Source organism: Bos mutus, chromosome 26 (assembly GCF_027580195.1).
Source record: "Bos mutus isolate GX-2022 chromosome 26, NWIPB_WYAK_1.1, whole genome shotgun sequence".
Taxonomy (NCBI): Eukaryota; Metazoa; Chordata; class Mammalia; order Artiodactyla; family Bovidae; genus Bos; species Bos mutus.
The window spans coordinates 19,070,501-19,214,679 of NC_091642.1; the positions used below are offsets into that span (position 1 = coordinate 19,070,501).

A 144,179-nucleotide genomic window follows, 5' to 3' on the forward strand; every position below is an offset into this window, starting at 1 on the left:
CAGGCTTTGGTATTTTTTTATTCACAGCTGTTGGATAGAAGGCCTGATCCTCAAGGTCATTTCCTTCAGTAGCTATCAAACATGGTGACGTTCTAGAATCACCTAGGGACCTTTAAAAAAATCCCATTGCCCACACTGTACCCCTGGCCAGGTTAACCAGAATCCATGAAGTGTCACACAGGCATTGGTATCTTTTTAAACTCCCAGGTAATTCTAGTGCATAGCCAAGTTTGAGAGCCACTAGCTTCCGTGATTGTCAAGGAACCCTTGTCTAAGGCTGACTCTCTTCATGATCCACGAGGAAACACACCACAAATTCAGTTCTCTGCAATAGTTTATTCTTAACACCTTGTATTTTCAGACGATATCAGTACGTGTTGAAGGCGGGTAAGGTACAGCAGGAAGTGGAGTCGGGATGAAAGATCAGTCGATTCCTTCCCAGGAGATATGGCTGCCGTGCAGGCTTCATGCCTTCATTCCCAGTTCGGGAGGTTGCTACTCAGTGCTTCCTTCATTTACTGGAAAGCTGCACTTGACGTGGGTTTCAGCTCCTTTACCCACAGCTTCCAGCTCAGCAGCAAACTGTTGGGAATAGATTCGGTCACCAGGTATACTGTGGAAAACACCCTCAGAACATTCTTTTTGGGCACAGTGTCACAGGCCCAGTTTTACATTCTCCCAAACTAGAGACTTTAGGAAATGCTCAGTGGGATCAAATTCTTCCCTTTTGGACACAGACTTTAGTGAACACAGAAGGACATAGAAGAAATCTGTCTCATAAACATGATTAATATTGTTATAGCTTAAAACTCTACTTAATTTTAGGGGTTTTATGAAATAGTTAGAAACTATGTTCTTAAGTTCCTCAGAACTTAAAGGTCTCTTAATTTGAACATTGGAAACTCTAAATATTGAGACCACCAATGAGTTAAGTTAACTATAAAACAAGGAAAAAGTCTCAATGGGTCACTTTGGCCCCTGAACGTTATCACTTATAAAGGCTGGATTTCACAAGGCAGGAACAAAGATTCTGTACGGATGGACCTTGAAGGAAGGTGTCTTGATAAAAGCAGTCCTAACACCTAAGATGTCATCTAAGCAACGTTTAAGATGGGAAAGACGAGTTATTTAGTTCAAGGCTAAGTTTGAACTAAATAATCTCTAACTGAATATTTTTTAAAAGCCCCAAAATTATGGTTTTATAATTTAGTAGGTAAAACAACAGGAGGAAAGACAAAAAGAAAATGAACGTAAGATTAGTTTTAAATCCACATTCCTACAAGGCAGGATACTTATGGGCCCCTTGCAGCTGTAAGTACCTTAACCTACTCCTGGGTGTTCTCATACAGACTCTTGATTTGAGTTCCAAAGTGCTTGGCAAGGTCTCCCCGCTTTGCTTTCAAGGTTGGTGTCAAGAGTCCATTTTCAATGGAAAATGGCTCTGGATGTAGATGGATGCATTTGACCTGGAAGAGGTACACACGTACACACATTTATTAGTGATCCGGGCTGTTCTGCGGAACCCTTCTAAATGCTATGTGGGACTTCCTGGTGGTCCAGTGGTTAAGAATCTGCCTGCCAATGCAGGGGACACGGGTTCCATCCCTGGTCTGGGAAGATTCCATATGCGGTGGAGCAACTAAGCCTGTTTCCGTGACCGCTGAATCCACATGCCACAGCTACTGGAGCCTGTGTGCCCGAAAGCCAGTGCCGCACAACGAGAGGGGCCACCTCCACAGTGGAAAGTCTATCCACCACAACTTGGGAGTAGCCCCACTCGCCGCAACTAGAGGAAGCCCACACAGCAACAGAGACCCAGCTCGGTCAAAACTAAATGAAAAATAAATGCTACGCGAGGAAACTCGAAGAATCTTTTCTCTTACAGAAGTGGCATGATGACGTGGGAGGGTTAGGAGAATAGTAACATATGCCCATTCTCACACTAATAATTTGGGAAAGACATGAGTGGAGAAGGAGAATGAATAATGAACAGCGTAGAGGGACTACAAAAATGAATGCAAAAGTCACTGCCATTTGTCGTCAATGGGTTAACAGTACCACTGAAGTCAGTTCCTTGGAAACTGAACTTCTTGACCCCATTATAAATGCAAACTTGAACACTTTCTAGTGTGACTTGAGAGGGCAGGATAACATGAGTAATACATACCTGTTCAAAGGATTTAAGGCCACCGTCTATCCCAATTTTATGCATGTCTTCTAATATGGCTTTCTTTATAGTCTAGGAATATAAAACATAGCTTAGAGACTGGCTGTTGAAAAAGAGCCTAAAGAAAAGGCTGAGCAGGAACCAATTCAAAACACCAACTAAACTCATCAGGATAAAAGCAGGATGTAGGGGTATGCACAAGAACGTGTGATATCTAAATGTTGCTCAAAGAAAATAATGAGAAGAAAAAGCAAACCTAAATGGTAACAGGGGTTTTCTCTGGATGGCATTATTTAATTCCTCATTTTCCAATTAATTTTTTCACAATGCACATCTTACTATAAAAAGAATAGTGATTTTGGTAGTTATTTTTAAACTCTACATCCCATCTTCCAGTCTAATAAAACCAGCCAGTACAGACACAGCAAGAGTCTGTTCTTCCAGCGAGGAGGTTCCGGGAAACCGTGGGTGCCCAAGTTGAAGGGTGGGAGAACAGGGAATCCCCCTCCCATGATGGGCCCATGGGTGTGCATAGGCTTTCCTGACTGAGACTTACTTGGTTTTGACACAGTTCTTCCATAGAGCCCTTTACCCCAATCTTGGCTGCAAATGGGGGAAGTGCATCTGGGTCAGGAACCACCACTCCCACTAGGAATGACTGGAAAGGAAATAAAGGCATGTGAACTAGCGCAGCACTGCCCCCTAGTGGGGCAAAGAAGGCAGCGTTACATCTCCCTAATACATGATGGTTCCCAAGCCTGACATTCAGGGCTGGAGTCCCTTGGACAGCAAGATCAAAACAGTCCATCCTAAAGAAAATCAGTCCTGAATATTCATTGGAAGGACTGATGCTGAAGCTGAAGCTCCCTGATGCGAATATCTGACTCCTTGAAAAAGACCCTGATGCTGGGAAAGATTGAAGGCAGGAGGAGAAGGGGACGACAGAGAATGAGATGGTTGGATGGCATCACCGACTCGATGGACATGAGTTTGAGCAAGCTCTGGGAGTTGGTGAAGGACAGGGAAGCCTGGTGTGCTGCAGTCCATGGGGTCACAAAGAGTAGGACATGACTGAGCAACTGAACTGAACGGAATCCTACTATTTTCTCAAAATATATTTCAAACCCTCATGGAACTCTAATCTCATTTTCCCACTTAACATCTCTACAAAAATGTTCCATTCAAATGTGATTGTTCAAAAAGAAATGGTGCTCAATATTAAGCTTAAAGCAACTCTGACCTCTGCATATCAATCCTCCCGCACTCCCAAGAAGCCAAGTTTAAGCACAGTGTTTATAAAACTGGTGATTGTTAAGAAATGTATGTTACCTGTAAGCTTTCCCCATGTACAAAAATCTGCGACACCAGACTACTCCTGATGTAGACAGTTTCTATCTTCTCTGGAGCAATGTATTCTCCTTGGGCCAGCTTGAAAATGTTCTTTTTTCGGTCGATGACCTTCAGAGTTCCGTTCTGCAGCAGACAGAAAGACAACAGCATCAGTGTTTCTGAGCCTATTGAGGGATGTCAGTGAAGAGCAAGGTGAAATCAGAGGTAATCTTCCTTTTTTTGTTTTTAATCTTCCCTTTAAAACTTGACCTCTCCATTGACTTTTGGACAATCTTTCATTTCTCTTTTTGGCTTTGGGGAAAGGGGAGGGATGCAGCCTTCCACAAAACCTGTCTATACTGTGTCTGTGAAGAGTCAGTGGGCAGCCTCAGAAAAAGTCCCCTGGACCCACTGGGATTATGCACATGGTTGCCTCATCCAAAAAAGAAATTTTGCAGCTCTTAATTTCCAGTAACTTAATTTCCAATTACTTCATTCCAGCACTCTTGGGAACAGGGAAGGTGTTATCTTTTATTTAGACTTTAGAATGATCTTCCCCTCCTTGTCTCCCTTTTCTCTATCGCTTTTAAATCCAGGAGCAGTCTGTACAGCTCCACTGTGCCACTGCTAATCAAACAAGTCAGTAATTGCGCTTGTTAGGACAGGAACAGCCAGGGAGAGCTCTCTGACCAGCCACCAGAGGTCACTTGCAGGTTCTATCTCTGGGCTAATTGATTTGAGGAGCATAGGTTTTTAGGGATTTGAATTGTAGAACTGGAACAAGTGGCAAATACGGTCCACATGATCACACCCGAAATAGGGCAATAGACTGAACCAATCCTGGAACCATCAGCAAGGCCAACTCCAGAAATTAACCACCAGCTCAGCCTAACAGACATTATCTGAAAGTGATGAATAAAGCTCAGCCCTTTATAATTCTAGTGTGAAAACACATCTATTGCCTATACTTTGGGCTTATTAGACCTGAGAACTCTTACTATACAGACACAGACATGTTACCATAATACCCAAATCTATAAAATACATTATTAGGACCAGTGTTCTTGGAGATTTTGTTGTCAAACATTCCTTGAATATCACTTAAATCTTGAGAATATTGAGCAAGAAGGGGGTTTTAAATCTGGTTACGTTCCCACTCCCCCAGCACATAAGAGACAAAAACTTTCCAGAGAGGAAAGCTCATGAAAATTCCCTTCAGGGCTTCTAAGGCACCATCATTACTATGCAAGAATTTCCTCTCTTCCTAGGAAAACAGATGGGGTTTACAGAGACTACTTACTGCTGATTTTCTGTCAGCAAGCTATGATTTAAAGACAGTCTCAGTCTGCTTTCACCAAGAGAGGCTGTGAAGGTCACTGAGAGGCAAAAACTAGTCTCTGCATACACCTGGCTTAGAAATCCTGCCCCCTCATTTTGATGTGTCTGCATATTAAGTGGGGGAAAAAATATGTATCCCTATAAAAGGCAAACACTACAGGCCCATGGAGTTATCTTGAGTTTTTTCTGCCACAAGAAGAGTAAAACTCACAACAACAACAAAATACATTACTACACTTCTTTGGAAAAGTCACCAAATTTTTCCCTGTCTTTGAGCAAGTCATTCATGGTATCCAGGCTTCCCTGGGATCTCAGTTGGTAAAGAATCTGCCTGCAATGCAGGAGATGCCGGTTGGATTCCTGGGTCAGGAAGATCCCCTGGAGAAGGGAAAGAAAGGTACCCACTCCAGTATTCTTGGGCTTTCCTGGTAGCACAGATGGTGGTAAAGAATCTGCCTGCAATGCAGGAGACTTGGGTTCAATCCCTGGGTTGGGATGATCCCCTGGAGAAAGGAATGGCAACCCACTCCAGTATTCTTGCCTGGAGAATTCCATGGACAGAGGAGCCTGGCAGGCTACAGTCCATGGGGTCGCAAAGAGTCGGACATGACTGAGCAACTTTCATTTTGAGCAAGTCTATTCCCTCGTTAAGGGACACCCAGAAGTTTTGAAGAAACACTCACTGGGAGCCAGCGACCAATGTCTCCTGTGTGAAGCCAGCCATCCTTGTCCAAGGTTTCCTGTGTCTTCTCGGGCTCCTTCAGGTATCCTTTGAACACGTTGTGGCCCCTGATGCAGATCTGTACAGAAGTTGGGAGGCGATGGTGACAACAGCAAAGGCTGCTACAAACACCTACTCCCGCCTTTCATCTTTTTTTTTCCTGCCACCTTGATTCATTTGACGCTTCCACTATACGTATGAGGAACACTGGCTTCCCTAGTGGGTCAGATGGTAAAGGATCTGCCTGCAATGTGGGGAACACGAGTTCAATCCCTGGGTTGGGATTGAAGATCTCCTGGAGCAGGGAATGGCTATCCACTCTAGTATTCTTGCCTGGAGAATGCCATGGACATAGGAGACTGGTGAGCTACAGTCCATGGGGTTGCAAAGAGTCGGACACAACTGATTGACTAATACCAATGACACTAATGAAGAGCGCCGGATTTTAATTTCTATTGTGGGGGACAAAGTTAGACTCCAAGACATTGAAGTCCTAAAATTCTCGAAAGAACCAAACACAAACTTGCTCACAAGTGTGTGCTTTTTCTGATACACACATCCCCACCACGATTATGTAAAAAGGACTGCTGGGCACAGCCTACTTGCCTCTCCTTCATTGTTCACGGCAAAGTAGTTCATATCAGGTACATCTTCCAGCTTCACATGATTGCAAGCCATGGGGACTCCAACGTGGCCTAGAACACACCACAATGAATCAGCCAGGATACTGGGAAATGGTGATAACTCCAGCCATGTTTGAGAGATATTTATGGATTAACTCTAGAAGAATAAAACTGAAAAGTCATTTGGCAGTGCCAGACAGTCGAGATAGAAAAGCCTGGACCAACCCTTAGATTTAGGATCTGCCACATTCATCCAGAGTATTGAGGCTATCTAAACACCCAAATCCTAGTTTATCTAGAACTGTTCACCCAGCCATTGCACCCACTGTCCAGTAAACAAAGAACCTACCTGATTTCCAATCCCTAGGTAATGTAACTGTACAGCCAGCAGTGCATTCTGTTTGACCATAAGCTTCAAACACCTGTGTGAACCAAAGAAGGGCTTTGAGAGTTACTCAAGATACAGCAGGAGCTGGCCATGCCCTATGGCCAGACATGAAGAAAGCAAGGTGTCTGAGAGCTGGAGGACACTTAGTGTCCTAAAACCTTGGATTCGTGAGAGCCTGAGCTGCTGGGTCTTTGCAACTGTGGATTCACTAAAAAACCAAAAGGGTCCAGAAATTGACCAAAGTATGGAAACATACTATACTTCGGGAAATGTGGCACTACAAGCTGATGGGGAAAAGAGAGTTATTCATTAAGTGACATGCAATCCAATGGCAACTGGACTTGAACCTAGGCAAGGGCATGCTACTGAAGGAGCTAAAGAAAGTGAGAAGTATCTTTTAAGGGAAATAGCTATGGTGTAGAACAGGGGTTGGCAAACTTCTGTATATAAAACCAGAGAGTGAATATATTTGACTGTATGAGCCATTTGGTCTCTATGTCAATGACTCATCTCTGCCAATATAGCACCAAAGTGGCAGTAGACAATACATAAATAAATAAGTATGGCTGTGTTCCACCAAGACTTTATTTACAAATAGAGGGAACAGGCCAGATTTGGTCTGTAGCACAGACCAACTGCTGGTATAAAGGATAACCTTGACTGGAGAGGGGCTGTGGGGGAAACACATGCACAGTCTGAAGTGGAGATGGGGTCTGTCCCAGGCAGAGCTGCTGGAAGAGAGGAAGGCATTTCTGGGAGGGATATGACATAGGGCCTTCTGATCTATGGGTGTTAGGAGCTGAGGGAAAGGAAGGAAAGGAAGAAAGAGGAACTCTGGCCTTGGCATCAATTCAGAATCTGTTGTGAAGACAGTTATACACATAGGTGGTACTTGATGAGGACAAGGCTGTTTGCTTCATTCATACTGTGCGTGTTGGCTGAAAGAATGAACTAGTTAGCCATCGAGGGGGAAAATATGAGACTATCTGTACTCAAGCCCTTTTACTAAATTCCAGATGGAGCAGAGACTTAATTGAAAAAGGTAAAACCACAAGGTTACCAGAAAATCTGGGTGAAAACAGTTTTATGCAATATTGAGGGTTGGGTCAGGAAGCCTAAGGTCTAAGCTCTTATAAAACCACATAAAAAAGGTGACTCAGTGCAAAAACATTTAAAACTTTTATCTAGCAATACACAGCGCAAAAGATGAGACTAGGACATACACTTGTAACACAACAAAGATTGATTTTATTACTATTCGAATTCTTAGAAAGCAAGGTGAAAGAGAACCAAACTCTCCTTTGCTCTTTTTTCTATGAGGAGGTAATGTAGTAATTCATGAAAGCAATACAAGTGCCAGTAAACAATAGAAAGGATGTTTAGGGACTTCCCTGGTGGTCTAGTGGTTAAGACTCTGCACTTCCAATGCAGAGGTCTTGGGTTCAGTCCCTGATTGGGGAACTAAGATCTGCGTGCCTCATAGTGCAGCCAAACACACAAAACCTCACAAATACTATTAAATACATCTGTGAATGTTCAATGCGATGAAGGCAAGGGAAAAAAGAGCCCCCCAAAAGATATTTGGTGTTAATAAAAGAAACAAAGCTGTAATAAGATTTTTCAAGTATCTGTTTGGCTAAGATTTAAATGACTGAAAACATCTATCACTAGCAAGAAGGTGGGGCTATCAGGACTTGTGCTTTATTTGCAGGAATGTATAAGAAAGACAAGACCCTTCTGAGGAAGTGTGAGCATTAACATTAACATGTAAAAAAAACTCATATACTTTGGCCCAATAATTCCCACTTGCAAAGATTTATCCTAAATTGATAGTTGCATAAATATGCACAAATATCCTTATCATCTCATTGATTATAACAGCAAAAAAAAAAAATGATGTCTATCAATAGGAAACTGGGTTTCCTAGGTAGCACAAGTGTAAAGAATCCACCTGCCAATGCAGGAAATGTAAGAAACACAGGTTCAATCCCTGGGTTGGGAAGATCCCCTGGAGGAGGGCATGGCAATCCAGTCCAGTATTCTTGCCTAAAGAACCCCATGGACAGAGGAGGCTGGTTGGCTACAGTTCATAGGGTCTTTAAGAGTCAAGAGTTGGACACGACTGAAATGACTTAACACGCATCAACAGGAGACTAGTTATTTGGGTACATTCAATAAATGATTACAAAACCATTAAAATGATGTTTATTTGACTAGGATCAATATGGACGGGGCGAGCACTGCTTAACAAGTATATTAGAACACGGATGTCATTTTTTAAAGATGATACTCCATTTATCGTTATTATAAAATATCAGATGTATTTCCCATATAATAATATCCTCTAACTCACTTTGCACCTAACTGTTTGTACCTCTTACCCTCCTACCCCTAAATTGCCCTTACCCACCACTTGGACTTTGTTCTCTGTATCTGTGAGCCTGATTCTTTTTTATTACATTCATTAGTCTGTTGCATTTTTAGATTCCACATATAAGTGACGTCACATAGAATTTGTCTTTGTCTGATTCATTTCACTTGGCATAATGCCCTCCAAGCCCATTCACACTGCTGCAAATGGCAAAGTTTTGTTAACATTGATGCTGTTTGTGTCAAGGTTTCTGTATACAGATGCATTAAGCAGTGACTGGAAGGATATTTTCTCTTGACTTTGAGTTTCTGGCTGACTTTCTCCTTGGCACTTTTCATTTGTGTTTTCATTTTTATTTAAATAGTGAGTTTTACTTGTGCAAAAGTGAAATTAGCTATCATCCCAAAAAGGTGCCTATTGCCTGAATGGGAAGGAAAGAAGAGGTGATGTATGGATATATATAACGAATTCACTTTGCTGTACAGCATAAACTAACACAACATTGTAAAGCACCTACACCCTAATAAAAATTTTTTTTAAAAAAAGTACTTGGCCTACCAGACATCCCAGTGCTGCCCGGAGGAACGTCAAGACGGGAGGTGAGATGGGGGCAGCTCCGGTGATCAGGAACCGAACCTTCCCACCCAGGCTTTCCTGTTTAATAGAAACAAAAGACCCGCTGAAAACTATTCCCTCGGCTTTAGTCTCCTGCATTGCAAAATGGGCAGAACAGCCTACTTATCCAGTGTTGTCATAAGGATTAAACTAATTAATTCACACAGCACTTAGAAAGGGTCCATCATTGTAGAAAAGAACTTAAAGGGTTGGCTCTTATGGTAACCACCATCCACAGCGGGAACCAGACCTGCATTTTTTTTTTTTTACATTTCCTCAGGTAATTTGTATTGTTGGATCTTTCAAATTACTTAGGACTCTCAACAGACCACCCAAGAGAATGAAAGAGAGAACCTAAGAAAAATCCACTTTCTGTATTTCAGCCAAATCCCTTTAGTGACAACGTTGTCTGAGAGAGATCTCAAAAGGCTGAGTGAACGCAGAAAGTGCCAAAGGGTCTCCAGTTAAAGAGACGCTTGACCATCAAAGGAAAAGCAAAGTATGCTGAAGCTGAGGGCAGCCCAGACACATACCTGGCTCCATCAGGATCTACCCAGCATACCTGGATCTTTCCAAAGATGAGCTTGTCCCACAGACTGTCACGTCTGATGATACCCCTTTTCACTTCACGGAATTTACTGGCAACAGCTAAGTTCAACAAGAACTTCTTCAAGGGTGTCTTGGCTTCATTTTGTACCTGCAGGAGTGAGAGGAGTGACAGCTCCTCTTAGTTGGAAACCTACTGGATACTCACCAAAGCCATTCATCAACAAACAAGAGATAGCGCTTCCTAGCATCAAAAGCGGAGAAGGCAATGGCAGCCCACTCCAGTACTCTTGCCTGGAGAATCCCATGGACGGAGGAGCCTGGTAGGCTGCAGTCCACGGGGTTGCTGAGGGTCGGACACGACTGAGCGACTTCACTTTCACTTTTCACTTTCATGCATTGGAGAAGGAAATGGCAACCCACTCCAGTGTTCTTGCCTGGAGAATCCCAGGGACGGGGGAGCCTGGTGGGCTGCTGTGTATGGGGTCGCACAGAGCCGGACATGACTGAAGTGACTTAGCAGCAGCAGCAGCAGCATCAAAAGAAAGTGACTCTTATTCATGCACTGGTATGCTGAATAATGATGAAAGTTCATGCTAACAAAGAAGTGAAGTTCATACACACACACAAAGCTCCAGCTCCTCCAAATTCCTTGTCCTTAGCAAAAAACCTTGACAATTAATACAGCATGTCCCCAAAAGGTAGCATCTGTCTACAAAGTTACCCGGGAGTACTGATGAAACAGCTGATTCTGTACCTGTTAGGGCTTTTGATTTAGGATCATATGTATGTATGTTATATAGTATCATAATATTACAAAGAAAATTTTTCACTGACCAGTTTTGAAGGTCACTGGGGCACCAGTGCATTATTTTCAAGACTGATAAATAAAGGGGGCAAAAATCAAATATTTGTGCCTTCCTGGAAGACTCTCAGCTAATGAAGGCAAGAGAAATGCTTGGATTAGAAAAATCACCATTTTCCTAACCTTAATGAAAAACAGAGCAGAGATCAATAACAGCTAAATCTGTCATGAGGCCATGAAATTTTGGCTCATCTCCTTATTAGACCTGACTCTGGACAAGCTATTTAACCTCCAAGGTTCAGTCTCATCATCTGTAAATTAGGGATAATAAATGTTGGTGTGATTTCCTGGGTTTTTGTAGGAATGAAATGATGGAATGTAAATGAAATATTTACCATGGGCTTAGCACCTCAGCAAGAAGCACCCTAACCAGCAGGTGTTATGGAACCAGAGTAACAATTTCCAAGTCAGCTGAATTTTGAGAGGTTCCTCAAGTCTCTGAATTAATCTGTTTCTCCATATCACATCCAAGTAATCTCATCCAGAGGAAAGGGGGTTTCATTTGTACGATTTTTCATGGCTGCATTTGTAAGTGTGGCTGTAAGTGGATGCTGGTGGGGTGGGGGTGAGGGTGGAGCTGGAGCACAGTTCCTAGCAACACAGAGTCTCTAGGAGCTGTAGTCAGGCCTAAAGCCCTGCACAGCTCAGGGCCAGCCCAGCAGAAGCAAGGTAAGTACCTTATCATAGACCTTGTTAAGGAGTCGAGGCACTGTGGGGAACAATGTGGGCTTCAGGGTCCTCATGTCGTCAGGCAGCAGCCGAATGTCTCCTTGGAAGAATCCGACTTTGGCTCCACAAGAGTACACGATGACCTAAAAGCAAAACCAGAGCGTGGGACTCAGAGCCAAAGAACCTCTTTGAGTCGGGTCTGTTTGGGACAAAATTAAGGACATCCAATGGGCACTTTGATGTGAAGAGTTGACTCATTGGAAAACACCCTGATGCTGGAAGACTGAAGGCAAAAGGAGAAGGGGGTGGCATAGGATGAGATGGCTAGATAGCATCACCGACTCAATGGACTTGATTTTGAGCAAACTCTGGGAGACAGTGAAGGACAGGGAAGGCTGGCAGGTGGCAGTCCATGGGGTCTCAAAGAGTCAGATACTACTTAGTGACTGAACAGCAACAAAAATGCACACTTTTCTCTGGACCCCCTCACCCCTGACACTTCATGTACCCAGAACTCTGAGACCCTACTCCCTAGACAGGATGACACTCACCTCTGCTGAGGTGGCAGGACAGGTAAGTCAGATTGTGAGGCTGCAGGCCCACCCCTATTCCACCCATGGCTCTGGGTGAGTGTCTAAGGCATCGTTTCTAAGAGCCCGTTCATTACATAGCACTAAGAAAAAAGCACTCAAACTAGAACACACCTACAGTGGTTAAGACCATCTCAATTTCAGAAGTGATAAAATGTGAAAACTCCTGAAGTTTTCACGTATATTCACGGAATATACATCAAGGCTGTATATTGTCACCCTGCTTATATAACTTATATGCAGAGTGCATCATATGAAATGCCAGCTGGATGGAACACAAGCTGGAATCAAGATTGCCAGGAGAAATATCAATAACCTCAGATACACAGATGACACCACCCTTACAGCTGAAAGCGAAGAACTAAAGAGCCTCTTGATGAAAGCAAAAGAAGAGAGTGAAAAAGTTGGCTTAAAACTCATCATTCAGAAAACTAAGATCATGGCATCCGGTCCCATCACTTCATGACAAATAGATGGGGAAACAATGGAAACAGTGAGAGAGAGAGACTTTATTTTTTTGGGCTCCAAAATCACTGCAGATGGTGATTGCAACCATGAAATTAAAAGATGCTTGCTCCTTGGAAGAAAAGCTATGACCAACCTAGACAGCAAATTTAAAAGCAGAGACATTACTTTGCCAACAAAGGTCTGTCTAGTCAAAGCTATGGTTTTTCCAGTAGTCATGTTTGGATGTGACAGGTGGACTATAAAGAAAACTGAGCACCAAAGAATTGATGCTTTTGAACCGTGGTGTTGGAGAAGCCTCTTGAGAGTCCCTTGGACTGCAAGGAGATCCAACAAGTCAATCCTAAGGGAAATCAGTCCTGAATATTCATTGGAAGGACTGATGCTGAAACTGAAGCTCCAATACTTTGGCCACCGGATGCGAAGAACTGACTCATTGGAAAAGACCCTGATGCTGGGAAAGATTGAAGACAGGAGGAGAAGGGGACGACAGAGGATGAGATGGTTGGATGGTATCATGAGTTTGATGGACATGGATGGACTCGATGGACATGAGTTTGAGCAAGCTCCAGGAGTTGGTGATGGACAGGGAAGCCTGGAGTGCTGCAGTCCATGGGGTCACAAAGAGTCGGACACAACTGAGCAACTGAACTGACTGAAAATGTGAAAAGCACGCTGATTAGAACTAATATTATATTAATCAGATATCAGCACTTTAACCCAAGGAACCGAATCTTCCGTTTTAGCACTCCGTGTACCAACAGATAAGCTGGTCGAAGAGGTATTTAAGCGGGGATCAGAGAGGGGACTTTCCATCCCTAATGACACCTGTGTTTTTGCTTTTGGTTCTCAAGCCAGCCTCAGAATAGCCTGAAAAGCTAGATGACCACTCACAGAAGGCCAGCTCTTCTCCAGTGCACGTGCCATGTCAGCAGCTCCCCCTGACACACTCTGGACACCTTATCTGGATCAAAGTTTCCTTCTTCGCCCCTCTGTGGGGAACTTCCTTTTCTTTAAGCCTAGATCTTTTCAAAACCTCTAGCCCAAAGAAAAGAAAAAACAATGCCTCATCTCCCCGCGCAGGATAGATGTAAGCTCCAGGCTATGAGCTCCAAGGATTTGCCGGCACCCTGTGTGAAAGCAGGAGCAAGCATTCACCCCATGGGATACAGACAGACTCCACACAGGAAGACTCTGCAACAGGTTAGGGGTGACGCCAAGATTAGGACTCAGCTGTGACAACTCCCTGCTGCCCGTGCCCTCACATTAAATAGTAGACTGCAAATGTTGCAGAGCTGCCCTTGGAATAAATGTGGGACTAGCAAGTCAGGACCCTCTTTTCACACACCTGCTAGGAATATAGGATCTTACCTGTACAATCCTTTCAAACATATGAGCCAAGGGGAGGTAGGATATAGACACGTCCTCAGGATTGGGCTCAAAAACACCCTAGAGATCAGGAAATGGAAAAGAGACAACAATGGGTTAATGTCAATTTCCTCTTCCAAAGAGGATTTAAACACTTCTTTCTAGGACTGCTGCATACAGCTGTGCAGATGTGCCCTGTGTAAATCTAAGGGCTGCTCTAACTGCATTGAGTGTGGAGATCTGCAGTGACCCTAACAGAGCAAAACTCTATGGGACTTCCCCAGAGGTCCAGTGGTTAAGACTTCACCTTCCAATGCAGAGGGTGTGAGTTCTACCCCTGGTCAGGGAGCTGAGATCCCATGTACCTTGTAGCCCCCCAAAAATCAAAACATAAAACAGAACCAATACTATAACACATTCGATAAAAACTTTAAAAATGGTCCAGATTAAAAAAAAATATATATATATATTAATAAATAAATAAAAGGGCAAAACTCCAGACAAAGATGTACCGGTATTCATCCACACTCAGGCCTTCAATCAGTTTTTTCCCTCTCTGCCTCCTCTCACTTTAAGATTAAAATCTTACGACAGATTTACATTTTAATGAGGGCCTTGTTTTCAATTGACCACTGACCTCCATACATTTGAGAAAACCAGAAGCATTGGAAACAATATTTGCATGGGTTAACATGGCTCCTTTGGGATCACCTGTAGGAAACAAGAGGTGGGAAGATGCAGTAAGTGACTAACAGGTTGTCTCTGGCATTGAAATGAGAAGCTACATTCATTTGGTTCCGTTCCATGGAGCCGAGAACTTCTTCTGTCCCCGGGTCTTTTTATGAATGGTGTAAATGACTCTGCTTATGAATGACTGATACCCCCAGAAACGCTACTCTGACTGCATTATTATGCTACTCTGACTGCTACCACACAGGGCACAGCCGCAGTCTCAGATAGCAACAAAAAAGAATCCAAGTGGCCCCCACCCTGCCTTGTGCTGTTTTCATGTTGAAGACTTCAGATCTAACAATATTACCTAGCCATCACTTTATAAACGGGGCACAGTGGAATGGCTATGACTTCTAGATTATTATGGTTCAAATTAAAAGTTACTAAGAGTTCTAATAGCTAGGTAGCTACATAGAGGGGGAGAAAGAGAACACGGAATGATCTGTTTAGATCTACCACTGGGCTATCTTGATTGAGTGAAGCCATTCAAGTGATGTTGAGAGAATGGTAGGCTGGGGGAGGAAGTTGACTTTATAAAGCCATCTTAAAGGCCCTTCCATTCCATAGCATGTAAACTGCTCCTGGTTGTTCATTGAAATGTGTTTGCTTATGCTTGGGTTTTTCTAAGTGGGCAACCATATTCAGAAGTCTTAGATTATAAGTCCCTCAGGATAGGGCTGCTTGTAAAGTATATTTACCAGCCCACCAGTGGTCAGTGACTCAAGCCACGTTTTTGGCCAACTAGGGGCATGTGGGAAAACTTCCTGGGCACTGACCTGTGGTCCCACTGGTAAAGCAAATGATGCTGAGATCTTCTGGTGCAGGAGGCTGGAGAGGGAAGCATAAGGGCTTAGTCTACTGTGAGCTTTGAGAGCTGAAGATGGCAAGACTCAAGATCAGGCAGAAGAAAACTTACCACGGGTTTTCTGAAGTTCTCTTTGCCTAAATTCTGCATGAACAGAAAAGCAAGAAAGACATTAGTTGAGATAGACAGTCTTAGGACAAATACAGTCCTCTTTTCCTTTTGCATGTGAACACCTCTGCAGGAATACAACCCAAATTCCAACCCAGGTCAGGCCCAAAAGCCAACATTCAGGCACAATGGAAGCCTCAGGGTAGAGTATAAGTTCTCTATAATACCAACTTATGAGGGCAGATCCCAAATGTCCAAACTTCCCATCAGACTCTCAAGGTTCAGTCTTCCAGGACCATTGCTAAATCATTTTAAATAAAATGAATAATTGACATTTCAAGGCTTACTGCACATTATATTACTGCCCTGAGCACTTTATGTTCTCTCATTAACTCTTTAAATCTCCTTTGTGAAGTAGGGATGGTTTCATCTTCATGTTACAGAGGGGGAAAAGAAGATGTGGTGCAACTGGCCCCAGGTCACATAACTAATGGATGTGGAGCTAGAAGGTGAACCCAGGAAGCCTGGTTCCAGGATCACCCCCCTCTAACTACTTCTGTATTTATAAATTCTCTACTTGGAAGTCTGTCTGCTGGCCACAGACCTTCCTCCCCCACTGGCAGGCTTTCTGAGTTGTCTTGGGGAAATGATTCCCATAGCTTAATACCATGAGTGTAATTGACTCCTCCCCTGCCACCTCTGGAGGACATCAACTTGCTTTCCTGTATGGAAGTCCTGCAAGTTGCCCACAGTGTGAGACCACCCTTCTGGCTGGCAGTTGAGCTTCAGTCCCCTACCTCAGCATCAAACAGGGATAAGATTTCAACTCCACATTTCTCCCCTCTCTTCTTCAGGTCATCCTCAAAGGGATCCATGAGGATGACCAATTTCAGGCCTGGGGCGAGGCCCTTTTCCACATTACTGATCAGGACTAATGCCTTTTGGGGTGTATCACAGATTACCATGGCGATATCAGCTGAAAGCAGAAAGAGAGCCGGAGGTCAGCCTCTTGTGTTGGTGTGCATCTGATTTTCTCACAAAGAGGAAAAGATTTTTGAAAATGTCAAAACTACTGGATCCCTAAAGGAGATTATGTTTGTAAATCAGATTTATAATGTATAAAATCGGAAACATTCCATTGATAATAAAATAAACTTAATTGAAACAGAAGCACTTAGTTTCCTTGCACACTGCCAACCATTTATAGTTTCTAGAGGAGCCACAAAATTCCTTCAGGTTAAGAATACAGACAACACACTTGGTCACATATGTGGTCCTGTCCATTTGCTTTGTTTAGGGGCATGGGGAGGAGGGATTACAAGGGGAAGGAGAGGGCAAGTAGGATTTTAGCAGACAAGCATTTTATAGTTTTTAATGGTAGCAATTGCTTTGATACTTGTTTGCACAAATGGAAACTTTCTGATTAAGTCTATAGTTCCAATGGATCTACTCACTTAATCTACCAGTTCTGTGATGGAAGGTAACATCTAGTATATCTCTTATTTGCCCATTGAACTTGAATTTGTTTCTCTAACAATAGTCATTTTGTCTACAGACTCACCATGGACATGGACATTGGTACATGCTGGTGAAAACTATACTCATTTCGATTTACAAGAGTAGGAAATTAAACCAGTAGTTCCATAGTGATACAGTCAATTAAGTGATTTATTCACTCACTCTATGGCCTTTCATCCAGGGTGGCCAGTGAAAATAGCTCACTGCCAAAACTATATTGTCATATTACGCCACCTTGAAGCATTTCATTGAAACTTCTGAGTATATCCCCGATTCATGGGCTTTTTCTAACTTCCCTCTAAATTATATCCTAGGTGCTATGGGACAAGAGAGACTTGAGCATTTTTCTGATCACAGCATTATAAGTCTGTTAACAAAAACCAATAATGAGGAAATACTCAGCATCAAGAAAGAATCAAGTTAAAATGTAATAGCAAAATTTTACCCTTGTTGATGATGTATATGACAGCTTCTGCTCCCAAGGTGTCATACAGGGGCACAGCTACCATGGAGTATGTGTAACAAGCGAACTCAGAGATGACCCACTGTATGGAGAGATGTTCAAATAAGGACTAGCATATGCTTTGACGACGAAGTGTGTTAATTCAGTCATTTAGTCAACAAATGCTTATTTGGTGGCTCTGTGTTAAAAGAAAGAATCTTCAGTTGTGCCATGTGAAATCTAGTTGCTTGACCAGGGATGGAACCCAGACTCCCAGCATTTGAAGCACAGAGTTTTAACCACAGGACCATCAGGGAAGTCCCCTCAAATCTCTTTTTTTGTGTGATGCTTTAGGGACTGCCATTGCTGATGCTATAAAATATAATTAAATAAAGGAGATAATGTGGGTACCGAGACAACTATTAAAACAAAGGTAGAGTGTAATAAGTTCTATCCATAAAAGGTACAGAAAGCATTAGGGGAGTCTTAAGGAAACAGAGTCACTCTCAGGGATGGAGTAAAGCTATCTGGAACTACTTTGGGAAAAGTGACGGAAATTGGGCAGGGCTCTGAAGGACAGGTAGGATTTGGTTATGGAGATGGAGACAGAGAAGGATGAAGGAAGTGAATGAACAAAGCAGGATTGCATGACATCACTACATATACATCAGAAAGCATAAAGAGTGACAGGAAGTGAATTGGGCTGATGGGTCAGAACCTGATAATGGTGGGTCTTAAATGTCATTATGAACTGAATTATGTTCCCCCTTAAATTCATGTCAAAGCCCTAACACCAAGGCAATTGTTTTTGTTGATAGCACCTTTTAAAAAGAATTAAGGTGAAATGAGATCATAAAGCTCAGCTGGTAAAGAATCTGCCTGCAGGGTACAGGAAGCTTGGGGCTGGTGCACTGGGATGACCCAGAGGGATGGTATGCGGAGGGAGGTGGGAGGGGGGTTCAGGATGGGGAACACGTGTACACCCGTGGCGGATTCATGTTGATGTATAGCAAAACCAATACAATGTTGTAAAGTAATTAGCCTCCAATTAAAATAAATAAATTTAAATGAAAAAAAAAAGAATCTGCCTGCAATACAGGAGACCCTGTATTCAATTCCTGGGTTGGTTAAGATTCCCTGGAGAAGGGATAGGCTACCCACTCCAGTATTCTTAGGCTTCTCTGGTGGCTTAGCTGGTAAAGAATCCGCTTGCAATGCAGGAGACCTGGGTTTGATCCCTGGGTTGGGAAGATCCCCTGGAGGAAGACATGGCAACCCACTCCAGTATTCTTGCCTGGAGAATTCCATGAACAGAGGCGCCTGGCGGGCTACAGTCCATGGGGTCACAAAGAGTCAAACATGATTGAGTGACTAAGCACAGCACAGCACAGAGCTCATAAGGATGGGACCCTGATCCAATATAACTACTGTCCTTATAAGAAGAGGAAGACACACTGGGGATGGCAGAGAAAAAGTCAAGTGAGGACACAGCAAGAAGGCAGCTGTCTACAGCCAAGAAGAGAGGCCTCAGGAGAAACACACCTGCTGACACCTTGATCTTGAACTGGAGATCTTGAATAGACTCTAGGACTGAGAAAATTAATTTCTGTTGTTTAAGCCACCAGTGTGTGGTATTTTTTTTATGGCAGCCCTAATAGACTAAGATACCAGGTTTGGTGTTAAGTTCCTGAACTAGAGTCAAGAATATCTCTGAGGCTGGGTTAAGGGAAGATGAAGTATATAGATGCACCCAGAAGTGCAGCCAGGCTTGCCCCCACCTTGGATTTTCAGTTAAACAACTGGCTTGGGTAAGCATATGTCATGCAACTATTCCAAAACACACAAAGGTTTTTCTCTGAGGATATTGGGTCTAATGACTTCACCTGAACTTGGAGATAAGCTTAATTCCAATCATTGTAATGTCTAAAATCTGCTTTCAACTCACTGTGGAAAGATGGCTGCAGCTGGTCTCAGGAGAAGTGGAGGCCTTGGTCAATAGTTCAGGGACAATGTGCAAGTTCCAATTCTAACACCAGTTCATCCCTTTCCACGTCACCCTCAAGCTCTTATTTGCCAGTCCCCTCACAGTTTCCTTATTTTCCTCATATGACAGACTGGCTTAAAATGACACATAACTGGAAACACATAGGAGAAGCCCAGTCACCCAGCAAATAGCACCATTCAACCAATATTAAAGAGGCCCTGCACTATAACTCTTTCAACTGGAACAATATTTAAAGAGTCTGAGGTCTCTAAACAGCTTTCATAAATCTCCATCAAGCATCAGAGTGCTGGATTTGGGGGAGTCTTTAGACTTGGCCCCGACTCATTTCTTTCAGTTAATTTCAACACAGTTACCTCTGGCCTATTCTGAGCAAAGATACCAACAAAGCTTTCTTGTGATGGTTTATATCCTTTATGCAAGAGACAGGAGCCCAGGTACTCTGCTCGATCAGACACCTACAAAAGAGAGAGGTAGAGAGAGAGGGAAAAAAAAAAGCAATCAAGACTCCAGAGAGAACAAATTAGCTCAGGATACCACATAAGCAAAAGAACTTATCCAAAATCATGGGCCTGACTTACCTGTTTGTAGGACAGCCATCTGTAGGGCTGGTTTGGTTTTCTATATCCCAGGCAAGGCCCATTGTCTAAAAACATAATATTAAGAGAAAATCAGTTCCAGTTGCAGATTCTTTGGACCAGAGAAAGTAAAAGGAGGTTAGGAAGAGACAAGACACAAAGGATAAATCCAGTAAGGACGCAAGCTTCTCTTACGTGCCAAGGAAATGCAAAAGTGATAAGTACTCAGTTCTCAAAGACAGAGAGAGCCTTGAAAACTGCATCTGCAACATTTAGGAAATGCTGAAAAACAGGGGTGGTTCCATCTTGGAATATGTGACCTCCACGGTAACAGGCATTTGGGGAAAGCCATGAATATGGACTAGCCCACATGACATGAACAAGCAAAAACCTACAAGTGAACACAAATAGCCGTATTGGGTAATCTTGGACTGAGTTTCCCTACAATAAAAAAGGGGCTTGGCAACCCACTCCAGTATTCTTGCCTGGAGAATTCCTTGGACAGAGAAGACTGGCAGGCTACAGTCCACAGGGTCGCAAAGAGTCAGACATGATTGAAGCAACTTAGCATATGTGCACAGTAAAAAAAATACGCTCATAAAAATTTAGACAAAAATAAAAATACAAGTCATCAATAATCTCATCACATAAACACCATTATCAAGACTGATATTACGTATTTTCTTTGATACTTCCTTTGATAGTTTCAAGGTTATATTCATTCCCCATATATATTTTGGTATCCTGCTTTCTTTCCCCATTTTATACAAATATTCCAATTATTATTTCTTCTCTATAGAGATTTTAATGGCCTTATTATGGCCAAGTAATGAAGGATTCTAGTGTACAGCTGAATTGATCTCATTTTGGGCATGGAGATTGTTTCCAAAATTGACACATCAAATAATGCTATGATACATATTTTCAAATTGATCATTTCAAAGTTAGAACATTTCCTTAGAATATTTTATTTTTATTTATTTATTTTTTAAATTTTATTTTTAAACTTTACATAATTGTATTAGTTTTGCCAAATATCAAAATGAATCTGCCACAGATATACACGTGCTCCCCATCCTGAACCCTCCTCCCTCCTCCCTCCCCACACCATCCCTCTGGGTCGTCCCAGTGCACCAACCCCAGGCATCCAATATCGTGCATCGAACCTGGACTGGCATCTCGTTTCATACATGATATTTTAAATGAAATAACTGGGTTGGGAAGGGTGGCAGGAGCTGGGGGTGAGGACAGTTGGTTAGAAAGCTCAAGGGTTTTTTTTTTAACTTTTTATTTTGTAGTGGGGTACAGCCGATTAACAATGTTGTGATGCTTTAGGTGAACAGCGAAGGGACTCAGCCATATATATAAATATACACCCTATCCAATCCTCCCTCAAACTCGCCTCGCATCCAGCTGCCACATGACATCGAGCAGAGTTCCACATTATACAGCTCAGGTTTTTGATACCCAGCATCACATTGCTTGGTGAATCGGTTGGGACAATTTGCCTTTTCTCCCACCAGCACATATCAAGTCATAGACACTAAATAGTCACTTTTTAATATGTCTTCTGGTTTAACAGATTTTAAAAGTTATTACTTTAGTCTAAACTTCTTTCACAGCTATTAAAATGGGACCTTTCCCCTTATTTGTCAAGCTTCATTCTCATGAATCGGTTGGTAACGTACTTCATATGAGAGTGTCTTCTGAGACACTGAGACTCATAAGAGCTACAAGAACACACATGAGCGTACGCAGGAGCACTTGGGTACACACTCATGTACATTAGCCTTGAATATTTTTACAGCTGTGTCTCACATTTGACAATAGAAGAATTAAACTTCTGAAAATCGAAACTATTCTGACTTATTTAAATTACAGTAAGTCATCCACTTACTAGAGGAAATAGTCATTTCAGCCACAGAAGTCACAGAAGTTATGGTACTTACGAGGCTACGGAAAAGCTCTAACTGGCTGAGAAACACCCATATCTAAGCCAGAATGAAACTGAGTTATAAATAGGAGTGCAGAAAGGAAGGAAGTTTTACATAGAGGATCTAGCCACATTGCTGAGGGGATTTCAGTTCTAGCCAAAAGGAAGCATTCAGAAAGAAGGTTATTAGGAATTCAGAGGCAAATAAGTGAACTTCCAGACTAAGTGACAGAGGAGAAAGGAAAGAAAGCAGGAAAGAGATAGCCACATTGACTAAAAAATATATATATATATATATTTTAATGAACATGGAGACTCTTCACAGGAAACATTAGTGCTTTTTCTTTCTGTTGAAACAGCTGCATGGAATGCTCAAGAAGTCAAGTCTCAGACTGAGACGTTCCTTGAAGCCAGGCAAGCCCTGCTTTAGGGGTTCCCAGCCCCTGCTCCAGCCTACAGTGTGCGCCACTCTGCCGATGCACCGTTTGTACTATCATTAACCCCCAGCGATACATACCTCTTATGGGCCCTGGCTTACTCTGCGCTGTCACATTAACTCACTGGGTCTTCCCAATAACTATCATTATCCCCATGGAACCAAGAATCATGAACTTGAACAACTTCAAGCGCACTCGTTAAGTGGCAGAGGTGATAGAGGTGAGAAAAACTCTATTGCATCTCCTTATCACTTCCCTATGGATAAAAATACTAGCAGAGGCCCATGGTCAAGGAATAAGTCAAATAATTGGCCCAAGGGGGCACCAACTGGGGTTTCATTAAACTCTGTGCCTGAATCAGCTTCACTTTGATTAGCCAAAGTCCTGACTAGGCAATAGCCTAGCCTTTGATTAATCAACTTAGATTTTCTGTTCTAAGACATGGCCATCTATAAAGAATCTACCTATTAGCAACTTCACAGCAAAATTGGGGCCCTAAGCTAGGTAGAGTTGAAATTTCGGCACACAAAGCCTTTGGAAAGCTCTGTTTAAAATTCATATTTGGAGGAGAAGGGGACGACAGAGGAGGAGATGGTTGGATGGCATCACCAACTCAGTGGACATGAATTTGAGCCCGCTCATGGAAATAGTGAAGGACAGAGAAGCAGCCCATGGCACTGCAAAAAGCTGAACAGGACTTAGCGACTGAACAGCAACTATCTGGAATTCCAGTTCAGTAAAACACAGTGCAGCCAGAGGATCTATATTTTAAACACTGCTGCTGCTACTGCTAAGTCGCTTCAGTGGTGTCCGACTCTGTGCAACCCCAAAGACAGCAGCCCACTAGGCTCCCCCATCCCTGGGATTCTCCAGGCAAGAACACTGGAGTGGGTTGCCATTTCCTTCTCCAATGCATGAGAGTGAAAAGTGAAAGTGAAGTCTCTCAGTCGTGCCCGACTCTTAGCGACCCCATGGACTGCAGCCCACCAGGCTCCTCCATCCATGGGATTTTCCAGGCAAGAGTACTGGAGTGGGTTGCCATTGCCTTCTCTGCAAGTCCTCATAAACAGTATCTTTTATTTTTAACACTATTTTTTATTTTAAATAAATATATATATAATATAAATATATTAAATATAATATAAACATATTAAATATAAAATATATTTTATATTTTAAACACTATCTGCAGGTAATTCTCCCCAGAGGAGGGCATGGCGACCCACTGCAGTATTCTTGCCTGGCGAATCCCTGGAGAGAGGAGCCGGCGGGCTGCAGTCCATGGGGTCGCACAGAATCACACCAGAAGGAACTTAGCACGCATGCATGCAGGTGATCCGCACATGGACCATCTACTGGGCAGGGATTAAAGATAGAGGTTGTGTATGTTTGTGTTAAGTCACTTTAGTTGTTTCCAATTCTTTACAACACTGTGTACCATAGCCTGCCAGGCTTCTCTGTCCATGGAAATTTTCCAGGCAAGAATATTGGAGTGGGTTGCCATGCCCTCCTCCAGGGGATCTTCCTAACCCAGGGATCAAACCCATGTCTCTTAAGTCTCTTGCATTGATAGGTGTGTTCTTGACCACTAGAGCCACCTGGGAACCCTATAAAGATAGAGGTTAGGGCTGATGTATTCCATCCCAGTTGTAATCAAATGTGTCATTTTTCTATGGAAATACGCTGGATTTTTCATGCCTACTTACTTGAGAAGCCAATTTATCTGTTTAGTTTTAATTTAACATTGAAAAACAATTCTAAATGAAGGTATCCTATGTGCCACATGCTGTGTGCTGAATGACTTGTATCTAGTTCCAATAACAATCCATGCTCAGTGAAGAAAACTTCAAAAAGTCTGAAGTCCCAAAGGAAAGTTCTATTGTATTAGCTATATACTATCTTAAGTTGCCAAATAAGTAAAGAAACTAGCGGTTGGTTTGTTTTTGTTTGTTATGTGGATAGAAATCTAAATCAGTACTGATGTGGAGCCAGAAATACCAAGTACAGTCCCCTCTGGAACCTTCAGATAGAAGCTTTCTTTACAATAAACTTCCATTGTCTTGAGGAGCAACAACTTTTACAAAGCACTTAAGAGTTGATATAAAATAAAGTAATCTAGACAGAGACTTAGATTTCAGTATCAGCATCAACATTTTCTAGTTCTGTCACTTTCAAAATATTCCTGAACCTCTGAGTCTCTAATTCCTCACTTTAAAAAATGAGGTTGGACTTCCCTGTCGGCCCAGTGGTTAAGAATCCACCTGTCAATGCAGGGAACACAGGTTTGATCCCCGGTCCAGGAAGATACCACATGCCTCGTGACAGCTAAGCCGGGGCACAACTACTGAGGCTGCATATGCTCTAAAGTCCCTGCTGCACAGAGAGGAGCCACTGCAACGAGAAGCCTGCACACCGCGACAAAGAGTAACCCCCTCTCGTGGCAACTAGAGAAAGCCCGTGAGCATCAGCGAAGACCGAGCACAGTCATAAATAAATAAAAAATTTTAATGGGGGTGTATAACAACTAATCGGAGAAGACAATGGCACCCCACTCCAGTACTCTTCCCTGGGGAGAATCCCAGGGACGGGGGAGCCTGGTGGGCTGCCGTCTATGGGGTCACACAGAGTCGGACACGACTGAAGCGACGTAGCAGCAGCAGCAGCAGCATAACAACTAATCCCTGAGGTGTAAGAAAATAAGTAGATGCTATCCATGCAGTACTATAGTTTGTCCTCAACAGGAATTGGCTATTAAATATTGTCGTCAGTTCAGTTCAGTTCGGTCGCTCTGTCGTGTCTGACTCTTTGCAACCCCGTGAATTGCAGCACGCCAGGCCTCCCTGTCCATCACCAACTCCCGGAGTTAAAAGGCAGAAGGGAAGTGGAGGACAAAAAGTCACATAGGTAAACCTCTGCCTGGACAGAGTATCACCCTAAAGAAAAAAAGTTACAGGGAGAGTGGGACTTCCCTGGTGGTCCAGTGGCTAAGATACTGACCTTCCAAAGCAGGGGAGCCTGGGTTTGATCCCTGGTCAGGGAACTAGATCCCATATGGCATAACTAAGACCTGATGCAGCCAAATAAATAAACATTTAAAAAAATATATAGGGAGAGTTATAAGCCTGTTGATTCTGAAAGGAAGCTAGTAAACCGAGCATTGTGTTCAATGATATCAGATACAAGTACTGAACCTTGATGTACTTCTTTCATTCATTGGAAATGAACCTACCAAAGGTCATGGGATAATGCTTCTAGGAAAGTCCAAAAGACAATTACCCTCTGTGATACTAAGAGAAGCAACAAGGGCCAGCAGTACGATACTAGGGGCAAGGTCAAGGTAAAAAGTCAGGAGGCCTGAATGCTAAATCTAGCTCAGATTCTATAATGCAGGGAACTACATTTATGAAACACATCCTCCTAAACAAATGTACTAGTGAATTAACCAAAATATTTTCCTGCTGTTAACTCTTTAACAACTTGGCCAGGAAGTTCTCCTTGTATTAAATAAGAACCAGATTCAGAGAGGCAAAGTGGTCTGTGCAGTCACACAGCTGGCAATAGAAGAATTGGGTTTCAAGCCCAAGTCTGTCCTGCTACACAGCTTCCAGCACCCACCCAGATCCTCTGCTCATGTCCCTGCCATGCAGTATTTTTAATTCTTCTCAGACCACCACACTGAAACAAAGTTTTAGAAGTGAGACAGGGAAGGAGAGGTAGGGAACAAGAGCCCATCTTGGTCTTACAGGCCAGGGGAAATAGCCAGGCTTACCAGACACAGCAAGTCCTCTTTGGAAGATTTCATATGTCGTCTTGGCATCTGAGAAGTAGTAGCGTATTAGGTCATTGTCCTTCTGGCAAATACTTCTCCGTGCTCCTCCCTAAGACACAAGACAAAGTTTAGGTCAAGTCTGAGTCTTTCCCCACCCTTTTCAAACCTGTATGGATTGAACTGAAAAGAACATAAATACTTACTATTGAGGTCACAATTATGACCCTTTTAGTATTTAATTAATCAATTTTTTTAAGTCTCAAAATTGTGGTATCTTCATATCAGAGAAACCCAGAGATTGTCGCAGTTATGTTTTTGGTAATTTCCCCCACCTCCCTAGGTATATGCATGTGCACTCACTCACACACGCATACACACACACACACACACACACACACACACAGGAGAGACAATATTATAGTTATGTGCTATGCTGGGCTTAATTGCTAAGTTGTGTCCGACTCTTTGTGACCCCATGGACTATAGCCCACCAGGCTCCTCTGTCCGTGGAATTCTTCAGGCAAGAATACTGAAATGGGTTGCCATGCTCTCTTCTAGGGAATCTTCCCAACCCAGGGATTAAACTCAGGTCTCCTAAATTGCAGGCAGATTCTTTACTATCCAAGCCACCAGGGAAGCCCTTTTATAAAAAATCATATTAAGTTTAAACATCTATCAAATGCATACTATGTTCAAGGCCCTGTGCAAATATTGTAGATGCAAAGTGAGTTGAGACAAAAGTACTGCCTGTGAAAGTGAAGTGAAAGTGAAAGCGCTCAGTCTTGTCTGACTCTTTGCAACCCTGTGGACTATACAGTTCTTGGAATGCTCCAGCCCAGAATACTGGAGTGGATACACTTTCCCTTCTCCATGGGATCTGCCCATGAGTGCCACATAAATGAGAGTTTTGGGAGCTGGGGTAGGGCAAGAAGGGGAAAACATGCAAATATAACACCGTGATGTACACACTATAATAACAACATATGTTTTGGGAGATGAATGAAGTAACCAATCCTGAATCAAATAGAAAGCCTACAGAGAAGAAATAATATTTCAATAGAGACTCTGATGACAGTAAGCATTTACCAAAAATATGTGGTTTCATAGAATGGAGGGAAAGGAAAACAGTTCAGAGTCAAGCAATAGCCTGAATAAAGATGCAGAGGAAGCAACAAAGATTTACTGTGTAGCACAGGGTATTACACCCAGTATCTTGTAATAACCTATAATGGAATATCGTCTGCAAAAAAAAAAATCACTATGTGGTTCACCTGAAAGTAATGCAGTATTGTCAACCAACTATGCTTCAACTTAAAAAAAAGGAGGCGGGAAAACACACTGCAGATCCTGGCAGGCAGCTCAAGAACAGGGTATCTGAGAATGAGGGCATAGCTGGGATGTGTCTAGAAATGTCATCTGGAACTTTAGGATCCAGTCCTGATCTAGATCTTCTGGAGCTGCCATAGGAGCTAGAGGTATGATTCAACCCTCATGAAAGTTAGAGAAGCCCTGCCATCAATAAAATAGGCATTCAAAACTGCAAGTTACTACCAAGATAGCGGCTCTACAAGTCCAAGAGAACCCATGAGACTCTAACAAAAGATCTGACTTAATCTGGAGCATCAGGGAAGATTTCCATCAGATGTCGCGTTAAGTCAAGACATCAAAAACAAAGTTCTATTTCTAGGAAAGAAAGATGGGGTCTTGCTGTCTACTTACATAGACAGCATTGAGGAAGAATGAAACATGATAACTTTTGGCAACTGGGTAAGAAGAGATGAATTTAACTGAGATGGACCAGGAGGGGAAGCAGGAGAGGGTGCCGGTGTGTATGCAAGAGTGTGTGTGTGTGTGTGTGTGTGCGTGTGTGCACGTCGGTATGTAAGGGAGAAAACATGCAATAAAGAGATGTGTGGAGCCTGAGGTACTCAAGTGTCACTGAGATGGACTTAAACTCAAAAGAGAGGTCAGATTTGGGTGTCATAGCCCTTCAGGTACATATTCATATCATATTAGAGGGTGGTTTTCTCAAAAGCTGTGAGGATTGAAAGCAGGGATTGGCAGACTATAATTGGGGCCAACCATGGCTAGCCAGTTTTTAAATAAAGTTTTATTGGAACACAGCCCTGCCCTCATTTACATATCTCTTGGTGCTTTCACACTGTAACAGCAGAGCTGAATATTTGCAACACAACCCATGTGGTCTGCAGAGCCTAAACTCTTCACTATCTGGCCTTCATGGAACAAGTTTGCCAATCCTTGCTTCAGAGGAATCAAAAGTTGGTGAGATTGAAACTCTAGGATAAAGAGAGGAAAGAATCTAAGTGACAAAGAAAGACTATCTTGGAATTAGGAAGAAATCTCACTGAAGAATATGATGAAATGCAAAGGAAGAAGTTTTAAGAAGGAAGTATCAATTGAGAGGAAGAATCATTGAATTTATTTTTTTAATTTATTCTTTATTGAAGTATACTTGATTTACAATGTAGTGTTAATTTCTGATGCACAGCAAAATGACTCAGTTATACACATATATACATCCTTTTTTATATTCTTTTCCACTATGGTTTATGCCAGAATATTGAATATAGTTCCCTGTCCTGTACAGTAGCACTTAGCTGTGAATCACTGAATTTAGAAGTCAGATTATGAATGACGCAGAGAAGTCTGAGGGGATGGTAGTGATAAAGGTTAGGCCTCAGTGGGTTGAAGTTAACGAGGGGAAATCAACAGTCTGCTCTTAAAGACTCAGGGGAAAGGGACGATTGAAAAGACATGGTGGCCTGAAGTATCAGGATTATAGGGACAGTAAGATGCTGATGAAAGTCTGCCAAATAAAAGGGAGGGTGGTAGAGAATGGAGGCAACTTGGAGTCAAATTCCCAACTAGAAGCACAGAGTTTGTAACAAGATCAGAAAGGGTTAGCTTTAATGCTTTCTTCTCTGAAAAGAGTTGAAGATGAAAAATCATGAGAGAAAATTCGTGGCACTAACCCTTAATAGGAAGTGATATGATTTGCTAAAATGTCAAAGAATTGAGGGGAGAAGCCCAGTTCAGTGTCTGTCAGTATTAAGAGAGACTATTAACTCAAAGCTGGAATTGAATTCAATAACTTTTTTTTTTTTTAACCATTCTTAGACATGGTATTTCTCAATGAAAATGTTCTTCTGTCCGCAGAGTCCTAACTATCATCTAGACTGTGGGTCAGCAACGTGTTCCTGCAACGGGCTAGATAGTAAATACTTTAAGCTTTGTGGAACACATAAGATCTAGCTCTTTCTTTTATTCTTTTTACATATCCTTTGAAAAATATAAAGAATGTTCTTAGCTTGCTCACACAGATAAAGGTGGGTTTTGTCTGCATGCTATAGTCTGCCAATCCCACATCTAGATTTTTGGCATCATAAAACCAGTAAAATCTGTGATTTCATTACAAACAAAAATATACCATTAATAGAACTTTCAACTTGTAGATTTTCTGTTTATTTTTGCTAATCAAAAAGGCTTACTTTCCCACACTACTCCCAGTCTCCTTAACCACCTCTCCTAAGGTCCTGAATTACAGTTTGTGTTCCATGAAGGCTGACAAACTGCAAAGGTAATTGGCATGTTACCTCAATTCCCACCGACTGCTTGTTCAGATCAACATGAGGCAAGGCGGGCTGAGGTCTGTTAACCAACCACAGGAAGATGGCAGCTCCGAAGGTCAGGATGCAGATCAGTGCCGGGGTTGGAAGTGGGGAAAATAAGAAGTTAAAGATAAAAAGCATCTTTATGAAGAACAGCAGGAAATTCAGGCCTGTAAAAGAAAAAAAGGAAAGAAAAAGAGGAAATTGCCGTACTTTTTTTTGCTCAATCAGCTCTCTATGCTTACAGAAGCTACACATACACATACAGCGTCTAACCCTCCAAATAGCCATTGTTAACCACTCCAGCAGCTGAATTCCTCCCACTGTTTACCGTAGCAATGTCGGAAATACTAGAATACGTTCTCCACCCTGGCTACTTGACTGTCCTCCCACAAATGGGAAAGGATCAAAGGAAAGAGGTTAATCATTTCCCAGACAATTTTGAGAAATGACTACAATTTTATTTTTTGGTTCACAAACCCTAGAAGAAGCCCTCTGGATCCAACAGAAGCTGGTAGTCAAAGGAGGGGGCTCCAGAGAGCTTTCCCACCCAGGCAGACAGAGGGTCATGAAGGACTTCTTACGACTGCTTCTCCCTAGTATCAGCCAAACAGAAGATGGAACCTCTGGAGAGGTGATACCACCTATCTTAGAAATCATGTGTTCTCCTGTGAAGGACACTTCCTGCTGGCCCAGATATGCCTTCCTCATTGCTTTCTTTTCTGAGCCATCAGGAGGGTCTCAGAGATCAAAAGCATGACAACTTGCTGGGTCCAAAGTCCTCTTTCTCCAGGGAACCTGAAGGAATCATTTTTATCAGAGACAACTTTAGCCAGGTCTGAGAAAGGTTGCTGGAGAATGGGCCCGACACATGGTAGCCGGGAGGCATTGAAGATTTAAGCCAGGAAGAGATCTCTAGGAACCAAAAGAAACAAAATCTTCCCTCCACAACTCAACTTTACTTGTAGCTTCCAGCCAACTTTAGCTTCAAACTACTCTCTATAAGGAGGCATTAACATTTGGGTAGATCCTAGGACCTTACTTTCACTGACATCTCTTCCAGGTCTTGCCTCACAACTTTCAGACTTGATTAAGGCAATAACAGCAGCAAGCATATGAGCACCAACTGTATGCCAGGCACCAAGCTGGGTTGTTTGCATGGATTATCTAATTTATTTCAACCAATATCACAAAGTCACATTTTACAGATAAGAAAATAGAAACTCCCAGAAGTAAAGTGACTTATCCAAGGTCATTCACCATTTCCCACTGCTGTCTCCCCATTAAAATCGACAAAACCACAACTCTTTCCTCCTTACAGTGTCTAGCCATAGAGTTCAAGGAGGCTGAATTCTTTCGGCAGCTTATGAGTCACAGCAAAGGATGTTCGGATGTTGTATGTGTTTCTCCAGTAGTCATGGATGGATGGGAGAGTTGAACCATAAAGCAGGTTGAACACTGAAGAATTGATGTTCTCAAACTGTGGTACTAGAGAAGACTCTTGAGAGTCCCTTGGACAGCAAGATCAAACCAGTCAATCCTAAAGGAAATCAATCCTGAATATTCACTGGAAGGAATGATGTTGAAGCTCTAATACTTTGGCCACCCGATGTGATGAGCCAACTCACTGGAAAAGACCCTGATGTTGGAAAAAATTGAGGGCAGGAGGAGATGGGGGAGACAGAGGATAAGATGGTTGGATGGCATCGCTAGCTCAGTGGACATGAGTTTGAGCAAACTCTGGGATATAGGGAAGAAGAGGGAAGCCTGGGGTGCTGCAGTCCATGGGGTCGCAAAGAGCTGGACACAACTGAGCGACTGAACAACAAAAATTTCCTGTAATGCTCTACAGAACAATATCTCAAGAGACAAGAGCAAACATTCTTACTCAAAATCAAGAGAGTAAATAAAGTCCAACAAAGAGCTTTATCAGATCAAACTCACAGTCACCATTCGAGCTTTGAAGCAGTTGCCACTAGGAGGCATCTGGAAATTTCTCCATTAAGAAAAACAGTTCAGCCCACTCTTACAAAGGCTTTTATAAAGCCTAGAAATTTTGTGTGGGAGCAGGAACAGTCACAAGAAACCTTGAGTCACGTTTCATCATTTTTTTCTGCCTCTAATTGGTTATTATCTGAATTTGGAGTAGTCCCTTGCCATTGTATGGAGGAAAATGGAACTTCCAGAGCCTGAGATGACTGTCCCAACTCTGGTTTCTTCCACGTTGTGTTTAGGTGGGAAAAAAAAAAAAAAAGAAGCTTAAAAATAAAAGCCAGACCCCACAGGTGGTAGGTTACCTAACAACAGGTCCTGTTGTCACAATCTGCCAGGATTCTGACAGCTGGGGTTTTTGGAATCTGGCTTTACCCAGGCTTGTATGATGCAGTGGCAGTCCAGGAGGCAAAACTCATTCAAGAGCCAGCCATGTGGGACACTGTCTTGTGAAAGGCTGGCCACCCAAGCCAGGCTGAGAAGGGGGGCCGCCCCAGGGAAAGTTGCAAAATCCATAGCAAGGCAGCAGTGTCTCAGTGAGGAGAAACCTGCTTTGTGCTCACCCACCTCTGCCCACTGGCCACCTCTCCCACCTCAGCCTGGATTCTGCCACCAGTCTGGTGATATCTTAGGATCTGGGGTTCTGCCTTCTGCCCTCATCCCACCCTCAAATAAGAGATTTTTATCTGCACTCCCTTCTTGGCCTCAAGAACAAGTTGTTGCCCCTCAGACATTTGCTCTCTTCTTATGCAAGGCAGATGTATATGTTAATGGGAGATTTAATGGGAGACTTTGTAAACAAAATTTTCAGAAGAGGATTAAAGGTGAAATGTGCCAGGGTAGGATGGGGAAGAGGGGGTGAACTTTTGGCCGGTAACATGAAGGGAGGAGAGAAAGAGCCCTTGGCCTCTCTAATGGTGGAACTCGCTGTCCACACCGGCTGATTCTTACCACGTAGTAATGTGAGCCCAGGGTCATCGGAAGGTCAGATTTTTTTTTTTTTTCTCTAGAAAACCTGGAACACTGGATCTTAATGAAAGCTAAATTTTAACTTCTGGTTTAATGAATAAAGGTCTGGCATGGGATAAATGAAAACTTAGTAACTGGGGACTTCCCTGGTGGTCCAGTGGTTAAGAATCTGCCTTCCAGTGTAGGGGACATGGGTTTGATCCCTGGTAGGGGAACTAAGATCCCACACGCCGCAGGGCAACTACCGAGACTGAGTGCTCTGAAGCCCATGCGCCGGAACTAGAGAAGCCAATGACGCAGCTAAGACCCAACATGGCCAAATTAAACAAATGAACAAATATTAAAAAGGGGGCGCAGTGTGGGGAGAATGGACACATGTATATGTTTTGGGGGGGAAAATACATACACACTGGGTTTAATCTGGATCATGATCTACCATTTCTTGAGCCTTCATTTCAGACATACACCTGTCCTATTGGCCATAAATGGGATGAGCTCGACCGCTTCACTACTTTGCCTACACTGGCAAGGGGCTTTGTTTGCAGTCAACACTGAAGGATGAATCTATTTCGTCAGCTGAAAGAGCTTACTCACTTTGTTTGCTGTTGCTGATCAGGTATCCACACAGGCTCTACACAGAATTTCAGTTCTTTTCTCCCTGGCTCCCATATTTTTTTAAATGGAGGTAAAATTCACATACCGTAGAATAAACCGCTTTTAAAATGGACAATTTAGTAACATTCAATACATTCTCAGGGTTGTGTAACCACCATCTCTAGCTATTTCTAAAACGTTTTCATCACTGCAAACAGCGGAAACCAGGCACCCATTAAACTGCTACTCTTGTTCTCTCCCCCCACCCTTGGCAACCACTAATTTACTTTCTGTTTCTGTGTATTGGGTTGGCCAAGAACTTCCTTTGAGTTTTCCAGTAAGGTGTTATGGAAAAACCCAAATAAACTTTTTGGCCAACTCAGCATTTACCGATTTTGAATATTTCATATAAGTGGAATCAGATAATATGTGACCTTTGTGTCTAACTTCTTTCCCTTAATATTTTTAAGGTTTATCCATGTTTACGGCTTAGCATGATTTGGTATTGTATTTCACCCCTTCTTATGGCTGAATAAAACTTCAGAGTATGCATAGACCACGTTTTGCTGCCCCATTCATCAGCTGATGGATATTTGGGTTGTTTCCACCATTGGATATGGTGAATAGTACTATGACGTGTATATAAGTCTTGTTTGAATATCTATTTTCAATTCTTTGGGGGTAAATTGCTGGTTCACATGGTAATTTTATGTTTAACTTTTTGAAGAATCACCAAACTGTTTCCCATAGTAGCTGTATCATTTTTATATTCCAACCAGCAATGTAAAGGATTCCAGCTTTTTACATACTTACCAACTTTTGCTATTCTCTCTCTTTTTAAAAATAGCCATTTTAATGGGCGTGAAATGGCATCTCACTTGGGTTTTGATTTACAGTTCCCTTATGACTAATGATGTTGAGCAATTTTTCATCTGCTTTTTTGTCATTTGCATTTCTTCTATGAAGAAATGTCTATTTCAGCCATTTGCCTATTTTTAAATTGAGGTCTTATTTGTCCTTTAGTTGTTGAGTTGTAAACTTTCTTTATATATTACAGATACTAGATCCTTTTCAGATATATAATTTTCAAATATTTTCTCCCAATGTATAGGTTCTCATTTCACTGTCTTGCTAGTCTCCTCTTTGATGTACAACACAGACACATTTTGAAACTGAGGATGCTGGCACTAGAGAGAATTTGCAACCATATCATGTAACTCTCTTACTGTTTAAATGGGAGAAACTGAAGAGCTTGAAAGAAGGAAAGATCTTCAGGTTACACCAGTACTGGACTGGTTGCCATTCTAAGCTTTAGAATCTATTAACACTTCCAGAGGTGCTCAGATAACAAGGGGGAAAGCCACACTCTCTCTTGTCATGTGTCCTGTGTCACTCGAATTACAATTCTGGACCTGTCGCTCCACAGAAACCCCTGCAAGCAGTTCTTCTTCCCTAACATCACTCCCAGTTGGGAAAGAATGGAATAGGGAGAAGTGCAATAGCAGTAAAAAAAAAAAAAAAAAAAGAGGAAGGAGAGCTGTGTTATGCTGTAGCTAGGAGTTCCTGTTTGAAGTTATCTACAGATGGTCGAACAAGCCACAGGCTTCCCCCAAGTGGAAAGCTTCCTTTGCTTTTTGATGTGGTAACACTGACACACCTCAGCCCCAGCTCCTCTGATGCCCATCTGTCCTCAGCCCCTCCCCTGATTCTCTCCAGGGCCCTCCTTTGCTCTGTGGTTCGGATGGCCAGAGCCAACATTACTCATCTGGCTCCTGACATACTGACTTCTCAAGCTAGCAGAAGGACACCTTCTGCCTTCATACTTGCTTGCAAGCTCCCAGGACCAGCCTTGGTACCTAAGTTGTGACCACCCCATATTCTTCTTTGGGTTTTGCTCCTTTGAAGATTTGGGGCAGCATGTCTTAAGTCTTGTTTTCTTTGGATAAAGTCCCTAAATGACCTCTTCTACTCTAAATTCATGTGTTTTGTCAACGATGTTTATTGCTATGAGTCTTTCAGATTATCCCTATAGTCTGCCAAATAATTTTTCTTCTCATCATTCCTTCCATTTAAAAGATTTCATGTTTCTGCCATATGTATATATGGCATATACTTCAAGCATAAGTCTACTCCAATCCTGGGGTCTCTGCATTTGCTCTTCTTTTTTGCCTGAAACGCTATCCCACAGATTTGAAATTGTCATGTATTGCTTCTAGGTAGGATCTCAACTCCAATGTCATTTTCTCAGAGGCTCTCTAGGATCACCCTACTGGACCTCAAACGCTATCATAGACCCACTTTCTCTTCTTCACGTCACTGTCAGCTATCTTAAACAGTCCTGGTCCATTTGGGTCCATTTCCCCTATTAAACTGGTGCTTTCATTGGAATGGGGATTTTTTTTTTTTTTTTTCACTGCGGTGCTTCCAATGGCTGCATCATGCTTGGCACAGAGGAAACTTTCAATGAGTAACTGGTTACTGAATAAATGATCCATTTTCTAGTTCAGAATTATCTGTTCTACACACTCTCAGTTGACTCATTTTTCCCTTAGTAAAACTCCCCCACCCACAAGCTCTCCAATCTTAGATCATCAAAAATCACTCTGGACAATCTTGAGACATGCATTCCCAATCAATATTTTGACAAGTTATTGGTTTTGGTGAAACCAAAACAGATGGTAAAAGGATATATTTCTAACACATCAAAAGCTGGTCAGGATCAGTCTATTCCTCCAGGTTTAGAGGAAGCTACAGGATGGATCTTATCGGATGAAGTCATCTACAGTGTTCAGTGGGCAAAAAATCCAGCCTAGAAATATGTAATTGTTACTCTGGATTTCTGGAATTCAAAGGACAATAAGACAAATTATCTTTGCTTTTAAGCTTGAAGAACTAATTATTTTTCTATGCAATAATGAATATATATTTCAGTTATAAGCGTTTTACAAAAAAAAGTTGCCTTCTAGAAAGTGGTCCACTCATTTGGGTTTAACTGGTTTTTGTGTTCTCCTGCATGTATGGGCTCATTCTGTGGTGATAGAAAGCTCATTAAAAGAGAGTCCAGAGTCCCCAAGTTCTTATACCTAATTAATCAACATTCTTCCATCCAATTACCTACTGTCTCCTAGAGACTATGTCACAAGTCTTCACAACTCATAATGACTCCAGAGGGGCCTATGTGTTATTTAGGAGGCTGTATATGAAAGTTCTGCTTTCTTGGTTGGGCTTTAAGTTCTAACCCAGCCTTCACTGTTATTTCCCTTAACTTTCTGCCACCTCCAGTTTAGGAGGGCTTCATTTCATTCCTCAAGGGCTTTCCTGCTGGCTCAGCAGTAAAGAATCCCCCTGCCAATGCAGGAGATGTGGGTTTGATCCCTGGGTCGGGAAGATCCCCTAGAGAAGGAAATGGCAAACCACTCCAGTATTCTTGCCTGGGAAAATCTTGTGGACAGAAGAGCCTAGTAGGATACAGTCCCTAAGGTTGCAAAAGAGTCAGACATGATTTAGCGACTAAACAACAATAACATTTCATTCCTTAACTGAATAGTTAATAGGTATAGACAAATTTCAAAATAATGGCAAAAGATCAATAGGACATTACAAACCAATAGCCTCATGAGTACACTTGGGAGGAACTGATAAACTTTCCCTTAATATGCAATGAATGTGAACCACATAAGTATTCTACTGAAAGATCCTTCACCTATTCCTAAAGAACTAAGGAGTTTTCACCTTTCCTTATACCTTTACTCTTCTGTAGCAAATAGAGTTTTCTTCTACTAAAAAATAAAAGATAATATGATTTGAGACAACAAACTTGTTTTGCAAATCTAGCCAGAGGAAAAGCTGATAATGAGGACATAGCACAGGGAACTATACTCAGCATCTTATAATAACTTATAATGAAAGAGATTGTAAAAAAGGAATATATATATTTATATACATAGGAATAAGTGAATCATTTTGCTGTACACCTGAAACTAACACATTGTAAACCAACTATATTTCAATAATAATTTTAAATAATAATAATTTTTTAAAGGCAGATACAGAAAAGCATTGGTTCTTAAAGAGGGTAAACCTCAACTAACCATGCCATTATTACTTTTATTTTATTTTTTTACAACAACCAAAATTTCTTGCTCATCCTTCATCCAGGATCCAGGTACCTATGCTATTTTAAATCATTCAAAAACCAAAAGGACCAATATTCAGTTATATTCCACATAAAATTTGTTGTCATATTTCCCAATTTTAAAAAAAGTAGCTGAGAGGGGAATCCTAAAATTCCTCTAAAGAAATAAGAGGCAATTAGATACCATGAGATATGTCAATAAGGTGTCACCTCATCGCAGTCACTCTTATCCAACTCTTTGGTCCATAGCCTACCAGGTTCCTCTGTCCATGGGATTTTCCAGGAAAGATACTGGAGTGGATTGCTATTTCTTCCTCTAAAGGATCTTCCCAACCCAGGGATCAAACTCATATCTCCTGCATCTCCTGCATTGCAGGCAGATTTGCTGTCTGCTGAGCCATCAGGGAAGCCTTCAGTAAGGTGGCCAGTTACCAAACCACTAGTCAGAAAATCAATAGCTTTCCTATATTTTGAAAATAATGGAAAAGGTGCATTTCCAATAGTGTATATAAGAATAAATGTGTAAAACCTATATTTAAAAAGTGAAACCTTGAAAAAAATGGAAAGATATATTTGAAATAGTCAAGAGGTCCTATCTTCCTAAATATATCTATACATTTAATGCAACCCTAATAAAGACTAATAAAATTTTCTTGGGAAAATAAGAAGTTAAAGCTCACCCAGAAAAATAAAACTTACAAAAAATAGAAAATTTTTGAAAAATAACAGGAATTGGGTGGGTAGCAGTTAAGTAAACATTACCAAATTTGCTTACTATGGAAATTTTCTCTTGGTTATCAATAGACAAGTCTATGTGATGAGATAATCCTGAAATAACCTCAGTGGATGCTATTATCATATACTAAATTGCAGTCCAAATTAAGATAGACTTTTTTTTTCACTTCTAGTCAATGTGTTGAAACAACTGACTAGCCATTCAGACAGAATACCTAAAGCTGATTTCTGTCTTACCCCTAAAACAAAAATGCATTGGAAGGACTTCTCTGGCAGTACAGTGGATAAGAATCCACCTGCAAATGCAGGGACCTGGGTTCGATCCCTGGGCTGGAAGGATTCCACATGCTGCAGAGCAGCTAAGCCCATGTGCTACAACTGCTGAGCCCGAGGGCGGCGACCACTGAGCCCGTCCACTGCAGCCCCCAGCCTGTGGTCTGGAACGAGAGATGCCACCGTAGTGAGAAGCTTGCGTACCTCAACAAAAGAGTAGCCCTCAGTCGCTGCAACCAGGGAAAGCATGTGAGCAGCAGCAAAGACCCAGCACCTCCAAAAATAAGTTACTTATTTTAGAAAATACATTGAAGATGGACCAAAGACGAGATATAAAACATTGCACACTGTGAGAGTACTGGAGGATAAAAAATATGAGAGAATTGTTTTTTATAATCCTGACATGGAGAAGACTCAAGACAGACACGAAACCTAGAAGCTGTGCAAGGAAAATGTTGGCTTATACAAAACTTTAAAAGATACTTGCCCTGCAGAAAAGATATCAAAGACAAAGTCAAAGATAAACTGGGAATAGTATCAAATATTCCAGCTAGGCAAAGAGCTCATTTCCTCAGTAGAAATGCTTAGAAGTCAATGAAAAACAGCACATAACCCAGTAAAACAAAGAGCAGAGGGAATGACCAGAAAGTTCAAAGCAAAACAAACAGGTTACTTAAAACGGGGAAAGACATTCAACTTCACTTACAGTTTTTTAAAATGCAAATCTAAATAAAATCCCATTTCCCCATCCTTCAGGTTAGCAGTGATGAAGCAGTATTAAATGCAGGATCAATCATGGAGATGTAAATTTGGGGCAGTCTCCTTAGGGATGTGTCTACTGTCTGAAACCACAATTTAAATTATGTGCCTTCTGACCTAAAGACACGACTAGTAATTTATCTTGTAGAAAGACCTAAGTTCAATAAAGCACGTCACTTTAAGTGGCTGTCTGAGTCATGGGTTAGGAATGTGGATTCTGAGTCAGGTTGCACCCAATTTTTGTGATCACCTTTGTGACCTAGGGTAAATAACCTCTGTGTACTTCTGTATCTATAAAATAGCAATACTAATATCTCCCTCATAAGGCTATCCCCATGATTAAAGAAGTTAATGTACCTGTGTGGTGCCTAGAACAATGCCTGACCCACAGGCTCAGGTATTAGCTATTATGTTCATCATCATTAAATTTATAGGATTGTTGATAATGTCAGACACCAGAAAAGCCTTCCTCAATAGGAGAATAACCAGATAAATTATACCACTTACATACAACAGAATTATTGGCAGGTATTAAAGAGAATTCTGGAGGAGGAAATGGCAACCCACTCTGGTATTCTTGTTAGAAAAATCCCATGGACAGAAGAAGCTGGTGGGCTACACTCTGTGGGGTCACAAAGAGTTGGACACAACTGAGCAACTGAGCACATTAAGAAAAATAAAGCAGATCTGTATATATTGATAAGGAAAGAACTATGTGAAATATCAGGCTTCCTAGGGGGCACTAGTGGTAAAGAACTCCTGCCAACCAATGCAGGAGACATAAGAGACGTGGGTTCTATCCCTCGGTCGGGAAGATCTCCTGAAGGAGGGCATGGCAATCCACTCCAGTATTCTTGCCTGGAGAATTCCATGGACAGAGGAGCCTGGTGGGTTATAGCCTGGTCACAAAGAGTTGATCACAACTGAAGTGACGTCACACATACACACACACACACACACGAAATATCACCAAGTACTGCGAAGAGCAGACTCATTGGAAAAAACCCTGATGCTGGGAAAGACTGAGGGCAGGAGGAGAAGGGGATGACAGAGGATGAGATGGTTGGATGGCATCACCAACTAAATGGACATGACTTTGAGCAAGCTCCAGGAGATAGTGAAGGACAGGGAAGCCTGGTGTCCTGCAGTCCGTAGGGTCACAAAGAGTCGGATATGACTGAGCAGCTGAACAGCAACAAAGGGGAAAACTGCTTGGGCCATGCAGTGTATGCTTTTGTGTTCCTGAAAGAATAATCCTCACAGGAAAAGACAGACTGAAGAGGAGTTTTTATGAATGGATTTTCTAGAAACTTTTGAGTATTCAAATCATTCAGCTTAAAATATTTAAGGGCTTGTCTATATATCATTGGCTTCCTTGGTGGCTCAGGTATCATCAACATCATTCCAGGTGCTGGGGAGATAGTTTTTATTCCACAGTGTTCTATAATCTAGTTCTTGCTCAGGTTTGCTGTTGAACTCCCCAGTAAAATACAACCCCAGTAGGTCATGGAACTCTGCTCAGTGTTATATGGCAGCCTGGACGGGAGGGGAGTCTGGGGGAAAATGGGTGCATGCATATGTATGGCAGAGTCCCTTTGCTGTTCACCTGAAACTATCACAACACTGTTAATTGGCTATACCCCAATACCACCTGACCTGCCTCTCAAGAAATCTGTATGCAGGACAGAAAGCAACAGTTAGAACTGGACATGGGACAACAGACTGGTTCCAAATAGGAAAAGGAGTACATTAAGGCTGTATTATTGTCACCCTGCTTATTTAACTTCTATGCAGAGTACATCATGAGAAACGCTGGACTGGAAGAAACAAGCCGGAATCAAGATTGCCGGGAGAAATATCAATAACCTCAGATATGCAGATGACACCACCCTTATGGCAGAAAGTGAAGAGGAACTAAAAAGCCTCTTGATGAAAGTGAAAGAGGAGAGTGAAAAGTTGGCTTAAAGCTCAACATTCAGAAAATGAAGATCATGGCATCTGGTCCCATCACTTCACGGGAAATAGATGGGAAACAGTGGAAACAGTGTCAGACTTTATTTTTGGGGCCTCCAAAATCACTGCAGATGGTGACTGCAGCCATGAAATTAAAAGACGCTTACTCCTTGGCAGGAAAGTTATGACCAACCTAGATAGCATATTCAAAAGCAGAGACCTTACTTTGCCAACAAAGGTCCGTCTAGTCAAGGCTATGGTTTTTCCAGTGGTCATGTATGGATGTGAGAGTTGGACTGTGAAGAAGGCTGAGCGCCGAAGAATTGATGCTTTTGAACTGTGGTGTTGGAGAAGACTCTTGAGAGTCCCTTGGACTGCAAGGAGATTCAACCAGTCCATTCTGAAGGAGATCAGCCCTGGGATTTCTTTGGAAGGAATGATGCTAAAGCTGAAACTCCAGTACTTTGGCCACCTCATGCGAAGAGTTGACTCATTGGAAAAGACTCTGATTCTGGGAGGGATTTGGGGCAAGAGGAGAAGGGGACGTCAGAGGATGAGATGGCTGGATGGCATCACTGACTCGATGGACGTGAGTCTCAGTGAACTCTGGGAGTTGGTGTTGGACAAGGAGGCCTGGTATGCTGTGATTCTTGGGGTCACAAAGAGTCGGACATGACTGAGCGACTGATCTGATCTGATCTGATCAATACAAAATAAAAAGTTAAAACAAAACTATAGTAGGGAAAGAGGGATTGAGGGGACAGCAGTGGGGTGAGTTTTAATTGGGGAGGTTAGAGTAGGTCTCATTGGGAACATAGCACTTGAGATATATCATTTAATCTGTAACAGTCACGCTTTAAAAAAAAAAAAACAAAACTTAAAAGTGAACTACTCTGTATTATCCCACCTTGGCTGGAGACCTTTCACATGACTACGCCTGAGAAGACAGCCTCAGCCTCATTTCTAGAACTCAACCTCCCTCATCACTAAAGCCACATTCCATCAACAGCCTCTTCCCCATGCTCCCGTCACCCGCCAGTCTGGACAGCAGCTCCGAGAGTAACCAGATCAATACCCTTAGCAGATAAGAAACCAAAGGTGAAGTTTGAGTCACGGGGCCAAAGGGTACCTGAAATTGCATCTTGCATCATTCTCAGCAGTTGCTGAGAATAGAGGCTGGCGTAACATTCTGACTACAAGACTACAGATAACTTCCCAGCCACTCACCAGCGCCCAGGTGCTCAGGCCACTGCCTGGCTCTAGCCTCTAGCCTTCTCCACACAGGGCTGGTTGGGGAGGGATGTCCCCAGGCAGACAGGAAAGGGCCTCTTTTTCCCTTCCACAGGATTATTCATGTGGGGTCAAGCAGGAAGACACCATTACCAAATGGGGTCCCTGTTAAATCCCCAAAGACAGTGAAGAAGTCTTTTCCAGCCATGGAAAGATTCTGTGAGCACTTAAATAATTAAAACAGGACAGATATACCAGTCTCCCAGACCTTGCTTTTCCTAGCCCAGTTCCCAGGCCATACCCAACAGTTCCAGTTTGTTGGGCAGCTGGCAGAGAGAAGGGGAGGGCTGGCCTTGGGACAGGTCCCCTGGCCCACTAACTGTAAACAAATCCTCACGGTTGCAATGCATACACACTGGAGATGTCTCTGCTGCCAAATGGCACAAGAAAAGCTATTGTATTGGAGTTGAATCTGCTCTGTCCTTGGGTTTGGGTCTTGAGTGTTTCCTGGGGCTCAGGAGACAACTTGGGCTGCAAGCACCCCTAGGCAGAGATTGTCTTAACCCAGAGTGCCAGGGGGAGAAGGCAATGGCACCCCACTCCAGTACTCTTGCCTGGAAAATCCCATGGGCGGAGGAGCTGGTGCGCTGCAGTCCATGGGGTCAATAGGAGTCGGACACGACTGAGCGACTTCATTTTCACTTTTCACGTTCATGCATTGGAGAAGGAAATGGCAACCCACTCCAGTGTTCTTGCCTGGAGAATCCCAGGGATGGGGGAGCCTGGTGGGCTGCCATCTATGGGGTCACATAGAGTCAGACACGACCGACGCGACTTAGCAGCAGCAGCAGCAGAGTGCCAGAGAGTCATCCTCCCCTTTTGCTCACCATTGTCACAAGTTCAGAGAAGGGCAGGGTTGAGGGGGGTGGTCTGGGGGAGGAAACAGTTTGCAAAATTCAACCCAGCATTGAACATGACAGTCGCCTATGCCCAGTGGGGCAGGGAGTGCAGGTAGGGATGGGGGCAGAGTCACCTAGCCCTCTTCAGAAATGCCACATCTGGGACTTCCTGCCATAGCAAGGGCAACACTCAACAGCCTGACCTGAGTGAGGTCAAGTTTCATTCATCCTGCAAGTATTCAAATACTTACTGTGTGCCAAGCAGTGGGTTCAGCAATGGGGAAAGTTCATTCAGAGTTCCTAGTCCATCAGGGGATAAAGCCACTTCCCCAGGTGGGAAACAAGTGTTCTGTGAAATGTATCCCGGCTCTGGGAGCATCTGTGGAACTGGACCAAGTGTGTGTGTGGCAAGAGATACATTTATCCTCTGTACTTTAAATTTACATATCATTTCCTTTGAATAAGGCAAACTAAGATCTTGTTTGTATACACTGGTGTATACCCAGCAATGTGCCATGTGTATTCAGCATTGTGCCATGTGCAGAGGGCCAAAGACTTAGAAGACGCAGCTCCTGCCCTCTGGGGACTAAACACTAAAAGCACTTATAGAAGGATGCAGTGTGGAAGATGAGCTAATGAATTTGAAGGAGAAGCCAGTGTAGACTGGAGACGGTGGAGGTACCTCCAAGGAGCACTAGCTCCTCAAGGATGTGTGGTCCTTGATCTCCTGGCTTTATTGCCAATAGCCTTTTGTCCAAGGTCAATCAAGGACGACCACCCCACAAAGGAAGCCGATGGCTGCTAAGATCCCAACTAAGATCCCAACCAGGGTCACTGTCACCAAACCATCTTTCTCCACTGTTGTCTGTGACTCTCCATCCACTCTTCCATGGCGAGAGTGGTCACCACTTTAGGCAGGATAAACCTCTGGGGAAGAGAGAAAGAGGAATACCCAGATGTTGGGTGAGAGATGGGGCATGGTTGGAGACACAAGAGCAGGACAAGCATGAAGGAAAAGGGTGAATGAAGGGGAATGGTGAAGAGGCACTTCTGAGGAGGGGTAGAGAATCTGACTTTAGTTGAGAGGGAAAGAGAAAAGGCTTCCAAATGACTGAATAAGACAGTGGGGCCTGATATAGACACTGCAGCACAGGAGTCATTCAGTTCCCGAACGCCAGAGAGCCTTGGGGTGCCAACCTTGGCCAGCTGGGTTGGGTAGAATTTACCAGGAAAGCCCTCATTAAGTCAATGCCAAAATCATCTTACCTCAGTCCATGAGAATAGTATAGAAGAGTTGCTGAGCCACTCATAACCTGGTGACAGGCGGTGACAAATCCCACTGGATCTCAGATCAACTCAGTCAGCTTTGATCTACTACTGCGCTTCCAAACAAGTCACAGTCCAGCAGCCCGACCCCAAGGAAAGCCTTGCTTCAGTAAACATTTCCAAAGGCCTCCCAAGCTTATTGCTGATCAAGTGAATTATGAGAGCGTGGAGGTCAGCAGAGCCAGTACCATCCACTGGAGTTGATAAGAGCCTGTACAAAGATAGGCTGAACAAAGTGCTAGGACTAAGTCACTGCAGGCCAGGATAAAGACAGGCTGACACAAGAGGTTGGGAAAGAGGCCTCTTTGCAGAATTAGTCTTCACACTACTGGTTGGGCCAATGGTCAGGGCTCACCAGATTCAATGTGCAAGTGGCCTCAGGCCACACCACAGGGAGGGAACACAACCCCGCCCAGCCTTGCCCATCAGAACAAGACTCAGTTTTCCCCACAGCCAGTCCCTCCCATCAAGAAGCTTGCACAAGCCTCTTATCCTCATCCATTAGAGGGCAGACAGAAAATCACAAGCACAGAAAAACTAACCAAACTGATCACATGGACCACAGCCTGGCCTAACTCAATGAAATTATGAGCCATGTCATGTAGGGCCACCCAAGACAGCAGGTCATGGTGGAGAGTTCTGACAAAACATGGTCAGCTGGTGAATGGAATGGCAAACCACTTCAGCATTCTTGCTTTAAGAACCCCATGAACAGAATGAAAAGGCAACGTGCAAACAAGCAGCTTTATTCCCCAAAGTCTCAGCTCCAGTGGTAAACTTTTAAGGCCCTATCCTTTCCAGGTACCTGAGTATCAGCACTACCATCTACCAGATAGGTGGCCCTGTTTGATTTCTCCTAGTTTGACAGTTCCTTAATGTCACTGAGCATCAGTTTCCCTCCATTGCACTCCAGAAGGGGCAGATTAGTATCCTTGCTCTGGATGAACCTTTCAGTATACTGTCTGGGACATGGGAAGCCCTCAGTGAAGATAAGCTTCCTTTTTCCCTCTTCCACTTACCTCGTTTTCCAACTCCTTGTCAATATCAGATGTTCTATTTTTAGATGTCCCCAAAGTGAAAAGTTGATCATGAACTTTGTACTGTAATTACCCTTCGACTTATATGCAAATGTATTACCATCTCCTCATTTGCCTTCAAACAGAGGATTTCTAATTGGAGGCCACAAGGTCTCTCTCAGCCTTGTGAAACTCCTGCATCCTCCCACAGCCACCTCAACTTCTTAGAGTAGAATGACCCATGGAGAAACCCAGAGATCTATGACCAGCTCCCCAACAGAGGGTGGGTACCATGGCCTGGCAACAGCAGTCCAAGGGCTGCCTAACCTTCTGCACTTCAAAGCTCTTATTTATATTAATGACATGAATTAAGAGCCTGGGAAATACCAGGCTCTGTGCCAGGGGAGGAATGAGAAGTGCATTTCTGATCTCAGGATGCACAGTTACATGGGGGAAGAAACAGACCAGGATATGTCTACAGCAGGGTGTGGAGAGAGTAAAAGCGAATGCTGACCTCAGGGCTGCTGGAGACACGTCACCCCGGCAGGATGTTTCCAGACGTGGGTCACCTGAGGTCATAGCGCAAATGGGAGTCAGTTTATCTGCTGGCCAGGCATATGAGACAGACAGAAACAGAAATCACATTCCTGATTTCTGAGAAATCTCCAAATCCTGGTTTAGGAATTCACCTGCCAAGAAGTGGGAGTTGTTTTTTTTTGAAGGGAGGGTGGTGCAATCATGTAACTTTATAAAATGAACCACTTAAAAGTAAACAATTCAGTGGGCACTTAGTACATTCATAATGTTGTACAACCACCTCTGTCTAGATTCAAAACACTTTTGTCATCCCCAAAGGAAATCCTCTCCCCATTAAGCAGTTACTCTTCTTTCCTCCCCATCCCTGGCAACCACCCATCAATCTGCTTTCCATTTCCATGGACGTGAAGTGGGAGGATTTGCAGAAAAGAAATTTCTCCTAGTTTGTTGCTCTTAGGTCCATGCACTAAACTAGACTGATCAGAAATGGAGGCAGAGTTTGCCCTCAGAACTAAATGAGCCAGATTCCACTCAGTCTTTTCATACTGTATCCAGTTTGTTCTGTCTTGGTTTCCCCATCTACAAAAACACATACCTACCTCATAGGACTGTTTTTGAAGATCAGGAGATGAAAGCCCCATAAAACAGTAAACACAGGACTGCCCCCACAGTAAATAGTCAATGAATGATAGCTGTACTATTTGCATTCTAGAAAAATGTCAACCTAAAAAGTCTCTAATAGATACATGAAGTCAATATCTACCTACCTACCTACCACCTAGGTCACCATACATAAGAATCTTTTTACAAATGAAAATATCTAGGAAATCCAAAGAAGGGCTAACTCCACACAGAGGTGGATGGAACATGTCTTTTAGCATCATATGGACTGTAGCTTCAATTCCAGTTGACAGCTGGCTTCACCTCTCTGAGCCTACTCCCTTCACCACCTATCTCCTAATATTGTCTTAATGTCAGAGTACCCATGATGATCTGGTGCTTAACTGGTTTCCTCTTCCCTCTCTCGCTTCGTTTCTGTATACTTTCTCCTTCCCTAACACCCAGCCCACTTCTTTTATCTGGAGTTCCCCCTGCATGTTTAGCATTCAGGCATTCAATGATACACTGATATTATTTTAGGTGTCATTGCCCCCAGAGAGTTAGAATATGACTCGGATAAAAGATTATTTTAGGTCAGGACCTCAACAAATATACTTGGCTGAAGCATCCTGTTTGGTCTGGATAATATTTAGGAAAAAAACCAAAACAAAACAATATTACATTGAATGAGTGAAGTTGCTCAGCCGTGTCTGACTCTTTGTGATCCCATAGACTGTAGCCTACTAGGCTCCTCCGTCCATGGGATTTTACATGCAAGAGTACTGGAGTGGGTTGCCATTGCCTTCTCCAGGAGATTTTCCCTACCTAGGGATTGAATTGGACTATGTTTATCTGGGGTGTGCCTGCCTTGCATTCTGTCAGACTTCCCCACCCCGACCTGCATCTTATTTCATATAATCTACGTTACTTAGCTCTATTGCCTGTCTGTTCTATAATTATTTGTGACTCTTGTTTTATTTCTGGTTCTGTTCCTTTTTTTGTGCCAACTGCATAAGTGATACTTACAAGAAGTTATATGACGTCTCTTCCAAGACTATTCAGTGTTCAACCTCAAATATTTATCAATTGGAGGGAACAACCATAAAGTAACTCCCATGCTGGAATACAGAGGGCAGTATCCCCCAAACCAATGACTCCTTTTAAAAATTTTTAACCGGATCAATCTTTTATTTTTAAATTAAATTAAATTTAGCTTAATTTAATTACTTTTGAAGACTACTAATTACCTACAAATCAGAGTTTAGATTCAATCCTGCTTTTCAAATAACCAAAAAGACAGATACCCACAGAAGGGAGTAAGCTCCAATAATGAAATCCCTTCCCAACACTCACTCCTTGAAGGCCAACTTGTGGCCCTACCCCTTAAAACAGACTCAGCTTCATCCAGAAAGCATTCATTCCATCTGTCACACATCTAGCAGCTCTTCCCCTCGGAAGATCTCAAAATCCATCAGGAAAATTGAGGGCACCCTCCAGCCCAGATCCCTGGGTTGGGAAGATCTCTTGGAGAAGGAAATGACAACCACTCCAGCATTCTTACCTGGGAAATTCCATGGACAGAGGGGCCTAGCATGCTATGGGGTCACAAAGAGTCAAACATGACTCAGTAGTGCTCTTCTCTTCCCTCCTAGCGCAGCCCAGGGGAGCTGTAGGCAGAGCCTCAGGCCCTCAAAAAGGGGTCTGGGTTTTGGTTCCCTTCCCCAAGAGAGGCAGGAGAAAAGAAAACCAATTCCTGCTCCACATTCCTCCTCCCCCTTGACCTTCCTGATGAGAAGGGTTTAAAAAAGTCCTTCAGAGACCGGGGAGAAAGCAAGTGCCGACACGTGCTTGGGACACAGGAAGTTCCAAGCTCCCCAGAGCTGGGGGTCAGGATGCCCCCCAGGCTACTGCCCCACACCCACAAGACCCCTTGCCAAATACCCCTGCCCCCTTACCCTGTGAGGGGACCACATCTCTTGGTGCTCCCAGTGAGTGGAGCCTCCTGGCTCTGAGTGCCTGTGAGTCCTGGCAAATGAATTGCTGCGAGTCCTCACCCCTCACCCCAGCTCCTCCAGGGTCAGGGGGGCTTCAGAGCATCCCTGCAGGCTGAGGATCTCTGGTTCCAAGCCGTCAGCCCCGAGTCTGAGCTGCCCTGAGTCAGGAGTCAGGACACAGCGGGCTTCTAACGTGCTCGGGGACTTCACTTCCTGGTTTTTCTTTCACAACAGAAAGTGGAAGTGTTCTGACCAGAAGGAGAAAAGCCGCCAAAGCTCCTCTGGCTGGGTTTCAGAGCCTTAACTGGCAGTCCCTGAGGGCTGATACAGCAGCCAGCCTGCATTCACAGCTCATGCTCTGTCTGCCTGATGACGGAGAACCAGACGGAGATGATGGAGGTGCCCCTCGCAGACCACCCTTGTCAGAGAGGTGAGACCCATGCTGGATTCCTGGGACAATGAGGTCCAACCACAGGGCACCTCGGCCCTCACATCCTTCCCAGGACCATGTGGACACCTGGAAGCCAGCTCTGCTGGCCAGCCATGCATGTTGTCACCTCTCCCCAGTCCCCTCTTGCCTGCCTCAGATCCTGGAGCTGTGCTGAAAAAGCCAGCAAAACAAGCACATCAAGAACCACAGGGACAGCGCGGAGAGTCTGTTTCCTCTGACACATCCTCTTCAGGCCTCCAATGTTTAATTAAAAATGTTTGCAGCTCGCACCGTCACCTCCCAGATAAAATCTGAGAAATTGTAAAATCAGGAACCCACAAGCACGTATGCCATTAGCTGTCAGACTGACCCTGCATCTCGCAGGAGCCTCTGAAAAACTTCACTGTACACTCGTGAGACAACAGCAGTGAAAAGGCAGACTACTTCTTGATATTTTTATAAAAGGGGCTTCCCTGTGGCTCACTGGTTAAGAATCTGCCTGCAGTTCAGGAGACACAGGTTGGATTCCTAGGTTGGGAAGATCCCCTGGAGGAGGAAATGGCAACTCGCTCTAGTATTCTTGCCTGGGAAATCCCATGGACAGAAGATACTGGCGGGCTACAGTCCATGGGGTTGCAAATGAGTTGGACATAACTTAGTGACTAAACAATAACAATTATTATCAAAATTGCTTTGAATGTGAAGACACCTTGAAAGCGTCTTGAGGACTGGTCTTCAGGGCATCAGGACGCATAGTAGTCTCATCAGATTCACCTATTGCTGTGGCTACAGAAGGGCATGGGAGTTTCTATTCTCAGATGTGAAGGCAGAAAAAAACGAGGTTCCTACCCTTTCCCAACCCTATCTCTCCCCACCACCTCTCAGACACCCCAGAATTAAGCAGCACTTTCCCCCAACCTCAGTCCCTTTAAGAAGGCTCAACGTAAAACCAACAAGAGCCCCGGTCTTCACTAGAGATGTATTAGGATTCCCTTTCTACACAGAGGAGTTCCTCAAAGCTTCCAACCAGAAAAACCAGAGTGAGCTACGCCCCAATATCAGGGAACATAGGAGCTGGTCCCTTGACCTCACAGGATCCCACTTTAGACATGGAAGAAAGCTGAAGTAGGTTAGGATGAGGGTGCCCCCCCCACCGCCTTTCCATATTTGGGTTCATCTCTTGGCTGGAGGAACACTTGTCTTTGCTAAGTTTCCAAGCTCATCTCCCCAGGGGTAGCTCCCTCCAGCAAAAAGCAGAGGATGGGAGAATGGGTGTCGAATCTCAGCCATTCAATGCTGCTGGGCTTTTCCCTGGGTGCTTTCTTCTTTTACCAACCAGACGAAGAGCTTAGGACCAGGAGAAGATGGTTTTCTCCAGGATCAAACGCTCAAGTTTGGAAGATTCTGGGTGGTTCTAAAGCTCTAGCACCTGGAGATGCATTCTTGTTCAATCCTATACACACACCAGGGACACTGCCAAATTTTGAGGGAATGATGGACAGTTTTCACAGCACTCAAGAATTCTGCATCAGGCAGCAAACCGATCAGGACTCAGATTCTTGCCCCACCTCCTCTTAGCTATGCAGCGCAGGCCGAGCTGTTTAAGAGCCCAGAGGCATGTTATTCACCTGTGATATGGGAATGATACCCCCTTACCTTACAGGAGGTAATAAGCCAATGTATAACACACATCTAGTACAGACCCCAGCATCGGACAGCAAGTCTGCTAAGGGTTCCCTTCCCTGCTTCCTTCCAAACGGGAGGGGCTGCAGCTGTCCGATGGCCTTTCCAATCATACAGACATTTCAAAATGGAAGATGAAGGAGACCTACATCTTGGCTTTGGCTATAACCCTTAAAGCTTTTAAGTCTGTTTTATTTGCACTTAGTGAAATCAACCACTCTCTCTTCCAAGTCCATTTCCTGCTAGCAGTTCAGATTCCTTCCATGTCTCCACTCCCCTTTTGCAGCTGATTTTTTTTGCCTCCCATGCAGGTCAACTAAGATCACTATGCAAACAAATGCTATTTCATCTTGTAAAAGAGCCTTAGGCTGAGAAAAACGTCCAAGTTTTTTCTCCCCAGTTACCCCCATCTCTACTATCCCATATCATATAAGCTATAGAGCGGGTAGCATTATTGCAGTTTACCTTGTAAGAGTCTGCTCACTCCTGGGTTCCAGGAAATGTGCCCCTCACAGCTGTCTGTTCTGGTTCAGCACAACATTCAGGAGCCTCTGCCTTTTCCTTAGCGCTGGAGTCGGGACCACACCTGAAGCCAATGTGTATCGTACTGAGAGTGGCTAACCAGCTTTCATGGAACCTTTGAACCTATTGCAATAGAGGTTCAAAGGTAGACATTACCTATTCAAACATTTGCACAGTAACCTCTGGCAGTGAGAAGTGTAGGATTTGGCAAAAGGTTAAAACAGGAGATTGTTATGCAATGGGCTTTAGAGGAAGAAAAGGAAGGAGAGAGAAAGAGAATGAAAGGGAGAGAGAGAGTTCTCAGGTCAGAAAGCTAACTTATAACAAGCAAAACCTTTTATAAAGCCCATACCTTGGGGAAGAGGAGGAGGCAAACAAGGCTTTGCATCTTCATTTTTGGGCAGAATCCCTGAGATTGTGATAGGAAGAGGAAGGTCTAAGTAACCTTAGAGGGAAAACTTAGTTTCCTCTAAGAGGGGGAAAGTGCTCCTTGATTTTAGGGGGAGAGAAAATTGAGACACCACTCTAAGTGGCTCCAGTTATAACTTTAAGATTCGGATAAGCAGAGGTCTGTCTTTTAGAGATAAGCCATCTTCTGGAATGGGCTGGTGACCCCTCTAGAATTACAATGTTTTTTTTTTTTTTTTTTTTCAATTTAATATTGACACTTGAGTTTATTAAAGCACAAAACTAGTCTAAGACTTTTGGAACATTCTCTATATGGTTGGAAATACTACGACAGGAAATTAGTGAATTACAATGTTTTCAAGTCACTCTAGAATCTAGACAGAGGGATAGGCATAGCTGGGTCGGATTTAGAACCCAGAATGATGGGTACAGCCTGCACCACCCACAGCTGAGCGAGCACTGAAGAAGCAGGGTTGCTAAGGCATCACAGTTCAGCCTGTCCTCCTCTCTCTTTCCATTTTAAAGTCACTCGTCATCAGTCTCCAGTCCAAAATCTTCGAGACTGCAAGGCATCATCACTACGCAAAAATGCTGGATGGGCACGCAAGCAACTCTGGAGAGCAATCTCTATTTTATGGGTGAGGCCAATGAGGCCTTTTCAGGTGAAAAAAAAAATCACCCAGCATCATGCAGTCGGTTAGCAGTTAAGGCCGGACCTGACCCAGAGCCACAGACCACCACACAGGACCTTTGTATGGGGCTGCTTTGTTGCTAAACGTTCATTTCACCACAGGCAGACCTCAAATACTTGAATGCTTTCTGAGTATCAGGCCTGCAGAAATTCGTGGAAATGCTGCATTAGGTTTCTGCTCGCTGAATTTGGTCAGGTGGCCAATATCTAAATCAGAAGGCAACACCACTTCCTGCTGACTCGGCCTGGAGGAGTCGTCAAGTCCTCATTAATAGTAAGAGGTCTCAGGTGGCCAGAATCTCATCTAGGTTGTCGGCACATTAATTCCACAGACATACTTCTTGCCCCGCAGCCCTAAGCCTGACCTGGGACCTGAAACAAAAAGTCTTCTAAGAGGTAGCTTAGACAAAGATATAGTTCAATAGGAACTGGGGGCAGGATTCTCATTTGATTGGGGTAATGTCAACTTGAGTTAAGTAGCAACCCACTGAACACCTGCTGACACCACACTTGCCTGAGAGCACGATGCTCTGAGTGGTTCCCAAACCCCAGGGAGCTATATAGTTCCCTGGAGAGCGTGTTATGCTGATGGCTGGGCCCATGCTGGCGTTTCTGACTCAGTGGGCCTGGGTCAGGGCCCTAGAATCTGCATTACTAACAATTCCAGGTGATGTGGAGGCTGCTGATTGGGGGACACACTTGGACCACCACTGCTCCAAGCAGCCACCCCATCGTCCATGGGCTCAACTACTGGACTGTTAAAAAGAACTCTGCATTGGGCCATTTTGGCTCTGGTGACCCTATAATTGGGAGGACAACTTGACGCAGAGTGGAACTCGTGACGTGCCCTAGAAGAGAGGTGATGCTCAAGCCCAGCGAGGGGCCGAGACCTGGAGGGTGCTTTGACACTAGCAGGAAGTGTCGCCTCTCACCCTGCTTTATGTAAATCAGCGCTGGCATCCTAGCTGGATGACCCATGTGGGTATGAGTGTGGGTGTGGAAGGGGCACCCCCTGATCTAACAACCATAACTTTATTCTCCAGGGCACCCGAGACCCCAAAAGATGAAGCAGCCAGCAAGGGTGAGTCATCAGTTTAGTAGGAGAGGGGAGTCCCGAACCCAGGCTTCCACTACTTAGCAGACCACACTGTCTCACGCTCAACTATGGTTTCCTACAGCCTCTTTCTTCAAAAATCCACATGTTCGACAATGCTCTGCAACACCCTCCACGTGTCCCTCCCTTCACATAGCCATTTGCGTTGAGAAATCAATAAAAACCAAGCCCCTTGCCAGTCCAGGCATCCCATTGCCTCTAAAAAGTGCAAATCTTCATTGTTTTATGTCTTTCAAGGGTGAGGTGTCCGAGGCAAGGAGTCTGACCCAATAGCTGTATTTCTGACACACACGCTCGCTGCTCTGGTCAGCAGGAGGGGAACGGTGTACACTATTTTCCCTTTTGTAGGGACAAAGGAACCACACATCTCATTTACAACAGTTGGAGAAGACCAGAAGCCAACAGTCCAGAGTTTTGTAACACAGTCTGGAAACAGCCAAGATACCTCATGTGATAGGGCTGGCAGGTCATTGGAAGTAGAAACCAGGTTTCCTATATTTTTAAAGTGGAATTTCTCCTTTGAATAAAGCCTCTGCCCTCAGAACATAGATGACTCATCTTGCATTTCTGGCTCCTCTGCTTTAGAAGACTTCACTGGGTTCAGATTCCGGAATAGCCGCTCAACAATGCTCACCATCGGCATTCCGAGGGAGGGCAAAGAAGGAAGCTGGAGATGAGAAGGGGCGGCACAGGACGGGTGGAGTAGCTGAGACATGTGGTGCCTGGCAAACACTTATCAAGGAAAGATCTGAGGCTGTTTCAACTGCTAATCTAAGACTTTAGAAGTCAGGCAACATGACCCAAGAATAAAGAGAAGCAGAGTCCTAGAGCTATGGTGGTGGTTTAGTTGCTCAGTCATGTTCAACTCTTGCGACCCCCTGGACTGTAGCCCGCCATGCTCCTCTGTCCATGGAATTCTCTAGGCAAGAATACTGGAGTGGGAAGAATCCTAGAGCTATAGGCTGAACCTATTCATGTTAACTCCTGTCTGATGAATCAGACAGGAAAGAGATGTCATGTCCCTCCCAGGAGTCAGTTGGACAGCAGGGCAGAGGGTGCAATGGTACAAATTGGATGAAATGTAAGCTGTGATGGATTAACCTTTAGCTTCCCACATGGCAGAGCTAACTTTGAAGTTTTCCCTTCCACTGAGATGTGAAAAGGAAGGGACAAAGTTCCCTCAACTTGACAAAGTTGCCCTAATTGACTATTCTGATTATCAGAATTCCATACCTACCTTTTCCTTGGTTATCTGAGGTTTCAAAAGGCTAGTGGCACTCAGAGTACACCATCAGGGGAGCACTCTTAGGTTCCCAGGTCAACTCCGTTCCCAAGGCCTTTGAAATGATTGTGAATATTATTGAGCACTTCCCATGGGGCCCTGCTGGGCTGAACTGTCTGCAATACCTCATTTAATCTTACAGCAGTCCAATGAAGAAGTTATTATCATTTTGCAGAAGAGGGAAGGCTAAGGGAGGTCAAGTTAACTCACTCAAGGCACGTGGCTAAGAGTTGGCAGAGTCTGAAAGGCAGATTTTGAGTTCAGGTAGTCCTGAGTCCATAGCCCAAGTACATTGATTAAGGATGACTCATTCCATGTAATCATCCCATGGTGTTGGAGAAGACTCTTGAGAGTCCCTTGGACTGCAAGAAGAACCAACCAGTCCATCCTAAAGGAAATCAGTCCTGAATATTCATTGGAAGGACTGATGTTGAAGCTGAAATTCCAATACTTTGGCCACCTGATGTGAAGAGCTGACTCATTTGAAAAGACCCTGATGCTGGGAAAGATTGAAGACAGGAGGAGAAGGGGATGACAGAGGATGAGATGGTTTGATGGCATCACTGACTCAATGAACATGAGTTTAGGTAAATTCCGGGAGTTGGTGATAGACAGGGAGGCCTGGCCTGCTGCCGTCCATGGGGTTGCAGAGTTGGACATGACTGAGTGATTGAACTGAACTGAACTAATTCCATGTAACCTGTGCAGTCTCATTTGTTTATACATGCATTCCTCTTGGGAACTCTGATTCGTGTCTCAAAGAGAATCAAGAACCGTTGGCCTAGAAGAAGGAAAGCCCAATGGCCACCATCAGGAAGGAGAACCTGATGCCCAGGGTGGAACAATGGCTCCCTTCCCCTTCCTCTGAAGGGCTTCCCACCTTCCTGGACGTGCTTCCTGAGGCTGAGTTCACTTCCCACACAAAGCCTTGCTTCACTCAGCTGAAGGTGGGCTGGGCTGGCGCTGGGTGGGGCTGGGGGCAGGGTGTCAGTGGGTCACATCTTTCAGCTGTGCCATCCCCAGCTCTTTCTGCTTTGTTGTCTGCTGTTCTGGGAGTGGCCACAGTGCTTTTCTGGGCCCCACTGTCAACCACATGGGACAAGATGACCCCAAGGCTCAGGGGCTGGAGGAGCTTGTTTTGCTCAACTCAAGTGGCTGACAGCAACAGCTTGGGCACCTGAGCTCATGAGGCCACTTGCTCATTCTTTGTGGGAAGGAGGTGTTACTTAAGATTGAGCACTTGATTGGTAAGAATGGTTTTTGCACAGATTGCAATAAAAAGCTTGCCTCCCTCCCCCAGACAACCCTCAGGGTGCAGATTGCCTTGCAAGTTTGGATCTGAGATTCCCAACCGGCAAACCATAGCACACCAGTATGTACTGTATGGCCCCACGTAGGGGATTCAGTGCATCATATAAAACTATTATTCTCAGGGTCACGTCAACAAGGTTGGAACACAGTGACACAGACAACTTGCTCCTTTATAGGCAAGAGCAATTAAGAGTCAGATGAACAGTGAGAAGGTCCTCAGAGAGGCTCTGGCTCTGAATTCCCAGAACCAACAGCCCCATAGAAAACATCTCTATCTCCCAGGTGATTAGACGCATAGCTCAGAGTGAAGGTTCAGACGTGGACTGTCCAATACTGTAAGCAGTCTCTCCGGGTGGCAACTGAGTACTTGTAACAAAGAAAGTCTGAATTAAGATGTGCTTAAGTACAAAATACACCAAATTTCGGAGACTTATTATGAAGCAAATAACATAAAATCTCAAATTTTAAAATATGGAGTATGTGTTGAATTGATAACATTTTGAATAAACTAAGTAATCAATCTTATTTGCTGCTTTTAATTTTTAAATATTTCTGCTTGGAATTTTAACACTACATAAGTGACTCATGCTCTATTTTTCCTGGACACTAATTTAGACCAAAGATCCTCTGGCCTAATGCCTATACCATATAAACAAAAAGAGATATTACCTGATGTTAGCAGTGAACACGTTTATACCTGCTCTGGGTGTTCTTGGAGACAATGAAATCTTTCATTTGTTCCTCTGGGTTCTATAGCAGCATCAGTTTGTTTCTTTGAGTTTATATAGCATTCATTCAACAGAAGTCATGATTTTCTTGACTGACACAATAGTTCCTTATTATAAAACTGCTATTATTACACACTGCTCTGTGTAAAATGGTAACTGATAAGGACCTACTGTATAGCACAGGTGTGTGTGTGTGAAAGTCACTCAGTCATGTCCAACACTTTGTGACCCCATGGACTATACAGTCCATGGAATTCTCCAGGCTAGAATACTGGAGTGGGTAGCCTTTCCCTCCTCCAGGGGATCTTCCCAACCCAGGGATCGAACCCAGGTCTCACGCATTGTAGGCAGACTCTACCAGCTGAGCCACCAGGGAAGCCCATAGCATAGGTAACTACTCAATATTATATATAACCTAAATGGGGAAAAAAACTTTGAAAAAAGAATAGATAGTTGTATATGTCTAACTGAATCACTTTGCTGTACACTTGAAACTATTACAACATGGTTAACCAACTGTGCTCTAATATAAAATAAAAAGTTTAAAAAAATCTATTATTTCACCTAATCCTCTCATGAGCTGATCAAGGTAATTAAAAATGAGGAAACTAAGGTTCATATTAAATTAAATTAAACTAAAGTTCAGACTTAAATTGAAGAAAGTGGGGAAAATCACTAGACCACTCAGGTATGAACTAAATCAAATCCCTTACGATTATACAGTGGAAGTGAGAAATAGATTTAAGGGCCTAGATCTGATAGACAGAGTGCCTGATGAACTATGGACTGAGGTTCGTGACATTGTACAGGAGACAGGGATCAAGACCATCTCCAAGAAAAAGAAATATAAAAAAGCAAAATGGCTGTCTGAAGAGGCCTTACAAATAGCTGTGAAAAGAAGAGAAGCAAAAAGCAAAGGAGAAAAGGAAAGATATAATACACATTTGAATGCAGAGTTCCAAAGAATAGCAAGGAGAAATAAGAAAGCCTTCCTCAGCAATCAATGCAAAGAAATAGAGGAAAACAATAGAATGGGAAAGACTAGAGATCTCTTCAAGAAAATTAAGAGATACCAAGGGAATATTTCATGCAAAGATGGGCTCAATAAAGGACAGAAATGGTATGGACCTAACAGAAGCAGAAAATATTAAGAAGAGGAGGCAAGAATACACAGAAGAACTGTACAAAAAAAGATCTTCACGACCCAGATAATCACAATGATGTGATCACTCACCTAGACCCAGACATCCTGGAGTGTGATGTCAAGTGGGCCTTAGGAAGCATCCCTATGAACAAAGCTAGTGGAGGTGATGGAATTCCATTTGAGCTATTTTAAATCCTAAAAGATGCTGCTGTGAAAGTGCTGCACTCAATATGTCAGCAAATTTGGAAAACTCAGCAGTGGCCACAGGACTGGAAAAGGTCAGTTTTCATTCCAATCCCAAAGAAAGGCAATGCCAACAAATGCTCAAACTACCGCACAATTGCACTCATCTCACACGCTAGTAAAGTAATGCTCAAAATTCTCCAAGCCAGGCTTCAGCAATATGTGAACTGTGAACTTCCAGATGTTCAAGCTGGATTTAGAAAAGGCAGAGGAACCAGAGATCAAATTGCCAACATCCGCTGGATCATGGAAAAAGCAAGAGAGTTCCAGAAAAACATCTATTTCTGCTTTATTAACTATGCCAAAGCCTTTGACTGTGTGGATCACAATAAACTGTGGAAAATTCTGAAAGAGATGGGAATACTAGACCACCTAACCTGCCTCTTGAGAAACCTATATGCAGGTCAGGAAGCAACAGTTAGAACTGGACATGGAACAACAGACTGGTTCCAAATAGGAAAAGGAGTATGTCAAGGCTGTATATTGTCCCCCTGCTTATTTAACTTATATGCAGAGTGAAAAAGTAAGTGAAGTCGCTCAGTCGTGTCCGACTCTTTGCGACCCCATGGACTGTAGCCTACCAGGCTCCTCTGTCTATGGGATTTTCCAGGCAATAGTACTGGAGTGGATTGCCATTTCCTTCTCCATATGCAGAGTACATCATGAGAAATGCTGGGCTGGATGAAGCACAAGCTGGAATCAAGATTGCCAGGAGAAATATCAGTAATAACAGATATGCAGATGAGACCACCCTTATGTCAGAAAGTGAAGAAGAACTGAAGAGCCTCTTGATGAAAGTGAAAGAGGAGAGTGAAAAAGTTGGCTTAAAGCTCAATATTCAGAAAATGAAGATCATGGCATCTGGTCCCATCACTTCATGGGAAATAGATGGGGAAACAGTGGAAACAGTGGCTGACTTTATTTTTTTGAGCTCCAAAATCACTGCAGATGGTGACTGTAGCCATGAAATTAAAAGACACTTACTCCTTGGGAGGAAAGTTATGACCAACCTAGATAGCATATTAAAAAGCAGAGACATTACTTTGTCCACAAAGGTCCATCTAGTCAAGGCTATGGTTTTTCCAGTAGTCATGTATGGATGTGAGAGTTGGACTATAAAGAAAACTGAGTGCCGAAGAATTGATGCTTTTGAACTGTGGTGTTGGAGAAGACTCTTGAGAGTCCCTTGGACTGCAAGGAGACCCAACCAGTCCATCCTAAAGATCAGTCCTGGGTGTTCATTGGAAGGACTGATGTTGTAGCTGAAACTCTAATACTTTGGTCGCCTGATGCAAAGAGCTGACTCATTTGAAAAGACCCTGATGCTGGGAAAGATTGAGGGCAGGAGAAGGAGGTGACAGAGGATGAGATGGTTGGATGGCATCAATGACTCAATGGACATGAGTTTGGGTAAACTCCAGGAGTTGGTGATGGACAGGGAGGCCTGGTGTGCTGTGGTTCATGGGGTCACAAACAGTCGGACATGACTGAGTGACTGAACTGAACTGAAGGTTCATATAGTACAAAACATCACAACCAGCCTAAGTCTTATTGCAAAAACTTGTGCTCTCAACATTTCTGTTACACTGCCTCTTACAGGGCAGTGTGGAGAAATCTCAGACAAGAGTATCAGTACTCTGGGTGGGGCATCTTACAGTTGTCCTCTCGCCAAGGCTTTAAGGACAGCGTCCTCAGCTTTGCAGCCTTGGTTCCCTGGGCTCACAGCGTGGGAGAACAACCCTGAGTGCGTGGCTAGGGAGCTGTTTGGGAGCTTTTAACACAAACAAAGTAGGAACGCCAGGAAGTGGGAGGGGTTCTGGTCTCTCCAGACCAGAAGCTGAAGAGGGTGGGGAGCCGCAGGGACATCCTGCTGGGTTTAGATGGCTGCGTACCAGAGAGATGGCGCCCAGATGACAAGCCAGGTGCTACCCAGGCCTCCGATTGGCTCAGATAGCGGAGCATGTCCTTCTTATGGGTCAAAGGTGGGTATAATCCCCAGAGAGAGATGAAGTAAGGCAAGAACACATTCATTTTTAAAAATTAATGAATTAATTTTTAATTGGAGGATAATTGCCTCACAAAGTTGTGTCAGTATCTGCTGTACACCAACGTGAATCAGCTATGTGTGCCTGCTAAGTTGCTTCAGTCGTGTCCAACTCTTTGTGCCCCTACAGACTGTACTCCACTAGGCTCCTCTGTCCATGGGGTTCTCCATGCAAGAATATTGGAGTGGGTTGCCATGCCCTTTTCCAGGGGATCTTCCCGACCCAGGGATCGAACCTGTGTCTCTTAACGTCCCCTGCATAAAGGCGGGTAAAGGTCTTTACCACTAGCGCCACTTAGGACAACCCAAACCTTTTCAGAAACAAGCAGCATGTTCTCATCAGAAAACCAAGGCCAGTGCCCCATCCTTGGCCTCTGGGGAGTAGTATGTGCACGATTACCTAAAGGAGAGGCTTTGGATTCAAGGAATTGCCTTTTGTTGCAACCTAAGAAACACATCTCCCCTTTATACAAAGTCAACCTTTACTCCACTGTCCTACAGCTGTTTAAATATTTACTTACCTGGAGATTCTTTTTACTTGACTTCATCACAACTATTTACAAGCACTGAGAACATAATAGGGAAGTTTGAAGCTCACACCCCAGCAGGTGAGAACAATTTTGACTTACACTTACTTGTAGGATGGTTGGTACTTGGTGGACTAGACCTTCAAGATAGGAACCTCTAAGCAAGACCCAGAAAGAAACTGTTGCATCACTGGCATGGAGTACTGGGTTAATTATGAATCCATCAGACTCCTAGACTTTCAGGACAAGAAGCTGGTAGGTGAGAAGTCTCTGCCTGCCAATGCAGGAGATGCGGGTTCCATCCCTGATCTGGGAAGATCCCACATTCAACGAAGCCCATGCACCACGTCTATTGAGCCTGTGCTCTAAAGCCTTTACAAGAGAGGATACCGCAAAGAGAAGTCCGCGCATCTCAACTAGACGGTAGGCGCCATTCCCCGCCCACGCTGGCTGCGACTAGAGAAAAGCCTGAAGACTCAGCGCAGCTTAAAAAAAAAAAAAAAAAAAAAACTTTAAAATATGCTATAAAGCCTCTACAAATAAAACATTAAAAAAGAAAAAGAAAACGGAGGGTCAGATCCAGTCTTATTCACTCCGGAAAGCCTGCAGGGATGCCTGCCTCTCTCTTCTCTTTCCCTCAAGGTGGGAAACTCCAGGCTCACTCTATTGTATTCTGAGTGGGCCAGACACCTTTTTCTATTTCTCACCTTCTGGAGAAGTTACAACCCAGCCTTTCATTTTTTTTTCTAAACAGGATCAGATCAGGCCACAGATTTATAGATTGAAGGGAGGGAGGGGCAAGTGGGAGGGGAGGAAGGGCAGGTAGAAAAAAGCCAGCCCCATCACCCTGGAAACAGCTAATCATATCTGATCTTGCATGTGAACAGCTGGCCCTATATCTGGTTTATGGCCCAGCTGGTCAGCAGTGAGGAAACTATATATTAGGAAGAAAGAATCCTCCCTCAGTAACAATCTTTTCAGGAAAGAGAGATAAGATAAAAGTATCTGGGAATCAAAGTGCTAATATAGGGAACCAAGCTCTGCACCTCCGGGAGCCAAGCACAGATTACTTCTATTCCAAAGCATCATGGGGTGAAACAACGTGACCTCCCCTATGTACCACCACAGCACTGGTAACTTACAAGCCTAAGAATCTCCTAGAAAAGGGCAGGGCTGAAGAAGCAAAGTGGACAACAGTGTGCCCTCTCCAGCAGCCACAGTCCCTACAAATCTCCTTAGGCTGGTTTTAACCTCAGGCCTTGCCACTCTTGCCAATCAAGCACTTGGTACAAACAGGGGAGGGCTGTTACCATGACAACGGTTCCCAGATGATGCTCACCATTACCCAGACCCTCACGTCTCTCTCCCTCTGAGGGCGATGGAGACGCAGAAGGGACTGAGCTGAGCACAGCATAAGCCAAGTGCAGAGACGTGCAGGCCCAGACCAACGTGAAGTTCTGCTGGTGCAGAAATCCAGACGGTTTAATCCACTGTGATGTCACTCTGCAAATACAAGTCTAGGTTTGTTTTTAATTAAAACTTTCCCTTGTCTTCCTTATTGCAAAGACATGAAGATAAAAAAATATGAAAATTATGCAAAAAGAAGAAAAGACACCCCATAATTCCTGTCACCTGGAGTTTTTATTGGCTTGATGCATATAATCTTTTTTATGCAACTTTATGTGCTTTTAAAAAAGACAACAAAAGATGGAATACTGTTCATGTTGTTTTAAAGTGTGCTTCCTCTCTTAGTTGTGACTATCTTTCTGAGTCAATAAATGAACATTTAAAACATCATTTGTAACGACTGCTCTCTCCACAGTCATGAGTTCACTCCATGTTACTCTTCCAGGCCTCTACTGTTGAACATGGAGGATGTATCTAGTTTTTGACTGTCAAAAAAAAAAAAAAAAAAAGCATTATGGGGACTTCCCTGATGGTCCAGTGGTTAAGACTTCACTTTCCAGTGCAGGGGATGCAGGTTTGATCCCTGGTCTGGGAGCTAAGATCCCACATGCTTCGCAGCCAAAAAACCAAAACATAAAACAAAGCAATTTTGTAACAAATTCAATAAAGACTTTAAAAATGGTCCACATCAAAAAAAATTCTTAAAGTCTTTTTAAAAAGTGTTGTGGTTATATCTTATCATATGCTCTCATATGCTCTTGTTTCGGTGGGATAAATCCCCCAAATTGGAATTTCTGGGTCAAAGATGTATATGAGAACTGCTATCAATCAACATTCCTATGAGGAGTGTATGTCTGTTTCTTAAATTCTCACCAACACTGAACGCCATTGGCATTTTCTCCTAGTTTTGACCATGCTTAATACAAAAATACTTACGATTAATAATAATTTGCATGCTTACCGGTGCAACAGTGTCCTGGATCTGAGGCTCCAAAGAGGAACACATGCCGTCATCTGCCTGAAGGTTTCTTATGGGAAGGCAATCTATAATCCCAGAGAATCTCAAATTATCCAGAGTGGGAATACCCATTTTAAGAAGTTTGTATGTGATAGTGGGAGAGAGGGGACACGGAGTATATCATATAATATTGTTCCCAGAATCCTGGTCTCGAGACCCTGCCTTATGCAATGACATGCCCTGACATGCCCTGTAGACGTGCTTCTTTACAGAGTTCCTACTAAGTGTGGGGCACTGTGCTAAGTACTTATGTCATCACACAACACCTTTACAACATCCTTCTGAGATAGATATTGTTCAGCTCTTTCTGAAGTTGACAAAACTCAGGCACAGATTTAACTGACTTACCCAAACCTACTTACATCTGGTAAGCATTTGAGCCAAAAAGATTCATGGAATTCTGCCTGTGATTAGAGCAAGGGAGTCCTTAGACTCAGACTTTAAAGAATTTAGACTTTAATCTTTAAGGTGTAGCAAGTTGACACCAAGTTGTCCTAGAAGAGGAGAGAGAATCTGAAGTTCAGTGCAGAAGCAGCGATGATGAATTTGGTTTGGAGAAAAGCAACTCCCCCTAATCCAGGGGTTTTGAAATGCCCTCTGAAGCAGATCAGAGCTAAAGCTCAGTAATCCCATGCTGGGAATTTGCTACTGAGGGAAATTAAGTAGTGAATAGTTAATGGTGATTCTTGACCTCTCTCGTTTTAGACTGTCTCAGAGCTTCTCGCACTAGTGTATTTAGGAGTATATGAGCATCTGTTGAATGCAGATTCCTAGAGTAAACTCAAGGCATCTGGTTCATAGGATCTGGAGTGGAGGCCTGGAATCTGTCTTTTTAACCATAAGAGGCTGATGTAAGTGGTCCTCAGATCAAGCCTTGAGATTCATAGCGAGTCTTCTGTGTTAAAATACATGATCCTGAGATGAGTGGGAGTTGCCAGCTCCCACCCTGCAAGGGTCCAAAAGAAAATCCATTTTAGTCGTATTTGAATTCTTTATGGAAACAATGACAAACTATTTTGGGGGCCTCCAAAATCACTGCAGGTGGTGACTACAGCCATGAAATCAAAAGACACTTGCTCCTTGGAAGAAATGTTATGACCAACCTATACAGCAAATTAAAAAGCAGAGACATTACTTTGCCAACAAAGGTCTGTCTAGTCAAAGCTTTGGTTTTTCCAGTAGTCATGTATAGATGTGAGAGTTGGACTATAAGGAAAGCTGAGTGCCAAAGAATTGATGCTTTTGTACTATGGTGTTGGAGAAGACTCTTAAGAGTCCCTTGAACTGCAAGGAGATCCAACCAGTTCATCCTAAAGGAAATCAGTCCTGAATATTCATTGGAAGGACTGATGCTGAAGCTGAAACTCCAGTACTTTGGCCACCTGATACAAAGAACTGACTCCTGGGAAAAGACCCTGATGCTGGGAAAGATTGAAGGTGGGAGGAGAAGGGGATGACAGAAGATGAGATGGTTGGATGGTGTCACCAACTCAATGAACATGAGTTTGAGTAAGCTTCAGGAGTTGATGATGGACAGGGAAGCCTGGTGTGCTGCAGTCCATGGGGTCTCAAAGACTCAGACACAACTGAGCAACTGAGCTGAATTCTTTACACTGATGTGCATTTACCTGGTTGGTGGCTAGGTCATCTTACCTGGGGATAAAAATGGCTTCCCAAGAGTCTTGTCATCCCCGTAATATTAATGCTTAATATAATATGATTCTTTACAAGCGAAGTGTTCATACTTCATACATAATTATTCAGTAAAGAACTGTCCTCAGCTCTTTTCCCTGATCTGTGTAGAGGGAGAATTAGTATTTATTTGCCAGTAACCTTCCCATGGTCTCTAGACCAAGGTGAGGGATGTCAACTGTGCCAGTTGTGAGTAAACTCTTTCATAACCACTCATTCTAGGAAAATTTCTTATAAGATGGATTCAGAAATAATGACCATCATTACATGATCAACATCATCAATCACCCCATCATCCTTCTCACCACCACCACCATCATCTGACACTGACAAAGTGGCTCTCTTTGCTGAGATGTTGTACCAACAACTGGACTTGTATGATCTCTTTTAATCTTTACCTTGTCAGCTGAAGAAGATTTCATTAAATTTTATCCCCAATTTGTGGATCTGGAGATGAAGCCATAGAGAAGGGAAGTAACATGTCCTAGATCACATAACTACATGTGATGGAGTCAGAATTAAATCCTAGACCATCTGTCTACATTTGAATGGCTCCCATGATTCATATTTTACTAGGGGAGAAGGGCCTGGGGGTTGGAGATGATCTGGGGTTATGTGACTTGTCAAGAAACACGAAGTTGGACAGTGGTACCACTGGATCAATGACCAGGGCCACATCACCTCCCTGCCCCAGGCTCTTTCCTCAATACTGCTGCTTCTAGATGTGTTAGGACAGTCTCTGGAAAGGAAGAGTTTGATTAATTAACAGCATTGAAGAGAATACAAGCTGTGGTCCTCAGGGAACTTTGCACTGTTATTTAAGCTCTGGGCACAAGTGGTCAGGAGGCTGAGCCTCTCAGAGTTCTGCAGTGATCCAGGTATTAGACACCATTCATGGCTCCCAGGACAGGTGCTAAGCCCTCAGTCAGATCTGGGCTCTGTTTGGGGGTTGCATGCCATGTTGGCCACCCAACACTAGTTCTGATGCTCTTTGCCAGTGTGCTGATGACATGGCTTGAGGCTGCTAAACTCACTGTGGGTTTTTAGGCCCCCTGAAACATCTCCCATCCATTCAGTGTGCAAAGGTTGGGTGGTGGCCTCCAGACTGCCATGGACAAGATCAACTCCGAGCTGGTGGACTTCGGAAATTTCAGCTAGGAGTTTACTTACATCAACTCAACCTGTGGTGCCAAGGAGTCTCTTGCTCTTTCCATCAGCCAGGTCCAGAAAGAAGAGATTTCTCCCTCGTTTGGACCAGCATGCCCAGAAGCCACAGAGGTAGAATATACAGCCTTCTAAGAAGTTCTTCTGAGTTTCCATTGGAAAGGGTGACCTTAAAGTGATGGTATAGAGTTGAAAAATCTTTTGACTTGGATGGCATTATTATAAACAATAACTGTGTCAAGTCTTGGGTACCATTTCTTTAAAATGTAACCAGACCATGCGATGAAAACAATTAACACTTTCTTTAAAGAAATCCTCACAAGTCAAGAATTGTTAGTTCACTCACTAACTTGTTGATGTTCACTAAAAAAACCGTGGATTGTTTGGCCCTGGTGCTGTTGGATATGAACTCATTATTCACACTAACGTTGTCAGCCATGTGGTTCAGAAGAAACTGAACACAACTTTAAGTAGAAAAATATCTGTGTAGGTTTCCCTTTGGTGTGCATAACAGATTGCCATAAGCTAAGGCAAGAAAATGAGAGAAATGAATGATTTGTATTGGTTTAGCTAATGAGACTAGCTTTGTTAACATCCTTGGGATCTTGTGCTCTTACAGGTGTAGATGCAAGGCTGAATAGACAGTACAGTGTTCATGTTCAAAAATCCTGCAGAACTATTATTAGTGGGTGCTACAGAGTTTAGTTTACATTTGAATTTGAATCTTAATCTCTCCTAGAATTCCCCATTTGACTAACAAAGCCTACCCATTCTTCAAAGTCAAGCTCAAAAGCCATGGAGCCTGTCTTTATCCCTCTACCCTCAATATCCACATCCCTAATTCCCAAATTAGAAGCAATTTCTTACTTCCCTAAGTTCCTCTAAATCTATTGTCTATAAATGTTGAAGGGCATATTTAACTCTACAGCTATTTTTACATGTCTTAACTCCTGTAATAATTGATCTCAAGATCTTTTTTAAGAGGAAGGTCTCTGAAGTTTCCTGTAAATAGTAGGTTTATAGTGGAAAACGAATGAGAAATGAATAAGGAACACATTAAGAAAAACTAAAAAAAGTAAGTAGTACCTATGAGTGTGGGCTCTGCTATCACACTACCTGAATTCCAAGGTTTACTACTTGCTCGTTTTGTAAGTTCCATTTCTGTGCCCCCACGTTTTCAGCTCTAAAATGAGATGCTAGCTATTGCTACTATTGTTTTCTGAGATTTTGCATCATCAAGTTGGACCTAAGACGTTATCAGTACTCCAAAAGAGATGGTTCAGTATGACCCATAGACTCACTGAATCCAAAGTTGAGGCAGATATTTTATAGTGGAGTTGGATAGTAACAAAACTCAATTATGGAAAGACATCCCTTTGGTTACTTTAAGGTTATTGGTTTGCTGGCTTCTGAGTGGAACATCCCCATGTTTGACTTTGCTGGACAAACAGCGCAACTGGAGAACAACTTCTTGTATGACACCTATGTGAACCTCGTGCCATCCATGCACCGAGTCAGTGATGTCCTCCAGAAAAGCCTCCACTACCTGGACTGGAAACACATTGGCATGTTTGGAGGTCACTTCGGGACTTCCTCCTGGGATGGAGTGGATGAGTTATGGAGGGTTGTAGAGAATGAACTCAAATCCCATTTCACCGTCACCACCAGCGTAAGATATACCAACAACGATCCGGTCTTCCTTCAAGAGAATCTTAGGAGCCTGTCATTGATTTCCAGGGGTAAGTAGGAAAGAATTTTCTGTTCCTTATGTTTAGAGAGGCAGATAGAGAAAAAAAAAAAATGATTGTTTGAAAAAAACTAAGAATTTTCATTTTTCTATGAATGTAAGCAGATGAAAACAGGGTATATAATTAATGATACATAAAAGCATCACTACCTGGAGAAGGAAATGGCAACCCACTCTGGTATTCTTGCCTGGAAAAGTCCATGACAGAGGAGCCTGGTGGGCTGCAGTCCATGGGGTTAAATGGCTGAGCCTGTGTGCATGAAGGTGGAGGGTGATGGGTTGGTAGCAATAAACTGGTAGAACTAAAAAAAAAAAAAGCATCACTACCAACAAGAAAAATATCGTCTACAGTGAAGTTCTTGATGCTATAGTGTTTTGATGTAAATGGTAATTTCTGGAAGAACTTGCTATGTGGGCTGGGTCTTGGTCTTGGGTTGTCATTCAGAGCTAGGGCTCTGGAGACAGACAGTCCTAGGTTTGAAACCCGTCTCTCACACTTTCTAGCTGTGTGCTCCAGAGCAAGTAGCTTAATTTCTCAGTGCCTCAGACATTTTATCTGTACAGCGAAGACAATCATCTTACCTATCTCATAGAACAGAGAGGATTAAATAAGGTCATGCCTGTAAAGTGCCAGACCAAGTAACTGATAAACATATCATAGTGAATATTGGGGTAATACTTCTAAGGCTCTACTTTCTAGCAGTAATTAGTAACTGACTCCTTTCTCTTCTTCAAATAAACTGCTCCTTCTGGAGTTAGGATTTTGGGACTTGCTGATCCCTTGGCCTGAAGTTCCACCCATAATCCCACCTCACCCCACCCAGCACTCTTTTCATAGATAGCTTCCTCTCAGTCTTCCAGACTCAGCCCAGAGCCCATGCAATGTCCTCCAAGGGACCTTTCCTGACTACTTGATGTGGAGGAATTCCCCTCCCGGCATTAGTATCACAGCATTGTTTTTCCCCTTCATTCACTAGAATCCCGAATGACCTCTCTAACCTTTTTACTTGTGTATTGTCTGTCTGACTGTCAGCTCCCTGAGAACAAAGACTTTCTCTTTTGCTCACTGATGTATCCTTTGCTTAGCACATTGCCTGGCACCTAGCTGAAGCTCAGATAAATAGATTATAATTTATCTCATTTTAAAAAATAAATCACTAAAATAGATAACCAACATGGACCTATTGTATAGCACAGAGAACTATACTCAATATCTTTTAAAACTTATAAGGGAAAAGTTATATATGTGTGTGTGTGTGTGTGTGTGTGTGTACATATATTTGAATTACTTTGCTGTACACCTGAAACTAATACAATATTATAAATCAAGTATACATCAATTAAAAATAAAAATTCTGAAGTGAAAGTATGCTCCAATATAAAAATAAATACATACAAGTAAATCATTGTTGTGCCCTCAGAATGCATGCTGATGTGTTTGGATGGAAAAAAAATACCACGGTCTACTCATTTTTTCCCCATCCCCACTCAGACAGTCTAAGCTCTCCTGGTTTTCAGTTCTCTGCCAATCCAACCTACCTACAAGCCAGGTCTATTGTTCTGAGTCAATTAAATGAAGAAACTAGAGCACAGAAGTGGTTTCAAACTTTTTCCACTTGTGCTCTGGGAAAGAGCTGCAGTGAAGACTTTAATTCCATGAGGTGAAAGCTGCTGGGCTGTATATGGCTGGCATGGTTCAAGAAGTACAGGCTCATACAGACCTGTGGTTATAACCCCAAATCTTGATTACATAAAAACGGATGCTTAGTTGTGTAAATACACAAATGAGACCTAGAAGGCACACCAAATGGTCAACTGCTTGTGATTATGGATGACTTGTTTTTGCTCCTTGTGTTTTTGGTTTTTTGTTATGCACGTGTTAACTTTTAAAAAAATAAATGACAAAGAAGAAGAAGTATAGTCTGAGGGAGCAGTTTAGGCATTCCTGTTTCCTAAAGCATGCTCAAGGAAAGGCAATGCTAATGTCTCATTTGCAGTGACTTCAGGCTAGACTTTAAAATGTGTATATGTGTGTATGCCCATGTGCAGTTGCTAACTCCATTTTGTCTTATAGTTATCATCTTAATCTGTAGCTCAGTAGATGCAAAACTTATCCTGCTGGCTGCAGAGAACCTGGGACTCCACACAGGAGAATTCATCTTCATCATTTTGCAGCAGCTGGAGGTGGGTGTCATGACCCCTCAATGGCTCCGGTAGGCAGAGGTAACAAGCACTCAGCACTTGCTAGGTGCCAGATGCATTAGCTCACTGAATACTCAACCTAGGAGGCAGCAACTCTTGCGTCCTTAACTGAAGATCAGGAGGCTGAGAGGAAAGAACCTACCCAGAGTTTGTTCACTCAGTTCCTAGGACAGGGAGACTGGCCTGGAGCCAGGCTGCTGGTCCTGGAGCCCGGCTCTCTATAGTCTATATCAGCCAGCACCAGCTGAGGAGAAACTGTCATTCCTACTGGATTGCTAGACCTACCCTAACGCTCTCAAACTCAGGGCCTCCCAATTTCTTTTCTCCCATAGCCACCTCTGTTTGAGCCCCAATAAGTCCTGGAAAAACCAACATGCTGGTCCAATGAGGCAATTTGTAGGTGGTTTGGTTCTTTTGGTAACAATAGGGACAGCTGACATGTACCACGAATCCCACCATGAATACCAAGTTCTGCATTATACCTGCACCAGGGCTAGATTTTCCCAACAGCCCCTGAGGCAGATGGATAGTCCATCCATTATTTACATGCACCATTGCATTTGATATTTTCAACAGCCTTGTAATATAGAGATTATTAGCATTGCAACTCAGAGATGAAAAAAACTGAGGCTTAGAGAAATAAGGAAACTTATCGAAGATCATGGAGCTCCCGAGTGACAGAGCTGGTCTTCTGAACTCTGGGACTGAGCCCTTGGGCCCAACAGCTCTGCTTTGTGGAGTGTGTGCTAACTGCCAGGCCCCACTGTGAGTGCCTGATAAACTAAAACTAGCTCACATCATCCTATGGAAAGATAAGAAAACTGAGGTCCTGAGAAGCAAATTTATTTGCCCAAGGCCACACAGCTAGTGCATGAGGAAGACTGAGTAGTCAAACTAGGTGGGCTGGTCTCAGTACATTTAACCACCATACGTGCACCCACAGGCTTCTAAGAAAAAGCTTCTTGCATTTAGCCAAGGACACGCTGTGTAATTTTCCCAGCAGTTTTATCTTTGTAAAATGAACTTGTTTTATATGATCATAAGAAACTGGGGTTGCAAAGAGTTGGACACGACTGAACGACTGAACTGAAATGAAGAAATTGAAATGGGGAGAAAGCAAGTAGCGGAAGATGCATAATAACGTTCCAGGTTTCTTTCATCTTTTCATCATGAAGTATTTCAGATTACCAAAGTGTCTCGGGTTGCATTGGGCAGCCAGTTGGAATTCTAATTGTAAGCCAAGATTTTCAGAACCTCCTCCTCCCTTCCCTTTTCATTGCTGTCGACCTTTTCTCCTTCATTTTCCTCCTCTCCTTCATCTGCCTTCAGACACGTGAGGGGAAGACGGTGCACTAAATCTCAGCGTCAGCAGGGAAGCCCATCCAACGCCCTTGTCACTTTCTCCCCAAACCTTGATGATCCAATTCCAACTGGTTGGAAGTGCAGAAAGAATTTGGGCCTAAAAATAGACCTCACGGCATCCATACAAGTGAATTCACGATGTTTTAAAAAAAGAATAGCGCAAATCCATTTCCTAAAAGTGTTTACAAACTCCGGGAGATAGTGAAGGACAGGGAAGTCTGGTGTGTAGCAGTCCGAGGGGTCACAGAGAGTTGGACACGACTTGGCAATGAAACAGCAAAAAGTGTTCTCAGTATAAGCTGAAGTTGACAAAAATCAAGCTGCAGAACACCAGTATAGCATGATACTATTTGTGTAGAATGTACATATGCTCACACAGACCTCTGTCCGTGTCTAGAACATTGGAAACCTCTCAGAGGAGATGAGAGGGAGTAATAGGGAAACTGGAGAAGATCTCACCGTTTTTCACGTATGTACACACAGTGAGCTGGCATTACTGTCATAATTGTCATAATGTATGTAATAATGATATTAACCAATCACTTAAGCTACGCTATAAGCAGAAATTTGAGAATCAGCCAGTGTAAGTTTTTCAAGTTTTTGCCATCCATTGCTTAAAGGTGAGCTTCTTGCATCTTAGCTGCTCTTATTGTAAGCTTTCTTATTGATTGATATTTTTTTTTCTCATTGCTTCAGTGCTTACTAGAAGACATAGACTTCGCATAGCAGGTCTTCCAGAGCCATCATCATGAAGTATTTCAGACTGCCAAAAGTGTTTCCAAGGATTAGAATAGACATTCACAATTGACCCTGACTGTTGTTCAGGGTGTTTCCTGAGAACAGCTCATTTATTTCATTATTTTTCAGGACAGCTTTTGGAAGGAGGTATTGACAAATCAGAAGGTGACACACTTTCCTGCAGTCTACGAGTCAGTGTTTCTCAGAGCCCTCAGCTCTGCCCGAGAAGGCCCTAGTGGTGAAGGCTTCCGAGAGCAGGTCTACCGAAGGCTGCGGGGGCGACCGTTCCACAGCCCCATCCACACGGCACAGCAGGTCTGACGGGGTCCTCCTGTACACGTCCGTCCCCCCTTCCTCGAGGATATCTGTGTCTGGCTTTCACACTTCCGCTCTTATTCCTTCTCTTCTCCCCCGACTCCCCAGGCTCCTAACACACACACACACACACACACACACTCTCTCTCTCTCTCTCTCTCTTCATCTTCCTCAGCCCCAAATAAACAGTGGCCGGATGAGTTGTGAAATCTGCACCCAGGTTCACGAGAAGGGCAGAGGTTATTAATTGAGAGGTCGTGTGGCTTGGGCGTCAGAGTCGTGGGCTTCCATCCTCGCTCTGCTTTTCACTAACTATGAGACTTTGAGGGGAATTGTTTAACCTCCCCGCACCTGAGTCTCTTCCAAAAACGGGACTGGTAGTGACATCAGCTTCCAGTCTGTAGTTTGGAGAGTCTGAAGACAGTACACGGAAGTGGCTGAACACATACCGGTGGGCACTCAGACCTCAACGGTTTCTTTTCCCGGCAGGATGCCGGGACCGGGAGCCAGAATGGAGTGGTCAGAACTGTGGAGCTAGGGCAGGTCGAGGCCGGCAGATGGTCTGGAACAGGGAGAAGGCAGCCATCAGCCAGTGGCAATTCCAGGCTGAGTGGGATAATGGGGCAACGTGTCTGGTTAGCCAGACAATTGGCCAGAGTCGAGCTCTTTCCAGTGTGGGGCCAAGCTGAGCCTGAAGCTGGTGAGAAAGCTACTGATGACAGGGATTCCGTGAGGAGTGAGGCAGCCGAGTGTGGACCCCAACACACAAGAAAAGATGATCGATGAATATTTGGGGTGTCATTGACTAAGTGTCAGCTCCATACCAGGTTCTATGGTGAGAACAGGGCCTCGCACCTAGTAGGCACTTGCATTTTTGTTGACTAAGTGAAGACCAAATATGTGCCACTTAATACAATAGATACCATACCTATTCTGCCTCATTTAACTGTCTTTATACTCACCACAACAGCCTTCTGCCTATTTTATAAATGAATGGGCCGAGATTCAGAGAGGTTCTGGAACTTACCCAAGTCTCACAGTCAGTAGCAGGACCAGCCTGGCTCCTGGCTCCAACCCTCTGAAGGATGATGCAACCTGCTAGAGAAAACAAGACCTAAAGAGGAAAAGTGCAGTTGTGATCCCTGGGTATACCGGCAGAGGCCAGGACACGTGGAGGGCCCTCCCTTCTGGGTCGGAATGATGCAGAACCTTTGCTAGGTTCTATGTCACCATGTTCCAGCGTGCTATGTCACACTGTTAAGAGGACGGAAAAAAGTGCTTCTAACTGAGCCCAGACTGTGATGGAGGAAGCCCCCAGCCCTTCTCAATGCTGCCTTTGCTTCCTCCATCTAAGGTGAGCGTTATGCTGCCTACCCTCATGATGCAGTCCTTCTGTATGCTGAGATCCTGATGGAAGTGGTAACAGCCGGGAGCGTTTTCCTGGATGGGAGGCCAGCTAGTGATCTGGGAGTCTGAAAGGCTCCAACTGGACCATGTTGCAGGGTAAGTGACTTGACTGTGGTGGGTTTTCCCGACTCGGTCCAGCTTCTCTGTCCGTGGGGCTTGGAGTTTGTTGGGCTTGTGATTACAGAATTCTTTCTCGTGGAGATTCCAGCCTTCCGGGAGAGGTGGTTGAGGTTCAGTCTCCAGTGGCCACAGTCTGCTATTCTTGCTCTGTCCAGGGGCTGCTCCAGGGGGTTCCTCTAGGATAGCTTTCCCCCCTGAAAAGTCCCTCCCACAGCTCCTTTCAAACTCAATCCATTGAGAATAAAACTCAAGGGAGGGAAGTGTGGGGGAGAATGGATACATGTATATATCTGACTGGGTCCCCTTCACTGACTGTTCAGCTGAAACTATCAGAGCATTGTTTGTTAATTGCCTGTGTGTATGCACTAAGTCGCTTCAGTCATGTCTGACTCTTTGCAACTCCATGGGCTGTAGCCTGCCAGGCTCCTCTGGCAGGAAGGAATCCTGGAATGAACGGCCATGCCCTCCTCCAGGGGATCGTCTCAATCCAGGGATCCAACCCAAGTCTCCTGTGGCTCCTGTATTGCAGGCGGATCTTTTTTTTTTTTTTTTTTTTTTTAACCACTGAACCACCAGGAAAGCCCATTAATTTTCTATAGCGCAATACAAAATAAGTTTAAAAAAAAAGAATAAAACTCAAGAGGGTGGGACCTACCTCTTGGGATCCCCCCTTGAGGCTCCCCAAGTTGTATCTTCTCTGCTGCTGTGCCTGCCTGCTCAGGACCTCAGCCTCTAAGGATGGAGCCGATCCCATTGTCACTTTCCTTGCAGGTGAGAGGATGGGCAAACTGTGTCAAAATCACCCTGGGAGCTGGCCAGTGGAGGTCGTCTTGCTGTACTCCAGCTTTCTATTTTGTAAGACAGAGATAATACCTGCTGCCATCTCTAATAATAATAATCAGCATCTATTGAGGGCTTACTTTATACCAAGCTGGGTGCCAAGAGCTGTGCTCTATTTCATTTAATATTCACACCAAACATGAGGTAGTGCTATTACCGCCTATAACACACTACACAGGCATGAAATCCCAGGGTAAAAATGTTACCTACTGGCCCAGGGTCACAAAGTTATGGGATGGAGGAGTTAGATTTCAAAATAAGGTCTGTTTACTTTATTTGTTTTCTCAAGGTTCATATTTTCTATTATTGTGTAATACTGAGAAGTAATTAAAATATACCATGTGAGGGACTTCTCCAGCAATTGTGTGGTTAAGACTATGCGCTTCCAATGCACTAAAACATATCAAGTGCTTGGTACATAGTATGCACTCACTTTAGTTCAGTTCAGTTCAGTCACTCAGTCGTGTCCAACTCTTTGTGACCCTATGGACTGCAGCACGCCAGGCTTCCCCGTCCATCACCACTCCCAGAGCTTGCTCAGACTCATGGCCATACAGTCAGTGATGCCATCCCACCACCTCATCCTCTGTTATCCCCTCTCTTCCTGCCTTCAATCTTTACCAGCATCAGGCTCTTTTCCAAGGGGTCAGTTCTTTGCATCAGGTGGCCAAAGGATTGGAGCTTCAGCTTCAGCATCAGTCCTTCCAATGAATATTCAGGACTGATTTCCTTTGGATGGACTGGTTGGATCTCCTTGCAGTCCAAGGGACTCTCAAGAGTCTTCTCCAACACCACACTTCAAAAGCATCAATTCTTCTGTGCTCAGCTTTCTTTATAGTCCAACTCTCACATCCATACATGACTACTGGAAAAACCATAGCTTTGACTAGATGGACCTTTGTTGGCAAAGTAATATCTCTGCTTTTTAATATGCTGTCTAGGTTGGTCATAGCTTTTCTTTCAAGGAGCAAACATCTTTTAATTTCATGGCTGCAGTCACCATTTGCAGTGATTTTGGAGCCTGCAAAAATGAAGTCTGTTACTGTTTCCATTGTTTCCCCATCTTATTTGCCATGAAGTGATGGGACCAGATGCCATGATCTTAGTTTGCTGAATGTTGAGTTTTAAGCCAACATTTTTTTTTTTTTTTTTGCTTTCTGCCATAAGAATGGTGTCATCTGCATATCCAAGGTTATTGATATTTCTCCCAGCAATCTTGATTCCAGCTTGTACTTCATCCAGCCCAGTATTTTGCATGATGTACTCTGCATATAAGTTAAATAAGCAGGGTGATAATATACAGCCTTGACATACTCCTTTCCCAATTTGGAACCAATCTGTTGCTCCATGCCCAGTTCTAACTGTTGCTTCTTGACCTGCATACAGGTTCCTCAGGTGGCAGGTCAGGTGGTCTAGTATTCCCATCTCTTTCAGAATTTTCCACAGTTTATTGTGATCCACACAGTCAAAGGCTTTGGCATAGTCAATAAAGCGGGAGTAGATGTTTTTCTGGAACCCTTTTGCTTTTTTGATGATCCAACGGATGTTGGCAATTCGATCTCTGATTCCTCTGCCTTTTCGAAATCCAGCTTGAAGATCTGGAAGTTTCCGGTTCAGGTACTCTTGAAGCCTGGCTTGGAGAATGTTGAGCATTACTTTGCTATCAGGTGAGATGAGTGCAATTGTGCAGTAGTTTGAACATTCTTTGGCATTGCCTTTCTTTGGGATTGGAATGAAAATTGGCTTTTCCAGTCCTGGGGCCAATTCTGAGTTTTCCAAATTTGCTGGCATATTGGGTGCAGCACTTTCACAGCATCATCTTTGAGGATTTGAAATAGCTCAAATGGAATCCAATCACCTCCACTAGCTTTGTTTGTAGTGATGCTTCCTAAGGCCACTTGACTTCACATTCCAGGATGTCTGGCTCTAGGTGAGTGATCACATCATCATGATTATCTGGGTCACGAAGATCTTTTTTGTATAGTTCTTCTGTGTATTCTTGCTTCCTTTTCTTAATATCTTCTGCTTCTGTTAGGTCCCTACTATTTCTGTCCTTTATTATGCTTATCTTTGCATGAAGTGTTCCCTTGGTATCTCTAATTTTTTTGAAGAGATCTCTAGTCTTTCCCATTCTGTTGTTTTCCTCTATTTCTTGCATTGATCACCGAGGAAGGCTTTCTTATCTCTCCTTGCTATTCTTTGGAACTCTGCATTCAAATGGGTATATCTTCCCTTTTCTCCTTTGCCTTTAGCTTCTCTTCTTTTCTCAGCTATTTGTAAGGCCTCCTCAGACAACCACTTTGCCTTTTTGCATTTCTTTTTCTTGGGGATGGTCTTGATCATTGCCTCCTGTACAATGGCATGAACCTCCGTCCACAGTTCTTCAGACACTCTGAAGTATGCACTTGTTCAACAGCAAAAGAATCTGCTGCACTGCAGGAGCCTCAGGAGACTCAGGTTCGAGCACTGGGTCAGGAAGATCCCCCGGAGGAGGGCACAGCAATCCACTTCAGTATTCTTTCCTGGAGAATCCATGGACAGAGGAGCCAAGTGGGCTACAGTCCTTAGAGTCACAAAGAGTCAGACACAACTGAAGTGACTTAGCACGCACGCATCCATGTGCCCATTAAAGGCAGCATTTATCTTTCCTTTGGCTTATCGTTCCCTTAATAAATTAAGATTTATACTTCACATGACATTTCAAAAGGACAGCCAAGCCCTGATCTTTGGGATACTCATAGATTCAGTTCACAAGGATCCCATCCACATCTTTTCCAAGTGGAAATATTAACCTGCTTCCCCTCTTTTCTTCCTGACCCTGAAGCATTTACTTAAAAAGGAAGGAGGAAGTGGGAGGAGTCTGTCTTCCTGATCTCAGTTTAATTCTCTGTCAGATCCATTTATTTCCTGGTTCAACCCTGGTTATTGCCCTTGCTGCAGCCCTTCTCCTGTGCAGACCTTGGGAGGGAGCAGTGTTCAAGCCCGAGCATTGAGGACACCAGCAAGTGGGCACAGCAAAGCAGTGAGAGGTGTGGAAGACCACACACCTGGGGTCCAACAGGCCTGCGTCTTCCTGGCTCTGCAAACTCCAGGGAGTGTGTGCCTTTAACCCCTGCTTATTAGGAGTGGATGGTGGTGCCTCCTCTGCGGGGTCCACCATGACTGAAAGTGAAGTGAAAGTGTTAGTTACTCAGTCATGTCTGACTCTTTGCGACCCTATGGACTGTAGCTTGCCAGGCTCCTCTGTCCATGGGATTCTCCAGGCAAGAATACTGGAGTGGGTTGCCTTACCTTCTCTAGGGTTAGTCGAGTGAAATCACGAGAACCTGCAGCGCTGGGTGCATTGCAGGAGCTGATGAATGTTAGTGTTGTGTCTTGTCTTGGGTGGGAACACATCTTCAGTAAGTCCTAGGTCAGACCCCAGGTCCTAGTTTGGAGTGTGAAACTGCTGTATTTTACTCCTACGGGATTGCTAACGTAGCCTTTGTGTGTGGGGCTTGGCATGTACTAAGCAACAACAAGGAATGCCCCTGGGCCTGGTCTGAGCAGCAAGCTTGCTGTTGCTGCTAATTCACTTCAGTCGTGTCCGACTCTGTGCGACCCCATAGACAGCAGCCCACCAGGCTCCGCCGTCCCTGGGATTCTCCAGGCAAGAACACTGGAGTGGGTTGCCATTTCCTTCTCCAATGCTTGAAAGTGAAAAGTGAAAGTGAAGTCGCTCAGTCATGTCCGACTCTTAGCGACCCCATGGACTGCAGCCTACCAGGCTACTCCGTCCATGGGATTTTCCAGGCAAGAGTACTGGAGTGGGTTGCCATTGCCTTCTCTGGAGCACCAAGCCTGAGCACAAACCAAAACCAGAAAGGAAGGCTGAGAGTGAAGCTTGCAAACTCTTGCCCCAGGGCCTGGCAGCGTGGAGAATGTGGGGAGGGCATTCCTCTGATATGAGTCGGCAGGCTGGCATTTTGAGCTCCAAGTTCCTCTCTCTGTCCCCTTTACTGTGTGTAAATGCTTTTCTTTCCAGTAATCACCAGCCCCATGTTTGTGGACTCCCAGGGAGAAAGGCACATGGATTACTCAGTCTATGCCCTACAAAAATCCCGAGACGACTGCCTCTTTATGCCTTTTTTTCAATATGACAGCAGTCAGGAAGTCATCAGGTATGGCAGGACTTTCCCAAGTTTAGTTCATGCTACGGAAAGAGGCCTGGGAGGAGACAGAGGGTTGGGGTTCCTGTTGGGAGGTCAGTTGGGGAATCTAGCTCCTATAATTAAGTTGGTGCTCTCTGAACTCATAAGTCATGGAGAAGTTCTATGCAGTCAGCAAAAACAAGACCAGGAGCTAACTGTGGCTCAGATCATGAACTGCTTATTGCTAAATTCAGACTTAAATTGAAGAAAGTAGGGAAAACCACTAGACCTTTCAGGTATGACCTAAACCAAACCCCTTATGATTATACAGTGGAAGTGAGAAATAGATGCCAGCAAATTTGGAAAACTCAGCAGTGGCCCCAGGACTGGAAAAAGTCAATTTTCATTCCAATCCCAAAGAAAGGCAATGCCAAAGAATGTTCAAACTACTGCACAATTGTACTCATCTCACACGCTAGTAAAGTAATGCTCAACATTCTCCAAGCCAGGCTTCAGCAATATGTGAACCATGAACTTCCAGATGTTCAAGCTGGATTTAGAAAAGGAACCAGAAGACTTAGAGGAACCAGAGATCAAATTGCCAACATCCGCTGGATCATCGAAAAAGCAAGAAAGTTCCAGAAAAACATCTACTCCTGCTTTATTGACTATGCTAAAGCCTTTGACTGTGTGGATCACCCCAAACTGTGGAAAATTCTGAAAGAGATAGGAATACCAGACCACCTGACCTGCCTCTTGAGAAATTTGTGTACAGGTTGGGAAGCAACAGTTAGGACTGGACATGGAACAACAGACTGATTCCAAACAGGAAAAGGAGTATGTCAAGGCTGTATATTGTCACCCTGCTTATTTAACTTATATGCACAGTACATCATGAGAAACCCTGGGCTGGAAGAAGCACAAGCTGGAATCAAGATTGCTGGGAGAAATATCAATAACCTCAGATATGCAGACGACACCACCCTTATGGCAGAAAGTGAAGAGGAACTAAAAAGCCTCTTGATGAAAGTGAAAGAGGAGAGTGAAAAAGTTGGCTTAAAACTCAACATTCAGAAAACTAAGACCATGGCACCTGGTCCCATCACTTCACAGCAAATAGATGGGGAAACAGTGGAAGCAGTGAGAGACTTTATTTTTTTGAGCTCCAAAATCATTGCAGATGGTGACTGTAGCCATGAAATTAAAAGACACTTACTCCTTGGAAGGAAAGTTATGACCAACCTAGACAGCATATTAAAAAGCAGAGACATTACTTTGGAAACAATGGTCCGTATAGTCAACGCTATGGTTTTTCCAGTGGTCATGTATGGATGTGAGAGTTGGACTATAAAGAAAGCTGAGCACTGAAGAATTGATGCTTTGGAACTGTGGTGTTGGAGAAGACTCTTGAGAGTCCCTTGGACTGCAAGGAGATCCAACCAGTCCATCCTAAAGAAGATCAGTCCTGCGTGTTCATTGGAAGGACTGATGTTGAAGCTGAAACTCCAATACGTTGGCCACCTGATGTGAAGAGCTGATTCATTTGAAAAGACCCTGATGCTGGGAAAGATTGAAGGCAGGAGGAGAAGGGGACGACAGAGGATGAGATGGTTGGATGGCATCACCAACTCAATGGACATGAGTTTGGGTAAGTTCCGGGAGTTGGTGATGGACAGGGAGGTCTGGCGTGCTGCGGTTCATGGGGTTGCAAACAGTTGGACACGACTGAGTGACTGAACTGAACTGAACTGACTGAACTCATAAAGATTGACTTTGGGCCTTCAAAGAGATCTTGCCCTTGACTGTGGGTATGGCTCAGCCACTTCAGATTCCACTTATAGCATCCCTACCTGTACCTCCACGTCAGCCTAGGCCTCCTGTGATGCTGCATCTGGGCAGGTCCCACTGCCTGGTGTCTCAGGAAGAGGCCCTGGCCCTGGTTGTTGCTGGAGCACAGCAGCCCTTACAGGATTAGGTTCACAGTCAGTGAAACTGCCTCATTCAGACAAGACACGGGGATGCCAGGACGTGTCTGCCATCCTGGGCTCCCAGTACCCAGAAATCCTGGGGGAAATAGTCTCTGTTTCTGTTTTCTCAGCTACAAATCAATGAGCAACTAAATGAGAATCTAAAACTTAATTCAGTTTCTGCTTGCCCCCCACCGCCACTGCCTACAATCAAGATTTGATTTGACACTTCTCTTTCCCCTTCTCTTATGGAATGTTGTTGTTGTTGTTCAGTCACTAAGTTGTGTCCAGCTGTTTGTGACCCCGTGGACTGTAGCATGCCAGGTTTCCCTGTCCTCTACTATCTCCTGGAGTTTGCTCAAATTCATGTCCATTGAGTCAGTGATGCCATCCAACCATCTAATCCTCTGCAGCCCCCTTCTCTCTCCTGTTCTCAATCTTTCCCAGCATCAGGGTTTTTTCCAGAGAGTCTATTCTTTGTATCAGGTGGCCAAGGTTTTGGAGCTTCAGCTTCAGCATCAGTCATCTAATAAATATTCAGGGTTGATTTCCTTTAGGATTGACTGATTTTATTTCCTTGCTGTCCAAGGGACTAAAAGTCTTCTCCAGGATGACAATTCAAAAGCATTGATTCTTTGGTGTTCAGCCTTCTTTATGGTCCAACTCTTACACAATACATGACTATTGGAAAAACTACAGCTTTGAATATATGGACCTTTGTCAGCAAAGTGATGTCTCTGCTTTTTAATATGCTTACTAGGTTTTTCTTAGGTTTCTTTCCAAGGAGCAAGCATTTTATAATGGAATTTTAATGTTCCCAAATGGATTGGAGGAGATGCTGGTTTGATTTCTGGATCAGGAAGGTACCCTGGAGAAGGGATAGGCTACCCACTTCAGTATTCATGGGCTTCCCTGGTGGCTCAGATGGTAAAATGTCTGCCTGCAATGCAGGAAACCTGGGTTCAATCCCTGGGTTGGGAAGATCCCCTTGAGGAGGGCCAACCTACTCCAGTATTCTTGCCTGGGGAATCCCCAAGGACAGAGAGCCTGGTGGGCTAGAGTCCATGGGATCACAGAGAGTTGGACATGACTGAAGAAATAAAGCGACCGTGGCCAACTAGGTTCTCAGTGTTGCAGGAACAGGCATTCTCCATGCAGTGGGGATGTTATAGTCTGTGAAGTGTGAAGATGCTTTCTAACAAGATTTGTCTAAATCAAACATGGAAGAAAACCCCAGCAACATCGGAGAATTGACACATCATCTTTGAAGTCAGAAGTGACATGGTTTGAATCAGAAGATCGAGTCAGTTATTCTGCCCAGCAAAAAGATATTGCTCTCTCATGAATTATACTACCTAAAGGCTAGGTTCCAAGAGTCTAGGTGAGGTGGGGAAACTAGATGGGTCAGCAGATGTTTGAGTTAAGAGACCAAGGCCTGTTTTTGCAATGACGTGTGTGTTTCAGCTGGGCGATGGCACCCCACTCCAGTACTCTTGCCTGGCAAATCCCATGGACGGAGGAGCCTGGTAGGCTGCAGTCCATGGGGTCGCTAAGAGTCGGACATGACTTTCCCTTTCCCTTTTCACTTTCATGCATTTCACTTTTTCCTTTTCACTTTTTACTTTCATGCATCGGAGAAGGAAATGCAAAGTTCTTGCGTGCAGCAAGAACTCCAGTGTTCTTGCCTGGAGAATCCCAGGGACGGGGATTCCGTCTCCGGGGTCACACAGAGTCAGACATGACTGAAGTGACTTAGCAGCAGCAGCAGCTATACCTAAGGTAGAGACAAGTAGAATAAATCAAGTTGGCACTGACCTTTAATTGTCGTCTTCTTTTTTTTTTAACACCCACGGGGAATTTCTCCACTATTTCTTGGCTCCATGGCTCCCTTCTTGAGGACAGACCTGGCTGTAGATTTTCCAATGAGCTTTGTGAAACTGAGCTGGCTTTTACAGGTCAGAGTGGCCGCCTGGAGAAGGGAGCAGAAAAGGATTCATTACAACAGGGCTTCTCAGCAGTGGCAACAGCACTGATGTTTAGGATGGGATAATGTCTGTGTGCGAGGGGCTGTCCTGTGCCTTGTAGGAGGCCTACCAGCGTCCCTGGCTTTCACGCACTGATGCCAGAAGTGGCCTCTGGCTGTAACAACCCAAAATGTCTCCAGACATTGCCAAATATCCCCTGGGGAGGCAGCGTCACCGGCCTTCCCTACTGAGAACCTCTGCCCTGAGAAAACTGGGCCCCTGAGAGTTGAGTCTCGGGAATTCCATTTCTACAGAGATGGAGTCTGGAAAAGGGAGTGTTACCTGGTGGTTAGGAGCCCAGGCCTGCAATGAGGTGGATCATAACTGAGAACAAGTGTAAAGAGAAGACATAGTATATGTTGAATGAAAGGTGGTTATGGTATTAGAGGTTTTCTCTACAAGGGAAGTTTCTATACAAGGAAGAGGTGAGTGCAGTTACCATGGGAATCAGATGGGTGTGGGAAGACCATGCACTTGGGGCCCAGTAGGATTCCCCGAGAAGACACATCTGAGTAGACTCTGTGTGCTTTAACTTGGACCCGAGCCTGGGCTGCTGTTGAGCCTTCTGTTTGGCAGGGCCAGGCTGGGGCCCCAGTGTGGTCACTTCTGCTCCTAGGCGGGCCTCAGCAATGCTATGTCTTTGCCCTTTAGGTGTGACTGCTGTGATCTTCACCCTAACCCTCCTGATTACCATCCTGGGAGATGTCATCATAGGTCTGATTTTAAGGATAAAGAGAGGAAAACTGCAGAGGCAAAATAAAGATATTTGGTGGCAAATCAATTATGATGACATCACCATTCTGCCCCAGAGCAAGGTGAGGCCACGCCTGGCCCAGACATCCACTTTCCTGCTCACTGCTGGTGCCCCATGGAAAGGTCCTGAGCTAGGAGCCTGTGAGGGTGCAGGCTGACTCACTTATAAATTGAATGCTTAATGGAGAGTCTTGGGCCCTGAGTTCTTGTTCTAGACCTACCACTTTCTTGCTGGGAATATCATTTCCGGGCCTCAGTTTCTGAATACTAAAATATGATCAGATGGTGTCTAAAGTTCCCTTCAGCTCTGTTTTGTGGTGTGTAGAAGAACCTGTATGTATGCATGCATGCTAAGTCACTTTAGTTATGTCCAACTCTGCGGCCCACAGACTGTAGCCCACCAGGCTCCCCTGTCCATGAGATTCTCCAGGCAAGAATACTGGAGTGGGTTGCCATGTCTTCCTCCAGGGGATCTTCCTGACCAGAGATTGAACCCGCGTCTCCTGCATTGGCAGGCAGGTTCTCTACCACTAGTTCCCCCGGGCAGTAGAAGAACCCATACATCCTGCTCAAATATGAAAGCTGTCTCCTGGGGAGCGTTTAGTTATTTTCAAAACCACATTAACTTCTTTAACTTACTGATCATTAAGACAATACAATTCATTTATTCAACACACACATGTGTTGCCCATCTACCTCAGGCCAGCAGAGTGGAGGGTACACGGGGAACGGATGCCTTCTGAGGGAGGCGGGTGCTCTGGGAGGTGTCTACAAAGTGAGGCAGAGGCCCCCTCAGGTCTTTGTGGGTGTGGCACCGGGGTTGAACGTTGCAGCACTGTGAAGGCTTCAGAGAAGAGGTGTCATCTGGGGAGGGTGGGTTTGCTAGTGGTGACCAGGAGAGGTAGTGCCAGGGTATACTGAGGTGTGGGCTTCTCAGGGCTTCGAGGCTTGACACACATCTAACAAGCATGGCCTTCTTTGATACATATATAACATTTATGGAATTCCAGAAAATACAGCATTAACTGTATTTGATGCATCCTTTAAGCCTGAAGTTTTGAAGTGTCTTTTTTTCTTCCCCCCTTTTTTTTTGTTTTTGTTGTTGATATTAGACAGGGTAATTTTTGCCAGGGTATATTGATTATTCTGAAGTACTTTTTGCCTTCCCAGAGGGATTAGTGAGAAATGTTCTTTAGAGTAGAAAGACAGAAGCCGAGTTTCTACACTTGGATAAGAGCTCTTTGTTCCTGCGGGAAGGTGAAGGGAGGGTTTCAAGTTTACTTTCAAGTGATTCTCAAAGTGATTGAAAACCCACAATTGAAATAAATTTTATGTCAAAGATTAAACATTTTAGAATTTCAGGTAGTACTTGTTCAGGAATACATGCTTCTGATGATATTCAGAGAATCACAAGACAGGCAGATCAACTATTGAGTTAGAATCTATGCACTTCAACAAGTATATGAATCTCAAATATCTCACAGCGTAAGTGTTCCAGAATGTAGTTACTTGATAGAAAAGTGCTCAAGTTAGACCAAGGAAAACAGGTTTGTTCTGAAGACATTTAGCTTAATCGTAAAAATCAAGAAAGCACAATGAGTCAAAATCAGACATTCTTCTCGTGTTATGTATATTTTATTCCTGTTATATTGGCTTTATTTTCAAAATTGTAGTTTGCAAAATTAGTTTCCTTTTATTGGTATTCTTAAATGTACTATTTATTGAATAAATGAATTATGACTTTCAATAAAAGGTGGCTTGACAGGTACTAAGTCAAAGAGTGGAGAAGGTAATGGCAACCACTCCAGTATTCTTGCCTGGAGAATTCCATGGACAGAGGAGCCTGGCAGGCTACAGTCCATTGGGTTGCCAAGAGTCAAACATGACTGAGAGACTAACACTTTCAAGTCAAAGAGGCTTGATCAGGAGATTGGGGTTCATTTGTAAATTATTTTTCAAGTGTCCCTGGGGATCCTGGGGCTCACTGGTCTGGCTTTGGGTGGATGGTAGAATGAGGTAGAGGTGTGGTGAGGAGGAATTGTGAGCCACCCTCTTCTGCAACCAAAACAGCTCTGCATTGGTCTATTGTATTCTATATTAGGGTCCTGAGTAAGACTCTTCTTGAAAAGCAGGGTTACTCTGTTTAAGATATATTCTCTAGGGACTTCCCTGGTGGTCTGGTGATTAAGGCTTTGTGTTCTCAATGTAGGGGACCTGGGCTTGATCCCTCGTCATGGAACTAGATCCTGTATGTCACAATGAAAGATCTTGCATGACGCAACTAAGACCTGGCCCAGCCAAATTTAAAAAAAAAAATTATAAATTAAAAAAAAAAATCTTAAAATACATTCTCTAGGTGTTGGGGAGGCCCTGGGGGCGGGACGCAGAGAGGTCACATCCTCACATGCTCATTGAGGAAAATGACTTCAGCGTCAGGTCATGCATCAGCTTAAGTGCCAGGGTCAGAACTTGAATTGGGGTAGCCTGAGCCCAGAGTCTTAACCACGACACTGTGCTCATTGGCACAGACCCAGCAGTGATGTGTGGAGCAGTTCAGCACTTGCACTGCAGGTCAGAGAGGTCAGGGTTGGAGTCCTGACTCTCATTTATTAACTGCTTTTCACCTTGGCACTAATCGTCCTCATCTATAAAAGTCACAGTCTCATTAGTACTTGGTCATCCTACTGAGAGCAACTGAGCTGTGTCCTGTTTTGCAGCCACCCCAGAGGGCCATGCCTGTGTCCAGAGGGAACAACAGTACCACGTCTAGTGCGACCATTTTGGGAGATGTCAACTCCTTTACGGACAGCCAGCGGGGTCAAGAGCTCTTTTATGCCCCAGTAGGGCTTTACCAGGTACTTATGAGGGCAGAGTGGTTACATGCAGATGTTCAAATTCTGGTTGTACTCCCTACAGATGTGTAACCTTGAACAAGTTCCCTAACCTCGATGATCTTGTCTGTAAAAGGACGAATCATACCTGCCTTGCAGGGCCATGCTGCCTGTTAAATGAGGTCTCCCGTGTCGAGCAGTGAGCTCGGATCCTGGACATAGCACCGTGCTACCCCACGGGCGGGTTTGGGCTGGGAGGTGCTCAGTGATTGCTTCCTAGGTGGGTTTTTTCCCAGTCTTCTTTCCCTCCCTCCACTGCCCCCACCCTTTCCTAGCTCTTCTGAGTGTAGCATTTTCTGGTTAATCCTGGGTTAAGAACATTCTGCTCCATCTCTGGCTCTAGGGCAAACATGCGGCCATCTGGTATGTTGGTGACCAAGCAGAAGCCTGGATCAGGAAGCTGCCTGTGTTGCAGGAAATCTGGCTGGTGAGGCCCCCACCCCTGGAAGGAGACAAAGCTTTGCTGCCCTCAGCCTCTCCTCTGCCAACTCCCGATTCCCACCTCGGGTGGGAGTGGCCCTCACCCCAAAGGGCAATGGTGGGAATCTGCTTCCTTAACTTGGCCCAAGACCACCACCCCAAGAGCCCAAACTGAGGTCTAAAGACCTCAATCCCCTTACGCCTGACTCAGCGCCTGAATCCTGGGAGCTCTCCTAGCCTGTTTTCTGCCTTTAATCCTGGCTTAATCCTGCCTCTTCATTCTTTGTGTCTATCTCCCTCGAACCCAGTCCTTGCAGGGAGTCAGGTTTATAGGGTTCACTTCTGGACACCCTGGTTTTATGTTGTGTTGTGTTAGTTGCTCAGTCATGTCTGACTCTGCGACCTCACGGACTGTAGCCCACCAGGCTCCTCTGTCCATGGGATTTTCCAGGCAAGAATACTGGAGTGGGTAGCCATTCCCTTCTTCAGGGGATCTGCCTGACCCAGGGATCAAACCTGGTTCTCCTGCACTGCAGGTAGATTCTTTACTGTCTGAGCCACCAGGGAAGCCCTGTGGGTTTAGTAAATCCCCATTACTGGGGAGACATCAATCATCCTTCTGGTTTATTTGCTGGAGGCAGACTGCCTGGATTTACCTCCCAGCTCTGCCACTAAGAAGTTGTATGGTCTTTAACACATTACCTTATCTTTTGAGCATCAGTTTCCTAATCCGTAAAATTCGAGCAGTCATAGTTCTTATCTCACAGGATCTTTGTGAAAACTAGCTGACAGTGTGTAAAGCACATACCATCATCCCTAGGGCAGGAAACATACTATACTCACAAGCTATTATTCCATCATTATTTTCAGATGTGTGAATTAAGGCATGTTCCCTTCTTTGGTGTTTGCACAGAATCACCGAACATCTGCATTGTCACCTAATACTGCAAAAAAAGGAAGTCTTAAGGTAAGCAAAAGAATCAGTCTTACCTCACATTTGATTAGCAGCACCCTTATGGCAGAAAGTGAAGAACTAAAGAGCCTCTTGATGAAAGTGAAAGAGGAGAGTGAAAAAACTGGCTTAAAGCTCAACATTCAGAAAACTAAGATCATGGCATCTGGTCCTATGACTTCATTGCAAGTCGATGGGAAAACAGTGGAAACAGTGGGAGACTTTATTTTGGGGGGCTCTAAAATCACTGCAGATGATGACTGCAGCCATGAAATTAAAAGACGCTTACTCCTTGGAAGGAAAGTTATGACCAACCTAGATAGCATATTCAAAAGCAGAGACATTACTTTGTCCACAAAGGTCCATCTAGTCAAGGCTATGGTTTTTCCATATGTATGGATATGAGAGTTGGACTGTAAAGAAAGCCGAGCACCGAAGAATTGATGCTTTTGAAGTGTGGTGTTGGAGAAGACTCTTGAGAATCCCTTGGACTGCAAGGAAATCCAACCAGTCCATCCTAAAGCAGATCAGTCCTGGGTGTTCATTTGAAGGACTGATGTTGAAGCTGAAGCTCTAATACTTTGGCCACCTAATGCGAAGAGCTGACTCATTTGAAAAGACACTGATGCTGGGAAAGATTGAGGGCAGGAGGAGAAGGGGATGACAGAGGATGAGATGGTTGGATGGCATCACCGACTCAATGGACGTGGGTTTGGGTGGACTCCGGGAGTTGGTGATGGACAGGGAGGCCTGACATGCTGCAGTTCATGGGGTTGCAAAGAGTCGGACACGACTGAGTGACTGAACTGAACTGTGCTGAATAAAGAAGCTTATCAATGCTTTTGCCCCTTCATCCAAGAGGAATTCTCCAGTCTAATTTCAAGATCTGAATTATCTTGCTGGGATGCCTGCAGAGGATTAAATTAGCACCGCAGTTGCCAAATGTCTGGTTTCTCTGTTCTGGGTGGAAATTGTCTGAGTTTGGTTTTGTCTCCTATGGTGTCATAGCTACTTCTGGACTGTGTTCCTGGGCCCATCCTCCCAGTGGTATGTGACCATCAGCTTTATGTCAGGAACAAGGAAGTATTTGTAAAACTCAAGACTGCATAACTTTCTCAATATTGAATTGGGTTATGGTTTCTCCCAGGAAGAGTTCTGGTTACTAGATTTAGAGTTCTCTGCCACAGGTGTTATCATTTCTGCTTAACCATCCAAAGCATTAGGATCAAATCTACAGACCCTATGAAGCTCCCTGTGCTTCAGGTGAGTCACTTGTGATGTTTGGAATAATTGTGTTTTTCAGGATGTTTTGAGAAACTCAGGCCATGAAATGGATTGGATATTCAAGCTCTCATTTGCATATGACATACTCACATATCATATGTGAGTATCACATAAACCTACGTAAAGAACAAATAGTGTTCTTGAGTTGTTCTGTGTCTAGGATTAACTGTAATCTTTCTTGAAAATTCTGGTCCTCCTTAAATCTCTTCAAACAAAATAATTCCACTCCTAAAATCCACCTCTTCCATCAGATTTTCCATCCTTTTCACCCTCCCTGATCTCAAATACATGTCAACAGAGTAAAATATTTTACACTCAAGTTGGAAGGGATACCTAAATATGAATGGAGTATTTATATTTTAATGTAGATTTTTTTATCCCAAAGAAAATCTGATTACTGGATCATAAAGTGAGTTGGAGAGGGAGATCCTAATAACCCTTCCTTATCCCTAACCCTTGATTCTTTTCTCCAGAAAATGGGAATAACTGCCACAGTCACCATAGAGCTGTTGATCTAAGAGGTGGCCTTAGGATGCATATCTGAGAAAGCAACCTAGTAGGTGAATCTTTACTTTGGGCAAAGAGGGTTGTGATGGATGTAAAGAAGAGGAGGAGCAATAACAGTAATAATAGCTAAAATATATTTAGTGCTTACTTTGTTCTCACAACAAAATATAAGGAAGATCTAAAAAAAAGGTAGATTTACTATCATCCTCATTTCACAGGTGGAAAATGACTTGGGGGACCCATTCTGAGGGTGCTCTCTTCACCCTGGGCTAAAATCCAGCTGGTCTTCCTAAGCTCACTGCATCCGCTTTTTCCACTAGAGGGGACCAAGCCAATGACCTGGAAATGGGTCCTGGTGCGGGAGTCACTCACCCTGACACATGGCAGGAGGACAAGGCTGTCTGTCCACGAATCAACATTCCCATCCATCCATCAGCTGATAGACTCCTATAGGCAAGACCCTGCCTGAGTGTTGTAGGGGATACATGGGTGAAATTTAAACTCTGCTCTTCTGGGTTTTTAGGCCAGTGACTCACTGAGTGGCTGTGGCACATTACTTCCCCTCTAATGGTAGGAGTGGATCATTGAGCTTAGAAAGAGCAGCTGGATGGAGCCTAGGGTGAAGAGAACATTTTCAGAATGCTGGTCCACAGTGTCATGGCCCACCTGACTCATTCTCCATCTGAAACAGGGATAATAATAGATTTGCCTCATATTCTGTTGCAAGGATAAAGTAAATTAATGAACACAAAGTGCTAGAAAGTGAGCCAGAGGAAGTATTGTTGTAGCTACGCATTCTGGGAAACAAACTCACTCAGAAGGACAATGCAGATAGTGGAGTGCAGTTTATTACACCAGTGGGCCCAAGGCAGAGTCTCCTCTTAGCCAAGGACCCCGACCAGTTTTTGTGAAAACCTTATATACCCTAAGTGTATGTGCTCAAACCCATCTCCCCAAATTCCTTGAAACTAGTCTGGACAAGGTAAAAGAGAGATACGATCAAAGTTATCCCATGATTCATGTGTCACAAGACTAGATAAACAGTGGATATTTATCAACAGGCCTGTGGTCATATCCCGATAAACATCATGGAATTTACCACTTTGTTCTGTTACAGAGATAATTAGCATATTCTTTTAGGCAACGGAGAGTCCAAGTACAAGTCCTGAGGCTCTTTTATCCGGGGGTCTGGTTTTCCATTGGTATGCCATTCCTATAGACACCTGACACAAAGTTCAGAATCCACTGGGAGGGTGACCGTGCGTGTAGCCTAATGTTCACAGCCTGGCCTAAGATGGAGTCCAGCTCTGTCTGTTTCCTCCTTCATTCCCCCCTCTTGATGCTCTTAACTCATATTATGAGCATCATTCATAGGGATATATTGCACCCTGGCTCTCCGACCGCCAATTTGGGAGAATGACATCAACTTTCGGGTTACAAAGTTCATAATACATTGTAAAATTCAGGGTCCACAAAGCAGAACTATCAAGGCAACTATAACAATGATAAATATAGTTTTCCATCAATCGCCCTTCACCCAAGAGAGGACCAAAGTTCAGAAAGGAATGTTTTCATTTGATATTGCTTTTACTTGGTTTTTCATGTCATCTAAAGCAGTCAATACATTGCCAGATGTACGAAAGCCGGGCCATTGTCTGAACCAATGCTGGTAGGAAGTCCGAATCTGGGAACTATTTCCCTAAGCAGGCACCGGGCTACTTCTGATGCTCTTTCAGTCAAGGTAGGAAAAGCTTCTACCCATCCCGAGAACGCACATACCGTGACCAGCAGGTAACGGTAGTGTTGATGAGGTTTCATTTCAGTGAAGTCCACTCCCAGGTGTTCAAAGGGCAGCGTGCCTTTCAGCTGAATACCCGGAGGTTTTTGTCCGAATACCCGAGAGGCAGCATTAACCTGTGAGCAGGCAGCATGGCCTAGGTGGGTCGCTTGGTGTGTTTGGCTTACCAGATTGTGTGCCAGCTCCTTTGGTACCAATAATTTGCTACTTGGCAATTCCCACCATCCCTTTTCAGTCTTGATGGCCCCTTCCGCTTTGGCTAACCTGACAGCCGTTGTCCTTGTTTTATCAGGCTAGTGCCTTCAGTATATAGGACCCAACTAGGGTCTGGACCCTTGCGTCCTTCTTTAAAACAAACCCCAGATACCTTACCTCCTCCTTGCAGATCTGTGCCTTCTTCTTCGACACCCGGTAACCTGCTTCCATCAGCAGCTGGAGCAGAGCTTTTGTCCCTTTCTAGCATTTTTCCCTGGTCTCGCAGCCAGCAGCAGGTCATCCCCATATTGTAGGAGCCAACATCCATACTCTTCCAGATGGAATGAGTTCAGGTCAGAAGCCAAGGCTTTCCCAAAGATGGCTGGGGAGTTCTTAAACCCTTGTGGGGGAGTCCAGATGAGCTGTTGTTTGGTGCCCCCGACTGGATCTTCCCATTCAAAGGCAAAGATGGGCTGTGATGCTGGGGCGAGGCATAAGCAGAAGAAGGCATCCTTGAGATTTAGGCGAGTATAAACTTTAGTCCTCAGCGGGAGGAGGCTAAGTAAGGTATAGGGGTTTGGAACAGTGGGGTGTAAAGTCAAGTAGCCTGACTGACTAGCCTGAGATCTTGTACAGGCCTATAGTCCTGTCCTCCTTCCTTTTTGACTGGCAGGATCGGCATATTCCAAGCCGACTGACACTCTACTAGAATGCCCACTTGTTTCAATCTATTGATGTGGGGCAGTGTGCTGGCCCAGGCCTCTACTGGTAGTGGGTACTGGCGCTTTCTAACCGGGATGGTGCCTGGTTTGAATTCTGTTATCTTTGGGGCTTGATGTTTAGCCAGCCTGGGGGGAGAGGGGGTTGTCTTCCGCCCAGACCCCGGGGAATAATTGAGTCAGCTCGCTCTCATGAGCTTCCGGCCCACCCAGCTCTTCCTTTGGAGGCTCATGCAACCTCCACTCATCTTGGGGTGGAATTGAGAGAGAGAGCAAGTCAGTCATAGTGTCCATCTGGAAGGTGGGCCTCTCCTCAGGGGAGAAAGTCACTTGTGCTCCTAGTTTGGAGAGCAAGTCTCTTCCCAACAAGGGTACTGGGCTCTCAGAAATGTAGAGGAATTCATGAATCACTTGGCGCCCTGCCACCTGACATTTTCTGGGCTGGCAAAACGATTTAATCATCTCTTCTCCCGATACCCCAGTTATAGCAGTAGTCTTTTTGGACAGTGGTGCCACAGGTTTTGTTACTACCAACAGTTCTGCTCCTGTATCTACCATGAAGTCAATGTTTTGGTCCCCCACTTTTAAGGTTACCAGCAGCCCTATTTAATTTCCAAGCCGGCAAGCCCCGCAACTGCGGGAGCTTCCTCTTCCTTCCTTGCCGTAGGGCATTCATCCTTCCAGTGGCCAAAAGCTCAGCACCAGGCACACTGGTTTGGCTGTAACAGGGCCCAGGGCCTCTGTTGGGATGGTTGAAGGACTGTCCTGTCCCTGGGGCAGATGTAGTTTTCCAGAGGGCCAGAGATAGACTTTCCCAGAGCAGCAGCTAGCATTGCAAATCTCTTGTCTGTTCTCTTTTGTTCCCTCCAGTTCTCTGGCAGAACGCAGTCTCTGCTTAATTCCGACGTCTCCCTTCCCTTCATGTCAGTATTCACCAGGAGAGGTGGGTATAGCTTGGGCGGTTTGGCTGGAGCCGGATCCTGGAAGTGTTGGCCAGAGGCTTCTGTCACTGGGATGGGAGCCTGCCGGGGTGGTGGCTCTACGACCTCGGGGAGAGCTGGCGAAGGAGCAGTGGCTGCTTCAGGAACTTCACCTGGCCCTGGATTGGGCATCAAGGCGGCCTTCGGTCCTGGTGGAGCACTGAGAGGCAGGCGCGTCCTTATCCAGTATGGGGGAGGGGTCAGGTCGTCCCCGTCCAAATCCTGTAGAATTTGCTTTTTTATCATCAGTCAATTTTTGTGCCATTAATATTTTTCCCTTTCCCTTCTGGATACAGAACCTTGTCCAAGTAGGAGGGTCTTGAGCTAACCCTAGCCATGAGTCAATATATGGATTTGATCCAGGCTCGCCTGTGACTACTGTATAGACTGCTTCCACTATTTTTAAGTTCATGGTGTACTCTCGTGGCCATCCTACTCCCATAGTGGGCCATTCGACCTCAAAGAGTATTTGGAGGCTGTTAGGCTTCATCTTCATCTCATAGTCTCCTCCTAATCCCTCCTTTAATTTTTAATCATGCCCTCCAATATAGTTGCCTTAGATTCACTTCCCCCCATCTTGCTTACCTTCTCGGACCTTCTTCTACTTTTCCTTTTTGTTCTGTCTACGAACTTCTCAGAACCCTATGTACTTCTGATATTTCCACTCAATGACACTTAAATTGGCATTCTGCCTCCTTCGTAACTGGGGTGAGAAGAGCCTTACCTGCCAGATCCCAGAGGGAGAAGGGGGATCGGCGTGTCTTCACCTGCTGGTCAGCACAGCCGAACCAGAACACCATGGGGTCCAAGACTGTTTCTCCCTTAAAGTCCGTTCTGTCTTGGTGGGCTTGATCAGGTGCGGATGAAAACACAGATGGGTTAAATATCCCATGTCCCAGGCCATCTCTGGAAAAGCCAATTCATATTCACTTATGTATCTCCCTCCTTCTAGCCTAACAATTCCAAGGGGGTCAAGAATTTCACAGCAGACGGGACACCTCCTGGGGGAGAGCAGAATACGAGCATACAAGGACCAGTTTCTTATCCTAAAAATCTCCTGGTGATCGCTGGTAATAATTTTCCCTGAGATGGTGTGGACACACCTAAATGACCTTCACAAATTTCCTTCCTAAGCCCAAGCATGCTCGTCAACCTGTGTACCAAGCAATCGCCGCCTGCCTATTCCAGGCTCCTTGGGTCCCCCACTCCTTCTAGTCCCTCCTAGGCGGGTGATCAGGCCCCCTCTTCCACCCTGCCGGGTGGGTTCCTCCTCACCTGAGCACTCAGTTCCCCTGCTGCCATGCGCTACCTGCTAACGTGAAAGGTCCAGGTGTTGAGAAGCAGAATCCTTCCAGAAGGGCTAGGCGCCTTCCCCACTCTAGAAGGTTCAAGCCACAAGGCCTCGGAGTAGTCCCAAATGGGACTTGTCTCCTCAAAGTGAGGAGTTTCCCAGCCCATGCACCAAATGTAGCCACGCGTTTCGGGAAACAAACTCACTCAGAAGGACAATGCAGATAGTGGAGTGCAGTTTATTACACCAGTGGGCCCAAGGCAGAGTCTCCTCTTAGCCAAGGACCCCGACCAGTTTTTGTGAAAACCTTATATACTCTAAGTGTACTTGCTGAAACCCACCTCCCCCAATTCCTTGAAACTAGTCTGGACAAGGTAAAAGAGAGATACGATCAAAGTTAACCTGTGATTCATGTGTCACAAGACTAGATAAACAGTGGATATTTATCAATAGGCCTGTGGTCATATCCCAATAAATATAATGGAATTTACCACTTTGTTCTGTTACAGAGATAATTAGCATATTCTTTTAGGCAATGGAGAGTCCAAGTACAAGTCCTGAGGCTCTTTTATCTGGGGGTCTGATTTTCCGTTGGTATGCCATTTCTATAAACACCGGGCACAAAGTTCAGAGTCCATTGGGAGGGTGACCATGTGTGTAGCCTAATGTTCACAGCCTGGCCTAAGATGGAGTCCAGCCCTGTCTGTTTCCTCCTTCAGTATCAGATATATTTTAGCTATTATTATTACTATTGTTACTCAGCCTCCATGTAAGTTTCTTGGATGAGGTTGACCTGATTGACCTCGAAGGACATTTGTTCCTCAAGAATTTGATTGCTCTTTGTGTCTAAGGAGCTAAGTCTTAATGACCCTGTTAAACTTTGACCTCCCAGGCCTTAGTGCGAAGCCAATGTATTGTTACCAAGAGAAAGACAATGGCAACCCACTCCAGTACTCTTGCCTGGAAATCCCATGGACGGAGAAGCCTGGTGGGCTACAGTTCATGGGGTAGCTAGGAGTCGAACACGACTGAAGTGACTTAGCACTAGCAGCAAGGTAGACAAAGAGAACCTCCTTGTGACTGGTTTCCGTGGACAACTCTGAGTCACCACTCATACTATTTTAGTACAACTTCATTGAGCGTCTCTTAAGGGTTTGATCTAATTTGTGCACGTTCTTAGGAAGACAAGGACTTGTTTTCATCTTTGAATGGCTTAAAATTAAGTTTGAGAAAAAGTGAAAAGGTCAGGAATTGTACATAGGAAATTATTTAGATGGTGGTGTAACGGTTTTAAAATAGGAAGCTCTGACGTGGTGTCCTCTCTTCTGGGATCTTCTCTTTTTCCCCTTCCCTACTTTCCATTACCTTCCCGCTAAGCCCAGGGAAGTAGTCTCATCTCATCTCCAGTGATCTGCCTCCCATCCCAATCAAAGCAGTTGGCATCATTTATATTGGATGTAAAGAGAAAGCTAGTAAGTTCTCACCATGATATGAATGACTAGCCTTTTTGATGTGGGTGTTTGGTCTTCGATAATTAACTCAAAGGATGGTCTGGAGAAATGCTGGGGTGGGTGTGAATGACACTTTGAAGGGGACAGTCTCCCCAGTGGTCATCAGCTATTTTAGGGTCACTGAGTCTGTCCTCCATTCCACGCCAGAAGAACAAAGGACAGCTCGACTCTGCTTTGGAAGGCTCGCTGTCTCCTGAAATGAAGTATGCACATTGCCCTATGTCAAGGCTCATGTAGGGCCTGTGAGGCCAATTACTCTGCAAACATTCGTTGAAAGGGGATTAAGAATAACAGAAAATTCCCTAGATCATGTTGGAGCTTTGGCATGGGTGACTTTCGAACCCAGGTGCTGGATCGAGCTCTAGGGGTCAGGTTGCACTTCTGGCCGTCACATGCCAGTCATAAGAACAATTCCTCTCCCGATGTCCATTTGACCAGAACCTCCTCTATACCCCGTAGCAGGGAGATTCTGAGATGCCACTGACTTTTCAAGATAGCAAATGTATATTAATCAAGCACCTAATTGGGTTAACCCAATTGGGAGGGTGCAGAGGAATGTGTCTTATTGTCCTGTGCTCAGAGAGTTCAGCCCAGTGGGGCCAGCTTGGGAAGGATCTTTGGAGAGTATAATACTCATCTTGAGTTAGGGATAAGCCTTTGTTTCTCAGTGAGAGATATCTTGATTAAATGGATGAAGGACAGTTTGGCATAGAAGTTGTCTTGGGGATTTAAACCCTGGCTCTGCCATGTATGCACCAGATGACCTTAACTCGTGTCCCTGTGTATGAAATAAAGATAACAACAGTACCTGCCTCATAGTGTGGTTATGAGCACTAAGATATGCGTGTTGCTTAGCATCATGCCTGCTCCAAAACAGTTATCTAACAAATGTTAATTGTTAGTATTAGCAGGAGTATGGTTTACTCTGGAGGAGGAAATGGCAACCCACTCCAGTATTCTTGCCTGGGAAATCCCATGGACCGAGGAGCCTGGCGGGCTACAGTGCTTGGAGTCACAGAGTCAGGCACGACTTAGTAACTGAGCATGCATGGTCTTACTGTTAGCCCAGATAATCCAACTGCTAATACTAAAAACCATACACTTTCTTATTTAATTGAACAATAGGACAAGCCTGCATTGTTTAAATATGATACCACCAGCTACATGTGACTACTGAACATTAGCAGTGTGGCTAGTTCAAATGGATATGTGCTAAAAGTATAAAATGCATGCCAGTTTTTGAAGATTTAGTTAAAAAAAAAGGAATGTGAAATAGCTCAATAATATTTTCATGTTGATTACATGTTGAAATGGTAAGTTTTTTTAATATATTGGGTTACATAAAATAGTAAAAGTAATTTCACCTGCTTAACTAAAAAATTAAACATGATATATCTATTTACATTATATTTCTATTGGACAGTGCTCTTCATAATTAGCAATTAACCTTGTGGTTAATTTATCCTTAGCTCCAATATTTGTAATATTCATATTTACTTCATTTTCAAAAGGAAAAATAAAGAGGTTTAGTGAGGTAAAGTAACCAGCCCAACTGGCAAGAGGCAGATCGGGCTCTGCAACCAATCTGTCTCCAAAAGCTGAATTCTTTCTTCCCTGCCAAGTGCTAGAGAACACAGGTGAGGGATTCAGAGGGAGGAGCCATGTGGGCCAGTCTCAGCCTTCCAATTGGAAAATAAATGTGGCCTCAGACACGTAGGTAATAGAACTGCCAAAAGTATATGAAACCTGGCACTTAAATTGTGAGACTCTAATGGTTTTTTTTGTTCTCAAACAACAGAATACATTTCAGGCCCTTATCGGACATTTCCATCAAGATAGAAAAATAAAAACAAAACAGACAAAAGCCACCTCTTGGAGAGAACTACCTTCATAGGATATCAGGCATCCCTAAACATGTCATTTTTGTCCTCATGGAAGGAATTCTGCTAATATCCCTGGGTGTCAGCGGTGGTCAGCAGCAACCAGAATGTAGAAGGTCTCACGTCTGGGGTGTGCCTGGCACTAGCAAGGGCAGGGACAGTCGTGTGTGTCCAGGAGGAGTCCTGCAGAATGGAGAGGTCTCTGTGAGGTCTGAGAGGACTCTGGATGGGACTCAGGTCTCCCCAGATTTCAAGCCCAGGCCTCTGTTTGTTGGAGCCTCGCCGAAACATTCCAGAGACAACCCCACCCGGGCCCCTCCGGGACTGGTTCAGCGAGTTGCATTTCTAAAATGTGATTCAACTTTGTCATCTCAAGAAACAATGAAGCAGGGTGGTAAAGGAACACAGCTTCCTGATTTTTTAGGGGTGAGGTGGGGGTAGTGTACCCCCTGAGTGAGGGGCTCTTGAACAAATGAATGTGGAAATGAACATGTCTCCCACCATGGCCTGTCTGTTTCTGTCCATCAGTCTCTATGTCTTCCAGCAGCGTCCGTCGGCACCTGCTCTAATCCATTTACTCATTTTCACTCTTCAGGGCCTGCTGTTCCTCCACAGGAGCCCCTGGGGTCCCATGGCAACCTGAAGCCTTCCGACTGCCTGGTGGACGCCGGATGCAGGTGAAGCTGTCGGGATTCGGCCTGTGGGAACTCGAGCATGGCCGGACACACAGAACATACAATGAGGAAACGACGGACCCATCAGGTAACCACTGCAAATCCTGCACCCTCTAGCTGTCAGGAGAGGGGTACAGGGCTCCTCACCCCACCTGCGCTTTCTGATGCTCACCCGCTCGGGTCCCTGCTGTTGGGCCTTCCTCTGGGGCTGATGGATGCGGTTATTCCGGTCACCCAAAGAGAGGGGGAAAAAAACCCAAACAACCCACTAGTGGCCTGAGTCCATGGTGGGGTGTCTGAGTGAGGAGCCTAGTCCTTGCCCTGACTTAGCTGGGTGACCTGAAGGGAGTCTCTGGCCTTGTCTTCAGTCTTCTGTGTCCCCTCGTGTCTTCATGCCGTGTTCTCAGCGGAGAAGGCACCACCTGCCAGGCCCCTTACAGCTGATGAGCTTGGTAGTTCCCCACCCTCTCTGCACTTCAGTATCACTTGAGAAGCTTCAAAAGACACGAAAGGGGCTGGGTCCCATCCAGTGCCAACTGAATCAGAACTTATGAACATGGGGTCTGGGCATCTGTGTTGCTTTCTAAAAGCCTCTCGAGTGATTCTGATGTACATCTCGAGACAAGGCACCACCTGGAGTCCAACCCTCCTGCACACGTGTGCGAATTGAGACTCCACGGCTCTTCCTACTTGTCTAGGCTTACTGAGCACTCTTGAGTCTTGCTGTGCACTGACCTGGGCCCTAGTGAGCCCAGTGTGCTCCGCTTTGACCGCCTCTCTCTGAAGCAGCAGGCTGCCAGCAGCTTTGCTGTGTGCATGTGGGGAGGTGTCTATCATATGGTATCTTGCAGAAAAGACAAAGGGGGAAATGTTGAAAACCTCTTAGTAGCCATTTCTTTCTCTGCATCCTGCACTATATTTTCTTTTCATGATTGTAGCCTATAATGATATAAAAATCTATAAACACCACCACAAAAGAAATGTAAGTGTATAAAATATCCAGCACAGATACATCTGTAGAGACAGAATGCAGATTGGTGGTTGGCAGGAGTTGGGAGGTAGGGGAAATGGTCAGAAACTGGTTCACGGATTCAAGGTTTTACTTTGGGGTGTCAGAAATGTTTGGGAACTAGGTGTACTAGCTGTATGGCATTGCCAGGGTGCTCAATGCCACTGAGTTGTTCGCTTTCAAGTAGTTTTATGTTCTATGAATTGTTACATGATTTTTTTTTTTTAATGTAGGCAGTACAGAAAGGAAAAAGGAAAAGAAAAGCTGCCTGTAATTGCACAGTCATGAGTTAACTGCTGTTAACTTGTTAGGGCAGGATCATCGTTCCTTCATATTCACACACATGGGCCCCCAAGTGTATGAATCTAGAGATATCTCCAACCATCAGGGTCAACTTCTCGGGGACTGGATACTTCAGGGCTCCTGTGCTTCCTGGAAAAAGAAGGGGTGACTTTTTCTGTTCCACCCAGCAGCTCTGACCTTTGACAATCTTGGCTTTGCAGAGTTCTTACTGGGCAGCCCTAGAACTACTGTGTCTCCCCCAGGTGCCCTGGTCTGGCACCCAGAAGGGAGATGTTTACAGCTTTGCCATCCTAATGAGAGAGCTGATCCAACACCAGGACCTTGGACCTTTTGATGATCAAAACCTGACCCCAGCGGGTAATGCTGGGAGAGACTCCTTGGCCGGCTTGGTCATTCAATCTAGACTTTTTTCTTTCCTGTGTAGTCAGTTCTTTATTTTAAAAATCTTACATCTTTAGACCCTTTTTGAACAGTTCCATCCTTTCACCTTCTTTGGTCTTTTAAGATACTGACATTTTCAGAGTCCAGATCTCTTGTCTTGTAGAATGTAGTACTACCTGGATTTGTCAGTTTCCCAATGGCTGGATGTAGGTTATTTTTAGCAAGAATACTTCTTCACATCAGGAAGCGCAGGCTATCATTGATGTCAGTTACTTCCCTGCTTGCTCAGCTGGTAAAGAATCCAGCCGCAGTGCAGGAGACCCTGGTTCAATGCCTGGGTTGGGAAGATTCCCTGGAGAAGGGCATGGCAACCCACTCCAGTATTCTTGCCTGGAGAATCCCATGGACAGAGGAGCCTGGGGGGCTCCATTCCATGGGGTCGCAAAGAGTCGGAATCAACTGAGAAACTAAGCACAGCAAAGAGAGCTACCTTTTAAATGCTTGCTTTTATTCTTTGTTTTGTGAGATGTTTATTAATTTAGAATCTATTCCAGTCTTATTTTTTATTTTAAAATTCATATTCCTTCTTAAAGAATTAGAAGACAAATTACAGTTCTGTTACAAAAAAATTAAGGAACTCAGAACTACATACTCTATTCAATAACAGCAGCCAGAGCAATTCTGTAAGAAAATGAGTCAGATTGTGTCACTTCTCTACCCAGAATCTCCCCCTAACTTCCCATTTGGGGAGTGAAAGATAAATCCTTACAATAAATAGCCTGCAAGATCACTGAAGGCTTCTGATGGGGCCTCTGTGACTTATATTAGTGTTTGGTGGCTCAGTGGTAAGGATTCTACCTGCCAAGCAGGAGATGCAGGTTTCATCCCTGGTTTGGGAAGATGCCCTGCAGAAGGAAGTGGCAACTGACTCCAGTATTGTATCCTTGCCTGAAAAATACCATGGACAGAGGAGCCTGGTGGGCTATAGTCTGTGGGGTTGCAAAGAGTCGGACATGACTTAGCAACTAAAACAACAAGGGCTGTGACCACAAGCTGGCTAGCTTGAAACAATATTCTTGCACAGTTCTAGAGACTAGAAGTCCAAAATCAAGGTTTAGCTGGGCTGAGCGCCCTCTAGAAACTCTTGGGGAGGCCCAGTCTTTGCCAGTTTCAAGGTAGCTGCCCCAGCCTTCCTGGTTTTGTGGCCATGTAGGTCCAATCTCTGCTTCCATCTTCACATTGCCACGTCTTCTGTGTACATTTCTTCTGTATGTGTCTTATGAGGACACCTGTCCTTGGATCAGGGCCCCCTCAAATAATCCAAGATGATCGCTTCAACCCCAGATAATTATATTTGCAAAGACACTTTTTCTTCAAATAAGGTCACATTTGCAGGTCCTGTGGATCAGGACACAGGCGTATCCTCTGGGGACCACCATTTGGCCTTCTCCATCTTCCTAATTCTGCCTCCCATGCCTGGCTCTTTTTAATCGCACTGGCCACCTTTATGTGCCTCCACAGTGACGCACTTTCACTCCGGAGTCTTAGCACACGCTGTGCCCTCTGTCTGGACATCTCTTATGCCATATTTGTAAGTACAAATTTGTTTCGTTCTTTCTTAAGGACTACAACAGTTTTCACTGTAAGCTTATGTTATATCTTGGGCTGGCCAAAAAGTTCATTTGGGTAAGATGGTACAGACAAGCCCGAATGAACTTCTTGACCAACCCAGTATTATTGATTGGTAGATGTTTTGATTGTGTGCCATTATTTTTTTTTTCTTTTCCAAACTCCTGCAGTGAGTAGTCATGAATCTTTGTGGACATGTGTGAGTATTTCTTCAGGGTGGATTTCTGTTCATGAAATTGAAAAGGTAGACCTATTTTAAACATATTTAAATTTTCTGCTAAGTGGTGTCCACTTTTCTACTTACAAAGGATATATTCAGGTTTGAGAGGTTTGGGGAGCCAGGTTGTCTCTGAACACAGTCCATGAGGGAATTACAGGCAAAAGTAATGGGAGGTGAAGCAAAACCTGATCAAACTCGTTTAGAAAATTCACAGTAGGCGTAACCCCCAGCACTGTTATTTTGCACTTTGGCTGCACATTGGAATTTCCTGGGGAACTTAAAAAATGTCTGAGGTTTGGATCTCAGCCTCAGAGAGCCTGATGTCACTGATCTGGGTCTCTAAAATTTCCCAAGTGATTCTAACATGTAGTTCAGGTTGAGAACCACTGTCATGGAGAGAGGATGTGTGTGTGTGTGTGTGTGTGTGTGTGTGTGAGAAATGTGTGTTTGTGTGTAAATCAGCCCACCTTTCTCTCTTGATTTCTTTCCCCTTGCAGTGCTGTGTTTAGTCACGTCTGACTCTTTGCAACCCCATGGACTATACCCTGCCGTGCTCCTCTGTCCACGAGATTCTCCAGGCAAAAATACTGGAGTGAGTAGCCATTTCCTTCTCCAGATCTTCCTGAGCCTGGGATTCAACCTGTGTCTCTGGCATCTCCTGCATGGACAGGTGGATTCTTTACCACTAGCACCACCTGAAGGCCCTTATCTTCCCCCTTTTGTTTCCTGCCTTCCCTACCATTTCTAGTCCATCCCCAATGGCTCATCCCAAGCTGCTGCTTTAAATCGTCGTGCATTTCCTGGAGACTTTTTCAAGTAAGGAGCCTTTCTGAGTGTACTAGTCACTTTGAAAGCAGATTCTGGTTTCTAATTTGTGGCAAAATGTAGGAGAGATGAGACTACTCCCAAAAGGTTGATCTCAAATCCAGGGGCATCTAAATTTGGAACCAAGCAGCTAACAGATCTTCCCGCACTGAACCCAGGTGGACGCCCACCTATGCTTGTTAAGCTCAGCTGCCACGTGATTGTGCCAGCTGGGTGGGGAGGGGGGTGTGGAAAGACTATGGACAGTGGGTGCATTTCCCCCTCATTGTGGGCATCTGCTCACCAAGCTGGATGAGAGGCAGTCACAGGGGACGATGGGTACAGAGGACCACAACCAGGAAGAGTACAGTGAGCCCATAGTTTATGGGCTAACACTCCCTTCCATTAACTTCTACATCCCTGCAAACAAATCCTGGTCCTGGAAACAATGTCAATTCCCTGCATACATTAGAGCCATGGTTCTCAAACATTTTACTGCTTCCCAGGTGCCTCAGTGGTAAAGAATCTGCCTGCCAATGCAGGAGACACAGGAGACAGTGGTTCGATCCCTGGGTCAGGAGGATCTCCTGGAGAAGGGCACGGCATGCAACCCACTCCAGTATTCTTGCCTGGAGAATCCCACGGACAGAGGAGCATGGCGGGCAACAGTCCGTAGGGTCGATACGAGTCGAAATCAACTTAGTGACTGAGCATGCATACTCGCAAACATTTTAGCGGGCATCAGAATCACCTGGAGGGTTATTTGAATTGAAAAGTAGAGGGATGTGCCCAGGATCTGTGTTTTAATTAGTTCCCCAGTTGATTCTGAGACCCACTAACACTAACATTTGAGACTTGATTTCCTCTCTCCCTGTACTGTCCTCTTAAGAAAGAAGTCTCTGTGTGAAGTTTTCTCCTGAGGACAGGGGCATGTGCTCCACCACTTTGAATGGAGAACAATCTGCATAAATTATTTGGAATTTATTTCTACAGGTTCATCTATGCTCTCCCATTTATTTATTAATTCAATTACCTATTACATTTCACTTATGATATGCATATATAATTTATTATATGATATAGTTATTTTATATTTTGAGTTATCTAACACTCCTTTGTTGCTCAAATTGTTTTATCTTTGACCGTTTCATTTCGATTGCCTTCTGTATACCTTTGACGTATACCTGTTGCGGGGTTTTATTTTGTGCTTCCTTAGTTTCTGGTGGTATAAGATGCTTTAGCCTCATCTTGGATTTTCCCTGCTTCAGTACTAGAGTCAACTGCTTTTGTTAAGAAGCCCTGACTCCTTTATTGGAAAATGAACCCCTGGATGCTAGATGTGCTTGTTGCTATGCGCATGCTGTTGTTTCTAGCCTCTCTTAGTAGACAGAGTAAGATAATGTGTGTGTATACACCAACTCACACGGACACACACATTCATATCATTATCTCCCCATCTGTGTCTACATTAAGGTAAACATGAGTTCGTGTTGACATCTTCAGTGTCATTATCGCATGGTTTGTTTATTTATTCTCTCCCCATCACTCATGCATCACCTCCTTTTCCAATAGCGAGCATCCTGGCTCCCGCCATCTGCCACCCGTTCACTTACTTGTTCAATCCCAGTATATGTTTACAGTAGTATCAGAGTTTTTCATCTGAATCCCCAGGAGAAGCATTTCTACCAGCTAGAGGATAGTGATTACGGATATTTCCTTTTGACTTTAGTCTTACCATCCCTACTCGTTTTATTGTATTTTTGAGTATTTATTTATGTAGCTGCATTAAGTCTTAGTTGCGGCGTGCAGGATCTTCACTGAGCCGTGCCGGTTCTTTTCTTGCAGCCTGTGTGCTCAACTGCCCCGTGGTATGCGGGATCTTACTTTTCGACCTGGATCAAATCAACATTCCCTCCATTGCAAGGCAGATTCTTAGCCATTGGACCACCAAGGGAGTGAACGCCAAGGACCACCTTAAGAGAACTCTCTCTCCTTTTTTTAATGTATCTAGTGGCATGTGGAACTTCCCCAACCATGGATTCAACCTGTGTCCCCTACAGCAGAAGCTCAGAATCTTAACCACTGGACTTGCCAGGAAAGTCCCTATCTACTCATTTTAGAAGCTGCTTACATCAGTGCTTTACTCCCTCCCCCTTCAATGAGGTTATGTCACACATTTGTAAAACAGATTCTTTGGTCTCTGTATTCTGTCTTGCAGTTGTCCGGTCTCCCAACTGATATGTTTTTAAATTTGCATTCTTGAAGATTCATTCTCGAGTTGTAAAGCCCTGTGGGTTTTGGCGAATACACAATGTCTGATCACAACCAGAAAAAAATCCCCAGGGCTTCCCCTATTTTACTTTTCCTCCTCCCCAAATTCCTGGAAGCTTCTGATCTATTTTCTGTCTATAATTTTGCCTCTTCTGGGATATCATACACACAGAATCATACAGAATGTAGCCTTGTCAGACTGGATTCTTACACTTAGTAAAACATTTAAGATTCATTCATTTTGCCACACCCACAGTGTTTTTATAACAAAAACATGTACATTGTTGTCAAACATTATTTCCTCTACAAACCAGAATGTTTAATAAAAGTCTGTAGACGCTAATGAGGAAGTGAAAGAAAGTAGGTTTACATAGCTGGACAGAGGCAGAACATACTAGTTACAATTTATTGTTTGTTAAAATAACTTTTATGAACAATTTTACCGGTAATGGAAATTTCATAAAGCACACTTAGGGTGTTTCTAGTACCAAACGGATATATATTCCTAAGATCACAGGGAGATATCCTTCATTTCAAGAAAAGTTTTATTAGAAAAAAATCAGATTAATATATATCAGGAGTCCCCATTTTCCAGGAGAATTCTAATATTTCCTGTAAAATATTCAGATTTCTTTGAAATTTTAACCTGTTTGATTTGCTTAAAAACTGAGTTTGTAAATTTGAAAACACCTCTGTTTAAAGCGAAGTGTCCTCAATGGCCCAAAGTTCAGGCATTGAGCTACCTAAACTCAAATGGATTTCAGAAATCATCCACCGAATCAAGGACCCCACGGCCTCCGAGTCACTTCGACCTTCCCTATCAGAGGAGAAGGGAAATTAAATTATGGTGGTCATGGTGAAGGCATGCTAGGATGAATCTCCAGAGAAAAGGCCCACTTTCTGTTCCATCTAGATTTTACAGGAAGCCAGTCTGGAGGGTGAGTAGGTGTGTAGCAGAGGTTTTCTCCTAATTATTTAACCATTAGAATTTTAAAGCTCTGTGACTATGATTGATTCTGGGTGCCTCCCTCCCTCCCTCCATTTCCTCCCTCCTCCCATCTCCCTCCTCCCTCCCTCCCTTCCTTTTCTTCCTTCATCATATACTCATTCAGTGCCCATCATATACAAAGCACTGGGCCACGTGCTGGCTGAAGTCTAGTGGTAGATTCTCCCTTTATTCCATAAATGATTTAAACATGGATCAGACTTTCATTGCCTTCCTTTGTCCACCCCAGATACTGTGTCTCAATCAAGACTCTCCTTCCCAAGGAGTTCTGATATGACCTCAGAATCTTTTTCAAGCCAACATTCCAGGGGGTTATGACTCATTCATTGGGACTGGATTGTAGGATAAAAAAACGATTCACCAAACTTAGAGTAGGTTATTGACTTTAATTATTCATGGCTCTTGAATAGTTTTCTCAGTAGTGGCTTCACATGAGGGTCACTGTATCATCTTTTGACCCGTTGAGTGTCAGAAGGTACAGCCTTTGAGAAGTAGCTGGAGTTGATAGATGCCTGGGTAGGAGTCGGGCATCTACTCCTAATTTTGCCATTCTACTATACCTTCTTAACAGAAGAGCCCCGTGTTCTGCATTTTTCACATCAAAATAGTTTTAAATAGTAGGTCTCAGGTCAGTGAATATTTTTTGCTTAGGAAATAGGGTCGCCAATGTTAAGGTAAGTGTATTTCCTATAAGAGCCTCAGTCTCTTCATGTGAAAGATGAAAAATTTATTTGATTTCTCTGAAGACGCCTCTAAAACAAGAGCCTATGGGATCTAGAAATGCCCCTGATATCTGTCACCAGAAAGGAAAACATCTGGTGTTGCCATCTGAAGAGAAAAGAACAACTCATCCTGAAACCTACACTTCCGCATGCCCATGACAATGACGTGAAATGTAGGGAAGAGGGGCGTGGGGAGGGCAGTGAAGGCTACTGTTTGTCCAGTGCCCGCTGGGTAGCAGACACAGCCCTAGTACTCACTGCCTCCCTGAATTTTCCGAAGGACTCTGTGAAGTGTGTATTATTATCCTCATGTCTCAGATGAAGAAACAGACTGCAAAGACGGAAGCGGGCAGTTCAAGATCACACAGCTGGTAAAGGACGGGCTGTCCTGCCAGGTGCCTATGGCCATTGGCATTTCACTGCTGTCCATTGGCAGCCCTTGAGTATGAAAGCTTAAGGGCAAGACCTGCTGTCTTGGAATGTATACTTGGATGTTGTGTTCCACTGTGGCCCTAAAGTTCTTGGACAAAGATGTAAATCTCTGGGTTCTTTTAAAGCCACGTGAGTGTACTAGAGACAGTGTGATGAGCTAGCTGGAAGTGTACGCCAACCACATGGAGGAGGTGGTGGGAGAGAGTACCAACCAGCTGCTGGCCGAGAAGAGGAAATGGATCAGCTTTTGTCCACAACGCTGCCCAGATATTCCAAAGTTCCGGGGGCCTTGACAAAAGAACCAGGAAGCAACACCATTGCTATTTAAGGAGGCCCCACATGGAGAGACAATCTCCTTTGTTCTTTTCTTAAGAGACTGTTAGGCTCTTCTAAAATGGGTCAAGCATTCTGTGGTCATTCGGTACATTTTGTAAAGGGAGACAGAGGCAAATGCCCTCCAAGCCACAGGAATTACAGAATGCTGCTAAGTCACTTCAGTCGTGTCCGACTCTGTGCGACCCCATAGACGGCAGCCCACCAGGCTCCCCCGTCCCTGGGATTCTCCAGACAAGAACACTGGAGTGGGTTGCCATTTCCTTCTCCAATGCATAAAAGTGAAAAGTGAAAGTGAAGTCGCTGAGTCGTGTTTGACTCTTCGCGACCCCATGGACTGCAGCCTACCAGGTTCCTCCGTCCGTGGGATTTTCCAGGCAAGAATACTGGAGAGGGTTGCCATTGCCTTCTCTAATATAGATAGATCTGTAAGATGGAATAGTGACTGCAGCAATAGGAGGATACCACTAGATGGCGCTCTGGCTTCATGAGTCCGATGCGGCGGCGGCTGCTGCTGCTGCTAAGTCGCTTCAGTCGTGTCCCACTCTGTGCGACCCCATACACGGCAGCCCACCAGGCTCCCCCGTCCCTGGGATTCTCCAGGCAAGAACACTGGAGTGGGTTGTTATTTCCGTCTCCAATGCATGAAAGTAAAAAGTCAAAGTGAAGTCCCTCAGTCATGTCCGACTCTTCGCGACCCCATGGACTACAGCCTACCAGGCTCCTCCGTCCGTTGGATTTTCCAGGCAAGAGTACTGGAGTGGGTTGCCATTGCCTTCTCCGCATGAGTCCGATACTCTCGGTCTATTCAGATTACTGTTCAGTCTCTGAGTCGTGTCCCACTGTTTGGGACCCCAGGGACTGCAGCACGACAGCCTTCCCTGTTCTTCACTATCAGATTATTTATATTATACGTCTGTCCAGATATTTTGCACAATAGGCACTACTAACTTCAGATTCAAAACTTGCTTCATTTTTGGCTCTGTTATCACCTGGGCACTCTCTGAACACTTGACAGAGTATCTGCTGTTAAAATTCCTGTACCCTTCCGTGTGTCTTGACAAAGAAAGGGGGTTGGCGATTTGAATGTGTTAATGTGAGATTGGTTGATAGAAGCAAAAATGTTAATTAATGAATTGATGAGTGTTTACAATTGTTTCCACATCTGCAGGCTGAATCTTTCTAATCAACTCTATAACCAGTAGGGGCAAATGCAGTTCTCTCAGGGAGAAAATCTTTTTTGAAAAGGCATTTATGTGACCTGCTCCTCACCCCTCCCCGAATTTATACCTACCAATTAAAATATCTCTTTAGAGAAAATGCAGGCTGGGAGATGGGTGTCAGAAAATTCCCTCTAGATGATGGATTCTTGTTAACCAAAAATCTAATGCACTGAAGCAAAAAAGATCTACCAGGGAGACTTTGTAGGGATGTGTAGGAGACAATTGGAGAAGGCAATGGCACCCCACTCCAGTACTCTTGCCTGGAAAATCCCATGGATGGAGGAGCCTGATAGGCTGCAGTCCATAGGGTCTCTAAGAGTCGGACACGACTGAGCGACTTCACTTCCACTTTCACTTTTCATGCATTGGAGAAGGAAATGGCAACCCACTCCAGTGTTCTTGCCTGGAGAATCCCAGGGACGGGGGAGCCTGGTGGGCTGCTGTCTATGGCATTGCACAGAGTCGGACATGACTGAACCGACTTAGCAGCAGCAGCAGCAGCAGTAGGAGACAATATGAATAAGATACTATTCAAAAACGTCCAGCTTCACTGGAGAATGGCTTGTTGCAGGAAGGTCCGTGGAACCAGAGCATTTTGAGTCCGTGACAATCTTTTTCTCTGACATTGTTGGATTCACAAAACTCCGCTCTCTCAGCTCCCCCCTGCAAGTTGTGAAGCTCCTTAATGACCCGTACAGTTTATTTGATCACATCATTAAAACTTCTGACGTGTGTAAGGTGAGGCACCTGGTCCTGGGTCGTGGGGACACACACGACCCTTGTAGCTGTCCCCCCTGGGCGTGAATGAAGATGAATCCAGCCCAAGACATCAGTCAGGAGGAAGGCTCTATTTTAGGCTGGCAGTCTATCTCAATTCATGGCAGAAACTCAATATTTGATTCCTGTTTGTTTTCTTGGAAAAGGGCTTGATTCATCACAGATGTAGGTGCTTGTCAAGAATCATCAGCTATTCCCTCTGTTTCCTTCCATTATTTTATCTCACAGTAAACACATTTCTAAAACAGGCATTGACCTTCTACTGGCTAATTCCTCCCGTTCCCTCCTGAATATTTCTTTTTCATATTCAGAGAGGCTCACATTTACTCTCCTTTAAAGCTTGTCTTTGAATCCGGTGTGTCTCACTTCTTTTACTGTGATCTTTAGCAATTCAAGCTTAGATTATCAGACTCATGACTAAAGGTCAGAGAGCAACTACCTGACTAGTACTACTGCTCTGGAGAGGTATGAACAAGTTCATCTGGAATGAAGGGTGAGTTTTGCACAAAAACTGACAATCTGGCTTCATTCATTAATGCCAAGGCCACCTTGTATGTTTTCTGGTGGGGCCAGATGATGACTCCAGGATGCCCATATTCACACACACCAGGTGGGCAGCCACAAGTTCATCAGCTCTCACCTCTGATACCAGGGCTCTCTGCCTGTGGTCCTGGATCAGGAAGACTTGGGGCAATGGAATCATGTCCTCTGGCAACACATCCTCAGTGGTGTTCCCCCAAAGTTCCCCAACGATGTAGCCCCAATTCCAGAGAGGATGGAAAGATAGTACAGACAATCGCGAAGAGCAGATCATATTCACCCAACAAAAACACAAGCTGCTCTGCTTAGAAGATCCTCCTCTGGGATTGCCTCTTAGCGTTTTCTTCTCAGCTACATTTTGCATGAACGAATGCTCACATCAGTTTGTATTAATAAAGGATGTGCCCAAGGTGGGGTGAGGTAGCCTAGAAGCAGTTTGACTTGTGTGCTTGTTGATTTTGGGTAATTTCAGTGTCACCAGGAGGCAGACGTGTTCTTACTGCCTGGCTAAGGCCGGAAGTTTCACCTTTACCATCATCGTTGGAATCTGCTGAAATGCAGATGGATCTGAAAGGAGCTGTAACTTTATACTTACGCTTGCCATTTATTCTCTCTTGTGAATGAAGGATCTGAAGGATGATTTTATTAGGAGGATTAGGGAAAAAGAAGACAGATGCCTGCTGCTGCTAAGTCGCTTCAGTCGTGTCCGACTCTGTGCGACCCCATAGACGGAAGCCCGCCAGGCTCCCCCATCCCTGGGATTCTCCAGGCAAGAACACTGGAGTGGGTTGCCATTTCCTTTTGCAATGCGTGAAAGTGAAAAGTGAAAGGGAAGTCGCTCAGTCATGTCCAACTCCCAGCAACCCCATGGACTGCAGCCTACCAGGCTCCTCCATCCATGGGATTTTCCAGGCAAGAGTACTGGAGTGGGGTGCCATTGCCTTCTCCAAGACAGATGCCTACATTTATATATCTTGTGTAGTATAAATGTATGCATAATGGTACCTAAGGGCCCTTATGTGGAGTGAAGATATTCCAGGTTGGATAAGGTGGACTGTCCTTGAGGGATCCAGGAGATCTTTTAAGGTCTGCCTCATCAGTGTATCGCTGTCTGTCTAACGAGTTTTGAACTTGGGTTGGGGGAATATGGTCACCGGCAGCCTCAGATTTCAGAAGGGAAAGTCGTGACTGGGGGAGAGGGTTGGGGAAGGAAGGCTTCATGGAGGAAGCAGGGCAAGGGGGAAGGACCTTGAGCAGGACCTTGAGGAAATGCTAGGACTTGGATGGTGTGGCGGTCATGGAGGGCGGCCCTTCCAAGGATGGGGCCCAAAGCAGGATCAGTAGCGAAGGGCCTGGCCCCGCACCCATCCCCTCACTCCCAGCCTCCCTTGGGAAGAACACAAAGCCGCTTTCTTCCTTTGTTTCCAGGTTGAAACCACTGGAGATGCATACATGGTGGCTAGCAGACTTTCCATCCGCACTGGAATCCGACACGTGGATGAGCTTGCCACCATGTCCTTGCACTTCCTCCGTGCCACCATCCACTTTCAGATTGGGCACATGCCCAAGGAGAAGCTGAAGCTCCGGATTGGCCTCCACACAGGTAGACAGCACCAAGGGCAGGTGGCCTTGTGGCCCCGATACAGCAGCAGATAGTTCTAAATCCACACCCTAGGCCCGAAATGGGAAAATCCTCAGAGGGGAAGAAAAGATCGAATCATCTTTGCTTGTGTGTTTCTACTTAGCCAGATTGCTTGGTAACAACAAGGAGACACAAAGATTCCAAGATGTTTAGCCCCAAAATAGGAGGGGCCTCCAAACCAGAACAGTTATTTTGGGCTTCTTTCCCTCCGTGCCTCACCATCAAATGCCCTTTGATCTGTTTTTATCAAACTCATGGACATGTGACTTGGGAATGGATGACCTGCACTTGATTAAATGCTATCCTGTCACTGTCTTGAAATTCTTGATAATTTTTGAATGGAAGATCCCTTATTGTCATTTGAGACTGGACCCTGCAAATTACGGTAGCCAGACCTTCTCCTCCCTCTCCTTCGCAGCTTAACTAAAATAGACCCTGACTCCTAACCAGAGTTAACCACTCCGATGTTTGTGCCGCTGATGCCTTGTGTACATCCCAAGGGCATGAATAACATCATCATTGATTTATGTCTTAGTCAGCCTGGTTGTTAAAATGCCATACATAGACCAGGTGGCTTAAACCACACACTTTTCTGGCAGTTCTGGGGGCTGGAAAGTCTAAGCTCAAGGATTCTACCACAGTGGGTTCTACCTGTTCAAGCTTGTAGAGTGCCTTCTGGCTGTGTCCTCATGTAGAAAAAGAGAACTCTGGTGTCTCTTCCTGTTCATTTCAGGGCTAAGTCATTTCAGTCATGTCTGACTCTTTGCGACCCCATGGACTGTAGCCCACCAGGCTCCTCTGTCCCTGGGATTCTCCAAGCAAGAATACTGGAGTAGGTTGCCATGCCCTCCTCCAAAGGATCTTCCAGACCCAAGGATCGAACCTATGTCTCATGTCTCCTCCATTGGCAGGCGGGTTCTTCACTGCTAGTGCCACCTGGGAAGCCCAATTCCTCTTCTTACAAGGGCACTAATCCCATCAAAAGAGCCCTACACTCACGACCTCCTCTAATTACCACCTAAAGGCCCCACTTCCTAATACCATTGTATTGAGTTTAGAGATTCAACATGTGAATGTGAGGGGAGGCACACAGACATTCAACCCACAACAATTGATTATGTTGCTTTCCACTCAGAGTCTGTGAATTCCATAGTTTGCCTCATTGTAATCCTTGAAATCTGTTGCCAAACTTTGCTCCAAGAGAGTACTTGACAAACATTTGTTGACTGGATGTGCATTGTGGAGTTGACACTGGGGAGATTGCGGACTGGCCGTGCCCCTCTGTCCTTGGCTTTGCAGGTCCCGTGGTGGCTGGCCTGGTGGGAATCACCATGCCCAGATACTGCCTGTTTGGAGACACCACGAACGTGGCACCCAGAATGCAAAGCAGCAGTTTGCCTGGGTATTGTTTACAGCACTTCGCAAACACAAGCTTGCTGTCCCTCTGGTCCCCTATCTTTAACCAGAGAGTATTTTTAGAAGACCATTTGCATTTTGTCTACTCTTTTCCATCTGAAGGATAAGATCGTTATCCATTTCAGACAACACGGGTTGCAAGCTTTGTAGATAAACCTTTGCACTGAGCTCTTGATGGAGCCCTGCAAACACACATGGAAGCTCCTAAGACTTTCCATCCTAAACACTCAGGTACACCTAGGGTACTGCTAAGTCGCTTCAGTCGTGTCCGACTCTGTGCGACCCCATAGACGGCAGCCCACCAGGCTCCCCCGTCCCTGGGATTCTCCAGGCGAGAACACTGCAGTGGGCTGCCATTTCCTTCTCCAATGCACACATGCATGCTAAGTCACTTCAGTCATGTCCGACTCTGCGCGACCCCAGAGATGGCAGCCCACCAGGCTCCCCCGTCCCTGGGACTCTCCAGGCGAGAACACTGGAGTGGGCTGCCATTTCCTTCTCCAACGCATGCAAGTGAAAAGTGAAAGTGAAGTTGCTCAGTCGTGTCTGACTCTTAGCGACCCGGCGGACTGCAGCCCACCAGGCTCCTCCATCCATGGGATTCTCCAGGCAAGAGTACTGGAGTGGGGTGCCATTGGGTAAGATCATTTAAATAAGGAGTAGGAGTTGGCAAACTTTCTGAGCAGGACCAGAGAGTAAGTATTTTAGGCTTTGCAGGCTATAATCTCTGTTGCAACAACGTAACTGTTGTTGTCATGCGGAAGCAGCAGTTTGCAACCTGTAAATGCTGGGTGTGTTTATGTTCCAATAAAACTATTTGCAAACACAGGTGGTGGGCAGAATTTGGCCTGTTGGTAGCAGTGTGCCAAATGTGATGTATAGTTTTGGTGATACCAAAGAAATCTATGGCCAGGAACTCTGGGGAACATCAAATTCTTTTGCTTCAGAGTAGTTTTATTGCACTGATTATTGCTAGACATATATATGCCATTTATTGACAGATATTTATCAACTGGAAAACTAATTATTCGGTGATTTAAATATTAAAAAATTTAGATTAACATCTTTTGAATTTGTAGATCTTTCACAGCACATAAGACACACACACAAAATCTTTTCCCCTCTGATTACTTTATTGTCTAAGTTAATCAATTGAGTTCCCAAATCCAGATTTAAACCACTGTCTTCGCTTATAAGTTAAGAGTTCAAGGATAAAATATGAAATTGGAAGTGCTGATGTAGGCTCCGAGCCTGACTTTGGTTGCAGTTCAAGTTACAAAGGACTTTTTCAGTGGTACCTCTCAGTTCTGGTACCATCCCACGGAGCCCGAGGGGCCCAGCTGACCTCCACCCATCAGGAACACCAGCTTGCATATGGAGTCAGTTCTGTCTTATTTATAAACTGAACCTATTAAAGCTTGAGCAACACCTAGCAGTGTGTGAGCAATGCCTGTATGACTGGGGGTCCCAGCCCATGTGTCCCAGATGTGGGAGATGTTGTCTGTGATTTGCTTAATGAGAGGTGCTGGTGGTCCCAGAATTTGAGCCAAGTGTGAGGTGTTCCCTCAGCCTTTGCCCTACTTTTGACATCCATAGGAGATTCACAACCATGGTGATGACTAGACTGTAACTGGTTTCTGGCAGCTGTCCGGATCCAGGTCTCTCAGAGCACTGCCAGCATCCTGCTGGCATGGGGAGGGTATGATTTGCAAAAGAAAGGCACCATTCCAGTCAAGGTAAGACCAGGGCCACTGTGAACACCCGTCCCCACTTGGGTCCCGGAAGGAGATGTCAGGAAACTTGATGGAATGAGTGAGTCTCCATGCCCTGGTTCATGGAGACCACTGAGGGCCACATAGAGCGCTCGTGACTGCCAGTTGTCTTCCTCCAGAGAGGGCTGTATGGTTACCTTAATGGTCAAGCGTGGAATCCGTGACTTTGGCTCCCACCTAGACTAACCTCTCGTGCGACGCCTCCTTCCTCTTTGCTGCACTGGTCTCCTGGCTTCTGCTTGAACACCCCAGAATGATGTAGTCTCCCACATGGAGCAACAGCAAATACAACCCAGGAATAATCATGCCCACATTCTTCTATTTCCCTTCTCCTGAGTCTAAAGTGCCCAGGTGGAGGTGATGGAAGCCCATTGGTCTGGGGGCACTTAGGCCTCATCTCATCTCTACACATTTCCGTATCTCTTCCCTTGCCCTCTGCCTTCTTTCCATGCTGGCTCCCAGTCCATCACTGAAATGTACCATGAAACCACCTCATCTTTTTGATAAACCTTGCCTTTCTGGGGGTGGTGGTACTTCTCACATCTTGGAGATGTTCACTGTGGGGGTGGTGAGTGGTTACTGGGACTTTGGGAGCTTGAGTGAGTGTCAGGGTCCAGGGACAGAAGTGAAGCAGGGAGGGGGTGGTACCTTCAGTTTACTAAGCCTGGCTCTGGCGTCATCTAATGTCAGGTAAGAGGAAGCTTTTTTTTAGATGGCAGAAGTGTAGACCTAGCTATGAATCCTGTTCCCACTAGTTCCTAGCTGTCTCATTTGGGGGCTTGGTGTTATAATCTGTAAAATGGGAACAGTGATAAGACTGCCCTCACAAGGTGGCTGTGAGTGTTGTGAACCTGGATGTGAGGTGTTTCACCTGGTGGCCTACTCACGGTAAGAGCTCAGCAGATTTTATTATTACTTTAAAAGATTTTCTTTGCAGTAGACTGAGACTCCACTAGTCCTCACCCCCTAGGCCATTTGCTGAGTGTCCATTTGGGCTTATCAGCCTAGTCCAAGGACATGATCACGATTTCATCAGTGATGAAGCTTCTCCCTTACCGAGGCAGCTCCTGCCTGGAAGCAGTTTGGGCTACAGATGTGATTCTCAGGAAGCCAGCAAGGATGACCTGAGTTGTCTGCTGAGAGACCACACTTGACAGACAGCCTCTCCTGCTCTGAGATTCACCAGCCCTCCTTGACTTCCCACAGGGCAAAGGAGAACAAATCACGTTCTGGTTGAAGGGCAGAGAAGACTGCAAAGGAGAACAAATCACGTTCTGGTTGAAGGGCAGAGAAGACTGCACTATTCCACTCCTCGAATTTGCTCAGAAAGAAGCTGAAGTCCCAGGGATCTTCTGAGGTGAGTATTTTCTTCAGAGGTGTTTGTGGGGTCCCAGGAAAGTCTGTGGGGATGCCTTAAATATCCCGTTTAGGGGTTGTGGTTCAGATGGCCAAGTAGTTAAGAACCTACCTACTGATGCAGGAGATGCGGGTTCGATCCCTGGGTAGGGAAGATCTCCTGGAGAAGGATATGGCAACCCACTCCAGTATTCTTGCCTGGAGAATCCCATGAACAGAGGAACCTGGTGGGCTATAGTCCATTGGGTCACAGAGCCAGACATGACTGAGCCACTGAGCAGACACCTATGGTTCCAGGGTGTTGAGTCAGGCTCCCACTTGGGGAAGCCATCTAACTGGCCTCAGCGCACCCTGGAGCCCTGTTCAGTTCAGTTCAGTTTAGTCGCTCAGTCGTGTTCAACTCTGACCCCATGGACTGCAGCATGCCAGGCCTCCCTGTCTATCACCAACTCCTGGAGCTTACTCAAATGCATGTCCATTGAGTCGGTGATGCCACCCAGCCATCTCATCCTCTGTCCCCTTCTCCTCCTGCCTTCACTCTTTCCCAGCATCAGGGTTTTTGCCAATGATTCAGTTCTTCGCATCAGGTGGCCAAAGTATTGGAGTTTCAGCTTCAACATCAGTCCTTCCAATGAATGTTCAGGACTGATTTCCTTTAGGATGGACTGGTTGGATCTCCTTGAAGTCCAAGGGACTCTCAAGAGTCTTCTCCAACACCCCAGTTCAAAAGCATAGATTCTTCAGCACTCAGCCTTCTTTATAGTCCAACTCTCACATCCATACGTGACTACTGGAAAAACCATGGCTTTGACTAGACAGACCTTTGTTGGCAAAGTAATGTCTCTGCTTTTCAATATGGAGTCCTGTGGCCTGGAGCAAACCTAGAGTTTGATGAACTGGATACAGTGAACTCAAGACCAGGGCTGCTTGCTGCTCCCAGACCTGCCAGTGAGCCTGCCTCCCTGCCAGAAGTTTCCAGCCCATTAGCTTGCGAATTGGCAGTGAATCCAACTTCATTCTGGGGAAGGAGAAAGCTGGAGAATGAAGCCTGGGGCCAGGGGCCTGCCTCCCTTTGCAAAGTGCCTGCTCCCTAACCTCTAGTGTTTATTATCCTTATCAGCTAATCAGAAGGCAGGGACATAGAAGCCCACAGCCGAAGGCATCTCAGGAATGTTTTCTAGGTTGAAGCTCTATCTGAGGTGTGAATCACTGAAATCCAACAGAATTAGGCCACCCGGGCAGGCAGAACCCCCGCACTCTGGCTGGAAGGCCTGGCTTCACTTCCTGTGAGCACTGCGCCTTCCAAATGCATAATATCCTGTTCTCAATTTATTGCTTAATTTCTTTCCTATCCACTGAGCAAAGGACAGAATCGAGGCTTGAATTTTAAGTAGGATTTTTAAAATTCATTTATGAAGTATTTAATTTTTTAATCTCCAGGAGAAAAGGTGAACCCATCGATTCTGCCATGAGTAATTTCCCCTTTACAAAAAAACGGGTTTTGCAACAGGTCTACTGAACCACTGATGCATTTACAGTATATATATTTTTAATTCCATGAAACTCCTTGCATCCAGATTATCTTCCATGTGGCTGCCGCTGAAAATGGCAGAGCAACTTGAATGATATGTCCTCTTTGAGTCTTTTTCTATTGAATTTCCAGGACTGAAGATGTGAAAACCAAAGAGGAATATTTTCTTTTTCATTTGACCTCAGAGTGGCCTTTGTGGAGATATTTCTGAGCTCTGTATAGGGCTTTTTGGTGGGATGGGAGCATTTAATACCAAATTTGACAAAAGGTTTGGTGGAATTCCTGCCTTTCTTCAGGAAGAGGGACACCATCTAGGCACCGAGGGTAGAGCTTTGCAAATGGTAACCCAGCTCCATGGAGTGCCTGAGCTCCCATCAGCAGGACTCTTCTGCCCTGAGGTGAGCAGTTGAATTCTAGGACTTGCACAGATGCCACAATTCCGTTTTCACTGTGGTGGGCTCTGCTCCTCTCCAAAGCCCTTCAGCATCAAGGATTGAAAGCTCGTGACTGATGCTTGGAAGGAGAGAGGAAGAGGCATTTATATGTAGGAAACATGGAGCTACGTTGGCATGGAGACCGTGGGCCAAAAGTTGCTCCTCATGCCTTATACCTTCTTCCCTTGTTTGGGATCAGGGCTTCTGAGTGCTAGCACTTTGTCCAATCATGAATGCAAACAAGGCAGCTTCTGCTCTGGGTGTCTCAGAGAGATTGGCCAGTCCCATCCATCCGTCCATTCGTGTACATATCCGTCTATTTCTCTACCCATGTATCTATCCATCCTTATGAACATTTCATTAATTCAAAGAGCATTTATTGAGTACTTACTCTGTGCCAGGTACCACACTGGGAGACACAAGAAAATATGAAACTTTCCATGATCTTTAGCTCTCAGTTTACTGGGAGAGAGGAAGCATACTAGTAATGCAATGTATTAAGGACTAATAGAGGTAAGTGCAAAAGAGCAGGAGTGACTGAGAAACCCAATATTCGTGCATTGAAAGAGAATTAGAAAATGATAGAGATGTAGGGATGGGGTGGGATGTGATAATCGATTATTAATGTCCAGTCTTTGTATTTGTATCAAGTGTGGGTGTTGGTTCCTTTCCAGCCCTAGCCCACAAGCGTACACAGTTATGTTCACATAGTAAAGACTGTTACTTCTGCCTTTTTCATCAAACATTATGATACAAACTTTTGGCATCCAACCACACACATCCATACACACACACACACGTGCCTACATATATGTATTCACACACATTCACATATATACATACACATGCACACACATAGACTCATATATACACATATGCTGAGTATATACATACATCTCTCTATATCTCTCTATAGTTATAGGTATAGCTGTATCTATCAGTTGGCCAATAGGTAGAGATTTCTGTGCATGTGTACACTCAGTATATATATGTATGTGTATATGTCCATGTCTCTCTCTATGTATATCCTTTGAATTACTCAAGTTAAGAGAGAGAGATGTCTTTAGGACTCATAACCAGGAATTTCAATAAGAGCAATTTCCTAAAATCTGTATCCAGGTTTCTTCTATATCAAGCAAGGATGCCTAAAGGGGAAATTATTATTCCCTCCTCTTCTCAATGTCTATTTTTTCTTCAGCACTAATGGGAATTTGCAAGACAGAATGTTTGGAGAGTAGCTTTCTGTTAGTGATAGAGAAGTTGTGAGACATGAAATATACAACCAAATATCATAGACCTGTTAGTTAACTTCAAGTCTGAACATATGTAGTTGCTACTGAGACATGATGGCCTTAGAGACAGTGATGGCCACAGAAACTTTTCCCCCAAACACTCACCACGTGAAATGGCTGCACCTCCTTGCACAGAAAGCCAATATTGGAATTTTCGGAATGCAAATGTAGGATAAAATGATTGAACACCAGTGGGATATATGTGAATCTAAGAAGGTCTAGTTATAGAAACCTCTGAGTGGATTGAAGAATTGGCTATCAACATGATATATTAACACAGTAAGCTATAGTCATTGGTTATTTACTTTAAGAAGATGTTTTATTTATTCTGTAGCACCACAAAGAGATACAAGATCATTAAACATTATGATAAAACAAAGCAAAACTACCACAACATTGTTTTACTCTGACAGCCAAGGATTTGTGATTATGCCTGTGAGTATGCTATTAAAGAGTTTTTGATTAGAACCGATAAAATATATCTTCTGTCTTTTTGAAGTAAAGGCTAGCTACAAAAATTCTGAATTTATAGGAAGAAGAGATCCCAAATGGTTGGAGTACGAGCTTTGAGACCAGTTCGACTACATCAACTTATTTTATTGTAACCTATTGCTAAACACGCACTCTGGGTCTCCAGAGATTTTAGAATTAGCTTAATTTCTGAGTTCATTAACACCATTTAAAAGCACCATCAAACTACAGATCTTAAAACTTCTCAAATACATTAAATGCAGAGATACAAGCTGACAAGATTTCCAACAATAAGCCCAAATCTATACAAGACAAAGAACAGAATTTAAAGCTCAGGCTTTTCCAATGACATCCCAGCTGCTAGCCTCAAACTGGGGTCCTCAATATATTTTCTGGGATCTGCCGATTCTCTACCAGGACAACTTCTTTCCGTTTTTCTTTGTTTGACTGTATAAGTCATTCCTCTCAACGTTTTCTGGGTCACTGGAGTGGCAGTGCTCTCAGCATCAGACACCACATGGTTTCACTGGCCATTTGTTTTCATTTTCTTTGCATTTATGTTTCCGATGTTTTGTTGGTTCCCTTTGAACGATACAGGTTAGTGAGAGAAAAACAGATATGGGCTTGAATGTCACAGTCAAGGCTAAATGAGGTCAGACCACTCTCTGAATCAAGATTTCTTAGCAGAGTGAATAAAAATAGTGAGAGCCGTGGGCATCACAAGGCACAGCAGGATGGGATTGCCAAGCTGCAGAGAACCTGTCACGCTGGTCCCTCTGAGGCATGTTGCAAGCAGCAGTTTCGTTTAGGCAATGCTGTATTATCACGTGAAATTAATGCTAATGTTTTATTCCTTTTGCAGCTTGAGTCCTATTCAATTTGTCATTTTCTTCTCATCTTAGAAGTCTATATCAGTTATAAACATAATGAGTGTCTACCTACATAATGTCTATACATATTTTAAAACTTTATAGTAAAAAAAAAATTAGGTTAGCACTCATGGGGATTTCTCAAGAATCATTTTCCTTCATACTGTTCAGTTTGGAGCAAAATAAACGTTTCTGCTCTGATTACCACATCATCACTTGAAAGATTAGAACCCCTGCCTAGTGGCTCAACCCTGGTCCTTAGATAGGAATTGCACAGCCTTGATGACAAAGGCCCCTTGGGCAGACTTGGCTGTTCCGTGCAAACTGTCCCCAGTGCTGACTTTGTGCTTATTCTCTACCGTCTCCTCAAAATGTTCAGCTGTGCTTGGTTGCTACTCTTTTCAAATCAGAATAACTTTCAAAGGAGTCCACTGCAGCCCCGACTTGAATCTGGGGAAAGGAGACTTCCCCACCAGCTGCAGGGGAGGGACAGCAGAACCTAAGAGCCACAGGAAGTCACAAGAGGAAGTGGGGCACCAAAGAAAAAACGATCACTGAAATTCGCAAAGATCACCGGAACACATATTTGGCAAAGTGCTATTCTCTGCTCCCCAGTGATATGGTCTTCTGTTTGTTCTTTTGGGCAGCGCAATAAATGTGGTTTGTCATTGACAGAGGAGATGGTCTTGGTGGAGGAGCTGCATCTGCCTGCCCAGCTCTCCCTTATAACACAGCACAAACCCCCAGCATCACGATGAGGTGATAGAGGACATCTGTGGACCAGACAGGAAAGGAGACAGAAACAGTTCAACAAGGAGCAAGGAGAACTCAGCAAAAGAGTCAACATCAAAGAGTCCACTCAAGGGCATTGAGTGGGTTTTCATAAAACTCTGCACCTTGTATACATAGTCAGATTGTTTCATCCTCCAGGGTTTCCATAGCTCACCTTCATCAGTGCAAAGAACCCAACAGATAAGCTCAGGATATGGAACTCTGACAAATGGGAACCTGAACTTAAATAATATAGTGATGGTGCTTTTCACTGTATGGTGTTAGCTGTAGAACTTCCTTTAAGAATGAGAATCCTGGTTTGAGAATCAAATCATAAAGAATTGATTTGTACAATTTCCTGTAATATGAGAGCAAAGCCTACATCTGTGAGTTTATGAATAAATAGAACTGGCTTGCCCATCTTCTCGCATAGCTACCTCCTTCCTCTAAGAGGCTTCTCGGGCTGCTGTCTAAATCACTATTCAGCTCCCATCCACCCCACTTCACACACATTAGGAAGGGCAGGAGCCCTGCTTGCTTTGTTCACTGTAATAGTCACACCACCTAGAGGAGTGCCTGGTACAGAGTCAATAATTATGGTTGATATTTACTGGATGTTTGCTGCATGCTGAGCATTGTTTAGGGCTCTTAGCTGTAATAGTTAAGCCACACAACAACTTCTGTGTATGAGATGGGCAATTATTAACCCAGCTTCAGAGAGGAAACTGGGGGATGCATGGGTGAGGTCATGGCTCAAGGTCACTCAGTTCATGACGGCAGGGTCACAGAAGGGACTAGAAATATTTGTTGAATGAACAGATCATTGAAAACTCAAGCTTTGCAAATGCAGAAACCCCCAGGAAACCACCTGGTGATGTCTGTGCTCAGACTTGGTGGGGATGGGGGTAGGGGTCCCGTTCTGCTTCATCCAACTTGCCCCCAGCTCCTCCCTCCCTTCCGAGCTCAGGGGCTGGTTGGAGAGAGACCACTACCTCCAGTCCCCCTCCACCTCATTCAGATGTGCTTTAAAGTATACCTTTTAATTCTTAAGGGACCAAAGGTAAGCTTCTTTTAAAACATAAGAGGAATTTGCTGTATGGCTCAGGAAATTCAAACAGGAACTCTATCAACCTAGAGAGGCGGGCTGGGGAGGGAGATGGGAGGGAGGTTCAAAAGGGAGGGGATATATGTACACCTATGGCTGATTCATGTTGAGGTTTGACAGAAAACAGCAAAATTCTGTAAAGCAATTATCCTTCAATAAAAAATAAATTAAAAAAACACATGTGCATGCTAAGTCACTCCGGTCATGTCTGACTCTTTGCAACTCTACGGACTATTGCCTGCCAGGCTCCTCTGTCCAGGAAAGGTTACTGGAGTGGATTGCCGTGCCCTCCTCCAGGGAATCTTTCTGATCTGGGGATCGAACCCTGCATTGGCAGGTGGGTTCTCTACCACCAGCATCACCTGGGAAGCCCCTTTGAAACACACATCTGCCTGTTAAAAACATTGCATGGAGCTCTTTTCCTTACCTGAGAAGCTATAGAGACCAGAGGATCCCCTGCCTGTAGTGAGTAAAGAGAAAATGCAGAAGCTTTAAGAAAATATCACAGAGGGAGCAGCTGTGTTCCTAAAACACAAACCTGACTGATTTTCCCCTGATTAAACCAACCAACTCCCCACTGCCTTTAGGACAAAATTTCTAGCAGGCTTGACAAGGCTTCATCTCACCATTCTCTTCTCAGCTGTCTCTAGCAGGGCTTGGTAAACTTTCTGGAAAGGGCAGGTGATAATAAATATTTTCAGCTTCACAGACCACATGGTCTCTATTGCAACCACTTGAGGTGGTTGAAAGCAGGTGGAGACAACCCCTAATTGAACCAGTGTGGCCATGTTCCAGTAAAACTTTCTGTAGAAACACCGAAATTTGAATTTCATATAATTTTTGAGTGTTATGAAATACTGTTTTGATTTTTTTCAACCACATAAAAAGGAAAAACCATCCTTAGCTTGCAGATCATACAAAATCAGGCAGTGACTGGGTTTGGGTTCCTGGCCAGAGTTTGGTGACTCCAGCCTTGCCGCAGGCTTGCCCACCCTTGATGTCACAGCCCCTTGAGGGCCTGACTTCAAGACGACCCACAGAGGTCTTCCCTAAGCCTGCCTAGGTTGAGTTGCCCATCCATCCATTCCCATAGACCCTGCCTCCCCCACCACGATGAACAGTCACCTCCCTTTCCCTTAGCATTTAGCATCTCTCTCTTTGCTGGATGGTACATTCTAGAAGATGAGACCCATATGTGGCTCCTTTATTTCTGAAACACCAGCACCAACCCAGGCCGAGCTCGCTCCTTTACTGGTTTGTTGAATTGCCCTGGATGCCCTGCTGCTGCTGCTGCTAAGTCGCTTCAGTTGTGTCTGACTCTGTGCGACCCATAGACGGCAGCCCACCAGGCTCCCCCATCCCTGGGATTCTCCAGGCAAGAACACTGGAGTGGGTTGCCATTTCCTTCTCCAATGCATGAAAGTGAGAAGTGAAAGTGAAGTTGCTCAGTCATGTCCGATCTTTGCGACCCCATGGACTGCAGCCCACCAGGCTCCTCTGTCCATGGGATTTTCCAGGCAAGAGTACTGGAGTGGGGTGCCATTGCCTTCTCCCTGGATGCCCTAGTAGCTTTGTTTTCTATTATTATTGCCTGCACATCGTGTCTGGAAGTTCAGCACTTCCTAGTCCCTGCGGGGCATTGGAATTGCAGCCACAGGCCCAACTTTTTAGGGTAATTAACAAACTTCCCCACCGCCCCCAGGTGGGGAGACTTGTTGCGGGTAAAGGTTGTGTCTACAGGCACAACTGGTTTGGCAATTCAGTGAAAATGCTCAAACTGGCCGTGCCTGTGAACATAGCCCGACATGAAGGCAACCGTTTGGAAAACAGAGACGCTTACTACGGAGGGAGAGCTCCACCACCAGCACGCCCCCAGTCTGGTCCCGGAGGAGGCGTTTCCGCTTGTCACAAGTCTGGAGACCCAGCAGAAGCCAAGGGGAGAGGAGGGGAGGGCGGAGGTGGGATCAGAAACAAACACAGGAGAGAAAAGAGATTTTTTTTTTTTCAAAAGTCACAAACTTGATGGAGTCAAAATTCCCCAGACCTCAGATACTAGTTCCCTTATTCTTTTATAACCAAGAGAGAGATGTATCTCATCCCTTCTCTGACTTGACAAAAAGGAAGAACAAAAAGGAAGAAATCTTTCCATCATGAACTCTTCAAGCTGGAACAAATCCACATAGCGTGTGGGAACACTTTTGATGAGAAGTAAGACTTTTGCCCATAGTTACTCTTGTCAGAGTGGTCTGACATGTGGACACCTGCAAAATGTGTTCCAGTTCATTTTGTTTTTTAAAGGTAATACCAATTATCCTTCCAGGATTGTCCTTCCAGGAACAGTTAAATGTTTCTCTACTGCCTTCCCTTTATCTGTGTATAAGTGACTACTATCTGGCCAAATAGGGATCAATAGAAATAGAGATTATCATCTTATATCTGTTGGTTACTACAGGTGAGCAGGTACCCTCTTCAGAAACACTGTGTCCCTCCTCACCGAGGTCTCTGGTCCAAACAGATTGGAGGAGGTAACAGTTTGGAATTAAGCGCTTTGAGGTGTTTAAGGAAGTGGTTTTCAAACTGGAGCATGCCTCAGAATTACCGAAGAGCTTGCTAAAGCACAGATGGCTGGGCCTACCCAGAGTGTCTGGGGTAGGGGGCTGAGAATTTGTATCTTCACCTAACAAGTTCCCAAGTGATGCTGAAGCTGCATGGACCGCACTTTGGAACCACTGCCTTAAGGACCAGGTTCACACCAGGTCCCAATGGAAAACTGTCTCCCACCTGAATTCACTCTGCATGTTGATCTTGCAGCAACTTCTTGGGGGAGAAGCAGAAGGGAAACTGACCGCCCTGCATGAGCTACACTAAATGTGTCTGTGAAGCTGGGCCCTTTCTCTCAGGTGATCAGAACAACTATGATCTCATGTGGGAATTCCTACAGCATCTCTCTGGTCCCTCACAAGTCCCAGAGATGGACCCTCAGGCTGGTAAGTCAAGAACTCAAAATACCTTTGCCTTCCATCCAGAGCTTACTGCTATCACCTGGATTTTGAATTTCCCATATCCTTTTAACTTTTCCAAAGCATTTCCACGTCTGTTATTGCTTTCATTTTCTCTAACACTGCTCTCTGAAGAGAAGGGCCGCTATTACTCATCACCACTCTATCCTTAAAGATGGGAAAACCAGGCTCAGGGGTTAAGTGACATGGGCCAGACCATGTAGCTTGTTGGTGGCGGGGCAGAACCACTTGGGACATCTGCTCCCACCCTCAGCATCCTTTCCTCCAGAATGTCCTCAGCACACACCTACAGGGTCAAGTGATAATTTCCTAGCTTAAAAAAAAAATACAGCTTCTCAAATACTGCTCTCCCTCACCCCCAGGCTCAGGTAACACTCTTGTTCTGGGGAGGGGTGGCTCACCACGGGGCAGGAGAGCTTCTCACTGTCACAGATGAACGTCTCGCAGTGTAACCACACCTTGGATAGTTTGGGGATGTTCTGGAACCGGAAGGCATTGAATTGGAAGGTTGCCCTGTGGTCTTTCCCGTTCTCATGCACAAGGACGGTTTCATCTGTGGGGCAGCTGGAGCACACAGGGTGGAGGGAGGGAAGTGGGGGAGACAAGGTCACCTCGTGAACTCCAGCAAGAGTATCTGAGGCAAAGTCACGCATAGCCCCCTCTGGGCTGTTACACAGCACACTCTCCTTTTGAAGCTCTTTGGGGGCACCTCACTTGTCTTCGTTTCTCTGGGGTCTCTGAGGAGCTATGAGATGGCTGTGGTCATCCCTAGTCTACAGACAGAGTACAGCCAGGGTGAAACAACTTTGAGAAGCCACACATCTGGTAAGTCATCACATCTCTGTCCCAAAGAAATGAAACCCCCAAGATAGTGTCCTTGGCGGACTGGAATGTGTCCAGACTCTCAGCATGTGTCCAAAATAGAGACAGTGGTGCTAGGAGCAGCATTTCCCAGTCTGCTGCCACAGCCACCTCTGCCCAGGTCACACCCAGCATATTGCTGTGTGTGTATTGTGAGGTTTTGCCACTGGGAATTTGAATTTATATTACTTAAGTTTTATGTCCATTCTATTATATATAATTACTTTGGTAAAAAGTGATATTTTTAATATGCGCACAAAAAAAAATGGCTCGAGGGATACTACCTAAATAACCCTGGCTATTACGGACTTTTTTTTTTTCTTCTAAATTTTCTGTAAGGAGAATGTGCTATTGGGAAGTTTCAAAATTCCAAAAGTATATTGCAGTAAAAGAAAAAAAAATGATAACAGATGGACATGGGTTGAAACCCATAGTTCTCACCTGGGGGCCATTTGGCATGTGGTTGTCATGACTTGGGGACTGGGGAATGCTCCTGGCGTCTAAAGGGTAGAGATCAGGGATGCTACAGAATGTCTTGGAGGGCACAGGACAGACCCCACAACAAAGACTGATCCAGCCCAAAGAGTCCATGGTGTTGAGATTGGGAAACCCTGGTTTAAGCACAGTAATTTTTCATTTGCCCAGCACATATGGATTCTCTACATAAGTGCCAGACATTCAACCAGGTGTTTGGAAGAGACACAGTGTTTCTTGGGAATATACAGAGGCCCACAGAGTGTGGGGACTTGCGTATAGGTGACGGTGAGCATCAGGATCTGTCCTCTGGAACAAAGGTCTATGGGTTCAAAAGCTCAAGACCAGTGAACAGCCCTGCTTGGACCCCAAAGTTCATGCCTCTCCTGGCGTGTGCCTCTGACTCTACTGTTGTTCCAACTCAAGACATACAACAGAGAGCAGAGCAACCACCCCAGGGAACCTTCATGGTGGACCCTCCCTTGCCCCCTCTATCAGAATCAGACATTAGGGCCAAATTAGAGGTAGGACAGAAGGGATGTTAACTCTGAGAGTCATTGAGTGAAATGAGGCCTGAACACTGCACCTTTTATCTGACCAAGGCTGGAAGCGGGGTTCTGTTGGTGGAGGCCTCTGAGCGGTGACAGAGCTTAGGGCATTTTCTGAGCTGTGAAACAAGACTCTTGAAGGATCATTCGGTCTTTAAACCTGAGATCCTCATACGAATTCAAGACTAAGTGCTTAAAATAGATCCTTGCTGCTGGAGTGTCCAAGGCCGGGTGTCAGCCAGTGGAAAACAACGTAAGCAGAGCTTTGTTGGCGGGAGGCAGGAGGTAAGCCATAGGCAGGCCTAGATGCCTTGGCACTTCCGACTGTGGCATTTGCCTGTCCGTGACAGGTAGCTCAGGATTGTAGAACGTCCAGAGGGAGGCTTTTACATCGTCACCACTGGAGTCTCCTTTCTCCACCTGAGGTCAAAATTCCTGACAACCTATTTATTACAGTCTCTCCAGGCATTTTGAAAACTGGGCTTTCCTCCCAAAGGGCCTGATGTGAACCAAAAGCATGTGGAAGGTTATGGAGTGGACTTTCTAATTGTCCCTCCTTGGCACTGGTCTTTGTGTATGTATCTCCAACTTCAAGGGGCCATTTCAACTAGGCAGAGTTTGCAACTATATCGGGGCTGCTTTGATTTAGCAGCACTTAAATGCATATTCCCGGGGTTCACCCTGGGATCTCCTGAAGTTGTAGGTTTGCGATGTGTCTGCATGAGTAGCAGGCACCCGAAGGAAATCCTGTGCACACTAGAGTTCGAGGACCACTTGTAGAGACTACCCCAAAGTCACAAGCATCCCCTTTTCTGTATCACACATCTGCTAGGTGAGCAAGAGTATCAGAACTATCTGAGGAGACAATTCCATGATGTGTCAGAAGACTTTGCCCTTGGTTGGCTAGTGTTTGAGAGAGGTTCCCAATGCCTGTTGGTAATTTCAAGGTCCCTACAGGTCAATAATTTATTTTAGAGTCTCTCTGAAGTCATTGGATTTGTACCTACAACAACAAAACCTAAATGGCTCATTCAATAACATATGAATTAAGGAGCCAAACTGAGCTCTCATCCCTGCAGGAAGATAGGTGGCTTGCATGTGGCCCTTACTGACCGGTCCTACCTGGTGTTCTAGGGTGATGTGTGCGTGTGTGTGCATGTGTGTGCGTGTGCGCACGTGCACTCAGTCGTGTTCTACTCTTTGCGACCCCATGGACTGTAGCCTGCCAGGCTCCTCTGTCCATATGCTGCTCAGATCATCATCCCTTTACTATCTTAGACTTGTGGAATTTGAATCGGCTTGTTCCTCACTTTCCTCATCTATAAAATAGTGATTATTATACTACCTACTTTCTAGGAATTTTAATGATATTGAAAAAAGTATTTGTAAAATACCTATCTAGAGCAGTGTCTGGTATGTTGTAAGAGCTATATGAAGTGAAAGTCACTCAGTCGTGTTCAGCTCTTTGCAACCCCGTGGACTATACAGTCCATGGAATTCTCCAGGCCAGAATACTGGAGTGGGTAGCCTTTCCCTTCTCCAGCAGGTCTTCCCAATGCAGGGATCAAACCAAGGTCTCCAGTATTGCAGGTAGATGCTATACCAGCTGAGCCTCAAGGGAAGCCCAAGGGCTGTATGAGTGCTTCTTAAATAAATATAGATAAATATCCAAAGTGGCTTTATCTTTGATATCTCATCATCTTTGTCCCTGGCCCCTGTATTTTTGCTTAGCCCTGATGAGTTCCAGTGTAATTGTCTGCTTTGGTTTGGGGAATGGCCTCTTCTGAGTTTACTGTGTGTGGACAATGTGTAAACTTCTGAGTTTACTGTGTGTGGCCTCTTCTGAGTTTACATTGTGTGGACAATGCCTGCATCTCAAGTATACTCATCTACTCATCTAGTATACTCATCTACTAGCATACTCTAGTATACTCTTTTGCTTTCCAAAGTTACAATTCTAAGTGTTTCTAGACAACTGTCATCTCAGGGTCAGCATGTCATCACGAACTCAAGGAGAATCCAGATTCCCTTACCCAGAACCTCTCTTCCCTGGGAGCTTACAAACCATTCCTCATCTTCACAATCCACAGTCAACAGTAGAAAGCATTCTTTGTCACGTGATCTTCAGATGCTGTGCCCTGTCCTTCCCTCTACTATATCCGATCAGTTGCTCAATTTTTATTGCTTCTCCCCACTTGGATGGCGTTGGATGACCTTCTTTTCATTCACTTAGCTACAATGGTCTTTATACCTCTTGTGTACTGTTTCTAAACCATCTATGTGTGATTTCTAGAATCACTTTTCTATGCTGTAATTCCAATACTTTAGTCCTCTACTCCAAATTTTAAGAATTACCCATGGAATTATTAGTAAATAAAAACAGTGATATTAAAATTGATTGGATACCAACCAGGTACTATATGCTAAACTTTTTACATGGACATCTAATTTAGTCCTCATCTGGGTTCTGACGTCAGATGGACTGGATTTGAACCCAATGTGCCCATTTCCCCATAAATACACACATATACTAATTATGTGACATTACTTAACCTCTCCTATGCCTCAGTTTCCTCATCTGGAAAGAGGAGATGATAGTAATCATACTCACTTGTCAGGGAAGTGAGTTAGTACATGATAAAGCTCTCAGGATAGTATCTGGTACCTAGAAAGCAGTATGTAAGCTTTTCCTGGTATCATTACTCAGTTTGGAAACACAGAGGAAGTCACTAATGTGGCCCCAACAGGCTCCATCTCTTCCTCCCAAGCCGTCCTGAGCCAGAGTCACCCTGGATCACCTGGTCCCACCACTCAGGCTTGTGATCCAGAGAACGGTACCTACCCCTTGTTGATCAGCTGCCACTGCAAAGGATACATGAAGTCAGCCGAGGGTGTGGCCCAACAGCTGTTCAAAACCACTTTAAACCTGAAAATGAAACAAAACACATCTCACTTTAAGCCTGAGAATTATATGCCTAGAAACGCTGGGTGATTAAAAAGCCTCTGGTCTGGTCTTTTTTTGTCATCTTTGTATTTACAAATACAGACAATAAGAACACATACTTACCTAATGCTTAACCCTTTGGCTTCTACTCCTGCAAACAGATCTGAACCGATTTCGGATGTCTCCAGGATAAAAGGCGCTTCTTTCTTAATGGAGAACTTGGCATTCTTTGGAAGGAAATTGACACTGGGCATTATGATCTGTCAGGATGAGTAGTTTGGTCTGACAGGAGTAGATACATCAGGACGGGGTTGGGGGTGGGGATCAACCCAAAGACACAGGCTCGGGAGGCCACAGTGAGACCCTCGGAGGCCAGAGAAGTGGTACCTCCTAGGATCCTGGTGCCATCTTAGCATGGATGAGGACATCATATAACTGGGTTTGCTGGTTACAGTGAGACAGGTACTGTATGTCGCATCCATGCCGATGAGGAGCAAGACTTGCTTGATGGAAAAAGAGTGGAATCCAGCAATGCTGGATTTCCTTGAGCAGATTCCAGCTTGGATTGGAACGTTTTTACTTTTGATTCCCAAGTCAGTTAACAATAACAACAGAGACAACTTTCTGATCACCTACTACGTGTCAGGAACCGCTCTCTATGTTGAGAGACTAAGTCAGGCCGTCCTGTCTGTCGAGATTTATCAGTGAACAAGAAGAGAGCTCTGTCTCCAGCCACCTGACGTTCTAGCAAGGGAGTTGGACAGCAGGCAGTAGGTTAAGTGAATTACATGGTTAGGATAGACTATAGTATTTGATATAGAAAAACTATGGAAAAAAGTGTAGAGCAGGGTGAGGCGGATTGGGAGTACAAGGAGGGGACAGGCTTTAATTTGAAATACAGTGGTTGGGAGGCTTCCTTGAGGAAGTGACATTTGAATCAAGACTGGAGGGAGGAGATGCCAGGCAGGCATCAGGCCATGCAGGAAAAGGCCCTAGGGGGAGAGAGTGGCAAGCAGGACAGCAGGGTGGCCAGTCTGCTGGAACGCTAGTGAATAAAGGGGAGGTGGGGAGAGGCAGGGAGTGAGGAGGGCAGGAGAGGAAGTTAGACTGTAGGGGTGGATTCAGGAGACTATGGCTTCAATTCAAGGACAGCTGGGACTCATTGCCGTGATTCAAGTACAGGGGAATCAAGACAAGGATCCTGGATTAATCCTAGTTCCCATCACTAACTTGGGACACATCACGCAAGCCAGACTTTTGATCCTTAGCATTCCCATCTGCAAAATGGGAATACCTTTTGCCTTCGTCTGCCTTGCAGAAATGTTTCTATGATGCTGGCTATATGCAATAGGAGCATAAAGCTTAGACCAGGATACTAATGATTTCATGAACTTAGAGATTTACAGGACTGCAATGGGTAAACAATGACAGCAAGGACATCTAGATAAAATAGACCTTAACACCCTAAGGGTCAAATTTAGGGAACTGACAAGAGGGTTCAGAATCATCTTCTAGGGTCTCTTACATTATCTTATCAATCGCAGGTCCAGCCAGGGCCTCCTAACTTGGTCACCCAGAAGTCAATTTTTTTCTTTCCCTTCTCTCAGCCCCCGGCACCATTTAAATGGTTGTAATGATTAAACAATAACATTCTTAAATATAAGTGATCAGCTTAATGTGCAAGTTGAAGTGGCAGAGGATAGTAGCTTCTAATGTTCCTTATTATTTTCTGAGATTTATTTTATTTCAAGGGACAGTTTCCAAATGTAGGATCTACCTGGGGATGATAATACCATCACCAATGTAGCCGGAGGTACTTTTCCTGGCCCCCATCTCCTAGGAACCAGGAATTGGAATACTGGAATGCCTCCACTTGCAGAGGAACCCTCCTGATTGTTACAAAGTGTCAAACACAATCTTTACCCTTAATTCAATTTCTGAGAAGAAACACCTTTGATGGTCAGTTTCTCGACTTCTCACCTGACAGAAGGCAATGCTCAATGTGCCCCCACTTTCTTGATAACACGAAAACTAGGGACCTATGTCCAGAGAACGTCACCCTTTAATACCCAGGCAATTTGTTTTGGCAAATTCTGGGCTCCACCTTTTAGTAGGAGCATTAACCCAGGGGATCATACTCAGAGAAGAGTGAATAAGATGATGAATGGACCACCAAGAGCGGGATGATATTTCGTTTGGGAAAGACAGGCTCAAGCTAGTTGAAGGACCTTCAGCAGTATCATTTCAGAGGAGAGAATTGGGACCAATGGGCCAGAGTTCAGGACGCCAGATTTCACATGTTGACCTAAAATGGGAAGGCCCAATTTGTCATCGTCCTTGGAAGAGAGAGGGAGTTCATCCCCCAGCAGTCTTGCAGAGGGTTTGGGGCATTAGAAGGAGGGTCTACATTAATCACCTCTGAGGTTTGTTCTGACTCTGGAAGTCTATGATTTTGGTTTCTATTTCTTACATTTGTTCCATCCCAACTTTGTCATTTGTTTCTGTCTAACTAAAAGCAACACCTATACCATTTTGATTGAATAAAAGTCAACCTAATCCCACTCTGACATTGACGTTAACAATGCTAGAGCTAGGAGCTCTCAGTTTCCAGTTTGAATGAGGTCTGGAGACTTCTCTGGTGATCCAGTGGCTGGGACTCTGATTATCCAATGCAGGGAGCCTGGGTTCAATCCCTGGTCAGGGAACTACACGCTACAACTAAGACTAGACATAGCCAAATAGATATTTTAAAAATGAGGCCAAAGTTTACAACTATGAGAATGACTACTTCCTCGGACACTTATTTGTGCCAGGAACTGTGCAAAGTGTTTTATAAGGATTATTTCATTTAACCCTTACAACCTCTTGGCTAAGTGCTGTTATTATCCCCATTGAACAAATTCGTAGGTGGAGACAAAGAGGAGTTAACTAACTTGCCCAAGGTCATACTACAGTAACTAGGGGACCAAGCTTCCAACCTGTGGTCTGATGTCAAGGCCTATTTTCTTAACCTCAACGTTAGGCTACTTCTGCAAGTTGACTGCCTTCCTTTATTTGGAATTGAGAGTCAAAAAAACTTTTCACCAAGAATACCAACTACAGAACCACTCGCAGTAACAAGTAGAAGAAATGGAGAGAGAGGAGAGGAAGCAGGCTGAGCAGAACTGGTGGTTTTGGAGCCCAGCCTTTGGAGCTCTTGGAATCCTGGGCAATTAGCAGTGCTCGATTCCACTGCCCCAGGCAGGGTACTGCTCTGTCTCTGCTAATTTGATGGAAATTTATGCAGGGAGCAGCTGTTGCTTCAAAAGCACACAAGAATGCTCTGAAAGTGGAAGAAGGGAGGAGAAGAAAAATACCAACCACATGGGTAAGGCACAGGAAACCGAGCCCATTGTGGGAATGTTAATCAGCACCAAAATCTCGGTTGTAACCTCAGAGCCCCCTCGATGCCAAGGTTCATTTGTCCTGTAAGGGTTGTGTTGGGCCCTAGGGAAGGCCTTAGCAAGAGCTCATTTCTAGCAGTTCAAGGAAGCAGTCTGTCTAGCCCAGAGGATGGCCTGGTGATGCTGAGAACATGCTTCCTGATTTTTGTTTTTTCTTTAAAAAGATCTAAGGTTTGATATTCATGTCTGAAACTTCGCTCCACATAACTGATGGTGAATGATGCATTTACACAATCATGGTGCCTCTCCATTTCCACCTGTCGTAAAATCTTCATGGGGTCATATCTACAGTTTTATCTGGTTAAAGCAACAATCCTATACTTTCGGACAGGGACTCAGTAGTTAAGATAACCCATCATCAACATGTCCCCTGGGTCTGTTGTCATGTGTAAAGCTTATTTTCCTTCCTGGAGAACCCTCCTCAGTTACTTCAGTGGTTTTGCCATTCTTTCATCACCCTGGTGATCCACATTGCGTCAAGCCCCTGCCAGTATAGGTCAAGAGTTGTATGGGATTCCTTTTCTCAGGACTTAATCACTAGTGGTGTGTAGCCTGGGGCAGATCTAGGTTTTGTGGGACCTTGAAGCTTATTTAGAGAGCCCTCTTGAAAGAAAAGAATTAAAACTTTGAATACAAAATTAGACACAGGGCCTTGAAAAGGGCCTGTGCATGTCAGATTGGAGGAGAAGGGGATGACAGAGCATGAGATGGTTGGATGGCATCACCAACTCAATGGACATGAGTTTGAGCAAACTCCTGGCAATGGTGAAGGACAGGGAAACCTGGCGTGTTGCGGTCCATGGGGTCACAAAGAATCAGACATGACTGTGCAACTGAATAACAACAAAGAATGTTGGGAGTCATGACACTTACGCTTCATTCCCCGCATAGGAAGTTTGCCCTGGAGACCAGTGTTAGAAGACCTTGTTCGAGACTGGGAACTGCTATAGACCACAAGTGGGGTCTTGAGCAGATCATTTTCTCATTGGGTTTTAGATCCTTTTCTGTAAAGTAAACTAGGTTATTCTAGGATCCCTTCTATGTCTCACCTTCTAAGTTCAGCAGATTAATAGCTTCCAGAGAACTGGCAACTGGGCTCCCCCTGTGGCTCAGTTGGTAAAGAATCCTCCTGCAATGCAGGAGACCTGGGTTCAATCCCTGGGTTGGGAAGATCCCCTGGAGAAGGGAAAGGCTACCCACTCCAGTACTCTGGTCTGAAGAATTCCATGAACCACAGTCCATGGGGTTGCAAAGAGTCGGACATGACTGAGTGACTTTCAGTTTCAGGGAACTGGTAAAGTGAGTTCCAAGAGTTCAAAGTCAGTGGAGCTCCAGGTAAGATAATTGTTTCCTTTATGAAATGAATAGGTTGCACTTGATGGCCTTTAAGGCTATCTTCCAGTTCTAATCTTTTACGTAAAGATTTCTATTTCTGATTTCTGCCTGTGGTTTCCTTTAGCCAGCTGGGCTATTGCCTCCTCACTGGAAGCTGCGGATCTAAAAGACAAAGCACCTCTGTAAAAGGAGGGCAGCTGGGCTAATGGCCATTGCATAGGTGGTTTCTCTGGAGTGCTTTATTCTGAGTGCCTTTAGCTTCAGTGTCAACACAGGCAGTATGCTGAAATTAGACAAAGAGGAGACCCACGAAGCAAAGGGCTTTGGAGACCAAAGACCCAGGGAGCAGCAGCCACCCTAACCTTTCCCCTTAGTGCTGTCCAGGTAGGAAGCTCACTACGCTGTGCCCGAGGTTTTAACAAGAGTTGGATCCTGAATTTAAATCTCTAGAGTGGGTTGTAGTGGAAACTAATCTTGGTTAGGAATTAGACTGTGGCTGTCTTTACCACCTACTGACCTTTGGTAACTCACAAGATTTGTCTTGTCTTGATTTTCTCATCTGTGAAATGGGAAGATTAACCTTATTTCTCTGTGACACCTTTTCTTTCTTCCATCCAATCTATAAGTCTGAATGTCTGTTGCATCCAGTCTTCAAAGAGGCTTAACACTAGACCAAAGCTTATGATTCAACACCAATTCAAGAATGGGCTTTCACATACAGCTTAGAGGAGAACAAACGCTGTGGAAACATCCCATCATCTCCTGTAAAGGCCACGGGGCAGCAGTGGGGACCTGGAGACCACTTACAGTATAGAAGTTGAGAGACAATTGGCTTTCAAACGTGCCCATGCTCCCGTTCTTCACATGAACAGTGGCCACTCTGAAAAGGGGAGAGAATTTTGCATAAGGACTGAAACACGCCTGGTTGACGGGGACTGCAGAGCACGCGCAAGGCAGCCAGCCCTCCTCTCGTAGAGCAGCTTACCTCTGGTCAAAGGCAGCCTGGTCCACCAGGTAGGTGGAGTGATAGGTGCAGGAAAAGGAGTAGTTCACGGGCTGGTTCTTGACGATCACGGTGCTGTCGTTGGAGACGATGTGACTGTAGAAGTGGTAGATGGGGGGCTTATACTGGAGAAAGGAAGCAGGCAGTTAGGGTAGCCCTTTACCCCCATCATGTGAGTGAAAGTTCTTGGAAAAATGATGGACGATGGCTCAGAAGAAAGTCCATGGGGAGACATAGATGTTTGCCATTGATAGAACACCCATTCTTGTTTGTAGATGAGCTGATCATTTTTGTAAAGAGTTCCTAAGTCTATTCAAGATTGTTTATAATAATCTAAGTTGAATGTGGTACACTTAAAATAAAAATCCATATACCTATCAGGCTTCTGACCAAACAACTGGTTCAAGAATCTCTTATCTCCCAACATCAACTTTTTATTTATTTCCCCTGCCCAAGTAATCTTATGTGACACCTTCACCTATCTCCCAGCTCTAGAACATTACTGCCTAGTTCTTGGTCTTTCCTTCTTCCAATCATAAGCGCTAATCCTGAGATTCTTTCCTCTGACTTCTTAGACTTTAAAATCACCGAATATTAGTTAAAGGGGATCTCCAATACTCACTTGAGAAGTGATCTGCCTGAGACCACACAGATGATTTCTAGCTCATTTTACCAGGATATTAAAAAACGAGATGTTTTTGTTAATCATGACCATGATTCTTCCCACTAGATCACTGAATCACTGAATCACTGTGGGGCTTTTAGGAAGTGAATGTGGCCCCAGGATCTGAGACCTAGTAGATGTACCCTCTCCTACAGTCAAGGCAGTAGGGATCCTAGACCTAGCCTTTCTTCATGATTGTATTGCTACTGGTTGTGGCCTTGAACTGTGACTGGGAAGTCTCCAATTTCTCCTCCATTCCATAAGGACACTTGACAGGAGGTATGGTTCCTTTTCATTCTGATGACCTATCCTAGGTACTTCACAAGACCCGACTATGGGCTGTGTTATACTTTGGTCTCTCCTTTAAGATGCCTGCGAAATGCACTTTGCTACCACTTCAAAATCTAGAGTAGAAGATGGCCCACCTATCCAGCCCAGAAAGAGTGGCAGTGATGAGCACATAGAGCTCCAAGTGACACGGAAGTGGGAAATGCATCGAGTTGGCTGAAAGATGTTACAGAAAACCCTGAATGAACTTTTTGGCTAAACCAATAGTTTGTTCTGCTCACAGAGGTGGTCTAGCCGCTCAGGCAAAGAATTAGAAGAATAAAATTTAAATCCCCAGAGTCACCTAAACTAGGCAGAAGAGAAGAATTTAAATAACACTCACATCTCAGGAAATTTGGAGGTCGGGACTGACTCTTAATTGGACAGTGGTGAATTTTGAATCCTTTGAAGGATGGACCGCAGACGGGCCTACTTTCCTCCTGTTAGCAGCTCTTCCCTGTGTAGTTTGGGCTTACCTCAGACTGGGTTCCACAATAGGACTTGTTTTTAGGTGACAAATCTGGGATTACGAATTGGTAGTAGCCTGCTTCATGGACCCCATTGTAACATAGCCCTCCAAGTGCCAGCTGGTGCACTTCCCATCCATAGGGGCACTCGGGGATTTTAGTGATGATTGTTTTGGGATAGCAAAACACGAGAATGACATCTGGAAAGATGAGAGACAAAGTTTCAAATTGGATCTGGTAATCATATTAATCTACATATGGTGGCTCCTATTTCAGCTGAGCATGTAATGCAGTTGGTTAAAAATATTTTCCCCACTATTCTTTATGAGCTGTGATGAAAGTTCCCCCCAACATCAGTCACTAAAGTTTCCCATTTATAGGTTTTGCAACCTCGGTGTAAAATCTGCACTATTCTTAACATGTATTCAAAACTAGTCCACGTTTAAACTCGAACATATTTTAAGGAATGTATTTTTGAAACCAGATTGAATGAATTGGAAATACATATATATTTCAATCTGGTTTCATAAATATGTATATACATATTTTTTAATCCCACGAAATGAGCACATTAAAGTTAAAATGTCAATTTATGCATAATGCTATATAATAGTAATTTATGGCACAGCACAGAAAATCAGTAATCAAATGGACAATAGGAAAAAAAAGGTGAAGATTTTATCTCTATTTATCCATCTATTTAGCACCCTCAATGTGAGAGACATGGGTTCGATCTCTGGGTTGGAAAGATCCCCTGGAGAAGGGAATGGCTACTCAATAGAATTTTATTGCCTGGAGAATTCCATGGGCAGAGGAGCCTACAGTTCATGGGGTCTCAAAGAGTTGGACACGACTAAGCACCTAACAGTTTCACAATTTTAAAAAGTGTAAGTTTATCCAATATGTTGGTACTTTCTGCAGGAAAAATCGAATGGACATTGGGGTCCTTAAGTGCTTCTGTGTGTGTTTGTCACTCAGTCATGTCTGAACCTTTGCCACCCCATGGACTGTAGCCCATCAGGCTCCTCCATCCATGGGATTCTCCAGGAAAGAATCCTGGAGTGGGGTGCCATTCCATTCTCCAGTGGATCTTCCTGACCCAGGGATCAAATCCAGGTCTCCCGCAATACAGGCAGACTCTTTACCATCTGAGTCATTAGAGAAGACTATGTGGCTACATAACAGCATTTTCCCAACAATATAAGTACAGAGCTTTGAGCTCTGGGAAGATACGCATCAGGAAACAGTCCTTTCCAGGAAAATGGGGTAGTACCAGAGCATACCTGCTTTATTTGGAGTGCAAGATCTTGCAGAGGCTTCTGCGAAGACAGCCAACAGGACAAAGGCCCTCATCACCATTGCTTTTGCCAGGTGGCTGAATCAAGCTGGCCAAACGTTCACAGTCTTGCCAGGGCCTGAGCCTTGATCATTCTAGGTCAGAGATATATGCAAGAAATTAAAATCAAGGGTGAGAACAAAAGCAGCACAATCCTAGGATACTGGTCCTGTCTCCCATTTCTAATGGCTCCTCATCTGGGCTGGGAGGCAAACGTGAGACTCATACCGCAGAGAGCGTCAATTTCACACGCTGCTGCTCGTGTTCCCAACTGTTTCATTCTCCCAGACTGGAGGCTGCCTCTCAGGTGTTCCTCAAGCCTCTGTTCCCAGTCCTAGCTGGACTTTATATAGCCTGAGTGTGTAAAAGAAACCTACTCCAGATAAATCACAATGAGCACGCATTATCCACTGTGGGGGGAAATAAAAGGCAATCTTGCACAATAATCCGATGGGAAGCTCAGTTACGGCCACTTGAGGCTACTTTCTTTTGCTTCACAAGAGTTGGAGAAACTTTTTTTAAAAACTAGTTTTTAAACCAGGAGTGAAATAAAAAGTTGGATTTTTTTCCTCCTCATCATAAAATAACTGTGATCAGAGGCAAACTATTTTGTGCACGGTTCCAGGTTGCAGTTTTTTTTTTTTTTTACCTCTTGTTTTCTTAGGTTTATTTCTTGCTTTCTTATTTTTTATGCGTAGGTGATCTAAACTGCGAATGTAGAAAGACGTTAAGTCCCACAGTGTTATGCCTGATACTAAAGAAAAAGCAGGCTGTTTGTGTTCATGCAAACATGTTAAAGATTTTTTTCTCTAATATTTTATAATAAACCCTGAACTTCTAGAGTTTCATCTAGAAGTTCATCTAGAACTTCATTCTGAAATACAACTTTGCTTGTAGACACCTGAGTTTTCTAAAGTCTCGTTAGTCTCCCAGAGTGATGATACTGGAAGAAGGAACTTAGAAAGACAATTTAAAAAAAAATTTTTTTTAAATGGAAGTATAGCTGATTTACAGTGTTGTGTTAATGTCTGGTGTATATCAAAGTGATTCATATATATATATATTCTTTTTCATACTCTTTTCCATATGGTTAATTATTTAATATAGTTCCTTATGCTCTACAGTAGGACCTTGTTGTTTATCAATTTTATATATAGTAGTGTGTATGTGTTAATCCCAAACTCCTAGTTTATCTCCCCATGCTTCCTTTCCCTTTCAGGAAGCATAAGTTTGCTTTTGTGTCTGGGACTCTGTTTCTGCTTTGTAAATAAGTTCATTTAGATCATACTTCAGTTTCCACATATAAGTGATATCATGACGTTTGTCTTTCTCAGAAAGGCAATCTAATGACTCAGTTCTTAGTCACCAAAGTCTCCCCAGAAACAACAGATAAAATGCTGCTCTTGCAAATTTCTAAATATATTCTCTTGGAATTTTTAGCACCAGGAAATTTAAGAATGAAAAATAAGAGTTTCTTGTAGCTTTTGTTTTTAGAGGAAAAATAGACTCTTTTATCAAGCAACTGTGAGCATACTGTACAGAAGCCACTATATTAAGCATTTTGAGAAGACAGATGTAAAAAGTGTAGAAAAATGCCCTGCAAGCAGGAGTTTACAATGTAGTTGAGAAGGTAAATCCTGCACAGTGCCTCAGAGTTAGAATGCTTGTTAAGTCATTGTTCTGTTAACCTTATCACATTTCGTTAGTTTTAAGATACATGTCTCTCCCTCTGAGTGCATGTAATTTAAAGTCTCAGAAACATTGAGGTGTGTCTTATAAGCAATATGAATTTACAATATGATAGAGATCTTTATATCATCAAAATCTATTGTTGAATCAATGGTGTAGCTTACAGTGATGTGAGGTCGCTCAGTCATGTCCAACTCTTAGCGACCCCATGGACTGCAGCCCACCAGGCTCCTCTGTCCATGGGAGTTTCCAGGCAAGAGTACTGGAGTGGGGTGCCATTGCCTTCTCCCGATGATACCTAAGAACTGAGGAAATAGCCATATGGCCAGCCATGATAGATTTTTGTGACTCAGTTTCCTTCTCTCTAAATGGAAGTCTCAGCCCCAACCTCAATTCAGAGGGTGGGAGAGCAAAGATGTAAAGGCTCTTGTAAACTTTAAATTGCTAGGTAAAGAAATAGATGACATAAAATGATGAGTAAAAATTTCTGGCAACCAGTATGCATCCCTGAGTTGATTTTTTTTTTCCCAAGGGAAGTACCATGAAGTGCCCATGGTAGAGTCATGCAACATGAGACATGTCTATATTGTATAACACACATGCAATGAGTGTTTTTTTTAACATAAAGACTGAATGGGCTGAAGAGGGGAAAAGGAGGGAACACATTAATGCTTCTAATACTGGCATCCAGTTCAGTGTGACCTGGAAGTATCAGCATGTTTTTACTGGTCTCTGCAACTCATTTGGAGAAGGCAATGGCAACCCACTCTGGTACTCTTGCCTGGAAAATCCCATGGATGGAGGAGCCTGGTAGGCTGCAGTCCATGGGGTCGATGAGAGTCAGACACGACTGGGCAACTTCACTTTCACTTTTCAGTTTCATCCATTGGAGAAGGAAATGGCAACCCGCTCCAGTGTTCTTGCTTGAGAATCCCAGGGATGGGGGAGCCTGGTGGGCTGCCATCTATGGGGTTGCACAGAGTCGGACACAACTGAAGCGACTTAGCAGCAGCAGCAGCAGTTGCAACTCATTACAGGCATTACTTCCTGAGCAATAAATGGCACTTGAATCTCACAGGCATGCGTGGATTCTGAGTTTCTCTTTCCTAGGACTTAGCACTATCTCTGAGCTTCTTCCTCCATCTACTTTTTAAAACATATGTTGAGTACCTACAGTATACCAGGGATGAGGCCCTGGGAAGACAAAGGCAAGTTAGCAGAACTAGGAACTGGGTGGGTGGATGGGGTGGGTGGGATGCACAGAGTGATGGGAATCTGTACAGGGAACATGCGATGGGAGAAGGGGAAAGGGAGGGTCAGCATGCTTGACAGAGTAACAAGTAAGCCTAATGGCATAAGAACAGCCACTCTGATTGGACACAGATGATTATTGATCACTGATAATTCAGTGTTGATCTTCCATGTATGTTAGGATCCTTGTTTCCATTTCAAGATAATTCTTTTTTAAAAAATTATTTATTTATTTTAATTGGGGGCTAATTACTTTACAATACTGTGGTTTTTGCCATACACTGACATGAATTCTTTTCACCGATCTTCAATACGTCCTTCTTTTCAGCCAACCTTGGCCCAGTCCAATCAATAGGATCATCTGAACTCATGAGGAAGGGCAGAATTCACTCACGAAAAGGGTTTCAGGGGAACTACAGACCTCTCCCATATCCCAGTGGAAATATCTGGTGGATGCCTACAAGATGCCTGGGATCAAAAGCCCCCCTCTGCCACTTACTAGCTGTGTGTTCTTGGGCAAGTTACTTAGCTTCTGGGAGCCTTAATTTCTTCCTTTCCTGAATGGCTATGATCATATCTATGATAACAGTTACTCAGAGTATTAAAAGAAATATAAATCAGTTTACATACAGTGACTACTTTTTTAAAAAATAAGATTGACTTTGTTTATTTTAAAAATTTATTTCCTTGTTGTTTGCTGTGCTGGGTGGTTGCTGCTGCGTGCGGGCTTCCTCTAGTTGCGGTGATGGGGGCTACTCTCTAGGTGCAGTGAGTGAGCTTCACATTGTGGGGCTTCACTTGTTGCTGAGCCTGGGCTCTAGGTGCCTGGGCTTTCAGTGGTTTTGGCCTGTGAGCTCAGTAGTTGCTGCATGTGGGCTCTAGAGCATGCGCTCTGTAGTTGTGGCACATGGGCTTAGCTTCCCTAAGGCAAGTGGAATCTTCCTGGACCAGGGATCGAACCCACGTCCCCTGCATTGGCAGTGGATTCTTAACCACTGGACCACCAGTGGGAAGGACCAGTGGGAAGTCCTAGAATGTCTTATTGTCCTCTACAGGGGCAGAACATCAGGGAAAACTTTGGTTTTATGTGCAGTTCTACTTGGAAAATCTGAAGCGGGAAGCCTCTTAGGAGTGGATTGTCACTGGATGGTACATGTTAATGTCATTAGTGCTGAATTATGTCATAGGTAACTAAGAGCACAGGTTCTGGAATTAGAGGTTGTGGCTCTGTCACATTTCCAATTGTGTGATATTGGGCAAGGAAATTGACCTTTCCAAGCCTTCAGTTTCCAAGTCTGTATACTCAGGCTCCCCATCTCCTGTGGCTGTTGCAAGGGCCTGATGAAACTATGCCCCTGAATTGCCTAGCACTG

The 144,179-nt window shown here is 44.3% G+C and overlaps 2 protein-coding genes and 1 pseudogene across 6 annotated transcripts; 1 reads left to right on the forward strand and 2 right to left on the reverse strand.

Annotated features, from left to right (window-relative positions):
• Positions 1-316: 316 nt before the first annotated feature.
• Positions 317-51,749, reverse strand: ACSL5 (acyl-CoA synthetase long chain family member 5). Of its 5 annotated transcripts, XM_070363402.1 has the most exons (23): positions 48,982-49,250; positions 46,404-46,458; positions 29,994-30,178; positions 26,380-26,488; positions 20,244-20,308; positions 20,019-20,120; positions 17,664-17,763; positions 16,498-16,676; positions 15,704-15,736; positions 15,564-15,615; positions 14,693-14,766; positions 14,059-14,136; positions 11,641-11,775; positions 10,115-10,249; positions 9,496-9,591; positions 6,528-6,600; positions 6,162-6,250; positions 5,518-5,634; positions 3,497-3,640; positions 2,724-2,825; positions 2,168-2,239; positions 1,320-1,466; positions 317-582 (listed from the first exon to the last, which is right to left on the reverse strand). In XM_070363402.1, the coding sequence occupies exons 3-22, from the start codon at positions 30,147-30,149 to the stop codon at positions 1,326-1,328; spliced, it is 2,052 nt and encodes a 683-aa protein (XP_070219503.1). In that variant the 5' UTR covers positions 30,150-30,178; positions 46,404-46,458; positions 48,982-49,250; the 3' UTR covers positions 317-582; positions 1,320-1,325. The 5 variants fall into 5 exon arrangements, with proteins under 5 accessions (XP_070219503.1, XP_005888722.1, XP_005888723.1 ...); XM_005888660.2 differs by lacking the exons at positions 46,404-46,458; positions 48,982-49,250 and adding an exon at positions 51,599-51,749; XM_005888661.3 differs by lacking the exon at positions 46,404-46,458.
• Positions 51,750-66,158: 14,409 nt separating this feature from the next.
• On the forward strand, positions 66,159-116,971 carry LOC102274424 (guanylate cyclase 2G-like; annotated as a pseudogene).
• A 5,320-nt stretch (positions 116,972-122,291) lies between these two features.
• On the reverse strand, positions 122,292-139,889 carry TECTB (tectorin beta). The gene is made up of 10 exons (XM_005906834.3): positions 139,814-139,889; positions 138,540-138,730; positions 137,055-137,197; positions 136,877-136,949; positions 131,415-131,518; positions 131,190-131,273; positions 126,866-127,028; positions 125,285-125,357; positions 123,872-123,904; positions 122,292-122,341 (listed from the first exon to the last, which is right to left on the reverse strand). Exons 1-10 carry the CDS (start codon positions 139,887-139,889, stop codon positions 122,292-122,294), a joined length of 990 nt encoding a protein of 329 aa, XP_005906896.1.
• Positions 139,890-144,179: the final 4,290 nt, after the last annotated feature.

What these genes read in the sequence shown, in the direction of transcription:
- ACSL5 (XM_005888660.2), bottom strand. Translation starts at nt 30,149, where the DNA reads ATGCTTTTTATCTTTAACTTCTTATTTTCCCCACTTCCAACCCCGGCA. An exon ending in AGCAGTCGGTGGGAATTGAG is followed by an intron (nt 26,489 to 29,993) that starts GTAACATGCCAA and finishes CTTGTGTCTTAG; the next exon opens with GGAGGAGCACGGAGAAGTAT. An exon ending in GATGGCTGTCCTACAAACAG is followed by an intron (nt 20,121 to 20,243) that starts GTAAGTCAGGCC and finishes TCTCTTTTGTAG; the next exon opens with GTGTCTGATCGAGCAGAGTA.
- TECTB (XM_005906834.3), bottom strand. Translation starts at nt 139,889, where the DNA reads ATGGTGATGAGGGCCTTTGTCCTGTTGGCTGTCTTCGCAGAAGCCTCT. An exon ending in CAGGCTGCCTTTGACCAGAG is followed by an intron (nt 136,950 to 137,054) that starts GTAAGCTGCTCT and finishes TCCCCTTTTCAG; the next exon opens with AGTGGCCACTGTTCATGTGA. An exon ending in TGGTCTCTATAGCTTCTCAG is followed by an intron (nt 122,342 to 123,871) that starts GTAAGGAAAAGA and finishes TCTGGTCCACAG; the next exon opens with ATGTCCTCTATCACCTCATC.